Source organism: Amphibalanus amphitrite, unplaced genomic scaffold (assembly GCF_019059575.1).
Source record: "Amphibalanus amphitrite isolate SeventyFive unplaced genomic scaffold, NRLGWU_Aamphi_draft 000854F_arrow, whole genome shotgun sequence".
Taxonomy (NCBI): Eukaryota; Metazoa; Arthropoda; class Thecostraca; order Balanomorpha; family Balanidae; genus Amphibalanus; species Amphibalanus amphitrite.
The window spans coordinates 12,206-155,589 of record NW_024882348.1 but is presented as its reverse complement, the minus strand read 5'-3'; the positions used below and the strand labels follow the sequence as shown (position 1 = coordinate 155,589).

At 51.0% G+C, this 143,384-nt stretch overlaps 4 protein-coding genes across 17 annotated transcripts; 3 read left to right on the top strand and 1 right to left on the bottom strand.

The window, feature by feature from the left end:
• The first annotated feature begins 2,719 nt into the window (after positions 1–2,719).
• On the top strand, positions 2,720–7,360 carry LOC122367162. 5 transcript variants are annotated; one of them, XR_006254011.1, is made up of 3 exons: positions 2,720–2,846; positions 5,031–6,808; positions 7,086–7,360. XR_006254011.1 is itself a non-coding variant. In XM_043340031.1 (3 exons), exons 2-3 carry the CDS (start codon positions 6,608–6,610, stop codon positions 7,257–7,259), a joined length of 375 nt encoding a protein of 124 aa, XP_043195966.1. In that variant the 5' UTR covers positions 2,720–2,931; positions 6,603–6,607; the 3' UTR covers positions 7,260–7,360. The 5 variants fall into 5 exon arrangements, 1 of the variants encoding a protein (XP_043195966.1); XR_006254012.1 differs by having other exon boundaries at positions 2,720–2,867; positions 5,034–6,808; XR_006254010.1 differs by having other exon boundaries at positions 2,720–2,867.
• A 25,562-nt stretch (positions 7,361–32,922) lies between these two features.
• LOC122367167 (nuclear export mediator factor NEMF-like) lies at positions 32,923–48,051 on the top strand. Of its 6 annotated transcripts, none has more exons than XM_043340040.1 (17): positions 32,923–33,090; positions 37,571–37,649; positions 38,099–38,270; positions 38,711–38,913; positions 39,496–39,629; positions 40,083–40,243; positions 40,638–40,886; positions 41,525–41,811; positions 41,996–42,157; positions 42,489–42,685; positions 43,276–43,456; positions 43,843–44,037; positions 44,476–44,829; positions 45,010–45,268; positions 45,495–45,647; positions 46,026–46,144; positions 47,507–48,051. In XM_043340040.1, the coding sequence occupies exons 2-17, from the start codon at positions 37,591–37,593 to the stop codon at positions 47,706–47,708; spliced, it is 3,087 nt and encodes a 1,028-aa protein (XP_043195975.1). In that variant the 5' UTR covers positions 32,923–33,090; positions 37,571–37,590; the 3' UTR covers positions 47,709–48,051. The 6 variants fall into 6 exon arrangements, with proteins under 6 accessions (XP_043195975.1, XP_043195972.1, XP_043195973.1 ...); XM_043340037.1 differs by having other exon boundaries at positions 32,935–33,016; XM_043340038.1 differs by having other exon boundaries at positions 33,006–33,158.
• An 853-nt stretch (positions 48,052–48,904) lies between these two features.
• LOC122367169 (verprolin-like) lies at positions 48,905–53,273 on the top strand. Of its 2 annotated transcripts, none has more exons than XM_043340046.1 (3): positions 48,905–49,288; positions 49,695–49,863; positions 52,566–53,273. In XM_043340046.1, the coding sequence occupies exons 1-3, from the start codon at positions 49,193–49,195 to the stop codon at positions 53,000–53,002; spliced, it is 702 nt and encodes a 233-aa protein (XP_043195981.1). In that variant the 5' UTR covers positions 48,905–49,192; the 3' UTR covers positions 53,003–53,273. The 2 variants fall into 2 exon arrangements, with proteins under 2 accessions (XP_043195981.1, XP_043195982.1); XM_043340047.1 differs by having other exon boundaries at positions 48,924–49,288; positions 49,692–49,863.
• Positions 53,218–123,278, bottom strand: LOC122367168 (POU domain, class 2, transcription factor 3-like). 4 transcript variants are annotated; one of them, XM_043340042.1, is made up of 9 exons: positions 122,984–123,278; positions 78,869–78,925; positions 64,083–64,363; positions 61,181–61,300; positions 60,409–60,546; positions 57,122–57,509; positions 56,593–56,761; positions 56,073–56,276; positions 53,218–55,539 (listed from the first exon to the last, which is right to left on the bottom strand). In XM_043340042.1, the coding sequence occupies exons 1-9, from the start codon at positions 123,102–123,104 to the stop codon at positions 55,338–55,340; spliced, it is 1,680 nt and encodes a 559-aa protein (XP_043195977.1). In that variant the 5' UTR covers positions 123,105–123,278; the 3' UTR covers positions 53,218–55,337. The 4 variants fall into 4 exon arrangements, with proteins under 4 accessions (XP_043195977.1, XP_043195978.1, XP_043195979.1 ...); XM_043340043.1 differs by having other exon boundaries at positions 53,218–55,536; XM_043340044.1 differs by lacking the exon at positions 122,984–123,278 and adding an exon at positions 95,528–95,655.
• Positions 123,279–143,384: the final 20,106 nt, after the last annotated feature.

The window sequence follows — 143,384 nt, the reverse complement described above, 5'->3', positions numbered from 1 at the left end:
TCAACAGGAGAAAACCAGAAAGAACATGGATGCTTGTAGATTGCAGTTGTACACTGCTGTTATCACCTGATGTGCGTGGCTGGCATTGCTCCTGGCAAGAACCACCTGCAAGTGATGAGATGGTGCCTCAGTCGTTGAGTGTGCTGCAGTGTGAGAGGCGCCCTGATCTCTACTTTGTGATGGGTTTCCATTGGAGGTTCAACTGAGAAGTGAGAACTGACTGTGACCATGCTTGAGCATGCCAGTGGAGCTTTACATGCTTAGGGCAGCTTTTGAACAGATGCTGATCATGGCATGTCCCATCCAGTTATCACGTGCACAGAATGGTGGGGGGAGGGCAACTCTGGGCTCTTGAGTCAGCCCTACTGCACAGGGGGTACAGATGGCCGCTTACTTTGGTGTGTCCTGCACTGCATTATCAAGCCCAGTCTGCTGCCACAGGCAATGGGTCGGGCTGCACTATATTAAAGGCAGACTATCTTGCAAAGGAGGCTGGCATCCTCTCCCATAATGACACACCAATTGGCAATCATCGCTGCGATGATCACGAGGGTGTCCGCTTATCTAACATGGTGAGGTGGAGAGCCAGCTCAACCTGGCCTGAGGGATGGTTTTACTTCAGCTGAGGCCCCCTTTCCCCGCCTGCCAGGTCCGGTCAAACGACCGCTTCACAGTGAACGACTTGCAGATGTGGATGCCGTCCCACAGCGCAACGAGCGCGCCGACCAGAGGCGGCGGCCAAGAGGCGGCCGCGCTCTCCCAGTCGACGGTCCCGGTGGACGTCGGCAACGCCCACCGCGCGACCATCAGATCGGCTCGCGACCGCGCCGTCGCCGACTGACCGCATGACTGGTATCTGTTCTTGATGTGGGACCGACTGCCACCGCCGGTCGCGGAAGGGCATCGCTCATCGGCCATCGACGTCCACCAGCTTCGCGTGGGTCACTGTTCGGGCTGCCACCAATATACCGAATCGGATGGAACCCTGTCGGCGAATGCCGGCGGTGCCCCGACATCGACTGCGCGGCGGCCAGTGCATCGCGTGCCGGGAGGAGGCTGGCACCCCCGATCGGTCATTGGTCACAAACCGTGTCCCAGCTCATGACTGCATCCAGCGCAGCTCTGTGAGATGTTCTGCTGCAGTCTGCCGCGTGTGTTGAAAGAAGAATGAACATGAGAAAACCTCAAAACTTTATGCCTATTAGTATTTGACCAGTGTTAGAATAAGTTTGGATTTTGAGAATTTGTGTCCCTGTGCTTGTGCCTGTGTGGAAAGGCATGCTTTACGGTGTACCATCTCAATTTGTGCGGCTGCTGACAGGCCACCTGGGTGCCAACGTATGTGCGAATCCGCGAATACGTTGTATTTCGTCAGTCGGTATCGTTCTGAAAATATTGACTGCAATAGGCTATATAGCGTATGACGGTTCAGCCCAGCAGTAATAACTGACCATTGATTGGGCGAATTTTGTGTGGTGGTTCGCTAATACATAACCTAAAGAGTGTTTTGCCGGAATCGTTTAGTAGCAGAACTGACCGGAATATAAGTAGAATGCAACGGTTTGAATCGTTAATTTGTTGAAACGATTGTTCTCTGAGACCACTGTGTAACTTTTGACCTGAGAATCACCAATTATAACAACGGTGGAAGCAGTAGGCACTGTAGAGTGTAGGCAACACTATATAGTTGGCACACTTACGCAAGCACACGACTTACGCAGTGGACATCTGCGTCATGCATTTTAAGGTTTACTGGGAAGAGTGAGAAATTAGTCAGAATATAACTGACTAAGGAAAATAGGCGATATTTTCAATTGAGCTGGGGCGGAGAGGGGGAGGGGACGTATGGTCAGCTATGCCAATAATTCATTCTCGTTATGCAGCTGTGTAAAAGGGCGTCCGTTTTTTGGGGTGAGACCTTCCCCATTGGCCATTTCCAAGCTAAATCGTGGTGGAGAGTCTGGAGACCTCAGCCTCGGTAGTCGGTACCCTGCGCGCTGCGCCACCTTGCGAAACATAAAGCAGCAGTCCTGACATCTGCAGGCGCTACTTTTCATGAAAACGCGGATGTGTTCGCGCTTATGCGAAGAAAATTCTTCCGAGTATGGTTGATAATGAGATTAATTGTTGTCATTTATTTATCAATTCATTAGCAAAAGTACCCTAATAAATCGGTAAAGTAGCTTAAACTGTATCGTATTTCCTTGGGAAAAAATGACGAACTCATCCTAAGACATCCAGATTATTGGATGCGTTCGTCAGTTGTAAGTAGTTCAAGTTTTTGGAAAAATTTGCTTGTGGAAAATCATAATATTTCAAAGATATGCCTATTTTCGAATGATTTATGCATTTATCTGCATTGAAAACTGATTGTAAAGCAAAAGTGCAAAAGATTATTGTCAATTTATTTTCTCAAATCACGATTTACGAACGCACAAAACTCCAGCTTTTAATTTAGTGCGTGTGCGAATTGCGGTCAAGAAAAAAGAATTTAACTGTCTATATTCCTCTTAAAACAATGAAGGATGAATGAGAAAAACGCTGTTTTGAACAATCGTATATTAATTTTTTCTCAATTAAGCGAAAGTACAAAATTTTCAACTATTATTACATTTGCTCTCACAAAACTCATCACTTTTAAGCATGACGTCATGTCAGCCAAATTTACTAGCGCCATCTCTGGAGAGCATCTTTCGAAACCTCCAGACGATAGAGAGAGCCGGATTTTGCCGCGGCGTAGATTCAGTGATAATTGTGGAAAGTTATTAGTTTCACTGTAAATTGGGTGGGGTTATCGATAAATTTTGATATTGGACCTAGATCTTTACCGTAATTCCTCTTGGTTCGTAAGTATTTGTGGCGGACTGGTAAGTGAGGTGTGCGCACAGTTTGCCTCAGTTTGATTCTCCGGACTCGGCTCAATTTCAAATGATATATTGACTGCCTTTTTTTTTGAATTTCATGCGACATGTCATATAATTCACTTGTTTGCCCTGCTAGACCCACGTGTGAGGCTCGAGTTTGAATTCACTGCACAATATGAATGGGTTCTTGTAGGTACTATCTGTTGGGCAGAATTTAGTTCAGGCCGGATATAATTGCAAACAGTCCAAAAAAAAAAAAATACAAGTTATTCAGCGTATATTACTTGATATAATGAGTGGTTACTTTTGCCATGATCAAATAATTCAACCAATACAGAGATTCCGAAATGCGGGTGAGTTGCTCAGGTCCCTGCAGGGTGGAGGGTGGACCATTCTAAATCAAGAGTAAGTTGGTAGCCTTATTTCTTGGCTGGTATTTTAAAGGAAATTTGGATAAGCCAAATTTTGATGCCTTCCTGATATACCTGCTACAATTTAGTAATAGTCTGCCACCTTCAAATTCCGACTAGGTATTCATCAAAACCAGCAACCACAGTCAATGCAGTGATGACGTTCGGTAATTTGTCATGTTGCTGTCCCTGATGCTAGGTAATGGGGCGTATCACTGGCCAATCTTGTTAACAAGCATGGTTAATTTCGAGTAAGATTAGCCTTATATTGAATGGGATCAAGTCCACAGACTATTCCTTGTACTCAATTTTGTCTGTATGGGGCCAACTATTAGCTACTGATTGGTCAATTTTTGGCAATTGTCTGAATTAGATGGCACAAGGAGCTGTTCCTATTAACCTTTCTGGTCATGATGAGAATTTAACTGTTAAGTTTATTTCTTGGCTGACACTAATGTAAATGGAAGAAAAAAACTGTGACTGAATTTGGGCGTTGTTTGCCTGTTATAACCTAATGCCGGTTTGTAATAGTCGGGCCTCCGTAATTTCCAAATATTCTTCCAAACTATAACCACAGTGGTGATATTCAGTAGTTTTCCATGTTGCACATGAGATCGGGGTGGAGGTTATCTGAGGTTCGGCGCGGCAAGGTCATATGGTTGTTCCTGCTCATCAGTCATCAGCTGGGTTAATAGCAACAGGACGGGTGATCCTTGATGTTTACCAGGCCAGCTATAGGGATTGTTTGTGGCAAAACTAAAAGAAAAGAAATTAACTCACCTTGGTGTACGTTAATTGAGCTATCATGTAATCCTTCTAGTTTACGTATCTGAACGATTTAACAAGTGTTTGTGCAATGGGCATAATTAAAGTACCTTCTATGGAGGTGTTTGTCTCTGGCTGTTAAGTCCTTGATGAGATGTGATGGAGCATGTCTGACTAATCGGGTTTAGGTGCAATGTCAAACACAAACGCAATTGGTTGCCCAGATTTGAGTGGGATCACGCCTACGTCCTGTTCATTGTGTCAAAATTTATCTTTGTGCAGGGATTAACCATTCACATGATTGCCATCAATCAGTGAAAAGATTCAATATCATGAGCTTACATGAAATGATGCTTAGAACATTTCACCTATGGCTATCACCTATGGCAGAGGGCCTCACAACTTTATCTAAATTTTGGTACACAGAAGTTTAACCTATAGCCAATTGAAACCATCAAACACTTAAAAATTCATTCGAACTGGACTGATACAACGAGCAAAGACACCGAAAGTAGACCAGGCGCTGTCCGAACCTCACAGCCGCTTCCCTGGCTCCTAATGTTACTGGAATCTGACAGTCTGCAATTCAGTGAGTATTACAGCTATAGTTCCCTCAATTCTCGTTCATTGAAGATGCAACCTGCTAGTAGACACAATGGGGCATTTCAATTCCTACTTTAGTTAAATTCTGTTTGCCATGTTTGACTGGAGTAACGTGCCCGTTTCATAATTCAGGGTTCTACCTTGAGACACAGTAACCCATCTCTCTCCGATTTTGACCAATACTGTGGATTAGTGTGAGGACCTCTAAGGTAGCTCGCATCGACTGACAAACTATTTACCATGCTAAATGAGTTCACCCCTTCAACGACCAGTGATTTGCCGTTACGTTCACCAATGTTAACATGATTCTTCAGATGGATGGAATCGGACGTTGCTATTTGTTAATTGGTAGATTTTGACCTGACTCGAATTTATCATTTCTTCCCAGTAGGTTGATCAACGGCATGCCGGAATTTGTTCGTGTCGGGGGCACAACTGAGAGCTGTATGAATCGCCGCGCTTCCCCGGTCGGCGGTGGTATCGGCTGCATCCATGGCGTGAGACTCAACGACTTCCTTGATCGGTCTTCTATGGTAACATTAGCACGCTGCCGCATTTACTCACTGATCAATAAGGTATCAATCAGCCCGCCTGGTTATCAGTAACTTGACCGGACTCATGCGTTAAAAAGCTATCAGTTTTTTTTTCAAGGGCTTAATTTAGTGAGATACCGGGATACAACCGAGTTTCGCGTCGATATCATTATGAGAGACTCTGTTATCGTTAGGCGAAGTCAGCACGCATAACGTGTACCACCGCTGCGACCTCTCACGGCAGGCCTGGGAACCAGAGTTTATTCTAACTGACACCAGGCGGCACGCAAGTGCAGTCTGTGTGGCGGCGCTGGCCGGAACGCACAATGCCGACGTTAGAGATGTAGGTGGCGCTGGCAGAGTGTCGTTCTGACCAGGGGTCGCCGCAGGTGGCCGAAAATATGATATCATTCCTTAGTGCTAATGGAGTCCAATCACCCCCTTTTTTTCGTGTTCCCGTTCGATCCCTGGACAATGTGAGGATTAAGGTCTTGGCTGGGCCCGGCCGGGTTCAAACGATATTCCTTACTCATTCACAGTTATACTCCGGCCCTGAAACCTCTTAAACAAAAAAAAAAAAAAAAAAAATCACTTCATTTTTCTAAACAATGGTTCTTAGCTGAATGAGAAACGCCCATAATTTCAGGTCTCCCCCCCCTCTTACCGACCGCGCCATCCATCCCCTTTTCGATATCTTCCCAAATCCACTTGTCCGGCGGACCGCCCCTCTCCCGAATTCCATTAGGATAAAAAGAACCGTTTGATCGATTCAGGTATATTTGACGGCCGAATTCAGTTCCATTGCATTTATTAATAACACACAAGTATATACAACAAAAAAATTAATAGCGTCACCACAATATCAATCGGGGGTTTGTCCTGGGTTTTAGTCTTCGGAATCACTGTCGGCGGTCATTTCTCGGGCGAGCCGGGCTAGACGAGCCGCCGTCCGTGCAGCCTTCCTCCAAGATTTCCGGGCTTCCTTTTCTGCCGCCTCGGCCTCTCGTAGCTGGGCCTCGGCGGCTCGTACTGCGTCGCGGGCCCGCTCCAGATCGCGGCGGGCGAGAATCCGGGCAATCCCGCACTGGCGTGCGGCTCGATGGGCGGCGAGAGCAGCGGCCGCCGCGTGATGAGCTGCCTCACTAGCTTCTAGCCCGGTAAACTCCGGCTCAGCCTGGGCTTCTTCGGGCTGAAATAGCTCGGCTAGGAGCTGGGCTGCCTCGTCGTTCGCCATGCGACTCCTCGCCGCCGAGGTGGATATCGGTGAATGTCACGGCCACGGTCGGTCATGGCCTCCTTCCATTTCCCCCTTCACTCGCACCGAGGTGTTAATGGCTCCCTCGCCCGGGGGCTTGGCATCCCTTTGGGCGGGTCCGAGGGGACTAGGCCCGATAGATCTATTCATTCCGTATCGAGACGTCACTCAGAGAACATGCCGCTAAGGAGCCCGCCCCTCACACCGGCATCCCCGTCGCCGGAGCCGTGGTCGCCGTCGAGCGATATGTCCTCGGCGACAGCGGGGTCGTTACCCCGCTACACGCCAGAGCCGCCACTCCCGGATCCTCGGGACGTGCAGATCGAAGAGTTGCGGCGCCAAATTACCAACTTGGAGACAGCTCTGCAGATCAAGGAGGTGAGGTACTTGGAAATTTGAATAATGTTTTCTTTGTACTCAGTTTCCCGTGTTAGTGCTAAAGATGTGAGGCACTTGGGAGTTTTATTTGGAAAAATGTGTTTTTTTCCATCCCGGGTCCCATTAGTATCCTACGGCCTAAATCGGTTGTTGTTGCTGGTGTTTTTTTTTTTCCAAGTCCCCCCCTTTTTCCCTTTTTGTTCTCTTTCCCGTAATTAATTACCCTTGTCGTTCGTGATTGATACGGTACACTCCTCACCATTTTTCTCTCTTTCAGGAGTCTGCCAAGAAAGAAGTAGCCCGGCTGCGGCTGGACTTGCTGCGGATGCGGCAGATAATGCTTCACGTCGCCGCCGACATCACCAACCCCCGGCCGGGGGTTCGGCCCCTCCTCCGCTGGGCGGTGCTGGGCGGCATCTGCCCGCCCGGGTCGTTGTCGGGGGAGTTTTAGCCCGCCCCGAGCACCGGCCCGGCGGGCGGATTTTTTTTCCGATGGTCTTTTTGCTAAAATTGTCTTCACTGATTGATTCAATAAACACCCACGCGGCCCCCTTGAAAGTGTTTGGCCTGTGCCAAGGATGGGTTAGATCAGAGAGGAGCGACGAGAGCGATGAGAGGCGGAGAGAGCGATAGATGGGAGAGTGTGAGCGAGGGTGGTGGGGACGGAAAAAGGAGGCGGGGGTAACAGATCGGAAGGGCGCGAGGGGGAGACGGGGAGGGGACGGCGAAGACACTGAGATAGGGGTGGCGAGGGGTACGGAGAGAGAGAGAGAGAGAGAGAGAGAGAGAGAGAGCCAGAGACAAAGACTAACAGGAAGAGATAGAGAGGGCGGAGGGGAGCGAGAGACAGACGGAAAGAGAGCGAGGAGCAGAGAGAGGGAGAGAGAGAGAGAGAGAGGGAGAGAGATAGAGACAGGGAGACAGAGAATCGACAACGAGGAATCAACGGCCTGGGGACCCAGATCAATTGCGAGGTTCGCCCATCCCGGCGGCCGTCACAACAGTGTGGAACGTTATCCTTGTCCTTGTTTTAACCGACCTTGGTCCCATGTCCTCTAGTGGTGTACGCACTAGTGATGTCAATTTCAGAAAACATATGTCCAATGTCCGTCCAATGTCCAATACTTACGTCGACTGTCCGTCCAAAAATGTCCAAGCCAGCCATTTGTCCAAAGATGTCCGACATCTACACAATAGTTTACGCTCAACACCGTTAATTAATTTGCTTTTAATGTATCGTTACCAGCTCAAAAGTGGTAATCACATCGAAAGCTGAGCTTTCTAATAGCCAAACAATGTTAAACACGCTTACTTTATAAAAATGTTGAGGTGTATCAAGCGATTGTCCAAAGTTGTCCAAAGTCTGCTGTCATTGTCCAGCCGAATTCCGAATTGGACATTGGACAAAAAAATCGGAATTCCGAAGATTCAAGTTCCGATTGACACCACTAGTACGCACGGGTCACTAGCCATCGGGGGATTGATGCCTAGCCCCGTCCGCGAGAGATACATATGCTGCATTGCCTTAAACCGACCCTTCGTCATCATTAATTAATGAAAAATCTTAAATCGCGTCTCGCACTCAAGGGGTCTGGGAGGGCGATACTTAAACTAGATAAAACAACAAGATTTAGAACACTGATTATTATACGGAGTGGGAAACCCCCCTATCACTTGTCCTGTAACCTTTTCTTGTTAGAGAAATCCTGCTTTAACACGTATTGAACGGTTTGTAATACGTATTGAACGGTTCGTTTGGAACGATTTCAAGAAAAAAAATTCTTACTCAGATTTTGGCTTAAAGTCAATGTGACCATTTTTCGTTTCCCGAAGTAACGTAAGGCGTCTATCATGGGTATGACAAAATGCGTAATAGTAAGTTATGACTGGTTTGGGCACCGATCGCTGAAGATATCCATGCTCAGGGACCAAGCGCTGATTTTTCAGGAATTTACATGATGATAGGGTAACTGTGGGGAAAACGCACCCCTGGGTTAAACGCCTCCCCTAAAAAATCGTATTTCTTATCGACGGATAGGTGTTTTATCCTGTCTTTCAGAACAGTCAGCTGCTTGTTTACGTAGGTCTCTATTTCCGGTTCTGCGTCTTGAGGAGCAGCGTGGGTAGGTGCTGATGTTGGTTTTGGGTGTGGTTTTTGTTGTTTTTACAGAAGATTCCTAATATTTTGATGCCCTCTTTATATCACAAAACTTGCTATTGTGCACATCACTCAAAACTGCGTTTTATTGTCATTCTGTTGAATGTATTATGCTGCGGCGTTAGTGGCGCGTTTTTTGTCAATATTTTGTTGACCGGAAATGGAGTGGATGGGGCAAGACGCCTACTCGATGCATGGGGCAAGACGCCCCCAGTTTTCTGAAAGGGGGGCGTTTTGCACGGTGGTGAGAGTGCAGGGTAGCGCCCTGTAGGTCGGGGCCGAAAAGGCCTCTCCCTGTCCTTTTTTGCTGATATATCCTAAACGACTGCAGATATCGTCACCAAACTTTCAGGACTCCTCCGGGCATCCATTTTACACATTGCAACAAAATTTTATTCCAAAGGCTATGATAGGTTGACCACAAATGACGTCAGAATGACGTCAAGTTCTGCCATGTTTATCATTTTCTGTTGATGGATGGGGTGGGGGCGCTTTGCACATGGGTGTGGGCGTATTACCCAGGGTATGGGGCAAAACGCCCTTTTGTAAGGGTATGCGAAAACCCTTTTGGGGGGTTAAATACCACACGCAGGTGTCTTTTCTTGGTCTCAACGCGTAGTAAAAAGAATGAGCTACATGATGGTGCCCAAAGGTTTAAGTAATCTGTGTTGGGTTGAGTGTCAGAAGGTTTCGCGCTTAAGGGGGGCGTTTTTGACCTATTCACCCTATGCCATGAGCTGCGCCTCTTGTTTCACCTTACTTTAAAGGTTGGTTTTATTGACTCCTTGAGACATTTCATTAATAGACGGCATTATATTAGGCATCAAGTTACTACTGGCGGCGATCTTACGTTAAATTTCAATTCAAGTCTGGGGTGCGTGGGTTCGTTACATCTTTGTGAATGCTGAGGGTAATTAGGCGAAAACAAGGCATGATTGTAGGCTGACGGTTGGGGAGGCGGATATTCACTTACAGAGTTGAGAGAGAAAAAAAAAGGGGAACACTTTTGGAAATTCGGCATAAACATATAACATTGCGTGCAGGTGACTGGAATTAGCACCAAATGACAGTTCATTTCGTGAAAAAATCTGGACGACATTAATCTTATCTGCTTTTGGTATACCCGATGGACCACACAGTGAAGTGTTGCTGACTCAAATCTGGGTTATACGCCAAGCCAGGCGCTGATAGTTCCGTTGTGGTGACAGTTGACCCCCTGGCCCGACCGACCGCTCCGCTGCGTGTAGTGTTCAACCCTGGTCGCTCTGTGCGTGGTGCGCGGCGTCATACTTTTGTAATAACACGAGAGGTGGGTTCCTACCATACTACGTTGTTGCTAAACGAGGCTCGTGTCTAGGACACGCCTGCAACTCTAATAACAGTGTGTGCCGCACCGTCTGCCACCCAGTGCAGTGCACAACAATCGATCGGTTCTGGTTCCAGTGGGATGCTGCGCCTTTTGAACCACGCGGTGGGTCGCGGTCCCATCGGGCTGGTGTCAGTTCTCAGGCTCTTTAACAGCTAATTCCGGTTAAGCCAAATATAAACGGTGAACCGTGCGAGATTTAGCGTCTCCGTCAAATACTTCCATACTCCCGGCTCTCCGTAGTAAAAGATGTACAAGATTTAGAAGACGTTATTATTCAAAACAACATAGGGCCAAAACAACAAACAGACTGCAACGGTTAAAGAATAGACGCGCAACTAAAATTTGGACAAGAATTACCCGATGTGAGGGAATTCAACCCTCAAGCCAAATAACAGGAGCAGTCACCTACCTCGGACGCTGCCAGCCACGGAGCGCCCCGATAGACGGCGAGCGCTACGTTTTAAGCGGTCCGAGGCGAAAGCATGTGACGTGGCCGGCCCGGGGTAGCGGCCGGCCCCGTCCCATGACGGCGGCTGCACCTGAGTCCTACCCAGGCGTCGCTGACATTACATACATACCACCTTCTCCGGGAGGGGGCTTAAATCCCCTTACTCCGGGGGAGGGTGCATGTATGCAATGTTTACAAGAATCATTTTAACGCGAGCGAGATAAAACAGAAGCTGAAACGTTACAAAATCACGCCAAATGAAGACGAATGCGATTCAACATACAAGTGATGTGGCAACAATGTAAGGCACACGTTTAAGACACTTTCATGACTAATGGTTGAATAAGTACATAAACAAACAGAACGCGAACAAACCATATGATAATCATTCAAGCTAACATTTTTTTCTAGTAATTTTTATTTATTTTTCATTTATTTATTTGTTTTACCTAAAAAATTTTTTTTTGACAATCTGTGACTCGATGAGTTGCAGCGACCAGGAACCAGTACCGCAGGGACGATAGGCTGCAATCAGCTTTGGGGCCACATTGGCCGCGACCCATGACTTGGAGCGTTAAGTGCCCCGAGGATCGCCTTTGGCTGGGGGTAGCGGTGGTCGCCACCGGCTTTGCCCCGCTTTCGGCCAGTCTTCGGTAGCGCGGCTTCTCTTGATCCCGCCTTTGTCCTCCTTGTCGCCTTTGTCCTCCTTGTCGCCCTTGTCCTCCTTGCCCGCTGCGCCCAGTGTGGTGGTTACTGGTGGATTGGTGGCGCCCAGGTCGCCGGTTGAAGTTGGTCCGCGCGGGGGCACTGGCAGCGCCGCACACAGTGCGCGACGGCAGCAGCCGCATGAGGCGCTACCGTGCACAGGTCCACGCGGTGGCGTTGGCAGCGCAGCAGGGAGCGCTACGTAGCAGCCGCTTGATGCGCTTGACGGCGCTTTCACGGCGTGGCTCCTCTTGGTGGCGCCCTCGTCGGCCGCACTCTGCGCCGCTTGGCGGTGATATCGGGATCGGCGGCGACTAGCGGAAGCAGCCGCGTTGGTGACGCCCGGTTTCACTGGCCGAGCACAGGTCCGCGTGGGGGCGCTGGCAGTGCCGCAGAGGGCAGCCGCCGCGCTTGGCGTTAGAAGCGCACCGAGCGTCTTTGAGTTCACCCCATTGTAGGTGGCGCTGACGGCACCTTCAGGGACACCCCCTTCTCGCGAGCTGGCAGCACCAACTAGGGTTCATCCGGCACTGCGACGAATTCGAAGGCGCAGTCACGGTGGCGTCCGTAGAGTGGCGCCCCTTTTGGCGCCTTCTTAGCAACCCATCTTCGTCTGAAGCCATCACTCTCTATTAGTTCTTTCTTTCGACGCGGTGAATATGACGGCACGATTATGGGGGCGCCTTCGACGGTGCGACCTCACTCGGTGGCGTCCTCGTCGGCAGCACTTTGCACTGTCGGCACCCAGTTGCGCCGGCCGAGCGGAGGTACGCGCGGGGGCACTGGCAGCGGCTCACAGACTGTGTGGCTGTAGCAGCCGCGTGAGGCGCTAGCAGCGTGTCGCAGCGCCGCAGAGGTCGCGGCGGCAACAGCCGCGAGAGGCGCTGGCAGCTTCGTGTGAGGCGCTAGGAGCGCGCCGAGCGTCAGCGGAGCGGCGCTCGCGTCGGCGACCTCTCCGTCTGGCGGCGCTCGCGTCGACGCCCCCTCGTGGCGGCGCCCTCAGAGTGACGCCCTCTCTCGACGGCACTGGTGGCGGTGTCCTCTGCTGGCGGGACTGGTTGCAGCGCCCTCTGTTGGCGACGCTCGTGGGCACACCTTATCTGGCGGCGCCCACTCTCTTCTCTCGCGGCGGGCGGCGGCACGACGCAGCCGACACGAACGAACGCCGTTCTCTGTCGGCGGCCTCGCGTTGGCGCTCTCTCGTCTAGAGGCGCTCATTTTGGCACCTTCTTGCGGCGGCGCCCTCCGAGCGACTCCCGCTGTCGGCGGGCGACACTTGACGCTCTTAGTGGCGCCCTCATGGCGACACTTCTTTCACTCTGTTCTCTCGCGGCGGGCGGCGGGCGGCGGGCGGCGGACGGCGGACGGCGGCGGCGGCGCGACGGCTTCACTCTCTTTCGGCAGCAGCTGGCCTGCTCGTCAGCCGCCGGCCTGGCAGCCTCGGAGCCGCCCGGCGAGATCCGCGGCTCCCCCCAGAAGCGGCCAGTGCAGCGGAGTCGATCCCATTCAATACGTATCGCTGAAGAGTCATTTTCGACGATCTGCGGACTAGAAATATCTTTCACAATACACCCCTAAATACAGTACATACAAAGCATCCATACAATACACAATACATACACACATCAACATCCCGAACAAAGCTAGTGGTGAATAAAGTGCTTTCGAGTACCTAAGAGAACGCACGGCGGCGAAAATCGCAGTAAAGGGGTGTCTCAAGACACCTGCGAAAGTCATGGAGCTGAAGGCCGAATAGACATTATGACGTTTCAGGAGCAGAATTATCAGGACTGATTACAAATGACAAGACTAATATTTTGCCTGGGAAGCGCCGATGATTACCTGAAAGAGAAATCACTGAAGACCACTTTCCGAACGTAGCGGTATAAGGATCAAACCCCAGGAGAAATTACTGAAGGCCTGAACGGCAGCCGGGAAGGGAATTAATTATTACTTTATGCCGAAAAATAGCGGCGCCAAAACGAATTAAAATCCGCTACGTAGGGCTTGGTCCAGTCAAAACAGTTCATTTACAAGTATCAATTTTGTGACTGACTGCCTTACCGAAACTCGAGGACAATACCTCTTTCAGTTGATTGCACAGGCAGCAGTGAGACCGTGAAGCGGACCGTAGACATACTTACCTGAAATTGTAGGACATTTCTTAGGAGCTTAATTCATTGAATTGACTCGGATTGGCAGAGGATCGCGAAAGGGTTGTGTGAGGATAGGAATAACTTAAGGGGGTGTAATTATTAGAACGAAACAGCCACCATTAGAAAGCAAAGGGCATGTGGCTAATTCCGCGATTGAACGTTCAATTCATTTCAAGGGCAGCAGTGACTGGAGGCCGTGAAGCGGACCGTAGACATACTTACCTGAAATTGTAGGATATTTCTTAGGAACTTTCTTCGTACTTTACTTGGATTGGCTCGGATTGGCTTGGATCGCAAAGGGTTGTGTGAGGAGGGGAATCATTTATAGGGTCACAATTGGAAAGAAGCTGCCACCATTTGAATGCAAAAGGCAGATGGCTAATTCTGCACTTGAAAGGGAGAACAGAAGGCAATTGATAAATGTGAGAGTTGGGAGATTACCCACGAAGAGCTTGATCATGTACTTATGAGATTGTCGCCAGAGATTACATAAGCGAGCACAGCCTACACAAGTACGACCCAAGCTGTGGACCAGACCAAGGTTTCCAGGTCACTCATCCCTGTTGGCCGCAAATTAGTCGAGGTCGGCGAGACCGTTATCATTATCGTTCCGACCGAGTCAGCATATGCGGCGGCAGAGTGGCGCGATCCAGCTCCCAGAACCGCCAACAAACGGCTAGTTTGGGCTTAGGTGGAGAGTGCCAGCCGATACGGTGGGGAGAGTGAGAGGCTATTTAAAATATACAGCGTATTTACGACTGAGAAGAGGTCCAGAGACTGAATGATGCGAGGCCTAAAGTGGCATTCGGTTAATTAATTCAGAGCAAAGGTAAAAATGTGCTGACTCAGTTTGACCGATTATGCGGCCGGTGTTCACATTCTTTAGCCGCACCGGTCGGGACCGGCTAGCGGTCCGCCCGTCCGGTCGGGCTGGGCGCCGTGGGCACTAAGACCGGTTTTTCTGGTTTGTGACCGAGATACGAGCGGTAAAAAGGCAACTCTGGGTCGCGCCGGACCGGGTGAGAGAGGTTGGTGAAACTCGATTCCTCTGAAACCGTCAGTGGAGCGAACGGCGAGGGACCAACCAATCGATTATATTTGATGGCAGATAACGGGGAGAGAAGCGCTAACTCCGGGAGAGAGCCACACGGCAGGATGATTGCTGGCTTGTGGGTCTGACACTTGGAAGATGACAAAGTTCACTGTTCGGAGCTCACTACTTTAATGGCAAGCCTGTAGGGCCGAGGGGATTAAAATTTTACTTTTAAAAGAATTGAAATGCAAGAAGAATTGTTCAGACCAGTGGCCAGCACCCGGCAAGTATGACAATCTTCAGTGATTGGCGCACCCCATGTTTTAGCGATTTTATCAGTATGCACTTGATTTTGCAGTAAGCACGTTTAATGATTTACCGTCAACTTTATCCTTTGCTTTGTCCGAAATATAATTGCCTGAACGGCAACTAGGCAAAGCACACAGTTAACAATATGCTGAGACAATAATCAAAAGTCAAATGGGACGAATATTGAATCATCACTGAAAATTCCTCCTAACGACATCGCAGAGTTGACCTTACATTACGAACAGTTTAAAGCCCACCACAGTCATTGGAAACGATTGATATGTCATAAATTTATGCAAAGCCAAAGTTTAATTTTAAAGGGTTAACCAATCAAGTATAATCCTAAATGGGCGTCTTTATTAAGACGGAAACGTTTCTAATATTTCAAGAGAACCTACTTGATAGGCAAGTGGCACGGGAAAAGGCTCGGTCACAATCTTTTTATTAGACCGTAGTACCTTTTGTGCGCTTCCGTATCATTCGAGAAGCGGAGGGAAGCGAGTCATATAAAACGAAAAACGGTAGCTATTTTAGCAAATGAGCAGCGAAAGGAGACAGACTAATGTTGATCTTTCTTCTGATAATATGTGCAGTAAGTATCGGCGCCAGACCCGCATGAAATCACAGAAAGGGCAAATGGCAATGTTTGAGAGCTAATTATTTCTGGGCGTCATTGTCGTGAGCGAAATTCTTGGCCACTATTCTAATCAATGCAAGCACAGATGGTGTAGACCTGCATTCAGCCGTTGAGTGGTGAATATTAAAAGATGCTTATTGCTTAACCTGGTTGGCAATTGGCATCCGCCAATGACCTGAAGGTGCCAAGGAAACCAACTGACATGTAGATCCGCAAAAACCAGCAAGACTTGATATTAGTAAACAGACACCTTGATGATTTCAGTGGCGGGATTACCAACGAACTGCATATTGGCGGCGAGGCGGTTATTTATAAGAGGCTTGAGATGAACTAAATCATTGATGGAGCAATTTCTCGGCATCGCACAACGGAAGCGCGAGCGCGATTGGCTAATTTTCCTTAGGCTGGCTAATTTGAAATCGGCGAATCATTTAAACTGGCCGTGTGATATTCGTTCATGTTTCAAACGAGCAAAATAATGACGGCTTAGCCGTCACTATCGGGAAGAACATTGCGTGCGACTCGAGCTGAAATGACTGTCGTATCGTTAGTGACATTATCTTGCGGTAGACGCAAGGAAATGACTGAAGTACCGGCTTGACAATTGGGGGACATAAAATTGTTAACGGACTGTGAAGATCTAGAGACAATTTGACAAACGATAAACGACTATACGGCAAGTTTCGTTGAAACCCAAAGTAACTGGCTACTGTGGTTGAGACCCGGAAACATTTCAAATTAAATACATGGGCGTAACTATTTGACATTTACTAGCAAAGCTGCTTAGATTTGGAAACGGTTCAAAATTAGACGGTTACAGACAGCACCTTTTGTTTGAGAAGTTAACCCCTGCAAACCCAAAGTAAGTAGAGACGTATTAAAATGAATAGACAATGAGGAAATCATAGGAGACGACAGACAGGCTAATTTAAACGTCGCACGAGAGCAATTTTCTCCTACTGATATTATCGGTGACCGGTGACCACGGGCTAATCCGTCGGCGAACAATTATAGGCAAGGGACGATTAATAAAATTTAGAAACGTTCAGAGGGTTTTTATGCAATGAATTGACACTAAACCGAAAGAAAGAACTAGCAATGACCGGTCTGCTATCAGACCAGATTAAACCGGTGAACGGAGTCATTTGAATGAGATGTCTGATCAGATGACCGTTTGTTCATCGCGAAAGTCAAAACACAAAACTTAGAAGTCTTCGGCACATGAGAGGGAAAGGTTTTGGCAGAGTTCTCCCACCGAAAATGTAAGGTGGTCTGCGACCAGTCATGAGTGAGCGAGTAACTATTTTTCTTTTCACCACGATGGCAAAGAAACGTTAAATGAAATGTGATCTGATCGAGTTCTGTCCGGCAAAGATGCAGCGCAAACAATCATGACGAGCCAGAAAAGTTATTTTAATTTTGACACAAGTAAACTAGACATGAGTAGTGCTCAGCTTACTTGTTCAAACAGCACATTGAAACAGAGACACGACTGTTTTGACGCAGCGGATTGATGAAGACAAATTTATCGTAAATCGTAAATCCCTGCGGTACTCACTCAGTGTTGGCCTGACATCTGCAATGAATACCCAGGAAGTGACGAAAAACCAACCGCTGAGATGACAGCAGTAACAAGACGGCTCGATGAATTCCTGCAGAAGGACAAAGCATCGGCAGACAAAGTTCTTTTTGCAACGATCATCGTGGTGCAAAGACAGATCAAAAGAATATCAATGATTCATCATAACAGTCGAGAAAGTCAACGATAATTAAAGCGATGAAATGAAATACACATTAATGCATAATACATATACACAGATCGTTACATCTTTACTTACTCACTCGCTCACTCATTCACTCCCAATTTTGCCCAAGCAGTCTCATTGCAAAATTTTCCTAACAATTTGGTCGGCTGGCAGCGCTTTTCCCTCCCTGCCCTGAGGAAGTATGTGCTTTTAACGGAGGTTTAGTGTCCGACTTACTGACGCTCAGGGACGGCTTCTAAGGCTTTGACTTAATGAGAGGGGTCGTTAAGTGCATTCCCGTTATAGTCTAGGACGAGGGATACCTGACCTGACGAGTTTAAACCCTCTCTGCAAAATGTCCATTAGAGCGGACTGACTAAGGGTTTTTCAGTCGAACACATCAATTTTGGCGGTGATCTACTAAGAGAAATGAACGAGGCACCTCAGGCTTAGATTTACACAGAGACATGATCGCTCATAGCCCCTGACACAAGCTGTCCATCATCCAGTGCGACACCTCGAGCACAGGTTCACAAGAAAGGGTGATCGCTCATTGCCTTCCATTGCTAGCTGTGCCGTCATCGAATGCTGACACCTTCGATTTCCCGGCTCGACGCACCATTATGTAATAACACGAAAGGTGGGTTCCTACCATACTACGTTGTTGCTAAACGAGGCTCGTGTCTAGGACACGCCTGCAACTCTAATAACAGTGTGTGCCGCACCGTCTGCCACCCAGTGCAGTGCACAACAATCGATCGGTTCTGGTTCCAGTGGGATGCTGCGCCTTTTGAACCACGCGGTGGGTCGCGGTCCCATCGGGCTGGTGTCAGTTCTCAGGCTCTTTAACAGCTAATTCCGGTTAAGCCAAATATAAACGGTGAACCGTGCGAGATTTAGCGTCTCCGTCAAATACTTCCATACTCCCGGCTCTCCGTAGTAAAAGATGTACAAGATTTAGAAGACGTTATTATTCAAAACAACATAGGGCCAAAACAACAAACAGACTGCAACAGTTAAAGAATAGACGCGCAACTAAAATTTGGACAAGAATTACCCGATGTGAGGGAATTCAACCCTCAAGCCAAATAACAGGAGCAGTCACCTACCTCGGACGCTGCCAGCCACGGAGCGCCCCGATAGACGGCGAGCGCTACGTTTTAAGCGGTCCGAGGCGAAAGCATGTGACGTGGCCGGCCCGGGGTAGCGGCCGGCCCCGTCCCATGACGGCGGCTGCACCTGAGTCCTACCCAGGCGTCGCTGACATTACACTTTGACCATCTGACCACTAATCGTAAGTGGTTGTTTCTGGCGTCAGTGACCTCCTTGATACTCGTCTCGCAACGCAAAATAGCTACCCATTTCCCTTTCCCAGACAGGTTGTTTAATTTTTCACGCTTTATTTTACACTACATGGACATTTAATGACAAAACTAACCAATGTGCAATCGGTAAACCGTACTCAGGGTTGTCAACTTGTCAATCCCGTTATTTACTTAAACCTAAACCTAACAAGCGCGGCCTACCTCATTCTTAATTCTAGACTTGATTAGTGACATCATCGCGACGCATCAGGTGACACAAAGTCAAGGGGTGCGGTCGTTGGCGGCCCGCCGACTCGGCAGACGGGCTGGTGCCGCCCCGCGTTACTTGTGACCCGACTCCCCTCCTACGCCCTGTCCTAATCTCACACCTCACCATCGCGACCGGGTACAAGGGCAAAAATAGCCAGTAAATGGTCCTCGTTCCGATACATATTTGTCACGTGAGCCCTCGCCACTCGCTGGCAGGGCGAGACCCGGATACCGTGAAACCATTACGCTGACCCTCTTCCCTCAGCTGCGCCTAAACTTTCCTACCCTCCCACGATCCTATCCCCGGCCCTGGCGGTCGCATACAAAAGAGCGTAAATGGTTGGCAAATGGTCCCGGCTCCAACACAAAATGTAAATGGACCATTGCCGCACCCGGCAGTGCGGCGCCGTCAAACAATCCCCATCACCCTACCCCCAGCTGTTAAATCTGCTAATGGTGGCAAGGCCTGACCCTACGGGACGGTAGGTCTAGACTGGGGTAGATGCCCGGTAGATATGGGGGGGAGGGGGAGAGAATGCGTGTGTGGTGGGCATGGCTGGAGGGCTGGGAGTGGCAGGCAGCTTTCTGCTGGCGACTCACTTGAATTTTGGCGGCGTCGAAGATTGGTCTTGTTCTTGATGAGTGTTGCACCAGAGAGTCAGAGGAAGAGAGCACTGGTCCAGCCGGCAGAGACTCCCCGGGTGTTCTGTGTCTCTCCTCTTCTGCGGTCCGATTTTATTCCTTTCGTTATCCGGTTCCGGCGGGGGTCGATTTCTGTGACCGGGACAGTTAATCGGTCCTTTCCTGGCATGACCTCCGGCGGAAGCCCTGACCGGGGCTTCGAGAGGAAGCGTGTCCGGCGTGGCCGAAGCTTCGGATTTCTCCCCTCCTCCGCTGTTTCCGCTGGAGTCGGCCCCCGTTGCCGGTGTCGGATGTGACGTTTTCTCACTCGATTTCCGCCGGGTGTCGTTCCTTGGCTGCACCGGACGCGGTGTTTTCGCACTAGCCAGCACCAGGTGTTTCGCCGGATGTCGACTTCCAGCGATGTCGGACGCAGCTGGCCCGGCCCCGGTTTTCCAGAGGATGACGAGGCGCCGGCGTGTCGGCCACTGGCTCGGCGTCGGGTGGAGTTTGTTTGCGCTATCCGTCGGCGAGCGTTTGATCTTGCGGCATTAGCCGGCTCGATGGCGCAGCTGCTCGGTAGGCGTGTGACCCGGTCTCCTCCGTGGCCCGGCGTCCCGGCAGACAGGGTACCATGTGAGGCAGTTTATATGTATGAAAAATGTAGGATTTTGATGAAAAAAAATGTCACAGCATTCAGCTGTTACAGATGTCGGTTTTCTTGGACTAAAAAATGGCATCAAACTGAACTTTGGTCTCCGATTTCTCGCAAACGGGTTCGAATTTCGGAAAACCGACTTCAGTCTGGGACATAGGTGGCTCAGCTCTAGTGAAAACCGTTTTGTGGAAAAAAGGTGGCAGTCTACCTTTAAGAAACCAAGCCGGCATACGGCGTCAGGCCACCGGGCTTCTGAGGTGCACAGCACCAACCCATGAGGTCTTACTTTAGTGTCGTACACTGTAAAAAAAGTTTAGCATTTAGGGTACTAACGGCTGCTATTCGTAGCACCTTTTAGCGTCAAAAGAACCCTACGACGTATTTACAAAGAAGCATGGTGCTAATACTGTGCTAATGATAGCTAACATTCCCATCAAATATTATAAGTTTAGATCACCTATTCTTCTACTGAGCTTAACGTCTACTTCTGCTAGTACCGAGTCCATCAGTGAGTGCTCTTTCAAGCTGGATTTCTAATTAGAACCATTTTAAGTGTTTTAGAAGTTGGTAATGCTGAATATGGTGCTTACGTTAGTATCACAATAGAACCGGACATGCTTACAGAGGAAACAAATTTGAAATTGGCGCCAAAGAAAGTAGCTAAGCCCTTCTTTACAAATCTCTGGGAGTCTTATCACCAGCCCTTTAGCACGTTTTGACGTCGCAGAGCGATATGCGCATGCGCGTGCCAGCTGTTTCCGGCCACGTGTTGCGCCATTTTAGTGGAGTCCGTTGGTCGTGGTGGGAGTGTGTGCACGTGCTCCGGTATATGAAGTGAAATGAAGTGAAGTGAAGTGCTCCGGGCACATGCCACCGAGTGATAGCTCTGGAATGATAGCTTAAATCAGCTATTATCGGTGGAATCCGTCGTTCGTGGCATGGGAGTGCGTGCCCCTGCTCCGGGAGGCAGTGAGGTGGAGGGAAGTGCAGTGCAGCAGTGCAGTGAAGTGAAGTGAAGTGCTCCGGGGCCGGGTGGTACATGAGCATTTGCCACCGACACATGCCACCGACACCGACGTTGATCGACTTTGGTGAGTCTGACACGTTGTATCTTTTGACATTATCTTATATTGTTTGAAGTGCTTCATATTCCGACTTTGGCAAATCGCGCTTCTTGGTCTGAAGGAAAGTTGTGTTGTTTGCGAAAATAGCTCCCAACAGAAAAAAAAAATCTTGGAACTGATCCAATTTTTTTTTTTTTGCTCCAGGCATGGGGCCTGGTCAGTTCTTTCGTCGACTACCACTTACAATGGAGGACAACTACGACAACAACACGGGGTCTCCGGTTCCGTCTATCACTAAACGCCGTCTGGTCGTGGATGAGGTCGAACTTATGGCCATGAACGGAACGTCGGTTCAACGACCCCCCCCCCCCCGCCTCCCCCAGTCGATCTCGCGTTAATTGTCGGTCACTGCGAGTGTGCAGGTATATGAGCGACCTTTCGTTATTTCCCGTGCGTTTGTTTGTGTATATATTTACATTTGTTTTTCATGCAGATGATATGAAGTGTTAATAAATGTTCCATTGTCATTTTTTAATTTTTTAATGTGTTGGATGCTTGAAAGATGCACTTACACGGGAATATTGCAGAATGCAAAACACAATCATTGAGACTTGTAGTTATCACTTATCTAGTTATAACCTTTTTTGCACGTCTTTTCCGCCTTACACAATTTCCTTTTTGGTAATTGATTAGTCCTTTTTGCAGTAACTAGTGAAAGTATGTGCTGCTAAAGAAAGCAGTTTTTGCGAACTTTTCATGCAGCAGCTTTAACTAGTATAGATATTCTACTTTCAGCCCCAATGCTTTCGTTAGCATTATTCTACTTGTCGTGGGGTAACAATAGCGCTAAAACGGTTCATATGTGAGTACGGAAGGTACTAACTGCATGCTATTCTTAGCACCTTTTAAAGTTTAGCACCGCTAGGGTACTGAAAATTGGTCTAGCAGGTGTAGGGTACTACATTTAGTACACGGGTGCTAAACAAATATGGGTACTTATATAAGCACCTTGATACTAAACTAGATCTCAGTTAAGTACGAATAAAATGCTTAGCTTAGCACCGCTAGGGTACTGAAAATTAGTCAATTGAAAAGTACCTCTATGGTGCTAAACTTTTTTTACAGTGTAGAGCCACGCTCATTTGGCAGCCGCCCACCCGCCACTGGGAAGAGGGTCTCATGCCAGCCATTGCTGGGCCTACGAGAGTCTCAAGTAAACCCACGCTGATATTCCATATAAGATCCGGCCATACCTACTCGTGAACCGGTGCCAGCGACGCTGACCGCCAAATTGACAGAATACGAAACTGAGCCCACTCATGAGTGAAATTTACGGTGGTGCAAGAAAGAAAATGAAACATACAAAAAGCTTTTTCTAGGACTTCTGTTCGATCTGAAAGGTGGGGCCAAAAGATAGTATGGCCCCACCTTTCAGCACCAAAGGGGGGGCCATGGCCCCCGTGCCCCCCCCCCCCCTGGGACCGCCTATGGTCGCATGTGTGCGGCGTTTGCCAGCTTCTAATGTGTAGGAGGGGGGTCGGTTGGACCCCCTCCCTTGCCGTTTGGCCCTGATTGAGCTAGAGCTTTGCGAAAAAAAGAGCGTGTTGCCCGTGACGAGAGGAAGCCGATGATACCCAATTTTAAGGTCCTAGGTCATTGGTTGACCTTCCAGGTCAGGTCAATGACCCAAAGTCGGGAAAATCGGGACCTGTTAGAAAGTCGTAAAGTGTGGCTGCTAAGGGTTTTTTTCGGGGTGCTGATCACGAATATCGTGTTAGTTCTGATCACATATGATTTCGTTAAGCGTTTAGACCAGGTCGGGTCAGGTCAGGTCAGGTTAGGTCAGGTCAACCGGTAGGGCTCGTGACGGGTATTCGTAGTACCTGTCATCCGCCTCTGACAGCTTCGTAATATGTTACGAAGGCACCAAAACTACCAGCAATGTTTAACTGATTTTTTATTTTGATCCAGATTCGATGGCTGGCAATCATTTTTTTTTTATTTCGTTAGGCGATTCTGGTAAAGGAAATGACCTAAATTTCTTTTCGCTGACTGCTACCAGATCCCGAAATTTTTGCTGCCAGATTACAAATTATTCTAGCTCAATCATGCGCAGAAAATACATTGACATTTTACTTTCTGTTCTCTTTGCCCTGCTCTTTGGTGCGCAATTTCTGTTCATTTTCTGTTTTCTATAGCAACCCTGTACTTTTTCAGCAAGTTGCTATGCATATCAGGTTGTCATTTGCTGCCTTTCTCTTTCGCAGCTAAGAAAGAATACTATTTCCTATACGCCAGCCATTATAGAGTTCAGTGACGCCAGCTCAGGGGGGTACAGTAGGTCTATTAAAAAAGTCCCCAGCACCAGTGGGCGCTGCCTTCGCTGAGCCGAACCCCCGTCTGCCTGTCCCATATCGCGCCGGGCTCAGGTCAGATAGGGTCAGCGGGGCCGCTCGGTCCGGCCCGCGGGCGGTGGACGGGCGGCCGGTAACGCTTTCCGCCAGCCAGCGTAGAATCCAACAAACGGGACGGCCGCCGCTCAGCGCAGCGAAACCGGTGTTGAAGAATGGCAGTAGCTGTTCATGTCTATATGATGTTCATGGTGTTTTTGTTCATGGCCACAATGATTATGAGAAAGTCATTGTTAGCCCGTGCCCCACAGGAATGCCTATGCACGTCCTGTTGAAGGGAAAATGGGGATTGAGCATCATTCTTATAACTCAGCTTTGGGCATTTAAGTGGCATTCGAAGTAGCGTCAAAAGTAGCAAAAAAAAAAGAAGAAATATACTTCAGCCAATTTTAGATCGGGTCAGAGCCAGAGGTCATGTCACCAGAGGTCATCGGTGGTAAAATTTTGCTTGGACAGGGTGCGTTGCGCGCACCGGTGCATTGGGTTTCCAGTTTCCATGGAAACATCAACAGACTCGGGAGCTCGCAACGCTAGCGTGGAGCCGAATTCATATCAACCGCCGCAACAATGCAGCAGCGCAGCGCAGCGTGCTGCAACGCGGGGCCGTGAAACACCGCCCAGGGCTATCCATGTGTCAGGGCAATCCAACCCACGTGATGGGCTCGGCCCCAGCGGAGCATGAGGTCCAGGACTCCCGCCCAAGCCCCCTGTCTCCCCCTAATTCCTGTCATCCTTCCCACTCTGAAATCGACCGAGCCTAACCTAACACAACAATCAGCTCGTTTACCGCTATGTCTGAATAATATTGTCAGATTTAATAAAGGCGAACGGCTTAGCACGTAAATAACAGCAACTGCCACCATTGGTATTATGAGAAAACCAATTGCTTTTCCACAAACACAAAAGTTTTTAGCTTAAAACTTGCTTGAAATTAACCCTAGAACGCCTAGGGGGGGGGGGGGGGTTGTATCAACCCCCCCCCCCCTGAGGTTTTTTCGAAGTGCACGCTAAACGGCTTGTCGTAGCGGGCTGAAATTTTCAATACCCTCTGGGGCAACCTTTGCGCATCTTTTGCCGAAAAAAAATTGATCGGGTCATGTCAGGTCACGGAGTTATGACGTCATAAGAGGTACAGCCTCCGGCCGACAGTTACCAAACGTGTGCGCCGAATCCCTAGGTTTTCTGCCGGTGATACCCACATTGTTTGATGGATCATGATGAAACTTCCCATGAATGTTGGGGCAAGCATTGACTATCGTGTGGTGCAAGAAAATTGACCGGGTCAGGTCAGGTCACGGAGCTATGACGTCACAAGAGGAACAGCGTCCGGTACTATTTTTGAAAAGCGCCCGAACCACTATTTCGCTAATTCTTGTCACCTCAATGGGAATATGCAGCAATATTAGCTTATATAGGGAGCAAATGGACCTCCCAAATCCAAAAATACAATCAGATTTCAAAAATTTAAATTGTGATTTTTCGAATTTCTGCCGCCGACTGTGACCTTGCCGACTTCCGGCGCTACCAACGCGCCATTTTTAGAGCTAGGGAAACGAAATACATACCAAACGATAGAGAATTGATCAAGGAACACGATAGTGAAGGTTTCAAGTCGATATCTCCCACCGTGTTGCCGCAATCGCCGCGGAAAGTTGAAAAAGTTTGATTTTTTCGGAAAATTTGACCTTTGACCGGTCATAAGTAGGTCAAATGTTGACCTAGGACCAAAAAATATACCACCAATCGCGAGATCTCGTTGAGAGCAATCCGTTGGTTTTTTCCGCTAAGCTCTACGACCTTCCGTTTCGAAACGCCGGGGGGGGGTCGTAACAACCCCCCCCCTGGTCGTTCGTGTTATGAGAAATGGCCTGGTCGTGCGAGGGTTAATCTTACCAGCCTCGTGTTCCTCTTATCAAAAAACGCTTCGAATGAATCAAAAGTTGATCTTTTAAATAAAGGTTATTTGAAAAATTTGGCCTATGTTCAAAGACATGACCTGACCAGAAATGGTAATGATGCATAGCAGGATATTAGATTCGTATCGTGGATCTTTACAAACACTTTAGATGATTTCACAACTTGAGCATGTCTATGTATAGTTACTTTTCGGATTATTCTCTGGGATAATAATATCTAACTCACAAGTCCATATATTTCGGATGATGTTGCTCACCCTTGGTCACTGGACAAAATAAAAACAATTACATATATGAAAAACCACGTGGTTTTTCATATATGTAAAAACAAAAAAAACGTGGTTTTTCATATATGTAAAAACAAAAAAAAAAACGTGGTTTTTCATATATGTAATTGTTTTTATTTTGTCCAGTGACCAAGGGTGAGCAACATCATCCGAAATATATGGACTTGTGAGTTAGATAGGTATTATTATCCCAGAGAATAATCCGAAAAGTAACTATACATAGCTAATTTCCTGGAAAAAAATGACTAAAACAACATATTAAGCATGTCTATCAAAAATAATTATGACATGGCTCATATATAAGCTGGGTGTGTGATCATGCTTACTAGTATGTTTCCCGCAACTGATAATGTTCTGTTGGCCACAATTTCTATATTTAATTTATTCTCCCGGAGTTCATATTTTTATTAATGACACCTTGACGATGTCGAGAAAAAAAAAACGCTTAGGAGATTTAACCCTAGAACGCCTGGGGGGGTTGTATCAACCCCCCCTGAGGTTTTTTCGAAGTGCACGCTAAACGGCTTGTCGTAGCGGGCTGAAATTTTCAATACCCTCTGGGGCAACCTTTGCGCATCTTTTGCCGAAAAAAATTGATCGGGTCATGTCAGGTCACGGAGTTATGACGTCATAAGAGGTACAGCCTCCGGCCGACAGTTACCAAACGTGTGCGCCGAATCCCTAGGTTTTCTGCCGGTGATACCCACATTGTTTGATGGATCATGATGAAACTTCCCATGCATGTTGGGGCAAGCATTGGCTATCGTGTGGTGCAAGAAAATTGACCGGGTCAGGTCAGGTCACGGAGCTATGACGTCACAAGAGGAACAGCGTCCGGTACTATTTTTGAAAAGCGCCCGAACCACTATTTTGCTAATTCTTGTCACCTCAATGGGAATATGCAGCAATATTAGCTTCTATAGGGAGCAAATGGACCTCCCAAATCCAAAAATACAATCAGATTTCAAAAATTTAAATTGTGATTTTTCGAATTTCTGCCGCCGACTGTGACCTTGCCGACTTCCGGCGCTCCCAACGCGTCATTTTTAGAGCTAGGGAAACGAAATACATACAAAACGATAGAGAATTGATCAAGGAACACGATAGTGAAAGTTTCAAATCGATATCTCCCACCGTGTTGCCGCAATCGCCGCGGAAAGTTGAAAAAGTTTGATTTTTTTCGGAAATTTTGACCTTTGACCGGTCATAAGTAGGTCAAATGTTGACCTAGGATCAAAAAATATACCACCAATCGCGAGATCTCGTTGAGAGCAATCCGTTTTTTTTTTCCGCTAAGCTTTACGACCTTCCGTTTCGAAACGCCAGGGGGGGTCGTAACAACCCCCCCCCTGGTCGTTCGTGTTATGAGAAATGGCCTGGTCGTGCGAGGGTTAACAGCCTGAGATACATTCAGTATAAGGAAGGGTGAAGAGTGCTAGATCCCTTCCGTCCTCGCTATCCTCAGGAAAAAACAATCCGTATCGCCCCTAGACTTCATGCTTCCCTCTCTGGACTGGAGGTCACCCCACCAGCCAACCTGTAGTTGATGTCGGATCCATTTAAGGACACATAATCCTGTTCGGGTGACCGTTTGGGAGACGGCTGGACCGTCCTGACAGGGCAATCGTCCCACGGGAACAGTCTCGCTTCCGCAGATCACTGTCGCTGGCTCGCACAGCCCAATTACTACACCAGCATAGTTATGTCATAGCTCTGCAAGGGCCTTTTCAGACTGAAAAAGATGGCTCCCAACAAAACAAACAATTTTCTCATTCAGTATTGTATCCCATCAAGCACCACATGTTTCCGGAGTGTTTATTATGCGTTCCGTCCAAAAAAGCGCAGTTCAATTTTCTCCCATTGACTTGAGCGATCTCAAAATTGACCCGGCCTTTCTGTCAACAATGTCCAACTTGCAAAGTAAACGTTTCAAATACATATAAGTGTTGCCCATTGAAATCGCTGAAAGTTCTAAAGCGATCGGTTAGTCGGCGTATTTAGATATGATGAGCACAGGAACTTTCCTTGAGGTAAGGTTACTTGACGTGACCTGGTGTTATGACCTTGAATTGAAAGACTTGGGCGGGAAAAAAATGGGTTATTTGAAATCTGAAAATGCTAGATTTTAAAGGGACACTCCCACCTTAACATTAGTTTTGAGTTGAGATAGCCAAATTGGTGGCCATGGCCTGCAGATACCGGTTTGGGCACTCACAACATCGAAAAATGCTTTAATTCGAAGATATGGAATTTCAAACTTGCAGTTTTCGGATTCTAAGGGGCTAATGCATTGGAATGCCCCCTTAGAATTTGTGACGTCAGCGGAGATCTAACGATTTTTAAATCTTAGACTAAAACCATCGTTAACACGTGGTGGTATACGCTGCTTTGCGCGCAACGTCTGCCGCACTTTAAGGCTGGCAAATTATTGCTTCCAAATAAAGTCGCTAGTAACAGGGGAGATCCCAAAAAGTAATCAAAAGTAAAAGCCTAATATCTTGAAAACCAGTGAATATTTTTCGGTGAAATTTGGTAGATATTCGTTTTCGCTCTTTCTGAACCAAGGGACATCATTTTCATGCCAATTCATTAACTTTTTTGAAGGTGGGAGGGTCCCTTTAACAACAATTGCAAACACTATCCCGGCCAAATAGTGAGTGAGAAGGGAGCGATCCCCCAACCCCATGTTTGGCTCCTATAATTGAGCTAGCTGCTAGAGCCTCGCGGAAAAAAACGAGCGCTTGCTTCGTTACGTGACGCAGCGACTGGTACCCCTTTTTAAAATATCAGTGACCTCTTAGGGCAGGTCAAGGGCCCCAAGGCAGTCGATCGGTTTTTGGTAATAATTCGCAAAAATGGTCGCATTATCGTCATTTTGATACAATCGTGTTTTCTGTTCTCAGACGAGTCGATGTATATGCTTTTTTGTTTAGGTGAAGCAATTTAGAATGTTTACCTGAGGTCAATGTCATGTTAGGACAACACAGGTCACGAAGCTGTTGAAAGGAGGACATGTTGCATAACATTTGATTCGGCAAGTCTTGCAAAGTCCAAAGATGGCTGTCCCGACTGGCTAGCTCATTTTGATCGGGAGTTATTGACGAAGCACTTCTATCACCCTAGTGACGTCATAAATGACGTCACGCAAGGTGAGCAAAGCAAAAGTGAAGCATTAGACCTTGCCAAGAATGTATGAAGTCACGATTTGAAGTGTTTGAGGTGTAATTTTAGATCATTTCCGACGCCAAATTAACAGTTTCCATATTTCTCCATTATGCTTGACACTAAGTGCATTGCGGATTTGCATCATTTTATAACCGACAACCGTGCAGAGGTTTACTTAACCCTCGCCGGGCCTATTGGTTTTCTACATACGCGCCGACCGAGGGGGGGGGGGGGGGGCGGGTACGAACCCCCCTCGCCGTTTCGCCCCAGGTGGAGCTAGCGCGTCGCGGAAAAAACGAGCGTGTGCGCCGTTACGAGACGCAGAGATTGGTACCCGATTTTAAGGTCCTAGGTCAACCGGTGACCTCTGAGGTCAGGTCAAGTGCCCCAAGGTACGGTTCAGTTTTTGGTGAATAACTTCGCAAAAACGGCCGCAGAGCCGCGATTTTGGCAGCATCGTGTTCGCCTTGCTCAGGCGCGTCGAATGATATACTTTTTGTCCGGGTCAGGTCAAATTGGGGTGTTGACCTCAGGTCAAGGTCAGGTCAGCACCCCCAGGTCACGAAGTTGGTCGAAAGAGGTCATGTTGCATATCATTCGATTCGGCAGGTCTTCCTGAGTCCATTGGTGCCTTTCCCGACTCGCTAGCTTAATTTGTTCAAGAGTTATTGACGAGAAACTAATATGACCTTGATGACGTCATAAATGACGCCACGCAAGGTCAACATTGCAAAAGTGACGCATCTGACCTTGCAAGGAGTGCATCAAATCACGATTCTGTGTGCTTGAGGTAGTTGGAGATCGTTCCCGGCGCCAGAATAGCAGTTTTCATTTTTCCCCCATTGACTTATACCTAATGGTGAGGTCACGAAAATGACCTGACCTCATATGACCTTTAGGAAAAATCCGAGATAAACAAGCTGTGAGACTCATAATGGATACTAGATCCTGCAAGTTTCATTTCCCTGTGACATCTCCTCTGGCAGTGAGGGCGTTGCGAAATTGCGACATCTGAAGACCGTGCAAAGGCTCACTTATGACGCCATAGGTCAGTGACCTGACCTGACCCAAAAATGCGGTTGGTGTCAAAAGATCCGGCTTGAATCAAAGTTCAGGTATGCCATGTTTCAGCTTTCTATCGCCAGCGTGTTCGGAGCTATCGCGAAAAACCCTATTGCCCCCCCCCCCCTCGGCCGGCGAAGGTTAAGACGCCATGGTTAAGTGACCTGACCTGAAAACGTGGTTGATGTCAAATGATCCGGCGTGAATCAAATGCAAGGCATATGAAATGTCAGCCTTCTATCATCAGTGTGCTTTGAGCTACCGCAAAAATAAAAAAAAATACATGGTGGCGGCATTCACCCCTTCTTCTCGGCCGGCGAGGGTTAAACCTCGCTTCGAATTATTGCAGATAATGATGCGACCGAAAACAAAGTACGAATGAAGTGAGGACGCCGTGTGAGGTCATTACGGATTACGGAATGGTCATACGGAATGGTCATTACGGATTATTGAAGGGTTATGATAAAATAGGAATGGGGCGAGGGAGGATATGCACTGCGTCTGCGGGTATGTGATACATATATACCCCTCGATTTGCTCTCGCGCTATGTCTATTTTAATCATTACTGTCGCTTTTTTATCCGAGATGATGTCGCCGCTAAACGGGTTGTTTTGTTTGCTTGCTTGCGTTGAATGGTCATTACGGATTATTGAAGGGTTATGATAAAATAGGAATGGGGCGAGGGAGGATATGCACTGCGTCTGCGGGTGTTTAATTAAGATCACAAAGGCATCATTTCCGGCATAGTGCAGAGTCACTATCTTCTCCCTCCTCAGCACTGCGGCATCTCTGCGCCCCTCACACGGCGTCCTCACTCCACGGCCGGCCGCCGCCAACTGACCCACTCGCCGGGCGCCGCGACCTGACCCGTGTCGCTGCCGCGGCCTGCGCAATAGAGTCGGGGCTGGAATCCGGGGGTTCGGCCGGCCGGCCGCCTCTGGAGCGGGGGACTTTTTTTGTAGACCTACTGTACGCTCCGGCTGTTAAGCATTATGAAAAATGGTGACAGACGTTTGTGGAGGATTGTCGACGAACTCTTGTTCCGTGAGCAGTACTTACACGCTAGCGGAAAATTCACCAATCAGCGCTCGGCGGTACTCGACGCTGATTGGTCCGACGCTCGTGACGAAATTGCGGGGGACCGCAGTTATTCTCTATGGACCCGAATAGGCTTTTGGATTTCGGAGGGGTTTCTTTAAAATTATATGCTGTTTCGAGCTGTTTTCGAGTTGAAATATATTTCTTATGACTGTTACCTATATAATGGCACCATAAAATCATGATTTTGATAAATATTACCGATGAAATATCGGCCGAAAAGACATGCTGTCATGGTACGGACTGCCCTGCGGCTGATGTGGGGTCCCTAATGCCAGCGTATGGTAATAATGGGGTGACGAAGGGTTATTGGAGACTCTTAGAGCCCCATCAGCATTCAGCATAGGGTCATCAGAGGCCGGGAACGTCCATCAGGGGTCTGAGTAGGCCTGTCATAGGGGCATACATGACACATCATGGCCCATGGGTCAATGTAGATCCATGGGGCCGTTGAAGGGCCAGCATTGTTCAGCGTGGGCTCGCAATTACCTCTGATGGGCATATGCCGTGCCCCGATGGACTAACGCTGGCCCCTGATGAACCATCACCAGCCCCTGATAGGTCTACAAAGCCCACTGCTGGGTCTAAATTGCATTCAGCATAGGGTCATCAGAGGCCGGGAACGTCCATCAGGGGTCTGAGTAGGCCTGTCATAGGGGCATACATGACACATCATGGCCCATGGGTCAATGTAGATCCATGGGGCCGTTGAAGGGCCAGCATTGTTCAGCGTGGGCTCGCAATTACCTCTGATGGGCATATGCCGTGCCCCGATGGACTAACGCTGGCCCCTGATGAACCATCACCAGCCCCTGATAGGTCTACAAAGCCCACTGCTGGGTCTAAATTGGTCACTGATATGCCCAAATGGGCCACTGAGAAACCCGTACAACATCCCCTGACTGCACCTGCTGGACCAGTGCCGTCCTCTCATGGGCCCACCACAGCTCTTGAATGACCTTTTCAAGTCCCTTGAAGTGCCTTTATTGGCCTAAATGGCCCCTGATTGGCTTATGTGGTCCCTATTGGTCCTATATGGCCCCCATGAGCCCTCAACGTCCCTAGACGGCCTTACATTATATGTCACTGGGCCCTGTTGGGTCAGCACCGGCCCCTGATAGGCTTGCACTGGACCCACCGGGCCTATACCGACCCATGAAGGGCCTATGTCGAGCCCTCATGGGCCTCCGATGACCACACGCCGGCATGTGTGGCCCCATCAGCAGTGGTCCGTCTATCCCATGTACTTACGGTCTTTTTGGTCGATGTGTGACACCGGTAGTATATAGAAATGTTATGATTAAATGTCGTTATTACACAGTCAAAAGTCACAGAAAGAATATCCAAGCTCAAAAATGGCCTCAAACCCAACAAAAACTGGTACAAATCCCCTTCAAAAGCCGTAAGTCTATTAAACGCCATAGGGGAATAGCTGCAGTCCCCCGCAATTTCGTCACGAGCATCGGGCCAATCAGCGTTGAGTATTGCCGAACGCCGATTGGTCGATTTCCGCTAGCCTGTAAATGCTGCTTGCGGATATAGTTTTGAACAAAAGAGGGTCGCGGCTACTAATTATCGCTTGTCACCACTTTTTCGTCGGGAGCGTTCTACCTGAGGGGTGTTCACGGGCACCGCACACTGCTGCGTGCGCTGTGTGCGGTGCGTCCAGCAGGCGTGGGGGTAGGGGATGGGTAGGCGGTTCTGACGTCACGGCTGCGTGCGGTGGACGGTCCGCTGTGGCCAGTCCCGACCGGCCACAGCGATCGCTGTGTGCGGTGACGGAAGGCTGACGTAGGGACGCAGTGGGCGGAGCTTGGAGGCTGTGTGCGGTCCGACCGCACACAGGGCCCGTGAACAGCCCTCTGGTTTATATAGCCTTGCGCCAGCTCAAGCTATACACACTCCTCTCTCTGCGCGATAATGTGATGTCAATGTGTGTGATTATCTATGCGCTTCTGTGAGCGATTTCTGTAATATTTTCAACTGTAGGTATGCATTGCATTTGCATTATGACATCAATTACCACTCAGTCTTCTCACCTGACCCAAGTCCATTGACCATTGGATATGTTGATTCTCAAATAGGGAAATGTTTGTTTAAAATGTTTGTCCAGAAAATGTTTTTTGACCAGGAATTCTAAACCAGTAATACATCCTTTGGACTGATCAATAAGCAAGTTTTATGGTCAGGTCAAGGGTCAGGCTGCCAGAGGTCATCAAAGGTCAAATTTGCCTATTTCAACACATTTGAAAAACAGGTGCATAACTCGGGAACCAATGGAGCTACAGCGCCACTGAAAAGCGTATTTGGGAGCCCTTTAACGCTCTTTCTGGAGCGTTTCCTCAGATAACAGTTAAGCCTCTAGATGGCAAAAAGTCTAACAAAGCCTTTTTAACAAATTATTTTTTTCTGTAATAATCAGAATGCCCAAGACACCCAAGAGTCATGTTAAAACTATTGCCAGCATTCTGTTCATCTCATCAACTATCAAGACTCATCAAATGAACTGAAATTTGACCTTGAAATGTCATTTTGAAAATTTGATCTCAGGCCAAGGTCATGACCTGACCACAAAAGCTCATGTTGCATATCAGTTAATCCGTATTGTTGAGCTGACCACAGCTGAGGTGTTTTCACCACTCTAGTATGTCCTTATCAAAAGCTGTCATAAAAAAGCAAGCAAACAAACAAACAAAAACTCTGCTTGAATGCATTGTATGTATAGGTAGGCCCGACTGGAAAAAATGCACGCTTTCGTCGAGAACTCGAGCGTAGTTGGGCGTTTGCGCCGAAATTTTTCGGCGTACTTCGGCGTAAATCGACGGCTTGCGCCGAAATTTTCGGCGTACTTCGGCGTAAATCGACGGTTTTCTCTATCCCTCTATCGCAAACGGCTCCGCAGCAGTCGCGAAAAACCCGTCAGGGGGTGGCACCAACCCCCCTCGGCCGGCGAGGGTTAAATGTCTTCGGGAGTTAAACATCTTAAATATCACTTATCTTGTCTCGTGTTCGTCTCAGGGTATTTAACCCTCGCCGGACCTATTGGTTTTCTACATACGCGCCGGCCGAGGGGGGGGGGGGGGCGGGTACGACCCCCCCTCGCCGTTTCGCCCCTGGTGGAGCTAGCGCGTCGCGGAAAAAACGAGCGTGTGCGCCGTTACGAGACGCAGAGATTGGTACCCGATTTTAAGGTCCTAGGTCAACCGGTGACCTCTGAGGTCAGGTCAAGTGCCCCAAGGTACGGTTCAGTTTTTGGTGAATAACTTCGCAAAAAACGGCCGCAGAGCGCCGATTTTGGCAGCATCGTGTTCGTCTCGCGCAGGCGCGTCGAATGATATACTTTTTGTCCGGGTCAGGTCAACTTGGGGTGTTGACCTCAGGTCAAGGTCAGGTCAGCACCCCCTGGTCACGAAGTTGGTCGAAAGGGGTCATGTCGCATATCATTCGATTCGGCAGGTCTTCCTGAGTCCATTGGTGGCTTTCCCGACTCGCTAGCTCAATTTGATCAAGAGTTATTGACGAAAAACTAATATGACCTTGATGACGTCATAAATGACGTCACGCAAGGTCAACATTGCAAAAGTGACGCATCTAACCTTGCAAGGAGTGCATAAAATCACGATTCTGTGTGCTTGAGATAGTTGGAGATCGTTCCCGGCGTCAGAATAGCAGTTTTCATTTTTCCCCATTGACTTATAATGGTGAGGTCACGAAAATGACCTGACCTCATATGACCTTTAGGAAAAATCCGAGATATACAAGTTGTGGGACTCATAATGGATACTAGATCCTGCAAGTTTCATTTCCCTGTGACATCTCCTCTGGCAGTGAGGGCGTTGCGAAGTTGCGACATCTGAAGACCGTGCAGAGGTTCACTTATGACGTCATAGGTCAGTGACCTGACCTGACCCAAAAATGCGGTTGGTGTCAAAAGATGCGGCTTGGATCAAAGGTCAGGTATGCCAAGTTTCAGCTCTCTATCGCCAGCGTGTTCGAAGCTATCGCGAAAAAACCCTATGGGGGGGGGGGCGGCACCCGCCCCCCCCCCCCTCGGCCGGCGAGGGTTAAGTCATGTTCAGTGAACCTGATTGCGACTCTCCCACGGCGGCCCACGGCGGGAACAGTTCACCGATCGAGAGTGAGGTTATGGATTGTCGGATCCCCTAGTTCAGATAACGTATGCTATCGTTTGCGTATTGACCGTTGTGATTCCTGTATTTCCGGCGTGTGGTTTGCGAGCGGACGCTGGCAATCGGTCCCGCGTGGCCTGGTATCTCAATCTGCCCGATCCCATCGGCCGTGCTTGCACCACGCCTGTTGAAGGCCCCGTCAGGCGTCAGTCACCGGCTGGGCACATACTGCTGATCAGAACCGGGCAACAAAATAAAGGTTACGTTATGGAACATGCCAGTGAGTTTGTGAGTCAGGAGATTTTGTGATAGCGAACGCTGGTGCTCGGTCCCGCATGGCCTGCTGATGTCTATTGTCTGCCCGATCCCGTCGACCGTGCCAACAACCGTCTGTAGACAGTAGTCACTGGAAGACAGCCACACACACACGCCAGCCCCCCCCCCCCCCAGTGCGTGGCTACAGCCTGCAGCCATCAGTAAGCCTTGAAAATTTTCGGCGCATGAAGCATGGCTTGGTAAAATAATTTCGGCGCATAAACCCTTGCGCCGAAATTTCGGCGCATCACCTCCGCCGAGAACTTCAGCGTAGTGGAGGCATTTTTTCCAGTCGGGTAGGTAGGTAGTTAAACCTTTGTTCCAGGTTACCAAAAAGGTGGTTACTTGCCTCAGCTGAGATGGATTAAGTTGTAACTTAATATTTTGTTTATCTTGTAGGTAGAAAATTGGAAAACTGAATGCCAAAAACCAGTGAGAAAACTAGATTTGGGCTACCATATGCTGAGCTCTGTTTGCACCCCGTTTATTTATCAGCAGGCTGCGACCATGCTGCTGCTTCTTGGCTCCTCATTGGTCGAATTCAAGTGGTCTATTCGTTAGACCAATGAGAGGCTAAGCCGCGCCAGCAATAACTTCCTTATATGGGGAAAACCGACAGCACGCTGATATAAAAACGGCGAGCGAACAGGGCCCTGGTCTATGTTATGAAACCCTACTGGGGAATATCCGGTGTACACCCCCTCCCCCTCCCCAGTCAGAAAACAGTTCCCGCTTCACTGCTCAAAGGACACTTGTTTGTGTAGGGAAAAACCGGAAAATGTTTGTCCTGGTTTGTCATGATGAATGAGTTGGTTTACAACTGGAAGATAAGGTGGTTTCAATGGGATAGAGATAAATTTTAAAGTAAATTAACCCTTGTCCGTATAGGGAGGGAAGGGGGTCGAACGAACCCCTTCCTCGGTTTTTCGCGAATAACTCGCGTAAAAAGCGGCCGATCGTGACGAAACTTTCACTAGGTACCCTCGAGTTGATCAATTTTACACCTACCCTGAAAATGTCATGATTCTGAGCCCTGACTCAAATGACATTTGACCTGTGATCTACTTTTCGAGACCATGTCTGGCCGGAATCGCGATTCGGCGTATGTCGGGTCGCATTAGCCGCGCGTTTGCAGTCTTTTCGTAGTTTCAGCGCTCAAACATGTGCTATGATGTTGCTCCCATGCATTAGGGTGGGTGTCAAGGTCACCTGAAGGTCAGGTCAGGTCATTGACCTTTGGTGACCTCGGTTCACTTTTTCGAGTTTTACAATTACATGTTTCTAGGCTAGTTTTTTTTAGCTGATTTCGAATTTAGCAACCATTTGAACATTTACGAAGTAGTTTTGGTGCCTTTGTAACATGTCACGAAGCTGTCAGAAGGCGGTTGACACGTATTACGAATAGCCGTCACGTCCCCTAGTCCTACCGGTTGACCTGACCTGACCTGACCCGACCTGGTCTAAATGCTTAAAGACATCAACTCTGATCAAAACTAACATGATATGAGATATCCGTGATCAGCACCCCAAATACCCTATCGCAGCGACACTTTACGACTTTCTTACAGGTCCCGATTTTCCCGACTTGTGGGTCATTAACCTGACCTGGAAGGTCAACCAATGTCCTAGGACCTTAAAATTTGATATTATCGGCTTCCTTTCGTCACGGGCAACACGCTTGTTTTTTCCGCGAAGCTCTAGCTCGATCAGGGGCCAAACGACAAAGGGGGTCCAACGGACCCCTCCCCCTCCTTATATGTTTGCGGCTGGCAAACCGCGGATACGGGCGAGGGTCAAGTTTTATTTTCATACATTAATTTAGATCCTGAACAAATATCTATTTTATATAATCTACAGCATGATACAAAATAACAGCTACCACGTGAATGTCATGTTCCAGAGTGAAGACTCGCCATCACAATGAAGTCCAAGTTCACCACCGTCGATATCATTGCAATGGTAGCCGAGCTGAATGAGCGGTGAGTGTTCGTCATGTCAGGTGCCTTACAGCTATATTTCTTCTGTACGACCCATGACACATTGTTAGTGATTGGTAACAACAAATGTCTAGATTTGACGAGCATGTTTAAATTAGGCATCTAAATTCTCATGATTGAACCTGAAATGGTTGAATAGACAGAGTGAGTTGGGAGTAGGGACCTTTGAAAAAAATTCTATCTAGCCTGAATTCTGGTTCCGTTCATTCAAAACATTCGAACATTTTTTTATTTAGATAGACATATCTTCATTTTGCATTTTTTATTTTCATGAAATTCATGTAATTCATGTAATAATAAACTGTCAACCGTTACGCTTCATTCTTACTTGTACTTGTACTTGTTGGATTAGGGCGCATAGCCTCGTTGGGCTCAAGCGTCCGTAGTTGTTGCCGTCCTTGCGCCACGTCACCCTTCACTCTGCTCTCCAGGCTGGCCGGTATGCGCGTGGTACAGGTGTACGACACCGACCACAAGACGTACCTGTTCAAGCTGCAGCGGCCCGAGCAGAAGGCGGTGCTGCTGCTCGAGTCCGGAGCTCGCATTCACGCCACAGAGTATGAGTGGCCCAAGAACCCGGCGCCGTCCGGATTCTCGATGAAGGTGAAGTATCGTAATGGGTTTGGCGACTGGCGATTGGATCGTAACTGGTTTGGGGATCGGGAACAGGATGTAAGAAGGGTTTTGGAGGGTGTGTTGGTATGCTGTATATTCTGTGGTATGTATGGCAAGGGAATGATGGTATTCTGTGGTACATTCAATAATGTATTTTGGCATATGAGTGGTAGTGTCTAGTGTGTCATCGAAATGTACCCTATGGTAATGTCCTTAAAGGCGACGAATACATATGATAGTTTTTGGCATACATGATGAATGCTGGTATATTTCTTGACCAATGTAATGCCATGCCATGCCATTGGAAGGAAAATTTCGGAAGGAGAGATTCAGCATGACAGTGTTGCAGATATACCTATCTAAAAATGTTACATTCTTTCCTTTTTGCGCCGTCCTCACCTAACCCGCCCCCGTTCTCCGTCACACAGCTGAGGAAGCACATCCGCAACAAGCGACTGGAGTCGATCCGCCAGCTGGGAGTGGACCGGGTGGTGGACCTGCAGTTCGGCTCGGGCGAGGTGGCCCACCACGTCATCCTCGAGCTGTACGACAGGGGCAACCTGGTGCTGACAGACCACCAGTATACGATCCTCAACATCCTGCGGCCGCGCACCGATGCCGAGAGCGTCAGGTGAGAAGTAGGGGAGGAAAATAGTGAAAGAGAAACTGATTTGAGAGTGTTAACCAGGTGTATTTGAGAGTGTGTTGTGCGGTTTCTTTTTGTTATATATTACAAAAGTCCTTTCTGATGTTAAAATGTCATGCTGGCTGAGGGGTGTTCACGGGTACCGCAAACTGCTGAGTGCGGTGTGTGCGGTGTGTGCAGCAGGCATGGGGGTAGGGGATGGGTAGGCGGTTCTGACGTCACAGCTGCGTGCGGTGGACGGTCCCCTGTGGCCGGTCCCGACCGACCACAGCGGTCGCTGTGTGCGGTGACGGAAGGATGACGTAGGGACGCAGTGGGCGGAGCTTTGAGTCTGTGTACGGTCCGACCGCACACAGGGCCCATGAACAGCCCTCTGATTTGTATGTTTCTGCGCTGGTCAAATTTTACGTCACTTGCATTAGAGAGGTTTCCTGCAAGTTTGACACTTATGTCTAACGGGAAACACACGGCCCCTGTCCAGGAAACATTGAATCGTACTTTAGCACAAGCTAACAGCGCTGTTCTGTTCATTTTTACTTAACAATTCTCCCTCCGCTACGGCCCCAGGTTCGCCTCAAAGGAGAACTACCCGCTGGACAAGGCGCGCCTGTACGAGACCCGCTCGGAGCAGCAGCTGCGAGAGGTACTGTCCGCCGCCAAGGAGGGAGATGTGCTCAAGAAGATCATCAACCCTCATCTTGGTAAGGAGGCGACTGCATTCGGGACTGGGTTTATGGTTGAAGGTGTTTGCTACTTGCGGTTTAAAGATAAATTCGATGCTTACGAATTCGATTTGTTTTGATAGTTGGTTTTGATAGTTGGTTTTGTTTCGATTTGATTGTGGTTTTGTTTTGTCAAATTTGAACGCGTTTCGAACGCATTTATGCGTTCGACGTTGTGTTATCTGTTGAAGTGACCACCCTGGCTGAAACGTTTGTTATTTAATCCTCATCGTGTACCCATCCTCACTGTCCTATGTCCCGATTCCAATTTCTCGCCTTTTCACGGTTCCCCATCCTCTTCCATGTAATTCTCCTTTCACTCCTGACAGGTTTCTTTCTCCACACCATTTATTTTTTTCCCACCACTTTCGTATATGGATTGAAATGGAAAAGAGAAGTCTGCCTGAAACTGACACACCATACCGTCGGCAGATTTTGGCGCCGCGCTGATCGAACATCTCCTGCTGGAAGCGGGTTTCCCGGCGCAGGCGCGGCTCGGACACGAGTTTCATATTGAGGAGGACATGCACCGACTGGTGGGAGCCATCCGCGCCGGGGAGGCGGTCCTCCGAAACGAACAGCAAGACTTCAAGGTGGGTGTGCCACTTAGGTAGCAGTAGGGACGGGGTGACGGCGACTGAATGGATTGAATTGTTTTTTGGAGATATTTGTGTTGTGGAACATATAACGAAGTTCATGATAAGTGGCTTTCAATCAGCTGAATTAGCATCGACGAGTTATGCAGCATTGGTAAACTCTTTTGGCTTTATTTGTTTTAGGTGCTTCTTGTGATTCGACTATTTCGCGAATAGCTGATCGATTTGATGTCAACGGAAAATACGGACTATATATAGTCCACACTTTTTGTCGTTTTTATTACTTCTATCGAGCATCACAAGCATTCCGACGTCCCGAAGCTCATAAGCTACGCAGCATACTGGTGCCAGGCTGGGTATCACCGCTAATCATCTCTCTATTCGGGCACAGGGTATCGTCACTTACCGCGTGGAACGGCGCTCGGCGGGTGGTCAGAAGGGCGGTCAGAAGGGCGGTCAGAAGGGCGGCTCCGGCGCCGGCGGTGACGCGGAGATGGTCACCTACCAGGAGTTTCACCCGCTGCTGTACGCGCAGCACGCCGACCAGCCCCACCACACCTTCCTCAGCTTCACAGCTGCCGTCGACGAGTTCTTCAGCAAGCTGGAGAGCCAGAAACTCGACATGAAGGCGGTTCAGCAGGTGAGAGAAATGGCAGAGATGGTGTTGGTAGAGGAGAGAGCTGGCTGGGCCGCGGTGTGGTGTGTGGAAGGAGGGCATTGAATTCTGCTAGCCATAGGCATTTACCGCATTGTGAAATTATCTGATTTGGTTATGGTTTTATAATGCTCTGTCGATTTTAAGGGCTAGATAGGGGTCCTAGTGATGTCAATTAAGGAAAATTGTGATATCGATACCAAACCAAATACCAACAATACCCATTGAAAAATACCAAAACCGAACCTACTTGAGAATCTGAGGGAAATACCAACTTTTTACCAAATTCTCGGCCTCTTTTACATTAGAGAGGATTCATAATACCAACAAAATACCAAATGCATTTGCGAAATATTAAATACCAAGTTGGTATCGGTTTGGTATCGGTATACCAAAAAGTTGGTATCCGATTGACATCCTCCAGATAGGACGTACATATTTCCTGCGCCAGTTTATAATTGTGTCCTTGGGGGCCTGTAGAAGAGTGGAGTACTACGGTCTCCGTAGCTCATTCATGACGTTGTAATCCATATTTAATGGCGTCCCCGAAGGATCTGTGCTTGGACCACTCCTATTTGTTTTTTGGGGTTCGTGACAATTAATCGTATGTGACGCCTTTTCAGGAGCGGGAGGCTCTAAAGAAGCTGGATAACGTGCGGCGCGACCACCAGCGGCGGCTTGAGGCACTCGAGCTTGCACAGCGCGACGACAGATGGCGCGCAGAGCTCATCACCAGCAATGCACAGCTAGTGGATGGCGCGGCACTGGTGGTGCGCTCCGCCCTGGCCAACCAGATTGACTGGCGCGAAATCGGGCGGATCGTACAGGAGGCGCAGAAGCGCGGGGACCCCGTGGCGCGCTCCATCAAGGCCCTGAAGCTGGAGACGAACCACATCACCATGCTGCTGCAGTAAGTGGATGATGTGGACTGGTAGCCCAATTACAGTGACACTTGCTAGCTATATTACCAACCGATTTATGACTGCATTTTGTTACATTTGTCTACTGTGACTTATCTGCTATTATGTGTCATCAAAGTCCTCGTTCAATCCCTGAGGCGCCACCTTACTCCTTCCCCTGCGTACCCTCCGCAGTGACCCGTACCAGGAGGAATCCGACGAGGACGAGGAGGACGGCAGTGAGGACGGCCGGGAGGACGCGGCTCCTCCGGCCGAGAAGGCCGACCAGTCATCCCACATCCGACCGATGCTGGTCGACATAGACCTGGACCTATCGGCGCTGGCCAACGCTACCAGGTCAGGAGGGAAAACGGCGCCAGGGGTCAAGGACGCGTCTCGAGTCAGTGTCCAGTGCCCAAAGACAACTCCGGGGTGGAGCTAGGGACGCGGATTGCGAGGCCGGGTCAAAATTGGCTACGCTGCAGCTGTCAGTTTGAGATTTTGGAGGGTTGGGGAGTGCTAACGTGGATCAAAGTTGTTGGCTGCCGCCATATTTTTGTTGCATCATGTGCCGGCATTCCTGTCATTTTCTACAAAAAAAAGCATCGACTCCGTTTGACGGTACATCTCCGATGTTTATCTCACAGTGTGTCCAACCATACCTCTTGACCCTCCCGGCCTGACGCAGGTACTTTGGCCAGAAGCGGACAGCGGCTAAGAAGCAGCAAAAGACCATCGAGTCTTCGTTCAAGGCCATGAAGTCGGCGGAGCAGAAGACCAAGCAGACCCTGAAGGAGGCTGCCACCATCGCCAGCATCAACAAGGCGCGTCGCGTGCACTGGTTCGAGAGGTTTCTCTGGTTCATATCGTCGGAAAACTACCTTGGTAAGATGTGTAACACAGACAGGGGATGCTATTTTGAGAAATACCGGGGTGGAGGGACGGAACCTAAGGTTTACTGACAGACAGTTATAGGTCGGCACCGATGCCATTTGACATTAACTAGTTATAGCAGATGGGTGTGTTTTTGTGTGTTTTTTTTTTTTTAATCCGTGTGGGAACGTCTTGCCTTTTGTGGATTACGCGGTATTTTTCAGAACGGATGTGCTGTTACTGAGCTGCATGGTTGAATCGTAATGGACACCAACACTGACAAGCGTGCCCTTTCTAATGGATTTTGCCGGCACAGGTGGTTTTTCTTTGGCGATTAAAGATCCAATTGGTTTGATTATAATGTATGTGCTCATATATTGGGGACATCTGCAACTAAGCTTTCGTTTTTTTTTAAACGTTAGCCTAACGTCTACATTGTTTTGACACTTGGTTTCCACGCACCTATATGTAGCTACAATACATGTTGCCATGCACATATGTAATTGTAGATATTTTCCGCTGCCCATCAATCTTGCTTTCCAACGTCATTTGCCCATCATTTGCTTTCCAACGAGTCACCGCTCATGTTTTGTGCCGGTCAGTGCTGGGAGGACGTGACCAGCAACAGAACGAGATACTGGTACGACGCTACCTGAAGCCGGGTGACATTTACGTACACGGTGACCTGCACGGTGCAGCCTCGCTGGTGGTGAAAAACCCCACCGGAGCAGAGGTACCGCCGAAAACACTGAACGAGGCCGGATCGTTCGCCGTCTGTAACAGGTGAGTGGAAGAGAGAAGGTAGTCTGGTAGTCATGCGGGTTGGGAGTGCAAAAGCAAGCAATTTTTGTTTATGACGAACTAACGGAAGACCAGCAGACTGTGGCGGAATGAAATGTGAATGTGTTGGGCACTGGGATAGTGTTTCATGCAAAGGTCGAAGAATGATAGATAAGCATTACTCCTACATGATAATACATGCAGCATGCTTTAAACTAATTTAGTGCATGTGGTAGTTTTGCCGAACGACTAATTAAATATCCAGCAATCTGCTATAATTGCGGCTGCCTTCAACCAACACTCTTGTCAATCATCCATGTTATTATGACTATGTCGATTCCACAGCTGTCTCTCACCCAGTCCCCGCCACCCCTCCTCGTCTGTTCCAGCTCGGCCTGGGACGCTAAGATCGTCACCTCCGCCTGGTGGGTGCACGCCCACCAGGTGTCCAAGACGGCGCCTACCGGCGAGTACTTAACCACCGGTAGCTTCATGGTGCGCGGCAAGAAGAACTACCTGCCGCCCTGTCAGCTGACCCTCGGATTTGCAGTGCTGTTCAAACTGGAGGAGAGCTCGATAGAGAGGTAGGTGGGACGGGGAGAGCGAGGATGAGGAAATGCATTCCAAGCTCAGGGGGCGTTAAATGGGTGCTTGGAAAAGAGTGTGTGTGCGTGGGGGGGGGGGGGTACTGAAGTCTGTCTGGTCAAGGGTGTTACGGCAATATTGGCTGTGGCGGATGGGTCGCTTGCTGATTTTGATTTAGTTATACGTTTTGTTTCTGAGGTGGTTTGAATCTCTTTGGATTGATATTGGTAAACACTAAACACCAGTGCAGATGATTAGCTGCGCATTCAGTTGCTTACTTCTGTTCCCGCATTAGATAATTCAACTTTTGATTTCACCGCTTCAAGAGGCATGTCAAAGCGTATTCTATCCTCAATTATTCTCTAGTGTGGCTATAATCACATCAGACAATATACATCAGTCACTTCGTCTGACGTTCCTTGTCTCTCCGCCTCCAGGCACCGCGGAGAGCGGCGGGTGAGGACGGTAGAGTCGGAGGACGGTCCCCGACCGGTGCCAGCCGCGGAGGAGCTGTCCTCTGCAGCCGGGGACGAGGACGGAGTGCGGGAGGACGGAGTGGCGTCCTCCCAGAACGGAGAGGATGAAAAGGAGGACTCTGGGGAGAAGGATTCTGAGGATGAAAAGGCAGAGAAGAAGGACGATTCAGAAGAGGAGGAAAAAGAGGAGAAGACGGGCTCAAAGGAGGAAGAAGAGAAGAAGGATTCGGAGGAGGAAGATGACAAGGGAGAGAGTGAGGAAGAAAACGAGTTCCCGGACACGAACGTGGAAGTGAAGCATCTCAAAGGCAGCAAGTAAGTTATAAACAATGCTGAATAGCATACACATGGTCTGATGAATTATCTAGTTTCACATATGCAAATTTTGGGCATATTTTCGCATGACATGATTGGTAACATTTTGCGGGCTTACAACGGTTGCGCCCGGACTTTTTGTCTCCACTGGGCCGCATTGACAATGCTTTCCCTCGGCAGATTCACGGTAGAGGTAACCTCCCCCACCGACTCCCGCCCTGCCGACAACCCGTTCCCGAAACTCCCCGGGCCCAAACCGGCCGCCGCACGGCGCGGCGGCAAGAAGCCGACCGGCCCGCCACCTGCCGGCAAAGACAAGAAGCAGAACTGCGCGCCGCCGCCGCAGCCGCGCGGCAAACGCTCCAAGATGAAGCGCGCCAAGGAGAAGTACAAGGACCAGGATGACGAGGAAAGGGAGGCTCGAATGGCGATCCTCCAGGTAAGCAAATAGCTCAAATCGCCCTTCTCTTACTTTCATTATGATAGACATACTCGATGCGCACTCTAGGTGGAATTTGTTGGTGTTTCTGAACATGATTCTGCATTTTGCAGACTTAGTTATGAATGCATTTATGGATTCAACAGCTCCATGCTTTGTACTGCTCCGTGACTCTGAACTCTGCAGTGTATTAGTGCGCTGACCTGTGCTCCCCCTCCCCGGTCAGTCGGCCGGCCGTTCCCAGGCGGCAGTGGCCGAGGAGAAGCGTCAGCAGGAACAGCAGGAGCGTCAGCAGCGCCAGCAGGAACAGCAGGAGCGGCGCCGGCAGCAGCAGAAGGCGCGACAGGAGGCCGCCGATGACGAGGGTGATGACGACGAGGTGAGGGGTTTTCATCGTAATATTCAATATTCATCACACTTTTTTGAGCTCCAGTTGAAGCCAAACAACAAAGCAGAGGCGAGATTCTCATGGGTCACGGTGAATAGTGTGGTCATATAGGTACCGACGCCGAGACAGAGACTAAGTTTTCAAGTGGTCGTTATTTATGACTGATAAAGTGAATATTTTGTTTTGTCTGCCACTGTGTCTTAGTCGAATGCATGAACTGTGTATTGGTGCTTATATGCGTAGTAAACTGTAATCGACGAGAAAATCCCGCACCTGTAAATTTTTCGGTAGAATTCTGCGACGCCGTTGTCTCTGCTGCGGACTGCCAGACCCTGTACACTACTCTGACCGATTGCTGTCTGTACACAGGTGACCGTGCCACAAGACTGCCAGATTCTGGAGGAGCTGACCGGCCTTCCTGTGGAAGAGGACGAACTCCTGTACGCCGTGCCAGTCTGTGCGCCGTGGTCCACCGTTCTTGGATACAAGTAAGTTGGGTAATCGGTTATCCCCCTCCAGAATGGCTTTTACAGCGGGGAAATCAACCTGCGGAGGGTATTCCACTCTGAGCGCCTCACAGAGTGCCCTGCCGCCACCCCAGCCAACTCCGCCCTGTCCTACCCTAGCCATCCCGCTCTCTTACCCCCTCCCCAGCCGATGGCAACGAGTCGATGTTGAGTCTGAGCGGGTGCTAGTTGGAAATATGTGTGGCGGTTGCGGTGAAAAAGCCTCGACTGAGGTACGGCGACTGAACATTGATTGAAGTGGTATGTCGAGTACCTACCCGATTCTGACTAAATGCTACTGTATCCAGGGAGAGTAAACCTGCTTCATCTGTTTGAGTACATATATACTCTGCTGGTTTAAATTGAACCTTCAAGGTATCATAAAATTATCCATTATGTAATGTAATGAACTAATTGAAAACTTCTTTCCTTTGATATTTGACAAGCTGAACATTAAAGGGCTTCCGTGATGTTTTTTTTTTAATGAATGCACTTTACCGGGTTCAATCGCAGTCGTATTACCCGATCCCATCCAAATTGGCTGTTAGTAGCCTGTTCTGTCTCTCACTGCTAACTGATAAGCGCTCTCGGATGGGTGACGTTTCCGCGTTATGCCCTCTGCCCGTCACACCCCTCGCGCCGACTGGGAAATGACCGGGTCACCCATCCATTAGACGGGTTCGGACCGTGCACCTGTCTTCCCGGGCCGGAACTGGCCAGGTGAACCTAACAACCATCCTCGGCCTCTGCGTTTTTTACCGCTCGGCCATCTGTGTCAGAACTGCTCGGCTGTGCTCAGCGTCTGTCACAATTACCGCGCACCTCTTTCAGCCGTCGTACGGCTCACAGACCTCGCTACATAGTGATGGTGCAGACATAAATCGCTAAAGGATTTAACGCATCCCCTGACAGTGCGGGATGATGACCTGTGTGCCTTTGAAGCTGGTGTGTTATGGATAAAAAGTCTGAAGGTGACTCCGATTCCAGCTATGTGGATCGCTGTTGTCAAGGTAGCGCCTCTGAACCGAGCGAGTTTTAGAGCGGGTTCAAGGCCCCGACATAAAAGGGTGATATTTATTTGTGGTGCTTTTGCATCGTATTGTCACAAGGCACTCAGTAGCAGGCTATTCGTTAGTTTTGATGTTTAGTTACCGTTTTGTGTTATTTTATTTTCTCAAAGCTCATTCATTTGATCTTTGTAGTGTTTTTGTTTACATCTGTCCCATCTTACCCGTCCCAGTGTGTGTTTGTCCACGCCCTTGAGGACCTCAAACCCTTAACTTCACGACTGCCACATAACGTAGAAACCCTAGCCTTCTAATTAACCTCATCATCCGCCGGCAGGTTCAAAGTCAAGCTGACTCCCAGCGCAGGGAAGAAGGGTAAGGCGGCCAAGACGGCCGTCCAGTCGTTCCTCACGGACAAAGCCGCCACGCCGCGCGAGCGGGACCTGATCAAATCGGTGCGACCGGAAGATGTCACCCGTAACTTCCCCGGCCGGGTCAAGGTTGTCTTGCCGCAGGCGGCAAGGGCCAAGAAGAAGTAGACGCCGCGCTCCAACAGGAGCACGTGAAGGTGTTATCTTGTCGCCTATTGGCTGTCGTGATGCGCCGGTCGTTCTGACTGGGTCAATGGGCGGCCACTTGTTGAGGCTTTCCGGAAATGTGATGATGGACGTTTGTTATAGCTTATGCGGGGACTGCTGGGGTGGTTGTGAGGGTGGTATTTAGGCCCGATACCGGTCGGGCTGGTCCTATGTCACGGCGCATCAATCAGTGTGGGTACTGGCCTTTGGGTACAACGTGTCCTGTTTACCATAGTGATTTACCGCTATTTTCAATGTGACGAGACATAGTCGGTGCTCACTGGCAAATACAACAATTTTGATATCCATTTCTTTTCTTATTACTGCCACACGGTCTCTTTAGAACGCTCGCTCCGCTCGCTCCAATAAACTCATAGTCTGAGAAACACAAAACAGGAGCAACCCCGTGGCTCCGCACGCACGTATACAGAGGCTACGTATAACTTCGCCGCTAGGTGTCACTAGTGTACACCGCCTGAAGGTAGGCTGTGCCGCAGCGCACAAGCTCCGTGCGGGTGCTACTTATAACTTTGCCGCTAGGTGTCACTGGTGTACCCCGCCTGAAGGTAGGCTGTGCCGCAGCGCACTAGCTTCACTGCCGAGTCCCGCGCAGTAGGTATGGTATTCGGGATGGAGCCGCACAACTGATCGCCGTGCAACTCCCTGCAAGAAATACCCTGATCTATCTCAACTTTATTTGGGTGAGAAAAATGTCGAAATTTTTGCATTGATTGAAGGCCTACATATCGAGCGTTTAGTGTTGGGAATTTGAACAGCTGTCATCTAGGCCTCGGAACTCAACTCAAAAGAGTGAGGACGTAGGCCACCCATCTCTTAGATTTGGATTATTTAAATATTATAATGTTGCTGATACAATTTTGAAGCGTTTATATCAGTAAACTAAATTATATTTGTAGGATTCAAGCTACAGCGTTTTTGTTCGTTTTTTTTTTTCGTTTCGGAGCCATCTTGTTATATGCAACGCTATTATTTTTATGACAACGTCGACTTTTCAAACTGCCTTAGGCATAAGCTACAACATTAGACACAGCATTCAACTTTCAAGTAGCGTAAACGCAAATTTAGAAGCCAGTAAAATCTCCCGATGAAGCAGCTCTTTCATCAGAAAAGCTCCTGATAAAATGGTTGAGTTTCTATTTTGCAATTAAAAGTATTGATAATAAAACAAGACAGGATCCATTCAGATCCATTTATCAGAAACACACAAGATAGCTGTAACTCAAAAATTAGATTTGGGTTGATGAAATCATCCAGTGTTTCGCTTATTCACACGGTACATCTGGCAACTGACAGCGTGACCTAAGATGCGGGATATTCAATTCAACTTTTCTGTGACGTTCTACTTGACACGTTGTCCTTCACTGCGATCCCTTGATTAATTTCGTCGTTATTTTGGTGTGCTGTGATAACATTTAGATGGGAAAATGGGTGACAGTAATTGGCTGTCAGATTTCGACGATGATTTGGTCAACTATCGAAGCTTGTTCACAACATACCAGCCTGAGTTCTCTGAATTGGAGGTAAGACGACCGTTTTATTCACTGAACCCCTAGGCTCGCAACAACCATAGCAGTAAACGTTACAATGGAACAGCCTGTCTCATGCTATAGGTATGCGATCACCGGCTTAGCGTGAGCAGCTATTTTTCTGATACCTGCTTGATCAACTGATCAGTGGTGACGATCAGTACCTGCAGGTACTCATTACAGTAATTCTGCTTAGGGTGACCATGACCTCGCTAAACCTAAGCGTCTGTGCCATCCCCGTATCCCCAAAATTGGTGCGTAACCGAATTAGTGGCGTGCTTTTCATGAATGGATATTGTCTATTGTGTTGTCTTACATCCCTTCTCCATGCTCAAAAGCAATGTCACGTGCTCATCCAAACAAACTTCCTCCGAGCTCCCCTTCTCCCTCCCTCCAGCAGCTCTCTCCCCAGCGGCGGCGTGACCTCCGGCAGCGCGTTTTCTTCTTTTGCGCGGTCACCTCAATGGTCCTGCTGCTCCCGTCTGCCATCGTTATCCTAGCCGTGCGTCTGCGCTCCCGGACCGACTCAGCCCTAGCGCTCGTGGCCTACGCGGCGTTTGCCCTCTCAGGTCAGTGAATGCAGGGAGCTCCTCTCGTGACTTTGTGAGGTCTCGCTATTTTGTTATGGTTTGAAAACGTTCAAAAATTGGGTTGATATTTGTTTCCTAGCTGATGAACGTACCAATACTCCAATCCTGATGTGATTACGGAGCGAGCGAAGCGAGCGTAGTCTTTCCTTAGATTAACGGAAATTTCTGAGTATGAGCGGCCGCGGCCGGCCGGCCGTGGTCACGCTTTTGCGAGGCTTATATCTCAGCAACCACTTGACCGATTTACATGCGGTAATTTTTGTAGGGTAGCTTCATTCCTTCTACCAAGTATTGGACTATTCCCGATGCATGTGGGTGACCCCTTATGCACGTGCCACGTGCAAAACGAAGAGGTGTCACTTTTGTAATTGTTGCAATATCTCGGTAACTACTGGGCCGATTGCGCTGAGAGTTGGCATGAAGGTAGGCACCCACTAGGCAATGCATATCCATGTGCCAGAATTGGGGTGCTGCTGCACGTGCGCACGTGCAGGGGTCGATTCCAGATCCCGAGAACGGCTGGACCGATGGCGCTCAAATTTGGTACATGGTTAGGGACCGGTTAGTAGGGTGCCGTGCAAAACTCAGTTGGGACCCATTTTGCACGTGCGCACGTGCAGGGTGCCGCTTCCAGATCTCGAGAACGGCTGGGCCGATTGTGCTCAAATTTGGCACATCGCTAGAGACCGGTTAGTAGGGTGCCGTGCACAAGTCAGTCGGAGGTACCCCCTCGCAATTTCGCACGTGCAAGGCCCACCCTTTCGCTCGCTCCGTTAGTCGCCCCAAAAGGCGTTATACTGGTTACGGAGCGAGCGAAGCGAGCGTAGTCTTTCCTTAGATTAACGGAAATTTCTGAGTATGAGCGGCCGGCCGGCCGGCCGGCCGGCCGGCCGTGGTCACGCTTTTGCGAGGCTTATATCTCAGCAACCACTTGACCGATTTACATGCGGTAATTTTTATAGGGTAGCTTCATTCCTTCTACCAAGTATTGCACTATTCCCGATGCATGTGGGTGACCCCTTATGCACGTGCCACGTGCAAAACCAAGAGGTGTCACTTTTGTAATTGTTGCAATATCTCGGTAACTACTGGACCGATTGCGCTGAGAGTTGGCATGTAGGTAGGCACCCACTAGGCAATGCATATCCATGTGCCAGAGTTGGGGTGCTGCTGCACGTGCGCACGTGCAGGGGTCGTTTCCAGATCTCGAGAACGGCTGGACCGATTGCGCTCAAATTTGGTACACGGTTACGGAGCAGTTAGTAGGGTGCCGTGCACAAGTCAGTTGGGACCCATTTTGCACGTGCGCACGTCCAGGGTGCCGCTTCCAGATCTCGAGAACGGCTGGGCCGATTGTGCTCAAATTTGGCACATCGCTAGAGACCGGTTAGTAAGGTGCCGTGCACAAGTCAGTTGGAGGTACCCCCTCGCAATTTCGCACGTGCAAGGCCCACCCTCTCGCTCGCTCCGTTAGTCGCCACAAAAGGCGTTATACTGGTTTTATTTTAGTTAGGACATGGGCTCATATTATGTCTTTCCATCGGTGTTTTGTTATAAGGGTACAGGTCCGGCGAGAAAATGAAAACGTGTCCTTTCCTTTGCCTGCTGAGGAAACATACTGACTTCTTTTTCATAAGCGAAACGGAAGCTTGCTGAGCTAATTGTTCTGAGCTTTTAACTTGGTCTCATCATTCTTGGCTATTTATCTTAACCCTCGCATGTGTGCAGCGTTTGCCAGCTTCTAATGTGTAGGGGGGGGGGGTCGGTTGGACCCCCCCTTGCCGTTTGGCCCCTGATCGAGCTAGAGCTTCGCGGAAAAACGAGCGTGTTGCCCGTGACGAGAGGAATCCGATGATACCTAATTTTAAGGTCCTAGGTCATTGGTTGACCTTCCAGGTCAGGTCAATGACCCAAAGTCGGGAAAATTGGGACCTATTAGAAAGTCGTAAAGTGTGGCTGCTAAGGGGTTTTTCGGGGTGCTGATCACGAATATCGTGTTAGTTTTGATCACAGATGATGTCTTGAAGCATTTAGACCAGGTCGGGTCAGGTCAGGTCAGGTCAACCGGTAGGGGTTGTGACGGGTATTCGTAGTACGTGTCAACCGCCTCTGACAGCTTCGTAACATGTTACGAAGGCACCAAAACTGCTTCGTAAATCTTCAAATGGTTGCTAAATTCGAATTCAGCTCCAAAAACTAGCCTAGAAACATGTAAAACTCGAAAAAGTGAACCGAGGTCACCCGAGGTCACCAAAGGTCAATGACCTGACCTGACCTTCAGGTGACCTTGACACCCACCCTAATGCATGGGAGTAACATCAAATCACATGTTTGAACGTTTGAAACCACGAAAAGCTTGCAAACGCGCGGCTAATGCGTGCCGACATACGCGGAGTCGCGATTCCGGCCAAACATGGTCTCGGAAAAGAGGTCACAGGTCAAAGGTCATTAGGGTCAGGGTCATGAAATTTTAAGGGTCGGTGTAAAATTGATCAATGCGAGGGTACTGAAAGTTTCGTTGCGATCGGCCGCTTTTTACGCGAGTTATTCGCGAAAAACCATGGGGGGTCCATCCGACCCCCCCTACACATGCGAGGGTTAAGTTACATTTCTTTAGGACCCATTACGAGTTAGAACTATTGTTTTGGCCGAGCATGACCCGTCTGTGTCCTCCGTTTCAGTGACCGGCGTGGGTTTCGTGTTCTGGCGCGGTCTGGCTCTCTGTCGGGCTATCCGGCGGTCAGTGCGTGTCCACGTGCCCGGTCAGCCGGACCCAGAAGCAGTGGACGAGGAGTCGGCGCTGCTGGGCCCGTCGACTCTCATCTGCACCTACCCTCCGATACCCCCGCCGCCTCCGCCGCTGCCGTCACAGCCCCTGCTGGCGCTGCCGCCCCCGCCGCTGCCGCCGCCGCCGCCCCCTCCGTCCGGGTCACTCGTCAGCCGCCCACCGGCCGTCAAACTGCCGGCCCCGGTCTCCACCACGGCTCGACCAATCCTGGCCGAGCCCCGCTGCCAGGCCCCGCCCACTGCAGTGGCCTTGACCTCGGGCAGACGGTCACCGGTAGGTGGCGATACTGAAAATCCACTGAACGATGATGACAAGCCGTTACTGGAGTAGTGGCGTGGGTGTAAAGAAGTAATTGTGAAACATGACGTTTGTGTCGCTTCATTTTATATTGTTTCAAGTCAATTTAGCGTGATTATTTGCAATGCTTTTGGATCTTATGCATACAATTGTTAAAAAAGGTTTTTAGGATTTATCTTTAGCACGTCGCAGTGCCTAAACCGTCACTATTTTTAGGCTCCCGTTTACCGCACCATGTGAAACACCTCTGACAGTACAGTTTTGTATTTCGTGTGTCTACAAAATAATTAACAAAGCAGCACAATGACGATGTTTGCGTACACGATAATTAACGCCGCCATTAGGTACAACAGTCTTCTAGCGAAATATAGTTAATTTTAGAATTAACACGGTGTCCACACCGCTCAAACACTGGATCACTGAGTGATCGCCGAAGAAAATAACTAAACACCCTGTAAATACACCAACGGCGCGGCTACCGAACACTTTACAAAAATATCCACATGTATTTACACGGACATGCACCCACGCAGAACCATTCACACATTCGGTCGTGGAGGGGGTCGACTCTGTGGGATTCTACCGCTCTCTACCGCATTCTACCGACAGTGAGACAAACCTAGCCGCCGATCGCCACCCCCCAGCATGGAACTGATCTGAGATACAGGTACAACGTAACCCTAGAGGACCCGTGGAACAAAACGAAACACTCGGGGCGCGCTCGCGTGTGTGTGTATGTGTGTCGGGTCTCGCCTCCCCCGCGGCCGCTGCGGGCCGGGCCATGCTTGTTACCTGAGGAAGCGACTAGTGGGGAGACACGATCAGTTGCCACTCCCCGGCTACTCGGCGACGGTCGCGCGCGCACGAGCGCCTCACGCACGCGACAGAACACGGCTTGTACCTTCGCGCAACTGCGCCCGTCGGTGGCGCACACTCATGCAAGCAGGCGGGAACAACACACAGAACGGAGTTACACACGCACACACGCGTGGCGAGGCCTCGCCGAAATATGACCGACTCGGACATCCAACGATCTCGATCCCAACCAGGAACAGTGCTCCCTATAAGCCGGGCTTTGCGCGCACATTCACGGAATATATCGTATTACTATCTACAGGGCGCACTGCGTAATCAATCTATATGTGGTGCTCCTGTGAGCGCGCTTCGCGTTGAGCCCATTCGCCCACGTTGGACCTCGCGTGATAAGTTAATACCAAATAGGAACTGGTGTGCCCTTTGTAGGTATGCATGTATCTATATTCACCATCAAATGTGAGTGTTTGTGTGCTCATTTTGTGTGTTAGAGTGGCTAATGTACGACCAATTGTGTCCTTGTGTATGATATGCGTACATTTTATGCTTTGTTTGTGTGTGGGAGTGTACCCTGTCTGTCAGTCAGTGGCGTGACTGCCGGCCGCACCCGGCTCGGGCCGGGGGTCTGGAAGACAGGCGGCAGCCCCTCCCTCCGTGTCCCTTTATAGACCACGCTCAAAGCGTTACGTCTCTGTGTCTATCACTCGCACTGGTCAGTGGGCGGCGGCCGAGGCGCCCCCCGTCACTGCTCGGCAGAATCTGATGGAAAACGGCGTCTACACCCGGCTCCGCGCGCCAGCAGGGCTGGTCGTGCCGGACTGGGTCGGTGTGTCCCGGGGCCGGCTCACGCGGGCCAGCGACCCGGAGGCGTGGTCAGTCGCTCGGGGGACGGGGCGCCGCTGAAGTCGTACACGGCTCCGCCCGACGGCTGCTCGTGGTTCGGTGGCTCCAGTCGGGCGCGACGGTAGCCGTGCGCCAGCAGACCGCGCTCCGGCGGAGCCCCGTACGGCCCGTCGTAATCGCGGCCCGGCTCCGGTCGAGAGCGCAGCAGCCCCGTGCTGAAGTTGGCCAGGTTGAGACCGCCCCCGCTGTTGCCTCGAGGATCAGAGCGGTACTCGCCCGAGAGCAGGGCTCGGATGTGACCCAGTTGTCCCGGTGGGCCATACGCGCCGGGGCTGGGCGACTGCGTGCCTGGGCAGCAGAGAGACGGGTCGTACCCCGCCCTCGGAGAGTCCATTCGCAGGTCGGCCGCCTCTGTCGGCTCGTAGCCGTGCTCAGAGCTTCTCTGCGGTGAATTCATGTTAAAGCCGATGTGTGGAGGTGCGTCCGTACCGCGGTTTGGTGGCGGAGAGCGTTTGGTAGCCGGTGCGGCGGAGGTGAGGTTGTAGTCCGATGGCGGCGCCTCGAAGTCCCTCTCTGCGGCCGGTGCTGGCGGCGGATCCATGTTAGACCGTGTCGGCGCCGCCGAGCCAGGCTGAGCCGGCGGCGGCGGCGCGTCGTGGAGCGGTCTGGGCGGCGTGCGGCTGGGTCCCGGCTCGGCCCAGCCCAGTGAGGGTCAGTCCTTGTACGGATTTCCCGGCGAACTGGCAGCGGTGTACTGCGGCAGCGGCGACGACATCGGCGGCGAGATGGGCGACGGCAACGAGTGCGGCGACGGCACTGAGCCGCCCGAGTTGGCTGACGAGTAGGTCGGGAACGACGGCTGCGGCGAGCCCATCGACGCCGTCGGCGTACTGATCCGCTTCTGCTTCTGTCTACTGTAACAAAGGCGGCGTTACTCGTAAACGGCACGAACCTCGTGGCTAGCAGCATGACCTAAGGCGATCTGGGGAAGATTATGCCGACAGTCTGCATGTCATTAGGAAATGATTCTATTGTTCGTATTCCAAGGATTATTTTGCTAAGTGTATCACTTTGGTGGCATGGAACATGTGCTATTAATTATGCATAAAATGCATACTTAAGTAGCGCTCATTAATGGTCACGCGATGACAACAATCAACTATGAGCCAAAATAAGAGCAACAATGCATTCGAATGTATCCATGGCTACTTTTCCATGACTTTAAATACACAATGGTTGACGTTTACAAGGCAACACTAACGAACAATAAAAACACATTTCCCGTAAGATAATAGCTTTCCTTATGGCACCCACCAGAGACCAGACTTTCTTCTAACAAATTCATTACCTTTAATTTTCGATAAATCCCAACATAACCACCGAGCTATATCCCTCAGCGCCCTCCGTATCCCGGCAGTGCTGTGCCAAGGTCCCGCGGTGTGCTTACCGGTTACAGAACCACACTCGGACCACCTCCTTCTCCATGAGCAGGTGGCGGCCCAGGATGGAGATCTCCTCTGAGGTGGGTTTGGGGTTCTGGTTGAAGGCCTGCTCCAGCGCCACGCGCACGCCCGTCTCGATGGATGTACGCTTCTTGCGCCGGCGGCCCATAGAATCGGCCGTGCTGTGGGGCGGCGTGACGTGCGACGGACTGCGGGCGAGATGGCAGGGGGAGGGTTATAACTTGATTAATGAGAGAGCTGGCTGGGACTGACGAATAATTAGTCGGCCAGACAGAACTAGTGCATGAGATAAAACTAGTGAAAGACGTGGTTGAAGCGATGTGGTTGGCAGCAGCATTTAGCGTCAAGACACCCAGCAACTACCGAGAATTAGGTATAATGAATAAATAACACGCCTCGGAACATTGACCATTGGAACTGAACATTGATAACAAGAGACATTGGTAGCTATCTGAGCGTATTGATGGTTTCGCTTTTACCTATACATAGTTCGTTTTAGCTTACCTGGACATAGTGCTATCGGCATCTGCCAGCCACTTCTGAAGCAGCGGCTTTAGCTTGCACATGTTCTTGAAGCTTAGGTTGAGTGCCTCGAACCGGGAGATGGTCGTTTGGGAGAAATCGTTGCCGTACATTTTGCCCATCGCCAGGCCGACGTCGCCCTGAGTGAATCCTGGAACAGATACAATAACATAAGGTCAATGTGCAATCCGCTTACGGCTATAGCACAGCGATGCTAATTGCACAGTAGAATTCCCACATTACTTTTAACTAATGCCAAAAGCATGCCAATGTGCCTCAACTAATTTGGTTACGTTCATATTTAACCTGATCGGTCCGATAGGAGTTTAGTGGTCCGTAATAATATGACATGTTATTTCTGACAGGCTATGCCCGAGCTGCTTTGGTTGTCTTGCTGGCTTCCTTTCTGGCTCGTTCTTACACCCAGTCCAGTCCCCAACCAATCCCATAGAAGGCAGCATCACGCACCCTTCCCCACCTCTCCCGTCCTCTGATCGTTCGCGCCACTCACCGAGCTTGATGCGACGCTGTTTGAACGTTTTGGCGAACTGCTCCAGCTCCTCCAGGTCAGTGGTCTCGTCAGGCGGCGGTTCTGTGTAGCGGATGGGCGCGGCCGGTGGCGGCGGGGGTGGTCCGTGCTGGCCCGCGACGCTGGCCGGCGGCTGAGGCCCGAACCGAGCGCCGCACGAGACGGGTGGTGGCGGTGGCGGTGGGTGGCGCGCCAGAAGACCGCTCGGCGGCGGGCTGGGAGACGGTGGCCCGGCCAGCTGCCGCTGCTTCTGCAGCTGCTGCAGCTGCTGAGCTGCCTGCGCCAGCTGCTGCACCTGCGCCACCTGGGCGTGGCTGACGGTCGGAGAGCTCTGCAGACCGGCTGGTAGGAGCCCGGATTGCAACAGACCCTGCGGCGCAAAGAAACGGGAGGTGATCACGGAGGGCAGGTCACAGGCACGAAGCACAGATCACAGAAACGGGTCACAACATAGCGCCATGCCGCACATCACAGAGAAGGATCACAGGTCACGGATACGGTGCACATATCACAGGTAGCGGGAGATCTAGGAGGTCATAAAAGAGCTGGAAGCAGGTCAAGCGCTGAGTCTGATGACAGAGGAGAGGTCGATCACCTTCAGGACAGTGTAGTGGCTGGTAACCGGCCGCTTTATTTCTGCCAAACCAGAGTCGACCTCCAGTTATGGCAGTACGTCGACCTGCTAATGCAGTAGCCGTGGTGAAAATAGCGCGGCGCTGCGCGGTGGTTGGGATAATCCGGCGATTCAGGACGCTGCAAGAATTGGCTGATGGTTTGAGACAGACGAGAAAATCAGCGAACGGCTGAACAAACAGGCCAGACATTTACAGAGACGCCGGTAATGGACCGCCGAGGCCACCTCCCGACTGGGAAACGGGCCGCTGAAATTTCAGGCCATGTCCAAAAGCAGCATGCCTGATGATGGGATTATCCTGATGCACCGTTCAATACTGCTGATGGGTGTAATTTTGAACCACAATGGCCATTTCTATTGTCTACGTGGCGGTAGGTACCATTTTATCGGTTAAATTTTATATTTTGTAATTTATTTTCAGTTTTATCTAGTAATCCTAATAGTTCACTAGCATCGTTTTTCAGCTATATGCAGTTTGTGCTCTTTTCGGCCTTCCCATCGCTGCCGACAGCAGTACACAGCTCCACGCATTTTGGGGTGAAAAGTCCCTTCATCCCATTTGCCGGCCGCCATCCCCCGAGGCCATTGTCCGCACGATGTAATCTTTTGATAGCCCCAGATAAGCTTAGCAATTTGCATGAACATAAATCCTGATGGCACGGGCGCGAGGGCTCCTTGTCGCTCCGTCCATCCCTCGGCAGACTGGTCACCATTGTTGCTCGTCGCAACGGCGCGGCGAAAACACGAATTTTATCCAGCCCGAGGCAAACTAAGTTTGTTTTTTACGCGACCGAAATGCAAACTGCTGATTTGATGCGCTGGCCGCCTCCCCCCAGTGCATTATGTGTTCGTCCACTCGTTTTATTATGGCCCTCTGAATAGCGCCGAATGAGGGCGTCCTTTATGGGCCTGGGTTGGCCTTTGTCGCCCTGCCGGCCGGCCGCCGGCTGAATACATCGCGGCCAGAGGCATCTCCCCAAAGGTCAATATTTCAAGACGGCCCGCCGAATTAGCATGCGTTTCGGCGGCGCCGGCGGCCGTAACTTATTGAGTCTGGCGCCCCCACGCTCAGGCTCATTATCCCCCGGGGAGAGGCCGGCCGGACCGACTGGGGGATGAGGCGGGGGTGGACACGAGCGGAGACCAGCGGCGGCCACCGTCCCCGGCTGTATTCAAACAGAGCCGCGCGCCGCCGCGCCGAAATCGCTGGACGCTGTCCATTTGAATTTATCGCCGCGGAGGCCATTTTGGCCTGCAACTGTCTTCAATATGGGAGTATTGATGTGGCGACCGGCGGCGCGACCGGTCCGCCGGGGGTGGGGTGAGCGGGAGGGGAGGGGGCGTGCGCGTCCTCTGTTTGCTGGAGACGCCGCCTCCGCCGGATGAATTGGTGACCGCCTACGCTGAAAGGCGGCGTCGCCGGCCGAATTTACGCCGCCTTAAATTTCGTTAGGCTGTCGCGCTCGGGAGTGTACCGGCAGGGAGGCTGCGACAGGTAGACGCGGTCCGATGGGCTACCGGTGGCCGCCGCTGGCTGGAGGGGGAGGACTGAGAGGGTGAGATGGGTCACTCAGGTCAGGTCACATGTAGACTGTAAGGGATGAGGCTACTTAGTGTCAAAGATAATACAGTAAAATGGAAAGTAAATCAGGTATTCCAACTTTAAAGCTAGCTCATACTCGAAGTTCTTGCAGTCTTCTAAATATACTCTTTGATAGACTTCACTTGCTTAGATTCACTGGGCGATCTTCCATCAATTTGTAAGCACGGTGGTAATGTCATCTTAGAGGACATTTCATCATCTGTTCTTCTACTACCTATACCAAACAAGATTTTGATGATATGACCTGTCGTCAATATGGTTTGACACACGAGGCATGCCTTTTATTGAAAGGCATATAGGGACCTTTGCACGCGCAGAGGCATATACTTATTGGTATGTATCGTAACGGAACTAACTTCTCGGAAATCACGGAACTAATCAAGGCTTTCAATGCATAATACCTGACTAGTCACATAGAAACGTCTGGGCCGTGAATCAATGCACAAAAAAGGCTGGTCAGTGGTCAAATAATCAACGATCCGTATCGCATCGAGCCTTCTCAACTCAGTAGAGAAAAGATCAGAAAAGTACAATCGACATGCCACCTTCATTCACTCGGCCGAATAACAACCGATTCTCGACATCCAGCTGACGTGTCACTCAACTTCTAATAACTTCATGTGAAAAGCTGAATCCATAGAGGAGTTGCCAGTTAATGTGCACTCAACTGCAAACGCTTGGCAACGCACCAATGGAATAAAAGCAGGTTGCATAATATAAAGGTGCCATGACAGCCGTGATATTAAATAGTTTTGTTTGCTGTCATTGCCTCCTTGTAAGATGTTTTGCAATGTACGTAGGTTCGAAGGTCCGCTAAAAGACCTCGTTCAATAAAAACTCATTTGAAGAATCCGGAAACCTGATATTCAAGCCATACCTACCATTCAAGGCATTAATTTCATTGAACAAAACGGAACAATTTACTAAAAAGAATAAAGAATACATGTACATATGTGTCACGTCACACATTTCTACAAAACTGTATTTGTGTCACATCAACACACGATATGCCTGGGAAGGACTTCCGCTCACCTGGTTCTGCAGAAACAGCTGCTGCGCCGAGAGGTGGCCGTGACCTCCAGCAGGACTCATCATCATGAACTGCTGCAGCTGCTGCTGGAGCGTCTGCTGCTGGTGCTGCAGCTGCTGCTTCAGCGCCGCCAGCAGAGCCTGACAACGGCGGTGACGTCATCACCGTGATCGCTGAGTGCGGTGTCTAATTGCATACATTATTTTACGTCAGCTTCTGAAGGGCTGAATGCTGATCGCTACGCATACAATCAATGTCACTTTGTCATACGAGTCATACGAGTCCCTGAGTACCTTTGCTATATCCATTATCCACCTGTCTGATCAATGAGAAGTAGTACTTTCACATCATCAGCGTTCGGACCGCAAGAGCCTCTTTGGACTGTGTGACGGCTGAGATGGTGACAGCGAGCAGTTGTCGCATCGCGTTACTCAATGGTTTAATGATTTTGCTCGAATCTAACTGCAATGAATATTACAAAGTTATGGTAGGTATAGTTAGTTGTTTGTCTCCAACCCACCCCTAGGGCTTGACAGTCACGGTATCTCAGTGATGCTGAAGCAAGGAAGTGAGCTTTATACGAGAGATGACCGATGAGAAACTAACCGGCTCTTATGAGAAAGTATATTTATTTATTCTTCTAAGAGTTAATTTTGCCTCTAACAAATATCTCCAACATTATCTCTACCGCTCGAAAAACGGCTGCGTTTTATCTATGTAATGTATAATCACCGCGGGCCAACTAATCTCGATTTTCGATGCGCATGGACTCACCTGTATGGACTCGCTGTTTCCTCCGAAGCCGCTCATCGTGCCGCCGTACGCCGCGGACATCGCCGGCACCTGATTGGCTGCCGCTGCCGCCGCCGCCAGCTGATTGTGCAACATGATTTGCTGCCGGGGCGACACAACACGGGTCAAGGTCAGCCACGAGCGCACCAGCGCCATCTGCGTACAGCGATGAGAGACTATGGGATGGAGTTTTTATTAGGTAAAGTGGACATGAGACAAGAGTACGTCCTGGAAAACCAACAACAGTGGTAACGTTTTATCAAACTCTTCTTGTTGGGGTCGCATATCAAATATTAGGTATAGTTACATTTCGTATAGAAGACAAGCCGTCGTTTATTTCAATGAAACGTTTAGGACGACTTTTATTTCAAACTTTGTCGTAAGTCCTTTTAAGGCTATCCAATTAATTTGCGCCACTTTGTATCCGTATTCATCATCCAGATTTCCTAGGCCAAAACATCCTGCAGCCTTTTCCAGACCTGTGTTTGCCTTCGTTACCGGTAACGGTACAGCTCTGTGCTGAATGCGGGCGCCATAGGATGCTCCACTAGTGCCAATTTCTCGCCAGACCAGAACCGGGACGAGAACGAGGTCACTTTTTGTTAGCGGCTGCCCGCGACTGAGCGACATTTACCGAGTCTCCGACAGAGCCGTCATCGAACGCATCCCGCAAGATGCGCGATAAAGATTACCTCTCTTTTTCGTTTGGTGAATATTGAAGCAATTACTAAAAATAAATTCAGCAAGACATTTGACACTAATGGACAAAAACTGTTCGTGTCATTCTTCGTAGCTGTAACCAGGGCTGCGGAGTCGATGGATTTTCGGCGACTCCGACTCCGACTCCGGGCAGAATTGTCGACTCCGACCGACTCCAACTCCCGACTCCGACTCCGCAGACCTAGCAGGGCTGCGGAGTCGACAGATTTTCGGTGACTCCGACTCCGACTCCGGCTCGGGTTTCTAAAATCGACTCCGACTCCGACTCCGACTCCGGTCACAACTGTCGACTCCGACCGACTCCGACTCCGACTCCGACTCCGACTCCGCAGCCCTGGCTGTAACTAATCTTTATGATAAAATGGAACTATAATGAAAAAATAGCTCACCGTTCACGAATGGTCACTATGCATTTTACGATTCTCCTATTGTTTTGCGCAAGTATCTTCTCCTCCGACGTATTTGGTCGTACCTAAACATCTGGCCTTCCCGCTTTTCATCGTAGAACTAGACATCTTATAGTCGTACGGCGAGCGTCTCCCCTCTCCAGCGCCCCTCTCCCTTCCTAGTCTGAACATCCGCACCCCTCTGTTTTCAGGCGAACACAGCGAACCTGGTGGTCATCTAACAACGGCCGAGTGTGTGTCTGCCTGCATGTCTGCCTGTCTGCCCGTATGCCTGTCTGACTGTCTGTCTTCGTGTATGCATGACACTGTCCACTATGCGACATGTGACTGTATGTGCTTGAGTGGTAAGAGTAGAAGTAAGGAAACAACAAAACCAGACAAACGCATTTCATTGATTTGCCTACTCACTCACCATAAACTTTAAAAATGCATAACCAGAGCTATGCTTTAGATACAAATATGATAAAGATAAATGACGACAGGCCTTTCCTATGGACATGGAGGTTAAATTTCAGAGTATGGCGTACATCACCTCTCCTATTACCGCAACTGAGCCGAAAGCAATTCCGCCGAAAAATGAAAACGTATTGCTTACGGTGACCTTAGCTCAGGTTACCGCTTTTTGGATGACATGATGATATATTTTGGTTAAAGGGACCCTCCCACCTTCAAAAAAGTTTATGAATTGGCATGAAAGTGATGTCGCTCGGTTCAGAAAGAGCAAAAACAAATATCTACCAAATTTCATCGAAAAATATTCACCGGTTTTCAAGATATTAGACTTTTACTTTTGTTTACTTTTTGGGATCTCCGCTGTTCCTCTAGCCACTTTATTTGAAAGTGCGGCATTTGTTGCGCGCAAAGCAGCATATACCACCGCGTGCTACAAAACGTTTTAGTCAAACATTTAAAAATCGTTAGATATCTGCGCTGACGTCACACATTCAGAGGGGTATTCCTATGCATTAGCCCCTCTGAATCAAAATGCTGCAATTTTGAAATTCAATATTTCCGATTTAAGGCATTTCTCGATGTTGTGAGTGCCGAAACCGGTAATTGTGAGCCAGGGACCCCATTTTGGCTATCTCAACTCAAATCTAATGTTAAGGTGGGAGGGTCCCTTTAAGTTTGGGACGGACAGCAAAATACCAGTAACACCGAGAACAGCTGCTCTTTTTGGAGTCTGTCGCACGATACGGTTATCTGCTTCCTTTTCGTTGGTTGGTTGTCGCACTAGTTCAGCACACAACCCATTTCAACCAACTCTTTACTGTCTTCGTTACCCAATCTAACCATGTTTGTTTGATACATATACAATCTGTTGCCCGTTTCCTGCTGTCGCCTGCTGTCCGGGCGTTCAGGGTCAGAGCGGGGTCATCGGAGCAGCCCACGGGCACGCACGGCACAGGGTCGATATGCCGACTAATCAGCCCTGGGCGGCATCCCTAATCAAAGGGTAGCCGGCATTACAAATCAATAGTAATGTTTCAACGATGAGTTCATTACGGACCGGACCGGCCACCAGATGAATGCGTGTGATCGGTCGGGCTCAGCGACCTCGGCCGACCTCTGGTGACCTTGGTCTGGGAATACCACGGTTTGGTAGCTAACCACGCGTTAGCGGCACCCGTGCGTAACGCAGGCCCATAATCGGTCTGTTTGGTGACCTGCAAAACAAATATCCCCCTCTCCAGGGTGACAAAAGAGGGTGGAAGGCGAGACCAGAAAGGAAAATCTCTCTTTGCTCCATGACCTACCTGTGTCAGCGTCATGTGACCAGCCTGGATGGCGGCCAGAGCGGCCTGCACGCCGGCCGCTGAGGGCGGGGGCGGCGGCGGGGGCGGCGGCGCCAGGCGCGCGGCCGGTGGTGAGCCAGAGTCGCGCTGCGGTGCCAGGTTCAGCACCCCGTCCCTCTCCGAGTCCAGCGAGTCCTCTCTGGAGAGGTCGCCGGCCGGGTCGGCGCCGCCGCCGCCGCCACCCACCGCGCCCTCCGAGGAGTCGCTCCGTCCGTCGTCCAGGTCACCGTTGATCCCGGAGTCTGCCGATAGAGGGGAGGGAGTCAGTTAGGGGTCACAGGGTCGGGCACAGGACAGGTTGCAGGGTTGGTCATAACTGGCTAGTGGCTGGTCACATGGTTAGTCACTCGGTCGGTCTCAGGGCTGGTCAGAGTGCGATAAGGTTTTAATGCCGTGGAAGAGCGATTCATAAATACGGGAAATAATGTCCGTATGAGTGGTGATATGCTTGCACATGTATCAGCTAGTAAGGGCAATACCCTTGTATATAAGCATCATTATCGACAGAGGAATTTCCACGAAACTTTTCGAGAAGGGTAACACTTGAGCGACCCTAAACTGGTGCACTAAAGACTCAGTCAAGCTCAAAGTAACAACGCCAAACTTTAATCTAACTATCGCTGATGCTTTCAAGAAATTTAAAAGGAACATCGCACCTAGTTTCCACAAGTCACCCAATACTTGGATGGTATTAGCTGAATATATCCGTAGCTGGCTTCCGTCCCAGAAAATCTCTGTTGTAATAACGGAGTGGTGCATAAAAAGATACAAGCCAGATGATGCAGAGAGGATGAACTAACATTGATTCAGGGGCTGTTCACTGTTCAGGAAATGTATAGAAACGCTCAGAGAGGGTCCAGGAAATACCCCGGGCCTGTCCCAGGAAGAGTCCAGGGAGTGTCCACGGAGTATCCAGCTGGATGACTGCGGGGATGGCCGAGCAGACGTCCGACGTCTCCCGCTCCCCACCCTCTCCCCAGCCGTCACAGCGCCGGCCCGGCCGCACTCAATTTGCCGCCGTAATTGAATCTTTGACTGTGGACATTTTATCTGCCGGCCAGGCCCAAGTTTATTCAACAATCTCTGCGTCTGCTCGCATGGCTGGCTCTGTTGTGCCGCTCAATATATGCATAAACTGGCGGCGGGGACCGGACAGGGGCCGGCGGCGGTGGCGGAGGCGATGTCTGAGGGGCAGTCGGCACCCTCGTCTGCGGGACGCTCTAACGACCCTGTCCAGACAGACGCGGCGGCGCGGGTGTCGGAATCGACGCGCCACGCCGCAGCATTTGACTGACGACGAGACAGCGCTGTCTGGCCGTCGGACGACGTTGTTAATACAGTGACTTCGCTATGTACTTTGCCTAGAATAGAGCACAATGTCAAATATTCAAGCGTTTGAAGCTGCTTGTCATTAAGCACTTGTAGTAATTGTCGCGTGGATCGCTTGACTATATAACATGTTAGTAACGATTTCACATAGCATGAGAGGGCTGTAGTTGTGTGGAAAAGGTTTTATTTCTGAAGTACTGTTTATACGGATGACCGACACGCATGTAGATGGCCAAACGCAGGACGCCGTCTATGAATCGACTCGTTTGCGGTCTAGTGCCCCTCCCAGTGAACTCAAATATACAAGCAGATCACCACAAAAAAATATCACGCATTCGTTCTGGTCGGATCAGACGGCACTCGTCACCGCATCAGTGACGACAGTGACATCACAAGACGGTTTTGCAGCGACGGTTTCCCCGTATCCTCGCCGTTCGGTGTTCTACCACAGCGACGGCGAGGACGGGGACGGCGGCGGGGCATTTACATTGATTCCGTATTCAGCATATGAATCGTGCGGGCTGATAGAGTCAACAGGGCGCAATCAGAGGCCAGATTGTTACCGGCGGCGATATGTAAACGGCGACCACGCGTGGACAGGGCCGGCCGCGCGTGCAGCGTCGGCACCGGACGGAATTTCAGATGGGCGGCCGGGGAGCGCCGTCGCCGTCGCCGCCGCGGTGGTGGCTGGAGGCGATCGAGCTGCGCTCGGCCGGCGGACAGAGGGCGGACAGGGAGGCCGCTGACGGATTGAGCGCGAGATGAGACGCAGCCGCGAACCCATCGGCCGGCCATTGTCCATCCGACTTTGATTTTACTCAATCAACAGCCATCTGCAATCTAATTTACCTGTCCATTCAATTTCACACCGAGTCAAAGTGCTCCCTCATTTAGCGCTGATGGAAGCCGTAATGAAATCTCCAGAGTGGCGGCGTCTGAGACAAAAAGATGCGACCGCCCGAGCGCGTCCAAGCCAGCGCGGCCATCGACGCGGCGACCCAAATGCAGCAGTCGCCGCCGCACGAATATACAAAGAGCCCAGCGGCGGCAGCACGCAAACAAAGAGCTTGCAAGCTCCCGCCGCTGCAAAAACGCCATTGATCGTCAGCCTATTGAGGGCGGCGTCCGGCGGCGTATCTGGCAGCGTCGACCGCCATGCTTTACATTTCAAATTATTTTCCGCGGCGCGCACGGACGGCGGTCAGTTGATAGTGGCCGACAGCAGCGAAATAGCCACGGCTGAGGCTAACAGATAAGCCGGCGCCGGCCATGCCTCATACGACCGACACTTTTATGGTTATCCAATGAGCCAATGCGGTGCGCCTGCGGCTATTTGATTGAAAAATGATTGAGATTGAAACAACATGGATGGCCGCCGCGGCCGCACGGATGGGATGAGCTTACGTTGATGATGTGACCCATCATGAAAGTATAATCTGAGCTGAGCGGCGGCAGCCGGCGGCGGCGACGACCGTCGGTCAGTGGCGCCGAGCCAGTTCACGCCTGGCCAGGCAGCGCTGGGCTCGCAGTTTATGGCCGCCCAGCTTGCCGACTCGATCCGGCAGAAAATCCGCACAAAATTACGGCCGCGCTCTGACTGATTTCGTGATAATGGAGATGTAGTTATTCTTGATCGCCCAAAGCAGATTAATCGGAGACGAAGGCGCTGTGGCTCGAGACGCACTGTCACAGTGGAGATCCCCCACACCTCTTACCAACACGCCAGCATAATTTAGCTGCCGCGCTCCCCGCTCATCGTGGCGTATCCGGTCGTTTTGCTATTTCACTAACCCAATCTGAACGGCTGACAACCCCTTCCGCAACGGATAAATCTCGGCAATTTTAGAGCTAATCTAATCGCTGAAAAATTCAAATTCTTGACAAAACACCCTTGTCCGCGCTGTATTCGGCCTGACGCCAGAGTGTTTTCTTTTGATCGAGTGGCGATTTGAGATGCGCGTGGCGCCCTTTCGACGGGGGAGCGCCGGACTGAAAAGGCCGGCCACGAGCCGTCAAAGGGGAGAAGCGGTGGCGTGTGTGCGCAGTCAAATCGGCACTGGCGCCGCGCCTCCGATCATCAGGTGGACAGATAGGGATGGAGATGTGATTGAAACCGTCCGAGGATGAAAACAGATAAACCGCAACAAGCCACCGCCGCGATTGATGGACAGGGGAGAGGAGCGGCCGGAGGGGAGGCCCAAAAGGCAGCTGGAGGGTGGCTGACGGGACTCGCGTCTCACGCCGCTCTGCGCTGAGGTATAGGATGAGATATAGATAACCGACAGCGAAGAAAACAAAACAGCCTGACGTGGCTTGATCCTGTGTAAAATCGTGTCGATAGGAAATGGGATTAGCTGCCATCGAGCGAGCTCCAGTTGCCGTTAACTAGGACTGCGTGTAGAATATTTGGTTCGTGCTAGAGAAGAGACTATCTCTTACAAAAATATGAACGGATCATATTGGTGTTGCCACATTTTGTGTATACCAAAATAGGGTAACAGGCTTAATATGACCCAGATGGGTTGATATCGCTAATGCATTTATATTTCCAAAGATGGGCATCGGTGCTTGACCCGGTCACTCCCATGGAAGAGATTCCGTTCCCTTTATGCAGTGTGTTGCAGTCTCCCGCAGCGCTGGTGCTCGGCGGCACAGCATACCAGTACAGGTGCGTGACGTCAGAGGCTCGAACTGCCCGGCCGGAGAGACAGGCGGAGGGAGACGGATGGCAATTGCTTAAACTATTGAATATCTTATATCAGCATCTACTGTTCTTTATTTCAATCTTATCACCCTGGACTGCAGTCAACATAGGCTGCAATATCTACATCTTACTAATACAGCGGTCTTCAGCAAGGGTTTGTGAGGCTTGAACATGCCATGACTTAGGTAACTATAAATACCCATGGAATGTGGCCCTTGCAGTATTTATTGACTTGATTCACCACGTATGTACAGCAACATGCCGGAATGACATGAATTTCCCTTCAGTAATTCATGAATGACTTCAACCTAGCGCGCCTATCTCTAGAGAATATGCGAAAACTGGACCATTAATTTTCGTGCCGCAACAGGCTAACGTGAAACATCTAATCATGCTCTTATATTATTTAGATGGGCCATTAGCCACTCTTCATTCCAGCCAAGCAAAGGCAAGGTATTTCCTGATTTTCAGTGGTGCGCCATAACGACATTTCTCGCTGATTGCTCGGGCACAAAATTACATTTTAGCCAGAAAATGGTAGCAGATTGGATATTAACCATTTGTTTGCGATTTCCCGTAAACTTCTCGCATACCAGAATTACTGCACTCACACACTGGCGTTGCCATTCGTAGGAGCCAAGAGTAAATGGAATGACAACTAACGAGCGCGACTCTATCCGCCGGCGCAGAGGGTCTTTGATTAGGGGCCGGCCGCCGCCGACTCGTCCCAGCGTCCCAGCACGGCGACGCCGGACGGTCTCCTCCGCAGACCGGTGATAATTGACCGGCGGCCCGTGATGTATGTACGCTCCGGCACCTCGGCTGGCCGGATCGCCACGGAGCCGGTCTCGGCACACTCCGTCCGCCGCCCCTCCTCGTCCGCTAATTTTTCACCGCTCCCCGCGCGGGCTGCTCCCCTCAATTTATTTCCTTTTTTCTGAGCGGACAATGAGCAGTTACTTCGTCTCCGGAGGGCCGTTTTTCGATGTATGCTTTGACGCATCCCCGATACTGTGCTGTAACCAAATGGGACATGCTGATGGGGATTTTGCATGGGTTCCGACACCGCGGTAGAACGCACTTGCCGGACGCTTCAGGACGTCTAATGGCTTCACCTGTCTGTTAGTGAGGACACTTGGGGACAGGGACACTCGGAAGCCAACGTTGTCGGAAGACGACATTAGCAACGCACACAATTTGACTATCTATTTTGCCTTGAAACTATGCCGTGAGGCGTATGTAGGAGGATTGACAAGGCAGCCGTTGATTGACGAATTCACTTATATAAAAATCAAAACGTCCGTATGTATGTATGTATGTATGTATGTATGTGACGCGTCAGTCACGCTTGGCGGGCTATTGCTGTGGATTGTGGAACTGTGCGGGCTACGGGAGTGGAATTTTGGGCGCAAGTCAGACGCGTGCATCTGTTTGTCGTATTAAATTTTGGTGGGGGTGCGCTCGCCGGTTTGCACGTGGCGGGCGCATCTTTGCGGAATTTTGGCCGCGGCCGGCGCCGATCAGACGGATTAGGCTCAGTTTCTTCGCTTGCAAAACTGGGTGAAATCAGAGCCGGAAGGTCACTGACCTTTGGCAATGAATACCGGAACAGAGCACCGCCGGCCAGGAGGAGACGCGAAATTTATTCTGGCCATAACTCGGCCGCTACTACTGTTAACGCCAGACCCCTTGAGACCCTAATTTTTCGCGATTACTTTTAAATGCGTGAAGGAATTTCAACCAAGCTCAGGATATGGCCGTTTCAAGACAGGCCGAAACTTTTACAATTTAGATATTTTATCGCCATTTCAATATTTCAGGCACTTGTCATTGACTCGTAATGTTAAATTTCGAGCAAGATTTTCATCCGGTGTGTAGAGGCTATCACCAGTCAGTCTGTGATACGTTATGACGTCACAGCTAAGCCCCGCCTCTGTGGTCTTGGCCTGCGGCGGTTTCGGGCCGGCGCGCGGTCACTCTCGCTGTGGCGGGGAGCGGGGACGGGCGACGGTCGAGCGGTGCCGAAAGCCGGCGGAGTTGTGCGTAGCGTCTTGGCTGACAGTGCCCAGAGAGTGACATGATGACTAAGGAGTCATAAATGCTGAATGCGCATTGCTTCTACAATGCTGATATGTTCGCTGATATATTTTTTTATAAGCTGCAAATGACGGGCAGATGGCATATAACTGACATAAGGTTAGGAAATATTCACCTGTATTTAAAGCCTATGGCGTTGCAAATAATGCGATAATGGGATGTCGGATGTCACCAAGTAGCTGCCGATTTGTACATCGCTATGCAACCATCGAACAACGCAATAATAAGTTAATTGCCTGAGCTTCACATCATACGGCTCGCTCGTATTTCAAACAGATACCCTACATCGAAAATCGTATTTGTTATCTCATCTCATCTCATCTCATACTGTATTAAGGACATCCGCAATATACTTGCGGCTATTACTGCCTTTCGTCACGTGATAAAACAAATGGACGTCAATCGGCAATGGGAGAGTAGGCACAAAATGACAACGATCAAACATACAACTGTCACACGCACGCACACACATACACACAAAAACTCAGTCGCGTCTTAAATCGGTTCCAACTCTGAGGTGCCGCCTGAGGCGGCAGCCAAACAGGTGCGGAGGTAGCCGCGGCAGGTCGGGCGGCAGCGCGTTATAAGCGGCCGGCCCGCGGCACTGAAACCGCCTCCTCCCCATCTCGGTGCGGCACCGCGGCACGTGGAGCAGGTGGTCCTGTCGCGTGACCACGTCCCGGTCGCGGCCGCGGGCCTCGGCCACAGTGGCGAGACCGGCTGCCAGCTCCTCGGGTTCCCCGCTGCGGCGTACCTTGTGCAGCAGGCTGAGAGTGTGGTACGACACTAGCTGATCTGCGCTGAGCCACTCCAGCCGCCGCAGCAGGTCAGATGCGTGGTCATACTTCCTGCGACCGAATACAACCTTGGCAGCATAGTTCAGCACCTTTTGAACACGACATAAGTTCTCCTTACTAGTGCCGCCGTACACCGATAAACAGTATCTGACCTGTGATATGACCAGGGCGTTCACAAGCGTCAGGATAACGGTGGGTGGTAGATGTCCTCTCAGATGCGACAGACCACTCAAGACTCCAAAGCAGCGTCTAGTGACGGCGGAAATGTGTGCTGTCCAGTTGAGCGAACGATCAAATACCAGGCCGAGATTTTTTGCTTCTGGTACGGGGAGTAAAGGATGATCGCGAAATACTACTTTAATGTCAGGCAAAGATCGCAAATTTTGGGGGCTGCCCAACAACATCAGCTGTGTTTTAGTGGCGTTAACTTTGAGCCCGTTCGAGCGGAACCAGATGTCGAGTGAGCTAAGAACGTTTTCCATACGGGCGACGACTGTGTAAAGTTGAGATTTTTTACCATTGACTAAAATTTGAGTGTCGTCCGCATACTGAACTACAAATGCGTCCTGTGCAAATTGAGGTAGATCGTTGGCAAACACGCAGTATAAAAGAGGCCCTAAGGCCGAACCTTGAAACACGCCGATGTTGTTGGGCAGCGGACGGGATGTTTTAACCTCCCCCCGTGCGCCAGTGAAGCTGACGCTTTGAGTATGACCTCTAAGGTAGGCTGAAAACCAGGACGTATGAATGCCGTGAGCCTGTAATTTTGAAAGGAGTCTTGAGTGGTCTATCACATCAAAGCACTTGGTCAAGTCCAGCAGGCAGAGAAGGGACACTTCTCCATGGTCGAACGAGGAGAGGATATGGTCAGATACGGATGTTAGCGCGGTTTCGGTGGAGTGACGGGGACGGAAACCATGCTGGTTTGGGGAAAGGAGGTGGTTTTCGGATAGATACGCATAGAGCTGCTGGTGGACGGCTCTTTCGAGGATTTTAGAAATGACTGGGACAATTGAGATGGGACGGAAGTTGGACGGATCGGATGGATCACCGGATTTGAGGATTGGGTGTACTAGTGAGTGTTTCCAGGATGCAGGAACGTCGGATTGGGTGATGCTGGAGTTGACCAAGTGCAAAATCACCTCACCAATAGAGTCGAAGGACATGCGAAACATGTGGATGCTGATCCCATCATCTCCACAGGCCGACGAGCTGCTGAGGCCAAAAACGATGGCTCGCAGTTCGCTTAGTGAGAGCGGGGACAGCTGGAGCGCGCAGGCTCCGACGCGCGGCAGGCGGCAGGCTACTTCCGGCACGTCACCGAGCCCGGCAGTTAGGAATCGTTAACGTTTGTTCGAAGCACGACTGAGTAGTAGGTTGAGGAGTGATGGTCCTCTTGGTCCTATATACAAGAGTCAACAAGAGCCTTACATTTACTTGACCGTCTGCTGCAATTGACTCATAGCACGTGAAGCGTCAGCGAAATTCATAGTCCTTCACAGATGGCAGGGGTGTCGTTTGTACAGAGGTCGCTGATGGGCACGGGTCAATGCCGCAGTCGTGGGCGGAGCCTAATGTCATATGACGTAGAAAGCCTCTATCCAGGATGGAAAAACAGTTAACATTACGAGTCAATGACAAGTGCCTGAAATATTGAAATGGCGATAAAATATCTAAATTGTAAAAGTTTCGGCCTGTCTTGAAACGGCCATGTCCTGAGCTTGGTTGAAATTCCTTCACGCATTTAAAAGTAATCGCGAAAAATTAGGGTCTCAAGGGGTCTGGCGTTAACAGTAGGCCGATTTTATTGAAAATTGACTTATTACGCTGCGCGTAATGCTGGACACCTAGTTATATTTAAAAAGCAGCACCTATCTACCAGATATACATCATAACTATTCCGTCAAAGAAGTTGACAAATTTTCAGTTCTTAGGTGCTAAATAATATCATTTTTTATATTGACATGGCTCCTAAATTTTAAGATTTGGCACGTCAAGTGAGTTTAGCTACTTTTTCAGATCACCCTTCTATCTCAGTGTGGACCAGCGTTGGCCCGGTCCCAGCCTGCCAATGGCCGGCGCGAATTCGGCACTATTGACTGCGACTGAAGCGCGCAGTCGGCCGTCCGCGGCCGCTCGGACGGCCCCTGTTGACTGAGGCACCCGGCGGCTGCAGCGGCGCCCGTCGGCTGCTCGACGGACGGACGGTGTCCACCGGCGATCGATCCGGCCGTCAGCTGCACGCTCCGGCTCGCCTCGCCTCGACGGCTGCTGATTTGACTACATACCGGCAGCGGCGCGGCGCGACGCCCTGCCGACGGCGCCTCGGCAGCGCGCTCGGGGTAGCACCGGCCGCCCGGTCGGCCCCGTCGGTCCGTCGGTCGGTTGATCGGACGCGCGGCAGGTCACCGAGCAGCGGTCGCCCCGGTGACACGGTGAGTGTTCTCGGCGAGAGAGACCACCTGGTAACGGCATCGCTGCCGGCCGCGTCCGGCTTGGCAACACTGCGAATGACGCAGGTAGCGGTACCGAGAATATGACAGCGACTAGTTGCGACGACTGACCGCCGACATTGGCTGGAAGCGGCGCTCTAATGCGTGCGACGCAAGACGTGATGAACGGAGCCGGGTAACGAGGGGTTATCGAGTACGGTGACACATGTCAAAATGAAACCTAGTATAATTGTGTTCCTTTATCTCCGCGCTATTACCAGCACGTAGTTCAGGATCAGCGCAAGAAAAGTCGATTATACCGCTTGTTGAGCGTCGAAGGCGGCAATCACGCAAATCGCGTATGATCGCAGCGAATATCTGGCCTCTTCAGATAGCAATATATGCACGGCGCTGCCGCTCCGTTGGCATTTCGCAGCGGCAGATGATGTCCAGGAGCAGCGCATTGCGCCGTGATAGGAACAGTCCGCCCACTCCGCTCGCCTCGCACGAGGCTCGGACAGTGGCCTCATCCCAATCCCAGACACGGCGCGCCCGGCCGACGGCCGACGTTCGCAGCAAATTCAAATCTAGTCATCTGGGAAATTTGTAGCCGCCGCCATGATAGCCTGACGATGCTCAAAATATTCCGCCGGCTCGCGGCCCGACCGAATCCAGCATACTCAGCACACCGTACGGCTGAGAATCGCGTGCCGGCCGGCCGGGCGGTGGCCCTTATCGCCCTTTGCATAGATGAATCTTGGCTAGAATTATGGCCGTAGTTTGCCGGTCAGAAATGGCCCCCGCGCCGACCGAGTAAGGCGACGAATTCGACGCACGGCCGACGAAAGACGTTGGCGCCGGCGGACTCGGGGTGAACGGCAGGGCGTTCTCAGCGATGGTGCTTCCGGCGCTGCAGCATATGTCAATGGCGCTGTAGAATTAAACTAGCTGTATAGTTTATTTTATTATTTAATTTTGTGCCATCTAATTTATTGCTGTAACCTAGGTAAGCGCAATGAACAATATTTCTATTACCTATGTGAAAAGGCTGCCTACCTATTGAAAATATAAACAATTTAAACTCCATAAAAATATATAACGTTGCTTCTTTGTCAGCTCTGTTCGAAAACCTGAAGGAAGACTTCAAAATAAATCACTTTCTTATTCAAGCACTAATCATAACACTGATAATACAGTCGTCCCCGGTTACCACTGTTCTCCCGTTCAAGCGCCAGGCGTAGGTACTCAAACTAATAGTTCATCGCTCTGCCGCCAGGTGCGCACCACAACCTGCAAACCTCGACCGAGTCGCTGGCGCTGCTCAGCTCGACAAAGAGACAAGAAACCCGCCTCTTTTTACCGCCCAGGTGCTCACATGTCATTCCTGGTTGCTTAATAAAACATCAAATGTAATGAACTGTAATCATGCATGTCCCCGGTGTTCGCCATCAAAGCCCACAAAAATGATCTGCAAACTTTGACAGGCGAGCATTTTGCAAGCCGAGAGGGCGAACCGCCGATCCCGAAACCGCCGCACAAGTACAGCAGTCTTAGCAGCAGTCTGCAGTCGTAAACTTGACAGCTAGCTAGCCCATCACACTGTCCGACCAGCCAGCAAAAACCACAACCTGAAAATGTGACACGGCAGTTTGTCACCGTACCGTAATCCGCCGGTCGTCTGGCCGCGCGGTGAAACTCGTCCGGTTCGGCCCTGGCGCTCTCTGACATGGCCACATCCGTGCGACGGGCACTCACTGTACCCGTGCTGCGGTTACTGCGGCAGCAATGGAGACAAAGTCCGTGCCTGACCGCTACTGAGACTCTGGTGCCCTGCTGGGGAATGTTAGACCCCGCCTGATCTCCCCTGAGACGCCGGAAAACAGGGTGCCGAGAGACACCAAAAAGCGCAACTCGAGGTCGTTCACAGGCGTTATAATGATCCAGGGTGGTCTGTTATATAATAGAGTTTCACCTGTTTCAATGTTCACAGAAGTGTCAAAAGAGGCAGCTTATGCAAACGCACCGGCGGATTTAATTAGGTAAGTCCGAAATAATACAGTAGTTTGCATACCTGCTTGAGCAGTATATCCACGCCAAGTATACTTGGCGTATTCTTTTAAGAACAGTGCTGGCCTCAAGTGCATTTTGTTCCAAAATACAGACGACATGGAGTTAAATAAGACAACAATTTCTTTTAATGAGTACTTATATGCTAGAGCTTAAATATTGGAGCGCAACTTTGCCGATTATATACATTCGTTTTTTTTTCGCTCTCTCTTTTGTTTAGTTTGTCGCAATAATCGTTCAGTGACTGGTCAGATTTCTGAAAGCATTAAGCAAATGGTTGGTCTTCATATGGGTAGAATCGCTTCACCAGGCTAACGGCACATACCTGACACATTGCACTCCAGAAATGGAGCACAAAGTAGCGCGCAAGTCAATCATCTTTGTCTGCACGCTACTCAGTTACAAGGACATCCCGGTATGCCTGGATCCACGTATCTGCTCTCGGTAACACCGTAAATCCTTCGGAGCTGCTCACGTTTTTAGCTAATAGCTAGGATACCACCGGATCCGTATGTAGCAGTGGAACCAGCCAGAACCAGCGGAGCCAGCCACCTTGCAGTGTGCGAGTATGGCTCCTGCCCGCTGGTGTTATATCGATATCACTATAGGTGATTTGTTATTTCATTATTGTGCGCCGCCGCAGACGGACCAAACAGCGGGTCTGTGGTGTTGGAGTTTCAACCGGTGCCTGCCCGTGACGGTGGCGCTCTGCCTGGATTGTGTGGCAAAACCGGCCATTAGCTTCACGGGAGCACTCCATTATCGTATTCCGGACCGGCCGTCCGACTGCTGACTGCCGTGGCTCGCCGACGGGTTAATGGCTTCAACTGGAGCCTCCCCGGCCGCAGAGCCAACTCCGCTCCGCGGCCCCGGGTGGCCGCCAACTTGAGTCGTCTTGCACACTCTCCCATGCAGAAATCTTTTCGAATCTTTTGCGGCTCGTCGTCCGCCGGGACGCCGCCGCCGTGGGCTGGGTTTTATTCGGGCGGCATTTTCAGCCACCGCTGTCCGGCGCTGGTGGCAGAATAAAGCCTTCGTTTGTGGCTGGATAAATAAAATCAAACAAACAAGGATAGAAACGCGACGGAAAAAGTTTCAGCATCTGCGTCCCAGACAAAGGGGCTATTCAATTTGGCAACGACAATGGCCGTCCACCGACGGGCTGGCCGCGCCGGAATTAGAATGATATGTGGCTGCGCAGTCCTGTCTTCTCCCCAATGCAGCGCCATCCGGGAGACTGATCAGGGTTTGGATGAGGGAGAAGGGTGCCGGCGGTATACCACAGCAGGCTGGGTGGCCTGATTCAGCTGGAAGTCGCGCACTAGGTACGATTTATGCGCAGGACGTTCGTCGGTACCGTCGGCGACACATTACTTTAACAGACGTCAGGTCCTGCCGGAAACTGGGCAGCCTTTTTACCGGCCGAGGCGCGCCGCTAAAAACACCTCAATTTTCGTGATGCGAGACAGCTAAAGCGGAGTCATAAAACTTCGTCGAGCAAATCGCGCCTGACACGGTTGGCGTCGAGACTGTTGGCCTGCCTCCGTTGCCCGGTCTGACTGCAGCTGAGGGCTGCTGGTGAGTGGGCGCTGTTCTGAAATGGCCGCTGTGGCCGGCTGATCAGTCGACAGACCTCTGGACGCAAGGCGAGTCTCTACGGCCGCCGTCCCGCCGTTGTGGCATTACAGCTAGTCTCTGCTCAACTCTCCATCACTTCCCGTAACACCGCCGCCGCCGCCGCCATCGCCGCCGCCGCCGCCGTGCGCGCCGCCGGTCCCGGCAGGTGAAATTTAGAGTTACTATAAAAGATGGAAGAACCTCCGTATGCCGGGCACATAAAGGACTATTAACGACTCATAAATCGTTTACCTATGTCCCGGTTAAACAATTCTCCGTTTTCGAAGAGTGTGGAATGGTGCCGATGGCCTGGGGCGCGGCACTAAGGGTTTCCTGTGAGTCGAGTTTGACGAGGGGAAGGGGTGACGACTGTCGACTAGTTGAGGGTACACACCAGCGGTTTTGGGGAGGGAGCGTTTTTGTCCCCGCGCACAATGGGGGACCGTCATCGCGTGGACAGCTCCCGTCACGGAGACATCAGAGTGACACGTTATTACACAACATGGCGGACAGCGCACCACCGAGACAGGACAGAGCTAGTCAGCCGTGCTAAATGCGTTAGGCAGTCATGCTAACGCGCTAGTAAGAAGCCTGGCCCATGGACTTTTTATTTTTTATGCGCCTGCTTTATGATCCATGGTCAACACAACATAAAATGGCGTTCCACGGAGCTCAGGCGTTCTATGGTACGTTCTTCCACACCGTGGCAAGTGGGCAAGTAGGACGCCTTTAGCGATGTTAAATAGCAAGCATGTCTTAGAATAGAGTTATTCCTTTTCAAGGATAAAGCGCATAACCGTGGCAGTTGTAACCGGTGATGAGGCGCCCCGTCACGAACCGACTCACGCCCATCAGTCAGTGACCGTGACCACTGACCAGTGACCACTTACCACTGACCAGTGACCAGTGACCAATAACCAGTGACTCGTCCGTGGCTGTGACCTGTCACTACAGCTGGGCTGTGAGGTGGCCAGCTAACATACCCGGTGGCTCGGCGCACGGCGCGTGTCTGGAGACATCAGGTAGCTGCACAAAAACCTACCGGTGATGCTCGGCTCGCAACAAAAACAGCGCCACATGGACTGGTAATGGAGTACAAAGAATCCAGTCCATAACTAGCCGGCTAGAAAAACGCCGCTACAACGCGCCCCGGTGCTGTTTAAACAAGGCGGAGGTGTAAGCATGACACAAACAGTAGCGCCATAATTGAATCATATCAAAGTAAACAAAACGGTCCGCTGTAACTTCAAAAATATATTGTCATATGTTTTACTAAATGAAATTTAAAAATGCATTCGTTTCAGCCTCTAATATCCGATAAAACTGTTTGTTTTTACATTTTCAGAAACAATGTTCGATAAAAAACTCGTTCAGTCAAGCCGCCGCGCTCCCCTAAAAAGTCAACAGTGGATTTGCGAGCCACGGGCGTATGTTTTCCCTCGCGGCTCAGACCTGTCGACACACTCTTAGGCGCGGTCGGCGCGATGTTATGGGCGTCATCTCCATTTTTCTCCCCTCTGTGGACGGTGTCCGGCTCCCCGGTGAGGGCCGCTCGAGCCCCAGTGAACCCTTCCGACGGCCGTTATCGCACGGCACAACGCCGGGGCCGGTCGGCCGGCCACCCCGGCTGGCATTGAGTAGTGGCCGGGCCCTTGGACAGCCCGCTGGTCACCCCAGTGGGCACTGCATGCAGTGAACACTGACCTTTCATGTTGACTGGTGAGGAGGGCAGCTCCCTTTCCATCTTTTGTAGGTGATCGCCTGGAACGGAAATAGAGCGCCAGTTAGAGGGGTATTCATATTGGGACTAATCGCTCCTGATTAGGATGATTGAGCAAGTACTGAGACTAGTTACTCACAACATACACTGCGCTTATGAAGATAATTTGATCTCTTGAGTAACTTTACGCCTTATGCATAAAAGTTCTATTTCTCAACAAATTTTTGTTTAACGTCATACTCGTTTCTTTTTAACAAGCTACCCTTCTTAATCTCCATCTGCATCTACCGGCATCCGTTCCCATACTTCCTCCGCCATCCAGCGTGTCTGTGCTCCTTGTCCTCTCCAGCCGCTCCTCTGCCCGTCGACAGGCAGAGGAGAGCGGTGCCGGTGGCTGCTGCGGGCCGGTGAGGACCCCTCCGGGCCCCCTCCATCGCCCGTGCACGGCGCAAGTCGGCGCGTCCGGCGGCGCCCGGGGAGTCGTCTAGTCGACGCCGCGCGCGCCCCAGAGGAGGCCCGGCGCCACCGTTTACTCCGCGCCGCGCATATTCCAGCGCGGCGCCGGCGCCGACCGCCACCAAAACGGCCGTCGCCTGCCTAATGCATGGAGATTTCATTTATGGCCGATTGGGACCAGCCAGATTGTGGCGTTAGTATGCGGCGCGTCGGCGGCGACGGCGGCGCGTCGGCGGCGACGGCGGCGCGTCGGCGTCGACGGCCGTCCTCCCGCCGCCGACGCCGCCCGATTAAACTTGCAGTCGGGAATGAATATTCGCGCGCCGGCCGTGCCGGCGGCGGGCGCGGGCGGCCGGGACGCGATCTACGACTCCCCGAGAAGAGATTAGATGGTGGGCAGAGTGGCGCGCTGCGGCGAGGTGCGGCGCAGCTGCCGCTGGTGCGCCACGATCGTCACCCGACGGCATATTCAGGCGCGCCGCGCCGATCGTAAAGACAGGCCGTATAGTTTTGAAACATATGGGGCTTGCCGCCCGCCGCCAACCGAAAGCGTATTAGCAAATTGAACGCTGGTGGCAATGGCCAGAAACTCGTCCGGCTGCTGGCAGAGCGTGGGAGCAGAGGGAGAGCGCGGAGGAGGGGTGATGGAATTGATCTTTACCCGCACCTGGGCGCGAGAGAGATGAACTTATCAGAATGTCTTTCTCTCCGCACAGGCTGAACAGATATGATGTTAATGATACAAATTCATGCAAATTAACTCAATATGATCGAGGCATTAGGAATATGATCCCCTTCGTCATCATTGCCATCAAGCAAATGAGTCATAAACGAAGCAAAATCTGACAGTCTTTATGCAGATTCCTTGAAACTTGGTCTCACCAGAGAAAAAGTGAGCGAGCCTTTAGCCGACAGGTATCGATTTCATTCCCATTTGATTTGTACTGAGAAGATGGGCCTTTTTTGCGCGTTTCGTTCATGGAAGACGATAAAAACCATGCAGAGTTCTGCAAAGAAGTTATCCAGATGAAGAGACACTCCTCGGCCCCTATATACCACGATAGGGCAACGCATCTACACAACCACATCCGCACAAGCAGCCGCACCTACCAGAAATGTCACATCATTAGCCCTCCAAGCGCTTGAGAAGGTGCCCTGGCACACACGGAGCTTCAGACGCGTCACTTCTGACCGACTCTCCGAACGGAGCCCACTCAACCCTCTAACCATGGCACTGCCCTACAGAACCCTTCCCTTGCCACTGCCCATGCCACTGCAACTGGCTATGTCACTGACTACCGGTAGAAATTAACCGAGTCATGGGGTGACTCACATGCCGACTGCGGTGGACTGAGCATTCCCGTCGGCCAGCCGACTCCGCGGGAGGTTGGGGGGTGTGATCGACCCACCTCCCCGTGCCCAAACCGAGTTACCGTGCACCCAGGCCCGTCCCTGACCTTCACTCATGGCCACTACACCTAGGAATGATCCATGATCGAAGTCGTGAAAGAAATGTGATACGAGATCTCGGACAGCAGTCATCGGGTTGCATATTCCGATTCCTACCCCGACTCTGACTGTCGCCAAACTCCATCTCTAACTTCAAGTTCTGCTCCCACTTTGCCTCTAGCTTACACCACATCCAGTTGTTTCATCAACAAGCCCACGGTCGTCGAACTCCAGTCCGCGGCGCAGCAACCTCATTAGATGCCGTCCAGGGCTTTCCATCCGGATAGCAACTGTCGCGGCACGCGGTGCGGTGAGGTCCCTTCCTCTCACGCGTCAGGTCAGCCCTCTGGAGATCACTGGGAACGCGATGCACTGACAACTCGCTGTATTTAGTCGGGAGTGTTGGCTCTTTCGTACTCTTCTTGGCGCTTATCTAACTGCAGATTGGTGATACCGATCAAAATTATTTCGAGCCGAACGACGATCAGAAAATGCATCTAGCCGGGATTACCTGTCCCGACGAAGAGAAATAGCTAACCAGTCTGTTGGTACCGATCAGGAACTGTTTCTAACCGGAGACTGCCGGTAGCGATCAGAAGCATCAAGATCTCTCTGCCCACCGCAACCGGTCCCAGCTCACCCTTCAGCCGCGGCCGGGGCATTCCGTTAGCAGCGCGCACCCAATTGCCGGTTTTTGTGCGGCGCGCGCGCTCGCTCGCCGCTGCCACCGTCATTGACACGCGCCGGCCGATTGGTAGCCCGCCAGTCGGACATATTGATTTTGTATGCCCGCATTGGACACCGCCGGCCGGCTGCCTGCATAATTCAAATTTAGCCAGTTTTCAGCCGGCCTAATGTGCCTCCCCACTGTGAAAATGTCGCTGGATCGAGGCTGGAAACGGGGCACCATTAGCGCGCCGGCAAGGAGAAATGAGCGCCGCTTACAAACGCGGCGCATGTGAGTGCGGCCGATACTCAAAGGTGACAGAACGCACGGCGGGAGGTGGGTTCTGACTAATCACTGGCTGGTACAGTGGCGCAGCACCAGACGATCCGTATAGAGTGGCGCACCGATCGGTGACTTCGAATTCATAGGTGGGCGAGACAGGTAATAAGCGAAGGGAGGGACCTGGTGTGCGGCTTGTCCAAGAGCAAACAAAACAGTCCACAGTCCACCTAACGCGCCGCGATGGAAGGAACGAACAGCAACTTTGTCAGCCGTGGAATAGGCTGTGATGTCCACCAAGACCCTCCAAAGGGGATCACTTGAAATCACTCTGGAAAGCAATCCCTCACTAGGAAGGAAAGTGATTATTCATCAGGCGTTGGAATAACAGGGTAATTACACCTGTTCTACGTTGTGTTCGATTTGTTGGACTAGTTGTTAGTGACTTAGTCAGTCGTTTACCATGTTTATATGATCAGCGAAACTTCCGATTAGAACAGGTAGAGATGGTGGACAATATTAAACGGAATACTATTTGACTGTGGTTAAATGTTCAAGGGAGTAGACGTGCGCCTTAGTACAAAAGTTAGACGTATTACAAAGCTGTCAATAAGATGCAAACATTATTAGCTCATTTATATCAGTGTTTTTTTTTTGTCACTGTCAATGAAACAGATAGTGAGTTGTGAGATCCGTTGGACATCGCTAATTGATTTGGACTCGTCTTTATCAACTTTCTTTAATTAATACCTTTTTTGTAACGCATTTTGTGCATTGCATGCATACAGTATTTTATGCATTTTACAGCAGTGCCCCTAACTCCAGATCAACACCATGATTGTTTATATGCGCCTGCCAAAGTCAGCTACAAAAAACAGTGATTGAGGGCACAAGGATCTTCATCAGATAAAACAGCTTTTTTGTCAAAGGCTTGCATTAGGCAATTGGCATTAGGCTATCGGCATGCCTAACAATTATTTTGAAAATTACATCCTGAACATCCTGGTTCATATCACATCACTTGGATGAGGAAAAACGAGCATTCGCATCCTTTCAATCAAATACATCGTGTGGGTATTGAGGCATCACGGATTTACTGACAAACAAGCCGAATTGAAAAGTGATGCCCCCGGAGGTGAATCAAATTAAAATGATTATTTCACTTTTGCAAACAATGCCGAACAAGAACATGCCAAAGCCCCGTCAATGTATCTACCGACGGAAGAAACAATATTGTGCATTTCTTATCAGTTCAAGAAAACTACCGCCGGCAGGGGTGCGGTGGGGAAGAGAGGGGAGGGGAGGGGTGCGATCGGCGCCTGCCGCTGCCACTGCCGTGACCTCAGTGCGTGTCCTTTGGGCGTGCTCGAACCGGGTCGCCGGCCAGCCAAACAAAAACGCCATATAGAAAATTGGCATATGTAGGACCGGAGACGGCGACAAAAACGCCGAGCCTATGATCGTCGTTATCGACGAGGCCGGTCCGGCACGCCGTCGGCAGCGACACGCCAGTCGGCCGCAAAAACAGCGCGCGTTCATTTGATTTTTGACTGCGCCGGCGACGGAATCAAATTGATTATTGATTCGTCGCATTATTGATGGCCGAACGGGTGGCGGCGCGACCCGCCGCTGTCGCCACAAACGGGGGCGGGGCCGCACCGCCGCCGCCGCCCGGCATCCGAGCTGCCGTGACTTACCCTTCCCCTCCCCCTCCCCATCCTGCACACGTTGCACGTAGCGTCCCCTCGCGGCGCGCTGCGGCCGCCCGACCGCCGCCGCCTCGCCCCTCCCGCCGCGCCGAGACCCCGCCCCCAGCCGCCCAGCGACCATTTGCATAGCCGGCCCGCTTCGATTTGCATGCCTCAAGTTAACCCTTTCAACTTTAAAGCGGCGACGCCCCGCCTCCTAGTGACGTCATTCGACCGAGCCCCGAGGCGGCCAATGGGCGGTCGACAGCGCGTGCACGCAAAAACGCATGGGAACCGGCGGGGTGTCGACAGCGCGGCGAGCCGGCTGCGCCGGCGGCCAAGGCGGAGCAGGCTGGCTGCTTCAGTTTGAATAACTCTCCGTATGGAAATCAATACGCTGGGTGAGGCGGCGCCGGTGGCGACGGCGGCGGTCGCCGCGGCAGAGTGGTGTCGGCGGACAAATGGGCGCTGAGGCGAGGTATTTTGGACTTCGCTGTTGCCTGGGGAATGCATAATGCAGTGTGCAAGATATAGATGAATAATTATTTCAGTTTACAATTATAATTTGTGTATCGCGAAAGGGCAGAGTCAAAGACGAATGATCAAAAGAAGAACAGGTAACAAAGAGAAGATATAATAGCATTGTATGCGATAACTCGAAAATAAGACATTGTAACTGATAGAAGCACGATAATAACCATTAAAATGCAATATTTGCGAGGTGAAACAATCGCCAGTTCAATCACAAAGTGACAAATGCTGGACACATCAGTCCTTGACGAAAATGACAGCTTCAGAATGACAGAAACTATCATTCATTTTAATCGTTTCTGCATTTCTTCTGTCGGCGACCATCATCACTTTCGAGCGGGTAACTCAACAAACACTTGGCTGGTAGCCTCCTAGCGTCTACGGAACTAAAGCGGCCACAAAGACAGCCTTTCCAAAACTGCCTGCAGCTCTGCCAGCCCACAACAATGACAGGACCACCGGCCTCAGAGAGAAGCTGGCAGCGGTGGCGGCGGCGGCGGTGGAGGCGGCGGTGACGCTCGCTCCCCACTCCCCAGTGTGACAGCGTTTGTTCCCAGGCCGCCGGCATCCCACTCTCCCTGCGTCATTATTGATTAATGATAATAAGTCGGAAGCGCGATAATTGCGAATTTGACTGGCGGCGGTGGCCGCGGGCGGCGGCAGCAGCGGCGCCGAGACAGAGGCGGCGCGGTGGAGACGACAAAGTGGCGCAGCTGGTGGCCGGTACACTCTGTGACGCTGCCCGTGACGCGTCACGCCGGGTCACGCCGGGTCAGACGGCGGGCGATGAAAAGTCACGGCAGGGCACATGGTGGAGCGCTACCGGGGCAGGTCAAAACCCAGTCATCCTACGTCACATACCCTGACTTAAAGATAACTAACATAAGGATAGCACACAGGTCTTGTAATGCATCAAAACGACAAATAAGCTGCATCGGACCGAATCGTATACCCCGGTTATAATGAATAAAGAACAGATTCTTTCTACCCCATCTGCTAGCATTTCACCAAAAGAAGAACAGTTCTTGCACATAAAACAACTTATGCAAATGCATCCCTATGCAACATTGCTAAATCCCACCCATGTCAGTTGCATTGTTGAGCGCACACCCCAGCTGTCTCTCGGCAAGCCGTCTCACTCTGCGGCTGGCCTGCGCCGGCTATCGGGGCTCAGATCTCGCCACCAATTAGCGTTCTGCTAATTGCGCTGCGTGGCGTGGTCGGTGGCCGTTTCATTTTCACCTCATTGCCACCTGACAGCACGTGCCACACACCTGGCTTCTGGGCGAGTAGCGGTGACCATTGTTGGGATGCAAGTTGCGTGCGTGGGATGCTCGCTCCGCAAATGATGTACTCGTCGACAATGGAGCAAGTGAGTGGCTGCTGCATGCAGGCAGTCTGATGGTGGGAAATTACCGGACAAAGTCAAACAGTCCGTGAAAATACGACAAAGTGAATGACTAGTGCGTGGTGTAATTACATTCCCTGAAAGAGGTCAGCTTCGGTTTGTGAAGTAGATTGCTCTATTTATGCTAGTGAACAGAGGCCACTAGGTTAGGCAGTTCGTTATCGCAGGTAACGGTATTGCAGAGTCTAATCGACTCTAAACAGAATGGACATGTTTAAACAGCTGTCCACGGGGCAGCACGCATTTCATTACGACTAACATCTTGCAGGAGTGTTTACAGCAAGTCGTCTAATGTGTCTGGACGTCACGAAACCAATACAACACTGCCAATAACCGATGGAAATGGTATGGTACCCGAAATCTGTGAATCATGAATAGTTACCGCTAACTGCCACTCTGTTTTCCACAAAAGTTGATCAACATTGATGAGGAAGCTTGTGGTAATGTCCCATTGACTACACAGACAATGTAGCAGGCTCCAGTGCAATATTCTCCCCCAATATAGTTGTCATTCCACGTGCCTTCGGCGCAGCCCATTTCACATTGACCGAGTACGTTTACCCATATCCGTCAGGTTCTTCACATTCCGACAACGGAGCCCAAACGGCACCAGCTCATTGCACACGTGGTAATTAGAGCCGACATGACGAATGAGCCAGGTTTCCCCTTCCGGTGGTTAGGCTGCTCAGTGCTCACTGACTGTTAGCAGGTAAATACTTTGGAACACAGTGACAAATGGTAAATAGCTGGAGCGGCGCTCGGCCGGGTGCGCTCTGGAAAGTACCCGAGCAAGCACAACCGGGTATGCATCATTTCAAACATTTCCCGACCCGGACAGTTCTGGGAGCTGGAAATGCACGACTTCCGCCCCACGGCCGTAACAATGCAGCAGAAACTGAGCCATCCTAATCGTGACAGATAGTGGACTAAAGCTCTGAGGAATGCAAAGACGATTCAAAACAACCATATATTTCCTCGAGCCGAATCGTGAATCTTATCAGATATCGAATCAAGCCACGGATACGTTCCCCCGCAGTGGCGGCTCGGTTCAGTTGCACCCATCATTCATTCTGGGCTGCGCCATATGATTGACGCAGCCCCATACTTTCCCGAGGCTACCTATAGGGCTCGTTTTAACCGTGGCGCGTGCCCTGAGGCACCTCCCCTGCGCTGCTCACAGGCCTCTCCCCCACGCGCGCGCGTTGTGCCTGCTCCCGCTGGCCGCTTAACCCTTTCGACTGACAGATTATCGAGGGGAAATCGAGCAGCTAAGTTAGACATAAAGGCCCACGTGGCCCCGATGAGAGATGAATTTGAAGGGTGCCGCCGGCGCCGGCTTTCATACGGGCAAAATGGATGTTAAAACATACTGCGGCCGGCACCGGCTGTCGCCGTGCCGCGGGGAGGGACGAGCCCCGCCCGGGAACAAATGACAGTAACTGACTTCTAGTGTAAAAATGACGGAGGAGAGGAGGGGGTGGCATGTCTATTTAGAGTCGGGTGGTGACTCTGGAAGTAAAACGGCTATCCACGTGTTTCAGCTCCTAGGTTGTTACGTTGATTATGAACATGTATTGTTTGTCAAGATTTATGAGCAATGAGCATTCACTGAAAATGACGTTAATTTCAAGCACGTAGGAAAACGTCACCAGAATCTAAGTGCATATTTCGCTGTAGGCAGCACAAAGACAAGGAAATTGGGCGGAATGCAAATCCAGCCGAGGTAAAAATGAGTCGTATCTTCTGCAGAATCTGGTGATTTGTCCGCGTTCCGGACCCCGCGACAGCTGCTCCAGGTGTAACCGACAACGGCTTTGGGCTAATTCCTGTCATACACCACAGGAGGGGACACAGGGTTGTCTTTACAGCAAGAACAACTGGAAAGAAATATGATGTTCAACTGTTGTTACGTGAAGAGTTATGTTCTGCAATGTTGTTATTTCTATGGAAGTGGACAGAGTGTTAAGCGCTATATAAGATTAATTGCCATGCCATATGTCAAAACAAAAACAATTTCTGCTCTTCTGCGTGTACTTTTGGTAGCGAAGCTGACGCTGGTTGCCGAGGAAACCGGGTCTTGTCAACAATGGCCGATATCAATATATTTTATTTCGAATCCATATATTTTTCTCATCGCTTTAATCTCTTATCATCCAAATGTGGGACGTTAAAAGCCCAGTTTTTCTTCACCTTCTCGCCCGATGGAGGCTGACAGCGGTTCGAGCTCTGCAGTTCGCAGCTGGGCCGACTCCGAGCCCCCGTCCGGATACAGGCGCGACAGTACAGCCGGCAATCTAGATAAGAGGCCGACCGCCTCCCCTCCCGCCTCTCCATCCATGCAAACCTCAGCCGGGAGCTCAAACGTGCGGCACCGTATTCTGCCGCCGGGGCGGGTCGGCGACAGCGGTCCTATAGGCGGCGCTCTGCTCTGACCCTGGCTGCCGTCTCACCGCGCCGTCGGGAGCGGCGCACCGTTCAGGTGCCGGCGGAAATATGATCGCGCGCTAAAAGGTTCGCACAAATTACAATCGCAGTCGACCGGCGCTGCGCTGCGAACGAGCGACGCTTCGTGGAAGGTGCTCTTCATTGCCGCAGTATAACCGAGTCGCCAGCATCCGAACGCCAAAGTTGGATGAAGTCGGCGAGTTTCGGGAATCTGAATCAGGCACGCCCGATCGTAGTCACGGCTAATCGAACACTGTGTTTGCATCAGGTCAAAGGGAAGGACCGGTCACCTGATTGACCTTGCAAAGGCGGATGTGTGGAAATTAGTCAATTTTGGGCAAAAATGCATATTACGGTTGCTAGATTAGCGGCACAACCAATGAGGGCGATGAGGCACTGGATTTACCTGTTTTGAGAGAAAGGGACGTCCAAGTTCAACTTCGACAAATATTAACTTTTATGAGGTGGAATATTGGTTGAACTTCCTAAGCTGAATATAAATTTGGCATCAGAAAATGCATTTCTAAATTATAAGCGTTAGATTTGAAAACCAATAATGACTTCTTCGCGGAAATTAAACAACTTTTGTCCTTTTATAGTAGCCAAAAGATAGTCCATTGTTCACATCGGTCTTTGTCGAATGCCCGCCTATCTCACACTGATGCGTTTTTGCTGAGCTTCACAAAATCAAATGAACGGTAATCGACTTCAAATGCCGATTTCAGAAAACAGGAAACCTTTGAAAATCCTACAGTGGATGACCGTTGGGACAACGGCCAGAGATCACAGAGATAAGATACCAAACAAACATTGTGCCATGTTCAGTGGTATCATATAATCATCAAATGTTGTGTTTTGGTGACATAGGGTGGCACATTTCCTGGAACTCCAGGCTATCGACCACAATGCCATGGATCCATATGGTGTTATTATAGCGCTGCTTTGCATGCCAGCGGCGACAAGTGTAACGTTATATAGGTCCTGTGCTTATAGAATATGCACGAGCCCTTATGGTAGGTACCACGCAACATGTCACTCGACATTTCATGGCAGGAACGCAAGGTAGGGTGAATCACGACACAAAAGACATGCTGTAGTGATCAGACCAGCTACGGCAAGGAAGCTCGGTAGGTATCAGCCATGAATGACGTAATAATATACAATAACGTAAACCCAGACAAAGTAATATGATGTAATGATGCATTAGGTATATGTGGGATACTAATATTGCACAAAGATACAAAGCCGCTAAAAGTACTAATAAGTGCAAGAATATCAGCAAGAGTCAATGTGAACTAATTTTGTAGCTTCATCTCATAATTGCTCAGCTTATGTGCTTCACATTATCTACCCTGTATAAAATGTCGCAATTTTCTATGTACCTACGGTTGCTTGTGGCTACCGTTCCTTCTTTCGGAATAAATGAATGTGCAGCGAGTTAACCCGATATTCCGGTAGCGCATTTGCTCTCAGGCCGCGTCAGCCTCATACCTACCACGGTTCACCGAAGGCCATAACGGAGTTCACCTCAAAATAGCAACCGACAGAACATGCTAAATAGAGGTATGGGTGAGCTCGTGTGAGGTCGCCAGCCTCACCGGGCGACAGTAATCCCCATAAAAAGTCTCAGATTGTTGCTAAGTACAGCCCAGCTCGGCCGGCGGTAAGGTAAAACTCAGGCTGATCAGACACCGCGTGGTAGTCGGCAACAGTGTCACCGCCACCACCAGACGTCATCAGCCGTCATCAACGTCATCACCGTCATCAGCATTAGTAGATATGGTGCAGAGTCACTCTATCTGCTGCGTTATGTAGCACATTCACATGCTTAGTGCAAATGATCGCGTGCCGGTGTGTGTATGTCGGAGCTTGACCATTTAAAGTACCACGCACTAACAATGATCGCATTGGCTCTGTAAGTCGTGCCAAGCATCTCAGACTTCTGTTGCTACCCCTACCCCTCGTCCCACCCCCGGACCGGTAGTCGTCATCAGATCATCACCAAACGTCGCGCAGCCCGCACGACAAAGGCCCAGGCGGTGTCGAACGCACGTTTTTGCCATTGTTTTTTCACGCGCCACCCGTTAGCGCGGTGGCGATCTGCTTTTTGCGGTCGGTTTTTGCTCGCCTAAACACAAAGAGATCGAGAGCGAACCAAGCGGCGCAATAGGCGGAATATGCAGCCTGCACTGGCGTTCAATGAGACCTCAGAGCTGCGGGCTGCTGGTCGCGAGACTAATTGAATAAATCAGGGCGGCCCTGATGCGACGTGACACCACCACCGCCGCCATGACAGTCAGCAGAGCGGAGCAAACACTCCACAGGCCGAAACAACCTGTGACGTCACGACTCAACATATGACGTCAGGCGAGACGACGGATTAGTTCAAATTTTGTCCATTTTCTCAGCGAGGTCTAAGCGCGTTAGATTACATAAGAAAGGAGTTTAAGTCTTAATCTTTGCGATGGACCTGACAGGATCGGGCACAAATCTGAAAAAATGCGGGTTTTTGTGTCGCAGGAATCGCTCCCGGTCAGCATGCTGAGATTTTCCTTCCAAATTGCGCCTTAGGCTTTTTTATAATGAAGTGTTAGGCTTGTCCAACCAGAATAACACATTACTCTCTCAATACTCAGTCATTATAATACAGTTTGGTTGAAAACCAGCACAAATATAAATTTAAAACGCAGCTCCACGATAACTTTGGCCCTACAAGTATAATGTCTCGCCTGCAACAATTCGTGCATGTTTGTCAAATTTATTCTCCAGCTTCTGTGCATTAACATTAAGTTTTCGTGGACGCAGCGGCGACTTCAATAGACATGCACGCAATGATATCGGATAATCCAATGATGCTTTTTGCCGGGGTGAAGAGCATGTTGTCCTGATAAATCTGTTCATTCTCATAAGTCCATTCAGCTTCGAAAGAACATGCATTCATGAACAAGTCATGCTTACGTCATACTGCTACTGTTCCTAAAATACATTACTGATCCTATCTGTCCTGTTCATTGAATTCCCTTGATGTTATAATAAATGCTTTAGCTCTTTGTTGTTGAAAAACAATACTATGAATGCTATTTTGCCAATATCACCCTCTCAAATGTAAGCAAGCCCTTGCATTAACGCATTGCATATCTTCTATGACAACATCCCAGTGCTTCACCCATCCTCCAAACCTAGAAAATGCCATAAAAAGGACACAACTGCAGGATTGCACTGTTGACAGGAGTCACCAGCCGGACGGGAGAGCTGCTGGACTCAAGAGGCCTATCCATGCAGAATGTGGCCAGACTAGGTCCGGTTGCATGACAAAAAACACCTCATATAAATCCACCGAGCAGTCGTTTTCCGTGAGCAGCAGGTATAATCTGATCGAATTCCTGATTTCTGACAGTGCGCCACATTATGGGAGACTACGTGAGAGAGGCATAACCTGCAACTCTGGCCAGTGATGTAATGGAGGCGGCTCTGTGGACAGTCATGGTCGGAATGCGAATAACGATGGTGATTCCTTCCGTTTTTGGCATTGGGCGCCTTCCGGTCAACACGAGAAGAGCGGATTGCGGTCTGCTCAGGACACTGAGGGTGAGAAGCGCGGACGGACCCCCGTCCGACCACTCCTACAGGGTGTCCCAGAATTACCCGGACATTTATTTTCTGGCTAAAAGTACGATTGCGCTCGATTCTAATGATATACAAGCATCATACTTTTATAAGATATCCCTTAGCTATCGAGCTTGGGGACTGTGTGCTTTTGGTGACCGGTAACGACTCGAGTCATGTATTATCCAGAGTCAAGTAAGAGTAGTCCTTTTCCGTTTTCAGCTTAAGCCACTTATAGGCAACCATGGTGAATCAACTCCCGTTGTAAACTTTGTAAACGGACTTTCGGCATGGTTTTTGCTGGAGAGCTTCAGCAGCTCATCTGCAGGCAGTTAGGATTGAGCGAAGCGCAATTATATCAGCTAACGAAGCCACAGAGAGCAAGAGATAAACCTGATTGACAAGCTTGGGCTCGGCCAAAAAGGGCCATGCACCAGTTGTCAAACGGGTGGTTGCTTGTCATGGACAACAGACGTCACTGATCTAGCTAAAAACTAGCTAAACGATAGATCAGGATTATCTAAAGAACATCAGTCTACTTTCCACCACAATCTTCGCAAAATTTTGGAATTTGGGGTCCCTCGCCTGAAAAATATGCGAGAACTACGGGAAAAGCAGCGAAAATCACTACAATTCATCCCAATAATATAACATATACAACAAAAATTATATTGAAGCACACTTTGTGGTCTAACGAAGGTATTCTGTCATTTGAACCGCCCGAAAAAGGCGTGTGTGAACGTCAGATGGCTACAACGCCCCAACAGCAGAGACGGCCAGGCACCCGTCGAAAATCAAATTGTGAGACATTCTGAGCCACCGTGCACTCATTCGGCTTGATATGATGGCCCAACGACAGCCGTTAGCACAGGGTACTACTGCGGTAATATTCTACCAGTACAAAAACTGGATGTCGTGAACCAAATGACCATGAACGGGTTTGTTTTGGAAACTAAATCTGTTGGAAGCCAAAGGTCCCGCCATGTTCAGACATGGAGCTTCTCCACTTCAGATGTAAAAAACGCGGCAAAAGTGGTTTAGGCAGCAATTTTTGTTTTGGGGGATAATGCCTTATGACCTGGGAACACTTTGATGTTAAGTTTATCTTATATGATCGAATTATCCTCCGGCAACAGGTCAAAGAAAACAGGCCTTCACCCAGTTTCGGAAGAGCCGTAAAACAACTGAGACCAGCAATCGCTGACATTTTCAATCATTGTCGGCTGATCTTGTAACAAGCGTATCTATTGCATGTGCTATTTCACAGCCACCCTAGTTGACTATATAGGACGATAAAAAGAAAAAAGCGCAATCATGTTTGCCTTATTTTATACGCTAATTAGCAATGTCCGGGTAATTCTGGGACACCCTGTAGTCTGTCGGCTGGGCGCGGACGGTGGTGGTGAGTCACCAGTACCCAGTTTATGGTGACAGACCGAGCGGGGCGCGCGGACGGACCCACACGCGGTGTGGATCGGCGAGTGAACGGTAAGCTCCCAGTCAGCACCCGCGACCGTTATACAGGACCCGCCTCAGGGAGCTCGTGGCGGTGGCGTCACATAGGAATGCAAATATAAACTAATACCTCTTGAAAATGTCATGATGACAGGCATTCCTTCCACGAGCCACCGGATATTCATAAATTGCATTTCACAGAACTGCGATATGCCAGCTGTCATAAGATATGGAAAATAACGGCTACATAAGAATGAAATAAAATGAGTCCCTTCATAATTATTGCACAGAATCTAGATAAATTCCGAGGAAACACTAATTTAATTTTGCAAATACCAGCCCAAATTCAGGTAATTACCGGTCCCAGCCACATTATATAGTTAATGTTCTATCCCGGGCATAGTGACCTGATCTTGGAGCTCCAAGCGAGTCTCACGACATACCTATATGGACTTGCCACCTAGTGGCGCCTTGCCACCGGGAAATGGACCAGTTGTCAACATTCGCCCTTCGAAATGTATGCCGTGGGTGAGCAACAAACGGACCAAGGCAACGTTGTCGGCCACTCAGAGGCAGCACCCGGAAACTTTTCTGGTGTCTTCAGTCTTCACTAGTGGAGTCACCAGAGCCAAATATTAGACGGTTTTAGCGGTAAGATGCTAGCCACACGCGCACAGAATTCAAGGACTTCTACGTTCACGAGTGCATGGTCCGGGTAATCGTGCGACTGTGGAAAATGCGGATGGTAGAGAGCAGGTTAGAGTGATAAAAGTTACATCTGATTACCAAATGAACCATAAGCACAGGTCCCAGGTCCTGCCAAACTTATTTGCACTTGTTTGAAGAACTGAAGTCAGTCTAGCTACGATATTCGCCGCTGCGTTAGGCGGAGTGACCACCCGGTCTTTCGGCAGCGCGAGGTTTCCTGTTGGTCTCCGAGGGGCCCATTTGTACCCGCGGCACGCAGAAGACTCCGGAATATACAAGCAGCTCAGACGTCGGACGTCCAAACGGAGAAGACTGGGAAAACGGAATGGTATGCCACAGGAGACGGACCCGACACTTTCAGTAAAACAAATGACTATGAGAGAACGGGAGACTTTAACAAAAGTCGACAAGGACGAATAGAAATTATCAGGTACGAAATTGAGAACACTCAAGTAACCTAGCCAAAATACAACTGCCATAAAAAGTAACAAAGTACTAACAATAAAACTACTTGGCCCACCATTCGGTTGGCATCCCTTCCCCATTTTGGACATCCCTTCCCCATACCGGGAAAGCCGGCCCCGACATCATGTTCCTCCCGTGACGCCCCGACCCTGACACGTTCCCAGCAGCGTGGTGTGAGCCTCACGGCCCGCTTGCTCTCCGTCACGGCACCGGAGGCCTGTCAGCGGGTCCTCAGCGGCCGACCCGACACCGCCCCAGCCGCCAGGGGTGATGGCTCACCTCCCATCTCCCTGCCCGGCCCACCGCCGTTAGCGCAGAAAGCCCGAGCTGGGTTGAATCTCACAAAACACTAGGCAACAAGAGAGATATTGCTGATATGGATGGAAATATCACGTGCCGGATGTGGGTATTTCTGGTAAAGTCAGCGACCAATATGAGGGTCACAAGTTGGCAATCATATCAGCTGGAGAGCTTTCCGGTAAATTAGGCTGGTAACCGAATTTGTATGGGAAAAACGTGCATCATAAAACAATGCATCATTATCTAAATGTTTGCGGGGAGTAGACAATATTCCAGAAATAAAGTTATTGAGCGAGGTAATGAATATTACAAGTCTAATCTCCATTTCCAACCCAAAATATAACAACATAATTTAATTTGTTGCCAGGACCACCAGAGCTGAAATTATGTATCTCTAGTCAGCCTCGCTAAATGTTCTCTTTTTGACGTCATCTGTTGTCCATCCCCACTGCCATATCCGTGCATGCATGCATGCATGCACACCCCGTTTTACTCTGTCCCCTCTGACGTCATCTGAGTCCCCAGTCACGTGTCAGTCGGCCCCGCTCAGATCAGATCGCTGCCGAACACACCTGGACCGGCTACCGCGAATGGCAGTCCGTCAGAGCGTGGAGCGGCGGCGGCGCCGTCTACGGTTCGCCGACAACATATGGTTATAATTATCACCTGCATTACCGAGCACGCAATCTGCCGCACCGTTTACTGTGCTCACAATGACCCGCATTTAGCGACGGCGCGGCGCGCTCGGCGCGGGCGGTGCGGCGCGGTGCGGCGCCTACAGAGGGTAGTGGTGAGAGTGACGGTAAGAGCCGATCGTCGAGCGGTCGACAGTGGACAGCTCGGCCGGGTGATAACGGGTGAAGGGTGCCCGCCGGCACGTCCGGTAGAGCCGACACTGGAGGAGATCGACAGCCCAGCGACACACAGAGGAAGGGGAGACACAACAGAGCACGTGCCGCGGTGAATACAGGGCGCACGGACACACACGCGAGCGACGCGGTGACGACGGATGGATTGAAACCGGGGAAACGGATGTAACGATGAGAGAAGGTTTAAAGATCAGCATTTGAAGAGAGCATCTACCAACTCGAGTCATCACTCGATTGCTCTGAAGAGAGCGAAAGAAAGAGGCAGGCAGGCGGGCGGGGTGGGCCGGGGCGGGCGGCAGTGAGCGCCGTGACCATACCTGCAGCGGTGGCGGCCGGGCCGTACGCCGGGAGCAGCATGCCACGCGCGCCGTGGGCCGTGGGCCGTGGCCGGGAGTGGCTGCCGTGCTCGCCGCCGGTCAGTCGGTGGTCGAGTCACCGGCCCGGCCGGCGGTCAGTCTCTCCGGCCGGCGGCGCGGCGCCGCTTCGACCAGTGCCCGCCCTCCGGCGCGCGCCGCCGAACCGAGCCGCCGAGCCGCCGAGCCGCTCAAATCGCGCCTATTCAAAGCGGCGCGGCGGCGACAGGCTGCGGCGCGGCGGGTGGCGAGCAGTGGCGCTGCGGCGCTGCACCGACTTGGACGGAGCCGCAGAATAATGTCGGGTCGCACCAAACCTACACGGTGGGCGCCGCTCACTAATTGCACGCACCGACTGGACCCAGCGATGCTGCCAGGGGGCCAGGAAAGCTGCCTCCCCAAACCGCCCCCAAACTGCCCTCAAACCGCCCCCACCTCAGCGGTGGCGGCGGCGGGCAGACAAAGGGTAACGATACTGACACACGTCAGGCGAGAGGCCGGCACCGGTCAGTCAGGTGGCGGTTGGGCAGCTGGACCGAGCCGCCAACGGAAGTGGGGACCCGGTGCCCCTTTCCTCGCCGACGGAGAGCAGGGTGGTCGAGGGCGTTAGGGGGGAAAGGGGAGGGGTTCGGCCACAGGCAGGGGTCAAAGGAGTCGGCCAAGAGTGGGAACTCTGAGGAAGAGGCGACACCTACCGAGGGGTACAAAAAAAGAAGTTTGCTTCGCCAGAAACGCATGCGAAATTTCACAACGTTGGTGGTCTATGGCCGCGTTCTTCCACGGGTTTAGTAGTTGACAACGTAAGCTTCATTTGGTCCAGTCAAAGTCAGTCCCAGGCATAAGCTTTCACAATCCTCGACAAGGAGAACCTAAGGGCATTTGTCACAGAAAGCGTATGATCCTGAGACGGATACAGCCGGAGAACCATTACTCTGTACTCATCTGGATGCTTGACCGGATCTGGATGCCGCATTGGTGCTCGTATTAACGCGAAGAGATGTAGTGAGACATAATAAATATAGCATGGTAACTGCAGAGATATTTTGCATAAAAAGGGTGCCTTGAGTAGTTGCTGTTCAATACGTACTAGGCAGTTACATGTAGGGGAAAATATCGTAAGGATACTAATACTTGAGTTGCCAAGCTCATATTTACTTAAGACTGGCTAAAGCGATAAATATAATTGCAGAACTAGTGTAATGTGAGCCTGTGCCTACCAACAGTTCCGCGTGTTCTGCCCAACACGGACCGAAGGAACAGACCTTCTCTTCTCTGACGTCATCACTAATGACCAATCACTCAGCGCAGCCTGATGCCGTGCCTAATTATGTGCATCGGTGATTGTTTTCTGCAAATGCGGCTGCAGTACATGTTCGACGGCGTGGTGTGTCCAGTCGTCGCGCCCCTTACATATTCATCATTCGCCGAATGTCATGTCACCCGGATTCGGAAGACAGAAAAAAATGATCGCCGTCGCTGGCCGCTGCTTTAACGGGTAATCGTATGCAAATGCATGCCCCACGGATGAACAATTCCAGTTTTCATGCCGTTTTGTGCAGCTTAGACTTGTCTGGCATTGCAAGCTACAAGGCTCGCCTGTAGTCTGCAAGTTATTTTTATTAGCGTATGCAAAGAATCACGCGGCAAGAGATATTTCATTGTTTTCCGCGCCATAACAAGAGGCCGTTCTTAGGACTGCAAAACGTGTTCTGATGCTGAATGATAAGTGACTGTCGAGGCTGTAAATTAAATTCAGTGGTCTGGCCCGCTTGGGGTCTCGTCAACTTGCATGCGCAATGCGCTTACTTGACTTTCAATGAATCCCGTACGGAATATTTGCATTATGAGTTTCATAATGCGCGTACTTATATGGCATTCTGGCATGTACGCGAAACTCCCCGTTCCAGCAACTATGTGTTCATGTAATGAGTTTCCGCAAAAAGTGTGTTATTGTTACGACGATCGCTGTTTCTCAGAGTGCCCCAGGTGGACGCTTGTAGTGCGACATTGTATTGCAGTTCACTGCGCGGCACATCACTGCCTCTTACGGCTATCCTTCATTGTCTTACACAGTCGGCCGCGGTTGTGCGGTATCGAGCCTCACAGCCGTGTATGTTTACTTGTCCGAGATGGCTTCCCTCGCGACCAGACCAGTGCGAAACGGAACCACAGAGCAGGCAGCCCGGGCCGGGAGCCGCGGAGCGTCGGGCCGGCCGCCTCCGCTGAACTAATGTCGCTGTCTGGGGTCAGATTTACGATGTGCAGAGAATCACTACCGCGGCGCCGGGCCGACCCGGCCGCTCGCCGCCCCACAGCATCATACCCGGGCCCGTCTTCATCCGACTAACGCGCCGAAATTAATTCCGCCGCGTTAGAGGCACCGCATTACAAATGGTCTCCATACATTCTTATTCCGTGGCCATATACAAGAGCTTTTAGCAAAATTCTCACACCGCGCCCGAATGGGTGCAATTTCTCACCGCGAAGTTTAATCCTACCCAGGAAAGATTCCTCCCATTACTTAGCTACGACACTCAGTTTGAATGCGACGCGTCCGAGGAATCCGAAACAGATAGGATTCGGGAGATGGCCTACATCGTAGATTGCACTATCGAAATCGCGTGGACGAATGAACGGGCTGAAATGGTGTGCTCGGGTGCGCAAAAGAGAGAGATGAACTACTACGGATGCGGATTCCGTATTTGTCATGTAATTTCCGGTTCGTTATTCGAACAGGCATTGAACAATGATCAAATAGGGCAAGTTTAGGATAAAGTTACATTCTACATTGAACTTTGTGCCCATATGCAATATGTGCATTCTCCGAGGTAACAGCTGTCAATTCCTTCCAGCTCCAAAAATAGACAGATTTGATCTAAGTCAAATATAAAGATGAAATATTGTTATGAACGTAACCATTTAAAATGAAATTGGCGCATATCAGAATGTAGGACAGAAGACACGCCGTCACACCATCATCAGTGTTTCCACTAAATAGTTTTGCTAGCCCTGCTCACTATTCTTTGAGCAGATCTCTTCTCTTCTCTCCAGGCGGTTTTACTTAGCAAATCAATAATTAGGCTCAGTCTGGCTACTCCCAGATAAGGTTTTTCTCTGAGCTCCTCTATTTATTCTTTCCCTCTGAGATGCTCTCCTTGAAAGTCGGAGGGCTCCCTCTGAAATAAAGCCAACTTCAGACCAGTGTGAAACCGGAATGGCCAAGGAAAAACCTAATTGAGATTGCAGTCCGAGAGATAGATTAATGGGAAAACTTTGTATTAATCCAGGATAAATCAAAATAACGCGGGAAACCACGCCGCAGATTCAATTTGGCAAGATTTATTTGGCGCAACTGCATTTTTGGAGAATTTATAGCACATACTGAGTGTCTGAAGAGTTTGGCCATCTTGTCTGGCGATGCCACGATGTGGACTAATTATTTTCTCGGCCACCCGACCAACCATGAATAGCTGCCACAAGTGGACTTCTTTCGAACGGGGAGCGTTTCACACAGCCCGCCAGAAGGGCATGTGAAAGTAGTTATCTACCGTCATTAATTTTATGTTCACGTGAGCTAATTACATCATCGACATTCAAAAGACACAAATTATTCGCCCATTGTTCGCGGTGCGAACATCCGCCTCCGTTTGACGGCTGTGGGGGCGGAGCAAAAACGGTTCGCCTTCCGTCACCTCTCTCTCTCTCTCTCTCTCTCTCTCTCTCTCTCTCTCTCTCTCTCTCTCTCTCTCTCTCTCTCTCTCTCTCTCTCTCTCTCTCTCTCTCTCTCTCTCTCTCTCTCTCTCTCACTCTCTCTCTCTCTCTCTCTCTCTCTCCCCCTCTCTCCCCCTCTCTCTCTCTCTCTCTCTCTCTCTCTCTCTCTCTCTCTCTCTCTCTCTCTCTCTCTCCGGGTGTGTCCCAGCTCTGAGCCGCTAACACCAGGTCAGACAGCTTCTGTGTCGGATGGTGCTCTGTCAGGGACCGCGCCCAGATACCGACCGCCCGGCCCGCCTCTGGTCCGTTAAACACACCTTCGACCGAGCCGTCATCTTAAAATCACACCACAGCAAAAAAACGCGCATGGAAGCCAATGAGATATCATATTTTCACTCAATCCCGCCTCTTTTTAACCCCTTCCTCATTGAGATAATAGCGGTAAAAACCAGCGGCGGGAGCCGGGGAACAAAAACTGAGGCTGGCGGGCCAGTGTGTTTTGGGCCGGATCACACCGGCCCGGTCGGTCGGTTCGGAAGCGTTTGGAGCAGGCGGCGGTGACGTCAGCGGGCCGCAGCCGGCCACCGCCGGCGCCGGCAATGATTGAGCAAAAAACCAACACCTGGCCCCGCGTCACGGGCCTAAAGAAGTTTTTGCCGGTTCAGCTGTTTGTTTCTGAGCGGGGTGCGCGCGCTGCCGAAGGGAGGGGGCCGCTGGGGCTGCGGCCGGACCCCCGGGGCCCAGCGGGGGTCGAGAGGCCGCACACGCGCCGCGTGGCACCGCCGCCAGCCGCGCGCCACCGAAAGGATTACATGGACTTTGGGCCGATACCGCCACTTGATGATGGCAAGGGTGCTTCACTAATATCGCTTTGATTGGCACTAAAAGAAGCCCTCGGTAGCCAAAGAGATAACTGTAGCCGGGCTTTATTGAGCGGCGAAAGGGGGCACCCCTTCCAGTGGGGCCATGTTGAACAAGAGTCTGCAATTATTGCCAGCCGAGCAGTCCCACAGAGCGGCGCGCGGCGCGACGCGTGCTGGCGCCCCGCTCCGCCGGCGGCACAGCCATCCAAATCTAATCATGATGATTGTGAAAGGGGTCGACCGATTTAAAATGGCTGCAGCCGCCAATGAAATCGTCCCGATCTACATGTGGGGCGGCAGGCACCATTAACCAGCAGCTGAGCGCTTTCAATGGATGGAAATTAGCCGGCGCCCGTTCGTTGCGACTCGACCGGTGGCGGCTGCCGCGCGCGCGGCGCCGCCGCTGCCTATGTAAAAATGCTAAGGATATCGGCCAATAAAAAAGCCGGCCTAGTCACCTGAATGCCGGCGCACCAGAAGGGTTGGCCTGTGAAAGGACCTTTGTTTGATCTGAATATGGCAGCCGGCGTAGCGCGTGGATTCGTCATTGAAGGAGGCGCCAGCTGAAAGGGTGGAGCGCGCGCGGTCGTATATATAAAAACGGCTGATTATGCGCGCCGTGACGGCTCGTGCATGGCAGCCGGCCGGTCGCATGTCCGCTGTCCTCGGGATCGAGGGGGGGGGGGAGGGAGGAGAATATGGCGACGGCACACCTTCCCACCGGACGGGAATTCAAATCGACCCACCGGCCGACGCCGGCTGGCGGCCTCATTTCCATCAGGAGCGACGAGCGGCTGGGCGAAAGGGTTGAAGTCGCGTCGCCATTGGAGCAGAGGCTTCAGCATCGCCCCGCCTGCGGCGCCGGCCCATGCAAATCGTGGGATGATTTGAATGCAAAATGGAGCCGCGCCACACGGCAGCCGCGGCGGAGGAGAGGAATCCATTTTGTTGCAGCCGGACGGGGTCTGAATCAATGCAGCCGGCTCGGGTGAGATACGTGGGCCGTTCGCCGTATTGAGCGCGATACGCAGAATGGACCGCGCCAGGTCGGCTGCGGCTGCGGCGGAAGTGGACGCCTTCGACGGCCGCCAGCCGGCGACAAAGATGAGGAGCCGCTGCAATATCAGATACTGTCTGCCGGCATTGAGGCATATCGCCGACAGAATCGCTCAGCGCCGGCTTCAAAGGCGTGCGCCGATACGCCTCCGCCTCCGCGCCGGTGGCGACGGGAGCCGACAGCTGGAGCACCGTGAAATCCCATTTCGCTCTCGCAGCATGGCATGGTGGCGCGACAGTGCGCCGGGTGGGGCGGCCGCTGCATGGTGGGTCCATTACAGGCCGGCCGGCCGCCGCCGACCGGTCCGCAAACGACGGTATTTCACAGCTGTGATTTCATAGCACAGTTGTGAGTTTACGAGAAAATTCCAATGTCTGTCTAAGGCGTCTTTTGTGACATGGATGAATAAGCTGTGAATCATTTAGCCTGTGCACTTCGAGCAGTTTGCTTATTCCGCTCATGCTCGGCGGTACAGTCTACTTTTAGGCGCACACTACTAGTGACATCTAGCGCTAAAAAGAACAACATAGAGAGCACGCTTGGTGCCTCAATCTTCTCAACAGAACGCTGATCAGCTGATGGATGTAAAGTTCATGCATTCGTCTTTTCCTGCTATTACAAAGTGGCATTAGGTAATGGGTATCGACTATCGATGCACATACACCTACATTTTCCGTTGCATATTTGCGCAATGGATATTTAACTCGAAAAGGTACACAGCCGTTAGCTGCACCTAGATTATCTCCACAATCACATGCCATAAGAACTTCGTGCACACAACTGTTCAAAACATGCAAATGAGCATAGAGGTTCCTAAACACCCATGAAGTGCACACTGTACAATCATGAAGTGCGTGCACAAATACCAACCGATTGCACAATCGGGGTGCAGGCCGTTGGGCCTCCCAACTCACCCAAAAGGCTCAGAACTGATGGCGTGAGGAGCACCTCGTTTCATAATTAGCATGAATACGTGAAAGCCGACTCATGCTGGTGGCCCGATTATGGACTTATCACAAACAGACGTCACTCCTTAGCGGAATCACGAAACCGGCTGCCTCACAACCGGCCGTATGCACCTAACTAACTAGCCACCCCCATTTGCAGGCCGATGCAAATTCCCGAGTGACTCATGCTGCGCTGTCGCAATGAATAAGCCAGCGACGTCGATGTCAGGCCACCGGCGGTGACGTGTTGTCCTGCCGTTCATGCAGAACGGGTACTCTGAGTCGGTTTTTAGGCTGTGTCGCGACTGCGAGGTATTGTCACCACGCTGTGCAGTGCAGCCAGCGTGGGTCGAATGCACACGGCGAGTGGCGCTCTCGTCAGTCTAATGGGCTGCCGCTACTGAATGCCGGGCATTGGTGCCTGCTGCACTCGTGTGTCTGACACGGGACAAGAAACCGACCGGCATGGCACAAAAAGTGAGGGAAAATGATGGCTGATCAGCACCAAACAGCACACAAACAGCATTCAAACAGAGGCTGAACAGCATCTAAACAGCACCCAGACGAACTACAAACAATGACTATCCAATTTAAAAACATCGTCATACCTACAGCAAACCAATACCAGACAAATATGTACTACCCAAACGGCATGCAAACATCGTCAAACATACTACAAACAATATTTCCACGTCCCACAAACTCCAACCAAACAACGTCAAACAGCAGTGAGCCCCTCCCAATGTCCCCTTCTTGCCCCCTCTGTTCCCCCAGTTATCGCGCAAACGTACCGCCGACCAGGAAACAATGAACCGCCCAGATCTCCGTCCGAGGGCGAATTAACCCCTCTCACCCCTTTACGAGCAAAAAACAGCCGACCCCCGCCATCGGCCATTTTTCACCCATTGCGCCAATTGCGCCTCATTCAAATGTGGCGCTGCGCCGCCGCTCGCGGCGCGTATTAGCATCCTCGTCGGTGGCGCAGCTACTGCCGCCGCCACCGCCTTTGTCACTCGGACGTAATCACCGCCTCTGACGTCACCGGGCAGGGTGTGACGTCATCTGGACCGGCCGCGCCGAGCGACAGCGCTCGCAACAAGTCGCTCGCCCCGCGGCCGGACGGCAAATATTGTCAAGGGGTTAACGGGATGCAAATCCTGGGGGAGACGCTGGGATTTATAGGGAAGGGGGAAAGCGGGCTAAAATATGGGCGCCGGGCAGAGGTGAAGTGCTTTAGCGCGCGCTGCTCGCCGCCGGCGGCACTACCGGTGTCGAGGGGCGCGACACGACCAACAAGGACCTCGGCGGGGTCCCCGGGGACAAGAAGGGGTGACTGAGGCAGCTGCCTGCGACGGGAAAACGACGAGGGAGGTATGGCACGGATATGGACGGTACGGAACGGTACGATTTGGAGCAGTAGAGAACGGTACGGCACGTTAACGGCATGTCACGGCAAGAAATGTGAACGATAGCCGACAGCAATGGTGGGTGTAAAGGACTAGCAATCACCCATCAACCACGGTAAGCCCGCTACGTCACCGATACCTAACAACTACCCAGTAAGGTAACCAGTAACATAACACCGTGGGATGTCGTGTTATCTTACTGACGTCACTGGAGCTTAGACCGTACCAGCCGCCCGGTATAATGCCACCACCAGTGGTGTGGTCAGTGCTGGGCGGTCCTATGACGTCACGAAGAGCTCAGCTGACTGCCCGGGTGGCTGAGTTCGTGAGCGACACCTCAGCTGCCCCTGGCCACCGCCGAGCTGGGTCCGCCACAGATCGGAATAATCTCCGGGTATGACATCAGCACCGGAATGTCATCACACGGATAGTCTCAGAGTTACCGGCGAGAGAGGCTGAGTTTGAGCCGAGTTTGAGCTGAGTTTGAGCTGAGTTTGGGCCGAGACTGAGCCACCCGAGGCACACCTGATGGTGTCGTGCCGCTGGCTGAAGTAGTTAGAGACGAGCTGAGGTGAAGGTCCCACAGAGCAGTTCCTGTGCGGATAATTAAATATTGACAAAAGCTTAACTAACAAGGGTATGCCATTTGTTCGTTGAATCGATTCAACCGTTTATCAATGCGAGCAAATATCCACTTACGATAGTCTTCCTGAGCGGGTTTCGGCAAGGCAGCTGATTAGACGGCATTCAGTCGTCTGTCATCTGGCCATCCGATGAGCGTGGCATTATCGGTACGCGGTCTTATCACTCGGTCAGTGGTCATTCGGCGCGTGACCCGTGACCGATCAATGACCGGGCGACGTCCGAGCGGTCTGGGGGGAGGGGGAGGAGGGGGTCCTCTGAGAGAGCGCCCGTTCAGCGCCGTAGCGCCGCCCCCGTCGAATTGAATCCCAGTGAATACTTCATCAAACGGCGTGGAGGCTAGCTCGGATGGGCTCCGGTGCCTGCAGACATTCGTGGCGCGCAATACCAGCGGCCGGTAAAATATTTGCCGATCGCTGATGAACCGGCCGGCCGGTCATTCGCCATTCAATTACGGACGGCCCGTTTGATTGTTGATTTTGATGAAAGGCGGACGGCAACGAGATACGCTCGGCCCAGTTGGTTCGATGGCCATCGCCTGGCCGGGGGCGACCGGCTGCTCCGGCCGACCGGGCACGATCAGACGGCAGTCTGTCCACTGTCCAGTGAGACACCGCAGGCCACTCGTGGTTCAGTAGTGCCTTATTTCTGTCTTTTTCAGTCCACCTAGAACCACATAGGTCCACAGTGGTCCACATCGGTCCACATCAGTCCACCTTTGTCCGGCGACAGCCCATCTCAATCCACAGTCCACCCGGGGTGGATCAGCGTTGCCGGAGCGGCGCCCAACCGATCTATAAAATAAAGATATTCGGCGTGCTCCCTACTCCGGTGATGTGGCCAGGGGAGAACCGTCCGACTTCAGGAGGGGACTATCCCGACGCATTGATCACGTCCGCACCCAACTCGCCGCCGCTGCGTCTGAATCGCCACAGTCGCGGCGGCGCGTCGTTTCCGCCGTCGGGACGGTCGCCGCGGGCGGCGCGCGACCATGGTAATAAGAGGCGACAACATTTGGTGCTGACGGATCAGTAATGAATGTGCTGTTTTATGAATATGGTGGCAGCCGGACGGCGCCAGAGCCGCTAGAGAGGGTGAGGGCGCCCGTCGTTATTGCTTCGAAAAGGAGCGATTTGTTTTGCGTGTCGCGCGGCAGCATGTTAGATGAAGTAGGCTTTGGAAACGAAAAGGCCTTACATGCCGGATGTTGAAACTACATAGGCATACGACTGCCAAAGAAAAGCACTACCACGAGATGAAGCTAGAAAAAAAAAACTTTTTATATTTCTAAAATTTCGAATAATTATGATTTAATTATGAAGTGCCCGAAAATAATGCAAAACTCCAATACTATTCATTATCAGAGAATACAACACTCGTATCTCGCTTTCCTTACCCTTCCCAAATGACTCCACCTTACCCCAGCGCACGCCGGCCGGCCGGGCGGTCGGGTGAGCCAGCGGGACCCTGGGCGCATGCCTACCGTCTCTTACCGCGTGTTTGCCGCAAATTAGGCACGCTTCTGTTCGCCACTCTGCCCAATATTCAGCACAAAGTACTAGGCCAGTCGAGGCAAGTGCTCGCGTCCCGCGCCCCCGTCTGGGAACATTACCATACAACGGCGCATTTTTTGCTAATTTGCTGCCCTGGCATTAGAACACATGGTTATTCAATAAGAGTCAAGTGCATAATTGTGGGCGGCTGGTGATTCGCCAGGCGGCAGATCGTGTCTGGTGGGTAGTAACGCCTGTTGGTGGGCACGGGCTGACAGCCAGAGGTGAGGGAAGGCACGCGCCCGGTGGGTCGGGGTGCCGCCGGGAATTTATGAGCAAACAGTGCTACGGCGACGGTGTCACCATCAACATGAGATGACATGGTGCCATCAGTGTCTGCACGATTGGCGATGTGCATTGAAAGGATGGGACTACGAATTTCCGAGGCTGGCGCCTGGATCGAAGACGGCTAAATGAAGTCTTTGAGCGCCTTCTCGCATAAAAGGATGCCCAGCAACTTCCACAGAAGTAGCGCATTTATATCGGTGATCATAATATTTCCAGATGGTGTAAATGAGTCATGTAAAAATACCCGCAGTACCAGTCACACTGTGAGTAGCATCAGCACCATCAGCAGCGTGAGTGGTGCCCAGCGCACCGTGAACAGACCCTGCGGCGGCCGACTGGAACTGTCGAACGCCGCTGGCCGCGCGGGGCCGGCGGCCAGCCGCTATTCACGGATATTAGTTCGAAGTTGGCTCTGTCACTAGCAGCGGAAGGTGGGGATTTATAGTTAAATGTAATAGCGCATGGCTGAAATATTGCGGCCTGAACAAACGCATTAGTTATGTGCAGGGAATATGGAACAATTACGGTGTCTTCGAGCGCCTGTGCGCCGGAAACGGTGAAATGACTGCGAGGCGATTGATGATTTTGTCCGTTCAGCCGCCGCCGCCGCCGCCGTTTCGAGTGCCGCTAATGTCCATGGGCGTCAGCCAGAACCGGGACTAACCGGGAACGACACCCCACACCGCTCACTGGATGGGCCTCGCTGGTATTTACGGGGTGAAATACCGTGCAGAAGAGAGTAACGAACGCCGCCACACATTGACGGCACGGTGATGAGGAAACTAGAAACCGGTGCAGAGCTGCAAGGTGGGAGTTTATCGTCCAACGCGAGCGCTTAGATATATTCATTCTGAACATCAAATTTAAGCTGTGCATTCTAAGAAGCCGTGAGAATCTTAATCTTGGCGGCACATTGATTTATTTCGCCGCATACATATGCACCGCAGAGCAGTGAATCAATCGCGCCCATCGCACGGTTATTAGTGTCAGCAGCTGTCGCCGGACCAGCGTCAGCGCCGGCAGAACAATGGTGCATAAACACGGGGGTTAGTCGGCGCCCGACGGGCCGACGGCCGGCCCCGGCGCACAGCTGGGCGGCTGCGACCCTCGGCAGTCGGCAGGGCCGTGCAAGGGTGACCAAATAGCCGCCCGCTACACCGCCCGCTACTGCCCACCGCAGCAGGCAGCAGCTACATCATTCAGTCTGTCACCCCTCCGCGGTGGTGACAGACAATGACAGGTGACAGTGGAACGACATCCGCCCCCCGCACCCACCCCCACCACGTAACCGCCGGTGACTACCCCTCCCTGCACGCTGGTTATTTCAGTGCTGCGCAGGGATGTACGACCGTAATTACACTACATCGTATGCACAAAACATCACTGAGTGATAACAAGAACGGTAATCCGAGCATACACTTCACGTGCAGCGCTAAGCCCCAATCATTTTCCCTCTGTTATACGGTTGTTTGGGCTCCCGCATCCCCCGGGTAGTCGGAGAATCTGTGTTGGCATTCATTAGTCATGTCCCAACACCAATCATTTGCATACCTCACGCGAGGTGTCTCGCCCAGGAGCTTCTGGGGCGTCGGTATTTTATTGACCTATTGCCGCTCGCGCGTCGGCTATGAATATTCAGCCTCTGGGTGCCCGCTTGCGGACAGCAGCGGGCTGGGAGCACCTGTTTATTCATTTAGGCGCCATAATAGACTGAATAATTGCCGAGGTGCTCGTAGCGGCTCTGGACGTGCCTCGGGGCGGCACGCGCGAGAGAGAGGCACATCGGCTGTGTGAGATGAACTGACGGGAGATAGGCAGGGAGACAGACGGACAGAAGTCAGTCAATCAGTCAGTCAGCCAGTCAGTCAGTCAGTCAGTCAGTCAGTCAGTCAGTCAGTCAGTGAGTCATGCAATCATACCTGCAGACACTAGACAGACAGACACACATACAGACAGACAGACAGACAGACAGACAGACAGACAGACAGATAGTCTGACGTTCGGCGGGGAGCAACAGGCCCACCGCCGCCCTCGATGGCCCGTCGGCGACCGCATCGGATCCGTTTAACCCCATCGTCGGGTCGGCGTCCGGCTGTGATTCGTCATCGTCGCGCGCGACGGGCGACGGGCGCGCGGCGCGGCTCGCTCGGGCCGAGGCCGATTCGCCGTGCCCGTTAGCCCATCTGATCCGATCAATTACCAGGCGGCATCGGAGCGGCCGACTCTCGGGATGGGACAGCGAAGGGGCAGCGAGGGGCAGCCGTCGCCGCCGCCGCCGCCGCGCCCCGCCGTCCGCGCGCGGCGCTCCCCGTCGAGGCCGACGATCCCCCGCCGGTGTCGACGCGGCACCGACTGACCGTCGGCCGGCCGAGTGGTTCGCAGTCTGACCGCCAGGGCGGCGGCGGCGCGTCAATAACCAGTTGCCATGGTTACCGCACATATCATTCTTCGGATGCAAATTCGGGCCGTGTGCTGTGAAGCGGACGCGTCCGGAATGAAATGCAGTGGCGGCGTCGGCGGCGGCGCGCGCCGCGAGTCAATACGCGCCGGCCAATGATATTCAAGAATTGAAATCGGCCTGGGCGGAGACGGCGCAGCGCACAGAAAGGGTGGCCGCTGACCGGTGCCGTCTTCCAGCCGCTGAATCCGACGAGTCGACTCAACGGGGCGGACCTCGCCGACCGACAGCGCCGCCAAATAGAATAAAATTTCCATCAACGATAATTTAAATTTCGCCCGTCGGCGGACGACGGCGCGGCAAAAAGGCTGGACATCGGGTATTGATTTTTGGTCTTCGTTGGCCGCCGGCGGAATTCGGGCGTATTTGGAATTGAGATGAAAGGTTGCGGTGTGGTGCGGCTGAGATGACGGCTGGCCGACGTGCGTCCGGCGGCCGGCAGAGGAGCCACAACAACGGAGATGAATGCGAGGCTGAATTTGACGGCCGGCTGAGATGCTGGGGGCGACCGGCGACTCAGGGGAGGGGCAGTCTGGAGGGGAGGGGGGACATTAGAAGGTCCGGCGCAGACCGGGCAGAATGACGAACGGAAACGAAGGCAGGGGAGCCGTCTGTAGCCAGACAACTCCAGTCAGAAAACGGAGAAACGAGGGTTCCGGGGCGGAGGGCTGGCTAAAATCAAACTGGCAATATCACTTTCATAATGGGATACCGCGGTGGATACGAATGAATTATGACTACATATGCAGTCGCGGTGAATAACTACATACCTACAACCCTTTAACTAAATTCGAAATCAGTTATGCCTACACCATTGGTAAAAGTCCAGCTAAGAGTAAAAAAAAAAATGAACGTACTTAAAGGTTCACCACCAACTAACCGATATTGACAAACTGAGTGAAATATACGTCACAAAAATTACTTTTAACTTTTAAATTGAGCTAGGGAATTACACGACCCTACTTCAATAGATATTTATTAAAAGTTAAATGCAAAGCAGGCAGCAAGGCCTTCTTGATCAACAATGGCTAGCCAAGTCCTGCAGGATACCACTACATTAGTATTTTCGTATGGCCATGTGAAAGTATAAATGACCATGGACACATATCTCGGTTGGTTAATGCAGCATATTAGCATACACGTTTTCCACATTGTAATGCCGGAGCGCAGAGTGCATGGTATGTAAGCCCATCCGATTATGCAGAACACATCTTCGTCTGGGCGCAGACATAACAAGCTGAGACTCCGGTTACCCTAAGTCGAAGCCACTTTCTCGCTTTTCGAGGAACCAGGGAATACTCGGCCAAGATTTGCCGCTCCCAGCTGGAGCATACATGCTCAAAATAAAGACGGCGCACCGCCTAATTTCGTCTCAGACACAGCAGTTCAATAAGTCATCTATAACCACTTGGTGCAGTGTCTCCAGCCAAAATGCCACAAATGCCGATAAAAGTGGCATGACACCTCTGGTTCATCCGACACTCACCAGCAAATTTCCATCTCGGCGTGGACCGCTAAAAACAGACCTACAAGCTCTCTAGTCTCTACTCGCCTCACAATTTACTTCAAAGTTGTACATTCGGCTGCTACACGTACGATCAGAGAAAAGCGGCTTACTGAGACGCCTCAGAGTCCGGCGACACCCACCAGCAGCGCACTGGCCACTCGTGGACGAGCCTCACTCATCGATCCTCTTTGTCTCTCACCGAGACGCCTCCAAATCACGGACGGCTCCTTTTTGCCGCGTCTTATTCTAATCTCGGGCCCCGAGCCGTCGCTTTTAGAGTGGCGCGCCATTTCGAATCATTTTGGCGGGAAATGACGTCCCGGGGCTTAGAATTTATCCCGTTGTTATCATTTCGCCGGCGGGGCTTTCACAGCTTTGGATCTGGCCAGGCGCGCACATTTCGGACGTCCACTTCGGTTCGACCTAATCCATGCGAAACCCATAGGAAATAACAAATGGTAAAAGGATTTCTGTTGGAATAATCCGGGAAAAGTCCGATGCAGCGCACGGGTCGAAATTAGAAGAATTCTTCGGCCTCAACGGGAAAACGTTTGTTGCAATCTAGGAGCGAGGCGATGGAGATTTAACCGGCCGCAGATCCGCGAGGGAAAAATTAGAAAAGAAATGGGTCCAGTGTGAAATCCGGGGAAATAAATTGAGTTGTAAGCTGAACGGACAGTCCAATAAAAATACCAATATCTTAGAATAAACAATCGTCCTCTAGATTTGATAGTACGCCGCGAACAAGAGGGACGATTTCGGACTCGCTTGGGTCCGATATTGATAAGAGTTAATGGTCACTCGATTGGAATGGCCCACATGAAAGTCTAAGACGCCTTCCTTTTCAATAAGCTCGGCCGGCAATGGTCTAACGTATCTCAGCATTACAATGGACATGTACCAAAAATGCTCATGGCCTCATGGTGCCACGACCCTATAAATTGTCAATGTTCGCCATAGCAGAAGTGGGATTTGATCAGCCTTGTAAATTGCACAAGATTGAATTTCAGGATGCTAGTACCTATATGACGTGCGATGATGCTCATTTAATTTTGTAACCATATATTTGATTAAAAGATCGGTTATGATCTGTTATCCCTCGCCGGCCGAGGGGGGGGGGCGGGTGCCGCCCCCCCCCCCATAGGGTTTTTTCGCGATAGCTCCTAACACGCTGGCGATAGCGAGCTGAAACTTGGCATACCTGACCTATGATTCAAGCCGGATCTTTTGACACCAACCGCATTTTTGGGTCAGGTCAGGTCACTGACCTATGACGTCATAAGTGAACCTCTGCACGGTCTTCAAATGTCGCAACTTCGCAACGCCCTCACTGCCAGAGGAGATGTCACAGGGAAATGAAACTTGCAGGATCTAGTATCCATTATGAGTCTAACAACTTGTATATCTCGGATTTTTCCTAAAGGTCATATGAGGTCAGGTCATTTTTGTGACCTCACCATTATAAGTCAATGGGGAAAAATTCAAACTGCTATTCTGGCGCCGGGAACGATCTCCAACTATCTCAAGCACACAGAATCGTGATTTGATGCACTCCTTGCAAGGTTAGATGCGTCACTTTTGCAATGTTGACCTTGCGTGACGTCATTTATGACGTCATCAAGGTCATATTAGTTTTTCGTCAATAACTCTTGATCAAATTGAGCTAGCGAGTCGAGAAAGCCACCAATGGACTCAGGAAGACCTGCCGAATCGAATGATATGCGACATGACCTCTTTCGGCCAACTTCGTGACCTGGGGGTGCTGACCTGACCTTGACCTGAGGTCAACACCCCAAGTTGACCTGACCCGGACAAAAAGTATATCATTCGACGCGCCTGAGCGAGGCAAACACGATGCTGCCAAAATCGGCGCTCTGCGGCCGTTTTTTGCGAAGTTATTCACCAAAAACTGAACCGTACCTTGGGGCACTTGACCTGACCTCAGAGGTCACCGGTTGACCTAGGACCTTAAAATCGGATACCAATCTCTGCGTCTCGTAACGGCGCACACGCTCGTTTTTTCCGCGACGCGCTAGCTCCACCAGGGGCGAAACGGCGAGGGGGGGGGATCGTACCCGCCCCCCCCCCCTCGGCCGGCGCGTATGTAGAAAACCAATAGGTCCGGCGAGGGTTATAAAGCTGGGGAAATACAACAAACAATAATGAGAGATAATATTTATCATATATGTTATACTGCCGTAACGGTAATAAGGAAATAAAAACATAAAGCTTAAAAAGTTACTTTCCGAGTTTATCACTAGGGCATTATCATTAGGGCACATGGGTGTAGAACACGTTATCTATACCAGAGAACTGAAATAAACCGGAAAAAGCCACAGTCCCGCCCACACGCCAGGACCACATTGAGTCCACCATTAACCGGCCCCGCAGTATTGGACTGAACTGACTGGGGCATTTAACGATGTCGTTCCAATGTAGCCCTCTAGCTGAGTCGCACAACATTGCTCTGCCATTAGAGTGCGGCAGGGTGGGGTGCAGCTGGGGGAAGGGGAGAGGCACAGCCGCACAGGGGCGGGGGGAGGGTGTGATGCACCCCGCCCACACGCCTCCTCATTCCCAGTAGCATTCACACTGAAGTGGAGGGGCTATGCAAACAAGGAAAGGGAAGACGGGTAGCAGAAGGGAAGCGAGCCGAGTTGTAGTGCCGATATCCTAAAGGAAAAAGGGAACATTATCGGACCGGCGCCGATGATAGCTACAAACGACGCCAAGATAACGGCAGACGAAGAATGCGCCTCTGACAGCGAGGGCTCGGTTTCATATACGAAGAAGCTGTTACTGCATGCTCTGACGAGAGCCAATGGTTCATGTTGAGCACGTGTGTGCCGACCACCCGGGTGTGGGCGACACCGGTACGTCATCATCTCTCCGATACCCGCGGCTCGCAGCAGGTATAGCGCAGATAAGGCTCCCGGAGACGCAGTAACGTGTCGGAGTTCAGCGAACAAACACGATCATGAGAGCGGCCGCGATACTCACCCACCGGTAATGGTTTTGCAACATTCCATTTCGTCATTGATGAATCGGTGAGTGGTGCTCAGAATGTGGATCACGTTTGCACAGAATATTGCTGAATATTTACAATGCGGCCACGATAAGCAGATGGGCCAGTAATGGTGAGCCCGGAGATTTGAATGACGCGAAATTCCCACTCCCTCTCCCACAGCTTCGAGAACAGCCACGCCGATAAGATAACGCTTGTTAGCATTGTGTGATAGGGCACTACGTCAGAGCTGTATTCATCGTTTCTACAAAGGTGTGGCTCGTTCATGCAATTCATAATGAAACAGCTCTGCGCCAATAATCAATGCATCTGGAAATAAGGCGAGGGCATCTCTAACCGTGTTACACAAGCTTCAATCGAGAAATCACATAAAACAAGAAAGGTGTCATTATTTCAGTTTTGTAATTTCAAAACGAGCACGTTGCCAAAATACCAAGGAAAATTCAACCAGACAATTCCACTTTCTGTCCATCCTTCCATTTCCATATACGAAATTCGACCCGGCCCACCCAGTCCTGTCCTCCATTTCCATCCCCCCCCCCACTCCTCTCCGGAGTACAATTCTGTGCCGGCGCTCCAGCTCGTGCGCGCCACCCTTCCGCGCGCGTCGAGTTCGTGCCGGCCGCGCGGTCAAAGAAACCCTTTCCCGCGCCATTCACAAGGAGCGCGCGGCCGGCGCACGAGCGCACGTGGCGGTGGCGCGCCCGAAGCGCGCCACGGAGACGAGGCCTCCCACCCGGGGCGAGACTGTGCCCTGTTCGAACTGGGGCGAGTTCATGGCGGTTTGATGGGCGCAGCAGCTGTGTCGGTATCTGGGCCATCTCTGATACACAGAGGATGCGGAATGTTCATCCGGATACAAAAAAAAATATTAGATAAAGACATCAAATTGTTTTCGTATGAGGAGAATGTTGTATTTATCTCGGCACTGTCTTCATTTTGCCAGCGTATCATTTGTTGAACTATAATTCAAATATTGCTCAAACTATGTATATTGAAATGTAAACAACTAACTCGAAAATGAATAATCATAGAAAGAAACACTTTCCAGTTTTATATATTGTTTTTAATCGTTTGGATGGTTGGCATGAGTGAAGACATTATAGTCAAAATTGATGTGAAAATGATCAATAACATGCCAAAAATTGTATTGGTTCTTTAGTTTACCAAAGAGAAACAAAAGAGACAAGCTTTCGACAACACTGTCATCATCAGGTCTGAGTTTTTGAAATTCCTTTACACACTTCACAACATACAAAAACATATTCGCACGCTACAATGATGGAAAACATTCCTCCGTTTGTATATGTAGGTAGATGTCGAGATCCAGATCACAAAATGCTATTTCAATATGCTTACGTCACATGTCACAAGTTCTACAGACATGTGACGTAAGCATATTGAAATAGCATTTTGTGATCTGGATCTCGACATCTACCTACAGGCCTCTTGCACCAAAATACCTAGCTAGGTAGAATCGGCAAAATACCTACCTAGTAAAACTACCTACGGCGGTAACTTCTCTTGCACCATCCTACCAACCTACCTAGGTAAATTTGACAGCTCGCGTTTTTAGGATTTGTTTTGATTGGCTGTTTGGCGACGAATTATTTGTGGGCGCAAACAAATAGTAACTAAAGAAAACAATTAAATGGGTATTGTTTTTATTAATATACATTTTGGTATTATGAAATCATTTTTCATTTACGTAAATGCCGATAGAAGTTATTTTGATATTAAATTACTTGAACAAATAAGCTTCGTTTCCATGGCAACGAGTGAGTCTTCAACCTGGCTGTTCTGCTACGGAGGTTTATCGCCTTGGTACGGAGAAGCACCTCTGTGAACCCGTGGAGCATTTGGTCAATTATATTATTATTCACTCATAAAACATTGATTTATCATTGGCTAAACATTTTGTAATGCCTAATTTACATAAAAGTACCCAGGGATTATCATGCATTGTGCTTATTGTTACTAATTGAATCATTTTACCTAAGGTTTTGCTAGTTATTTTGGAAGCCCGCGTTTACCGTCAAACCATCAAAAATTCCTCCGCGAGTACTTCTTTCCGGCTTTCGGTGCAAGAGGAAAACAGCCGAGGCCTCTTGCACCAAAATACCTAGCTAGGTAGAATCGGCAAAATACCTACCAAGTAAAACTACCTACGGCGGTACCTTCTCTTGCACCATCCTACCTACCTATCTAGGTAAATTTGACAGCTCGCGTTTTTAGGATTTGTTTTGATTGGCTGTTTGGCGACGAATTATTTGTGGGCGCAAACAAATAGTAACTAAAGAAAACAATTAAATGGATATTGTTTTTACTGATATACATTTTGATATTATGAAATCATTTTTCATTTACGTAAATACCGATAGAAGTTATTTTGATATTAAATTACTGGAACAAATAAGCTTCGTTTCCATGGCAACGAGTGAGTCTTCAACCTGGCTGTTCTGCTACGGAGGTTAATCGCTTTGGTACGGAGAAGCACCTCTGTGAACCCATGGAGCATTTGGTCAATTATTTTATTATTCACTCATAAAACATTGCTTTATCATTGTCTAAACATTTTGTAATGCCTAGTTTACATAAAAGTACCCGTGGATTATCATGTATTGTGCCTATTGTTACTAACTGAATCATTTTACCTAAGCTTTTGCTAGTTATTTTGGAAACCCGCGTTTACCGTCAAACCGTCAAAAATTCCTCCGCGAGTACTTCTTTCCGGCTTTCGGTGCAAGAGGAAAACAGCCGGTCGGGCTTTAACAATTGGTAAGTTCTTATGCCGCTCGGTAGAATTTCTAGGTAAATTTTCACGGTAGCGTTTTTTGGTAGGTAGTTTGGTGCAAGAGAATCTAGGTATAATCTGAATTTACCTAGGTAGGTAGTTTGGTGCAAGAGGCCTCAGGTCGGACTTTAACAATTGGTAAGTTCTTATGCCGCTCGGTAGAATTTCTAGGTAAATTTTCACGGTAGCGTTTTTTGGTAGGTAGTTTGGTGCAAGAGAATCTAGGTAAAATCTGAATTTACCTAGATAGGTAGTTTGGTGCAAGAGGCCTCGATGACAGTGTTGTCGAAAGCTTGTCTCTTTTGTTTCTCTTTGGTAAACTAAAGAACCAATACAATTTTTGGCATGTTATTGATCATTTTCACATCAATTTATATATTGTGTATCATACCTGTTTCTCTGCACAAATCTCAAGACCCGATGAAGAGAATCTCCCACCCACATCTTCCAGTTTCATTTGGAATTAATGCGCTGGGCGTCCCCGTGGATTACGTCTGGCCAGCTCAGTTAAACAGGTAATAAGCCATTCCACAAAGTTGGTCCAAGTCGCGCTTTTTCGGTCCCTGGGCGGCTGAGTGATACAGTCTCGGGGCGAGGGGTGCCGTAGGCCAAATATGATGCCGGATCCCCAGACGTTGCCTATGTGAAACCGCGAGGAGACGAACGTTCCTCGGGCGCAAGCCTAAAGGTTTAGACCCCCGTCGGTCGGAGTTTGCGAAACTCCTAGATCGGAGATCGCCATGCAGTTAATAACATCCCGCTGGGGTATCGGCGCTGGGGTACCTCCCGCCGCCGCCGCCCCCGCCCACCGCTGACGTCTTGATATCAGCGTGATGAGCCCGGCTCGGCGTGTCGGCTGACTTGTCGGCAAACACCGCGATTCAAACACTGAATATTTAAAGCGGCATGCGCGCCGCGTGCCACAAGCGCCATCGAGCCGCCGCCACCGATTCATCAGACAAGTTCGCATTCATGTTTCCCTAATTTGGATCGCTCCCATTGGAATGCGAGAAAAGATCATTACATGCGAGATGTTGTATAATACGTGTCCGGCTCCCTATTGCTTTGATATCAGACACGGGGCTCATAATCGATTCATATATGCGGATAAAACAAATAAATTCTAATCACGGGGGGAGACCAAATTGGATTTCTGATTAACATTTTAAATATGTTGGGCGCGCGTGCTGCTGCGCGGGGGCTGCGCGGGCTGCCGACTGTGCGCCACTCCTCCAGCACAAACTGGTGAAACTGAGCACTCTGCGCCACCGACTGTGTGCCGCAGGGCTGTCAGACCAGCCCACAGCTCAGTTCAACAGGGGCTGGTCAGCCCCGGCGCATCGCGACTCCGACTGCCAGTGGCAGACTCGGTCAGTCACGACTCGGTCCATCCGATGAGCGGTACTATGAACCAGAGCGGCCATTTTTAAACAGAGCACCACCTGCGCTCGTGCTGCGCCAATTAAGCCGCGACGGCGACAGCGACGGCGCTGCATGGTGACAAACGGTGCCGCGGTCGGCGCGTCCGGCTCCTAGGCGGAAGGCGTCTGCGGACGAATTATTTTTTCCTCAACAAATTGTGCGCGTTTACGCATGGGCGCCTTCACCCAGTATGAAAGGTAGGAATATAAAAACTAGTGAAATACGAAATAACGGATGACTTTGATAAACAAAACATAGGCAATATTCAATTCACAAAACAGAGTCAGAGAGGAAGCCTGAAAGGGTAGCTGAAGGCAGGGCTTATCAGCCCAGCATCCGGTGTGAATAAGCATGACGCAATGGCAATATGTGATTATTCTTCCCGAAATCGTATGACTTGACATGCAGATAAATGAATAGTGTTGATTTCACTGAAAGGAAAGCAGTATGTAGTTCTACGAACTGACATAAAAAGGTGTCTACTGCCCTAAATCACATCAGAGCAGTGTGCCTGCTGGCTGCTGGATTGTTCTGCAGTAGAGATATGTCGGTGGATACATCAGTAGAGGCAAGCAGGATCCTAAACTATCTACTTTGACCTCCACAGTCCACACAATAAAATAATACTATCCACAGCCTGGCATATGGTAGCAGACATTACCGATAGCCTTTATTGGTGATCCAGCATGCAGGGAGCGCTAAGCTATTCGATTGGGTCACACCATCAGGACAGTCTGGTTTAGGCCATACGATCACTATCTGTCCGGTCCCCAGCGCTCTGTGCGTGATGTTAGATCACGGAAACACCATGTGTGAGCGTTTTTTAGTCGCCGCCTGTCATTGCAATGTAGGTATAGTTATAATGTATTGCAATGATTCAATGCATTAAATCATGTCGCTATACACATTAAAACATCGGGAGAAAGCTAACAAATACTCTTTCACAGTCTTGTGCAATGCAAAACTAGTTTTCCTGTGTAGGAAAAAGTATTGATCTGGGAACAAGCAGCTGCTGTCACACTCTGCAAGTGTCATACATAACCAGACTTCACTAAATATCGACGGCGAACTGGCGGCTCTGCGGCAAAACTTCCTCCTAGATAGATAGGAGAACTTCGCTGATAGTGCGATGAATAGAAACAAAGTTTGGAACACTCATCACAGTCTGTCATGTTTCGCAGAGAACGTTCAAATAATAGAGCGACGTTGTTTGCATGGACGAACGCGCTGGAAAATCTCCCAAGCATTACTGTGGCAACGTTTTGAGGTCAATTTCACCCTTGCTGAATCGTAAATTGAACAAGCCCTGGTATAAATTATAAATATTCATTTTAATTTGTTTTTACCATTATCGAACTGCTTGTTATAGGCATGTTATGTGTTGGCTTAACCGATAGCCGCATATCACAAATTCAGCATTTGTTTGTTAATGTTTCTTGAAATTTTCAGAATAAAGCAGGATAATCCAATGAGCCGAAAACCAAGCGAGAACGAAGTGCATTGATGTACACTTGTATTTTTTATCAGATGGTCTAAAAATCACCTTTTCAAAATCCAAAATATTTCACGTGCCTAAAATATTCTCCATAAAGTTTACGAAACGGTCTTATGATTGAAAACCAGTCATATTGTTATTCTAAGCGGCTGTAAACAAGAATACCAAACAATTGAGCACCTGGTGAAATGCTATTCTTTTCTTTCTACAAAGGGTCGCTGTCTTTACCTGGCAGTAGATTACTACACAACATCAAAGTGTGTTTCATGAGGCCGAAAGGAAAACATCAGCCGACACGGGGCGACATGCAGTGTGGAATGCCACTCGGCTATGGCCATTGACAGCCACGACTGTGTGCATACCCGTTTTCCTTCAATCTGCTCCAGTGCCCTGAAAACGAGCCAGGGATTTTCCTGCGCTGTTTGTTCCAAACGGCACCCAGTGCAGAAAACTGCGTCAAACAACATGCCAAATGCAAAATTGTGAAAAGGACTGCGTCAACTTTCCCCGTTTCTCTTGTCACTCGGTGCGTTTGGTGCAGGAGCGACTCGCAGCGGCGTCAGGCCAGACGCGTTTTCTCTCTCGTCTCGCACGTGCGGCATATGGCGGCCAGATCACGATATACACTCTCCGATCACGAATATTCGGCAAGCTCGTGAGCAACAGCTAGATCTGGATCGCATGTCCGGTTCTGTTTGCCGTGTACTGCGCCAGCGTCACTGCCTCAAACGGCATCTTTGGACACAATCTACCGCAGTTGCAGCGAAATAATGCAACACGATCGCCCGATTGTTTTTTGGCGATGCATCTCTAATTAAGCCATCCGGCAGCGGCGGCGACGGCTCGTCAGTGTGAGAATATCCGCCTCCTGACGAGGCGCATGGGGTCCGGCTTTGGGGCCGACATCGAGGCGTCGCCACCGTTCGGGCCAGGGGTCCGTGCATGACATTGAGCACTTAAAAAGTCACGCCACCGGCCGAGATTTATTGCATCAGCCTTGAGGCGGACGTTTTCCATTGAGCTCTCAGCGTCTCCATAGCTCATGATAGCCAGTCTGAGAGCTCAAACATGACCAATGGCGCAGCCAGGCGCCATATTCGCCAGCGCATCAGACAGCCGCACCGCGAGGGCAGAATCGGCGACCAAGTGCTATCAAACATGTGCCATTGCAGACAAGCTAGCACCTATACAAGAATAGTAATAATAATATTTTATAACTTAATTTTTATGGTTTGTATACGCTTAGCAAATTATCAGCTACCAATAGGTTGTTGGGAAACTTTAGGATTATCCTAGAGTTTTCAAGTGTTACTCGAATAATGGGTATGACACTTTCCGGGTACAAGTTTTCGATGCCTAGCATACCTATTGCATAATCAAAATTGCGGTCACCAACCACTTGGAATGTTTGTTGCAATATACTGATCATCAACAAACAAGGGAAAACGCAAACGTATCAAAATAGACCGTGCAACTTACACATCCCAATTTGTTTTGAAAATTATCTAACAAATGTTTATGGTTGCATAATTCCGTGGACTCCCTAGTAGTGATCTGACGCAGCATGTCAGAGAAAATATAAATAGCACGAGTTGAAAAAGCACATGTCTGAATCATAGCATGCTTTGCTGAAGAAAGCCATTGCCATTTCTTTTAAAACTTCGTTAATCTATGTTGCTGTTTTTTTAGTCTGAGGCATCCCTATCTTAACTGGCCAACTGTTAGTCCAACAAACAGACCTAGCACAATAAACGTACCTACTGACACCACAACTATATGTAGTCGACACGTTTGGACAATGCGGAAGAAAGAACATATAAAAACCTGCATGCACAGAAAACTGAAGCGGCGCGGGGGGCGCGACGGCCGCACGCCGGTGGTCTGATCTGATGGGCCGGCTAGGAGTGCTACTCCTGTGCTCTGTACAGCACAGAACACACAGTCGTATCACACACCCGTCGTCCTGTGCGGTCGCCCTGCAGTGGGCGCGGAGCCGAGCCACCAGATCGTGTCTCCGATACGTGCCGAAAGCCCGGCACCCGGCGCCGAGACAAAGACCTCCGCTGCAGAACAGACCGCAGAAATACGCCGGCCGGCCGCGGCCGGCCCGTTCGTGGAAGTCGTTAATGACATTCACTTCGTGCATGTTTTTGGGTCATGCAGTGGAAAAATCGGCCGGCGACGGAAAAGTCGCCAGATCGCGTCGTTTATTATGAGGTGTGTCGCGCTGCGGAGAGCTGTTGTTTCCCCGGACATTGCGATGAAATAACGCCTTGCAGAGCAGTGATGCAGGCCGGTTCGCAGAAGCTCGCTCAGAGGAGCGTCGGGAGGGACTCTCACGACAATCGCTATCAACTCCTTGTCTTATCGGACATACGACAATAGACGGCTCTGAGAATTAAGCCAGGATCTGAATACGGGATGATAGTCTCAGATGAGGCCCTTATCGTGCCGTTTCAAATGTAATGTGCGTGCCCGAGCCACACAAAATCGTGCTGCAGGACGACCAAAGTCCAAGGCAGAATTGCTGTTGTAACTGCCACGTGCAACGTAACTATCACATCTAAAAGACGCACAACTGCCTCAGCTGCTACATCTGCTGCAGCTGTCAAAACTGCCACGCCTGACAGAACTATGACAGTTGCTACAATCGCTGCCACTGTCAAAACTGCTACTTCTGCCAAACTGTTCCAACTATTGCACCATCACGAATACCATCCCCACTTCAACTAGCACTTGTTACATCTGCCTCAATCGTCACAACTGCCATCTCGCTTCAACTGTCACTTTTGTCACCTATATTACAATCATCATAACTGCCTCCTCTCTGCAACTGTCACCACTAATGCCACTGTCACCAGCGTCTCTTAGCGTCATCAGGCAGTGCTCACAAACAGCACTCACCACAAACTCACACCCAGCCTGCAGTTAGAAGTGAGCGCGCATTGTGTTCGAGCGACACAATGAAGAAACTGTGGCGCAACAAAACTAACAGTCCGGGCAACATACGCCTCTGGATTGTATAACACCCTGTCACCTGGTGACTACGCCCACTGAATACCTTTCGAGTTGCTGACTTCTAAGCCACGCTAAGCAGTTGAACCCCAGTGCGTCGAACTTACTAGTTGCAGTGCGCAATATCTATAAAGCTATGGTGCGCAGTGACTGAGACATCCCATAACGTGTGTTGGAAGGGCCTTACTATCATTGTGATGCATAATTTGTCGAAAGCGTAGCTTACATTTTTTGATTTAGTATCATAGCTAAGCGCCATATCGACCGAAGGGGGACGGGCGCAGATATGGCACTCAGAGCAGGTATTGGTATACGGGGGACCAGTTCCGGATAGCTAGATTACAGTGACCATACCGGGACCTGCTTAATCTGCCAGAGCAGAGAGAGCAGGACAGCTCTCTGCCGTAAATTATGTGCGCTCCACCCCCCCGTTCAAATCCCGCCGACATCTGTGCTGAGTGAATGGGACAGAGTGGGATGGGACGGGAGAGATGGGACATAGAGGGATGGGACGGGAGGGAACGGCAAGGATTGAAGGAAGTCCACAGTGACGGGTGGGATAGAAGTAGCAATGAGCTACGCGAGAAAGATGAGATACTCGTAAGGGGCTGTCGTTTGACGGACAAGATCCAGTCGCATGCATACATAGCCACGGAAATCTGAGGCGTTGCCGATCAACTTTTACTTCGACTACCTGATTCTACAGTCTACACCTACCGCCTATCGGACATGACTACCGAGACTCCCGGCCAAACCCCACTTCCTGATGGCACAGATCATGTCAGCACGATGCTACTGGTGTCACCTGTCGCTCACACGACACCCGGGCGAGCGCCACCGACGCGCCGCCAGCGACGGGTCGGCAAACACGGAGGGGCCGTCGCCACTGCCGACGGAGGGCACGGGCGAGCGACGAGGCGACTCAGGCAGGTGTCGCCCGGGTACAGACACTGGCGCATGATGGAGGGGACGTAATGGGAAGTTCGATCGAAGTGAGGTGCTGCCTGGAGACCGTCATGAGAGGGGTGCTTTGATGTAATACGGCGAAATGCAGCTGGGTCGAATTTGGGAGCGTGTCTTGCCGAGTGTGTAGAAGTGCATCCAAGAAAGGCGATGTACCGGTTTGGGTAATGAACTGACCGGTTCTCACGATGGGTCATCTGGCATTTCTAGCACATCATCATCTCTGGCATCACTCTGAAGGGCGACATCAGCCCACCGGGCGCGCCCGACTCACCTAGCGGCACGCCGGCCGGCGGGTGCTGAGCGGCAAACATCGCCGCGCCTGCTTCCAGAGTCTCTGCGAACCTTTCCACCTTCTTCATCGGCTGGTCAGCGCCTGTGCCGCACAACACCATCACACTGCGCGCATGCGCCACCGGTGCACGTGCGGGACTGCGCGCGGCGCGGCCGGTCTGCGGCTGTGCGCTGGGGGCCGGCCGCCGTCGAAGCGCCGCCCCCTGCCGGTCAGCCAGCGGCCGCGCTACACCCTTGCCCGCTCGACGAGCGGCGCTCGCCGGCCCGCCCTGTGCCGCGGTGGCTGGGCTGTCTCCCCGCCGCCGGCCGGGCAGATGGCGCTGCTAGCGGGCAGGTAAATAAACCGCCGATTGCGTAACTGATAAGGGGACGTTTAGCACGCCGGGGGGCTGGCCAGGTGGGGATGAGGGCAGGGCCCAGGGGGTGAGGGGGGAGTGAGAAGGGTGACCTCGGAGGGGGAGGTGGTAACTAGGTCCAGGGGTACCGCCGACAGGCTCCCACCTCGGATCATGACTTCGGTTTTCAGATGGTCATGAGCAACGAGCAATGAGCATCCAAACCAACCACTCTTTTTATTTTTCCACGAGACCTTTCTCACATCTTCAGCAGTTGCATATGCATTTTACCCAGACATCAATGAATAATAATTGGTGAATAAAAATGAAAGAGTGCCTGGTGAATAGGGAAATTCATGGCTGCAGATGCTCGTCATTTTTTATCATTCCAAACTGCAAGCTTTCAATAGTACATGGCGTCATTTAAGGCTAATCAATACACTATTTTGCCATAATTAGGCATACACCCAACAACCACCCTACCCACTTATATATTTCTGAAATAATTAAGACAAATGAAAGTGAAGCCATCCGGAGGCCTGTCACGATGTTAATTATCAGTTGAATTTATGTTTTTCTTTTTTATTTTATTCATCCATTTTTCACGCATGTCTTCCCACGCCTCATTGCTAAAAGGGTGAAATGAATGACAACCGTCAACCCATATTCTCTCAGTAAGTCTATGGTTTCCATTGTTTCATCATTTATAATAAAAGTTTTGCCGACTGTCTAAAAATTTGCATTTCTTACCTTTCATTGATCTGAGCGACTCAAAATAACACATTGTGAAATATCTCATTTTTATTTCAGAACAGTTTTGTCCTGCTTCTCTCAAGGTTGAAAAGCTCGTGCTAATGGCATAACACCTGATGCACAGGAAGACATTACCACGCATCATAGCAGACGTTTTTGCCCGAAACTGATTAGCTACTGGGCAGTTCAGTGGACCCCTTATAAAATGGAGTTTACCGGGGCCGAGCCCGGCTATCGGGACGCCTCATCAGCTCATGTCCCAGGCCTCTCGGCGAGCCAACGTGGCGCGCCGGTCAACCCGGGCCTGTAACACTAAACCGTCCCTTCCGGAGTGGCAGGGTCAGAGCTCTCTCTCCCTTCGCCGGTCTCTCTCTCTCAGGGTCACTCGGGCGGCCGCCCTCCGGTGGCCCTCCCTCCCCTCCCTCCTCTCCCCCCCCAGCCCGCCCGGCCGTGACGGGGATAGGGTTGATGGAGGGGGGGGGGGCACGCGCCGACCGCCGCCACCGGCACCCAACAAAGCGCTCACGAGCGGCAGCTAATTCACAACCTGTGAATCGACAGCGCGGCGCACGTCGACGCCAATTCAGGCACGGGCTCGGCCGCCCTCGTCGATAAAAACTGCGTCCGCCGGCGCGGCCGCCAGTCCCACCCCTTCTAAAAAACGCCACTCTCATTTTATTGGCGCACATTCAAATGAAGGGTGGCGGCGCAGCCAATGGCGTGTTGCAGCGCTGCCGAGATGCATATTTGATGGCGGCGCCGCGGCGACTGGCAGGAGAGGGTTGGAGCTCTCTCGAGCCGCCGGCTACAACATGGAGGCGATTGAAGAGCAGCGGGCGAGCGACGGGAGAGGGCGAGAGGCCGCTCAGCTGACTGAGGGAAATGGAGGGCAGCGGATGACGGATAACGGCATCAAAAGGTCAGAAAGGATCACCTGAAGTGTGTCACCTCGGATAAACTCAAATCAAAACTATTCTACTTAGTCAAGCCGAGTCAATCGAAACTTGAACATCGTCTAATTGACTTAGTCGCGGAGTCCCAACTAGAAGTGACCCGTCTGACTAAGTGAGCTTGCTTTTGACTCAAAGTGAGTTGAACCTCGGCTCAGGCCTCAGGTGACTCAATCTCAGAATTCAGACTCTTTATTGACTCCATCTCTGACTCGGCTCGGCCACGTCGAGCCGGGAGCAGCTCGGCGGCCCGTCCGGTCCAACAAGGACGCTGGCGAGCGCAAAAACCGGGCGTCGATAGTGATCTATTTATCCAACAGCGGCCGGCGACGTGGCTGCCAATGAATATTGATCTGTTTTGAATGCACTGGGCTATCAGAGGTGCCGGGCGCGCTGTTGAAAACCTGTCACCAGCCACCCGGACTAGCAGATCTGGCTGCAGAAGCGAGTGCTCAGACTGGCCTCGCCTTGGGGATGGGAGAACTGTGGGGAGGGGTGGAGAAGAGTGGGAGAGGGGTAGAAATGGTGCTGGGGCGTGGTGCTGTGCGACTACATAATGATGGGCTTAATTAGCCGGGCAAGCGCGCACCTGAAAGAAAAGGGTGATGGGTTTAGACTCAAACATGAGTTACAAAAGTTAGACAGGCTGACATAGATGGGTTGCTGCAAAGTGCATATTGCACAATGCACAATCACATCCTTTTTATATTTTTGTTCTATGTCAATGACGCAATGACAATTCCAGTTGAATTGACAGTTCCACATTTGAGATCATAGACCATAAGCAATGGAAGCAAACTTCATAACATGCACACGTAAATAATGTGTGCATTGTTTACTTCAATTCATAATCCAGCCAAAGTGCTATCGGTCTGATTCGTTCGACACGGACACGACACCACATTTCAGCCGCCTTGGTCCTTTTCCTGACTCCTCCGTCTTACCCAATCCACTCAGCTGACCACCCATCCCACCCTCTCCCCTGCGCCCCTCCTCTCTCCACTCGCCTCCTTTCAGCGTCGCCCTCCTCCCCTGCAGTCTGCCCAGTGTCCTCCCGGTGAACCCGTCGCTCCCAGATGGCCGGCCAGGGTCGCCGCCGCCGTCTCGGCCGACTCCTAATGTATTCACAGAGACGCGCCGACGGTAATCTGGCCCCGTTCGCGCGCTATTCCAGAATCTCGGCCCGTCTGGCCGCCGGCCGTGGTGGACACCTTTCTTGGCCGTTCGCGCCGCCCTTTGACGACACCGTGATTTATTTCTGAGACGCTCCGCGCCGCGCCGGTTCCTTCGCCGACGTTTTTCTCCGGCTGACCTTCCACTAATCTATTCACAGGTCCTCAACCGGGGATATGCAAATGGAGCCTTTCAGACGTAGGCGGCTACGGTAAAAGGTAAAATATTTATAATGTCGGGCATGAAAGGGCGAGCGGCCTTTCTATGCGAGAGGAGGACCCTGTTTTAGTATGCAGATTTGGTCAGGTGCAGCGGGTCTTGTGATGCAAATTTTTCCCCACATGCAGAAAATTCCCGGTTGGCGGAGTTCCACGGGAGTAGTGGGGCGAGGCGCGTCACCCTCCGTAAAACACTCGGCCCGCCGAAAACCGGGAGGCGCGGGAAAACGGCGACAATGGCGGCAAAAAATCGCCACCCAGCGCAAGGTGGAGAGGCTGTTGATAAAAATTCCGGAATGCCAAGGTGCGAACCCGGTGCGTTTCCCCGGGTCGCGCTAAAAAGCTCCGTTCTATGGCAACTGAGGGTGTCGTGTGAACCGTCCGCTATTGAGACCACTGCGCGTCTGATAAAAACGTTCCATAATGCATCCCGCGGTGAAAAAAGCGTCTCCGTGGGAACCTCTCGCATATTCAGCGGTGCGCTGTTTTGGGGGAAGCGGTGTCGATGCGGCCGTGCTCGAGCGTTGCCCCGGAGCGGCCTGTCCAGATTGTTTTACGTCGGCCCGTCCGGGAGCGACAGAGGGCACCCGGGCCGGCCCCTTTGTCCCAGCTGGACCCACCGCCCGGCCGTGGTTTCCTATTTTCTGGTTGATTATCCACGAGCTGAACCCTTCCCAGGCGGCGGAGCGATCTGCGCCACATAATTTCATACCTGTTCGATCTCTTTCGACCGACTGGTGGTTTGAAAAGGTAACATTATAACTCTTCCGCGCGCGCGCGCGCGCTGGCCGGCCGGTCGCGCCGGGCCCGCTCGGCGCGGCCACCGGCCGACGAGGGCCGACATTCCTGCCTAATTCGACGCTCAGCATCCCGTTCGACCCCGTCCGCCGCCGAAATAAATAAGGCCCGTAAAAAACGGTCGGCCTTCAGGCCAACCCGCAGCAGCGGCGAATTTCAGATAAATAAAATAATGCCTACACCTTTGGACGAGCGGAGGCGCGAGGCGACTCGGGACGGCCGGCCGCGTTCTGAAGATGAGCGAGTGGAGCTGCTCTTTCCTTCGGCAGGGGAGGAGAGAGGACAGTCTCTGGCGGGAGAGAGGCGCGGAGACGGGACCTTCACAGTGCGATGGCGGACGGTGGGCCGACGTCCAACGGGACACCGCCCGTGGGCCACGGGACACTGCCCGAGCCGCAGACGGCGAACGGGGCCGACCGAGACGACCACTGCCGCCTAGACGCCGGCTAAAGGTGTATCCATCCCGTATTCAAACGCTCGTCGCCGCCGAAGACTACGGGTTAAAATATAACAGCTCTGGAGATATCTCCCGGTTGACCGTTAATTAGGGAGAAAAGGCATCGCCGAATAATAAAACGACCCAGCATCCGAATGTCGAAACCCAATTTAAATTCAGGAAAGAGGTAGCGGTGGAGGTAGCCGATACTATCAGCCTGTAAAATGGAAGGGACGCTTAGGCTCAAATATGTAGCCCGAATAAATTACCCGGTTCATTTTCTCATGCCTAAAATGCGACCGACAGGCTGGCGGAATACGGTATCAACCCAGTCGGAGACGGTCGCATTGTCTCATGTCCCGCCCTTTGAATGTCAAACTCCTGATGACCCTTCTTGAATCACGGGGTCGAATTTCGAGGTCTTTCCTATTCGTAGATGCTCGCCTGACCTAAACCACGGTGGTCCGCACTTCCCGCCGACAAATCCCATCATTACAGGTGATTTTCTATCGACGCAGACACGCAAGGCAAACCTCCAGTTCGCCGCCCAACTACTGTTTTACTCAAATTAGCAATCCATTCGAGCCCACACGTTAACTTTAAATGAGCCCGAACTGGATTGGAACGGATTCGAAACCAGTGCGATAAGCCCACGCGCCACGACTGTATGTCATTACCCGTCCACTAATTTGTGTGCTTCTAACAGGCAACAGCTCTTTTTTTGCTGCAGCACAGATAACTGGAAAGGAGAACGACCAATCTGATAGTCAGAGTCGATGTTGGATCGAGCGAGTTGTCTGGCTGAGTGGTACTGAAGGGCACTGACGGGGACACTGCAGGCAGGATCCAACTGCTCTGAATACGATCAGACAGCCCGGTGACAGGACGGCTCGCCAGGACCTGGCCCGTCGCGTTGGACGGAACGGGGTCAGAAGGGATCGCACAAGGGTGAATGCTAGGTGCTCTCTGAATAGCACTGAAGGGAAACGAGCACATGGTGTAAATAAACGCTCTTTAGGGAAGGTGAGTGGATTATGTACTATATTCAAAAAGACTGAAGGTGAAAACAAGCACAAAAGTAATACATAAACTATTCACACAAATCCCAAACCCACCTTTCTTTGTCCACAGCAGCACCTTCCAAACAATACCGATGGCCAAAGGACAATCTGCGAGCGTGACTACTTCGAGGTCGGAAGGACGTGACTCGATCCTTCCTGGAGCGGGGCATAGCCTCGGGGCAGAACCAGAAGACGCGTTCACCAGGCGTCGTACCCCATTGTCCCTGGCACCGGCCCAAATGTGCGATTGTTCACTTACGGGCCCATAAACTAGACCATTGAGTGGCCCACATTACCATCCAACTGGGCTGGCCCCGGTGACACGGTTCCAAAGAGAATGGGAAATGAGATCGGTCGAGGCGTCCAGATGAAGTTCGGAGGCAGTTAAAGGTGACGTTAACGGGGTGCGACAAAAACTGACCGAGACATTTTGGTTAGCTCTTTTGTTGGTCACCTACTGTTTTGCCAGCAACCTTTTGTTTAATTACATGATAGGTGCGAGTATAAACGTGCAATTAAGTATGTGTCTTTACATATAATGCTGCATTATGAATATTGCCAGGTATTTAAAAAAGAAAAGCTAATACATGTATTACCTTCATTTTAATCACTCAACAAAAAAAGTGTCGAACAGAAAGATCTTCTGGCCCGAAACTAAAAAAGGCAAAAAATCAGTGGTACTAAATTACATTCAGCCCGCGACTCGCTTCTTCAAGCGAAAAGCCAGCTCTCGAAACCACAATCGTGCATGGACGTACCTGAACTCTGTGGGTCAAAACCCACCATCATATATCGCTGTCTAACCATAACTTCTCATATTCTATATTTTTTAGCCACTGAAACATTGGACAGTGCGCTTGATCGTATCAAGTCAGTTAGTTTCGTCTCATCGACAAAAAGCCGGTCATACGCTGGCCAAACCTGACAGCTGTCAGTTGCTACAGCAGGAGCATGTGAAAGCATGAGCTGTGGTCTGCTAAAGCGCCGCCTGTCATCTCTGGTCACCATGGCGCCGCGCCTTAACCCTCGCCGGCCGAGGGGGGGGCGGGTGCCGCCCCCCCCCCATAGGGTTTTTTCGCGATAGCTCCGAACACGCTGGCGATAGAGAGCTGAAACTTGGCATACCTGACCTATGATCCAAGCCCGATCTTTTGACACCAACCGCATTTTTGGGTCAGGTCAGGTCACTGACCTATGACGTCATAAGTGAACCTCTGCACGGTCTTCAGATGTCGCAACTTCGCAACGCCCTCACTGCCAGAGGAGATGTCACAGGGAAATGAAACTTGCAGGATCTAGTATCCATTATGAGTCCCACAACTTGTATATCTCGGATTTTTCCTAAAGGTCATATGAGGTCAGGTCATTTTCGTGACCTCACCATTATAAGTCAATGGAGAAAAATGAAAACTGCTATTCTGGCGCCGGGAACGATCTCTAACTATCTCAAGCACACAGAATCGTGATTTGGTGCACTCCTTGCAAGGTTAGATGCGTCACTTTTGCAATGTTGACCTTGCGTGACGTCATTTATGACGTCATCAAGGTCATATTAGTTTTTCGTCAATAACTCTTGATCAAATTGAGCTAGCGAGTCGGGAAAGCCACCAATGGACTCAGGAAGGCCTGCCGAATCGAATGATATGCGACATGACCTCTTTCGACCAACTTCGTGACCTGGGGGTGCTGACCTGACCTTGACCTGAGGTCAACACCCCAAGTTGACCTGACCCGGACAAAAAGTATATCATTCGACGCGCCTGAGCGAGGCGAACACGGTGCTGCCAAAATCAGCGTTCTGCGGCCGTTTTTTGCGAAGTTATTCACCAAAAACTGAACCGTACCTTGGGGCACTTGACCTGACCTCAGAGGTCACCGGTTGACCTAGGACCTTAAAATCGGGTACCAATCTCTGCGTCTCGTAACGGCGCACACGCTCGTTTTTTCCGCGACGCGCTAGCTCCACCAGGGGCGAAACGGCGAGGGGGGGGGTCGTACCCGCCCCCCCCCCCCTCGGCCGGCGCGTATGTAGAAAACCAATAGGTCCGGCGAGGGTTAAATGGAACACTCTTCTGCGCATGCGTCCTAACAGATGCGACCAAGTCAACCATCAACTCGCATTGAGGTCGTTGCCTCCGAACGTGCTTACGCAGCATCACAGCAGCATCATTATCTCCAGATTGTATAGGAAAAATACATTAATTTCCAAATATCAGAAATCCCCATTCAGCGCCGGGTGGCGATGATTCTGGAAATTAACTATTCAGTGGTCTAAAACCCTGAACTAATGACGCACGCAGAAGAAAGAGCCTATCAAAGCGTCGCACTAATTCCTAACATCCGTATGCTAAAATCACCGTCGCGACTGCCATGACTTTGAGAAGCGTTGCGGTGAACGACTTATAATGGCTGTTTTGATTTATCCTTCTACGCTCGAGCAAAACATATTTGCTATTAATTGCCCGACTGGTGGTAACAAAGGCAGACGGAGAGACTGGGTGCTGGCGACAGCGTCGCTGAAGCGGAGGATGTCGTCTTCGGCGGCGCGAGACGACGCAATTAATTTCGGCTGGCGACTTTCCCGTCGTCGATTTTTCGTCGGCATGCAGTGATAACCAAGGATAACAAGTGCGATATTTTATGTAATGAATCATAGCCGGCCCGTCGGACAAATCGAAGGCGGCGTCGACATCCGTCTTCATCGCGGTCTCGGTCGGAGCGCCACGCCGCCATTGGACCAGCAGAGTTTCACGCTGGAACAACGCGAATCGCACCAGATCGACGGGAACAATTTCCATTTCCGGCTGCGCGCGGCTGTGCGCGGCGCGCCGCTGCGCCGGCTATTGTCTCGGTACGCCGCGTCCTCTTGTTTTCCAACAATGCCGGGCGAAAAAAACAGGTGTTAAACAAATTATTTCGCAGTCATTAATCATGGGCGGAGTGCGGCGGGTGAGAGCCTTTGACTGCGCCGCCGCTGCCTCCGCCGCCGCCGGGCCCTGGGCCGGTCCCGGCGGCTGCATATTCAAAACAGGACGGCGGGGAGCGGCGGCCCGGACTCGCTAGTAACCCGCCGCGCTCCAAATTGAACCAAATCCGCCGGTAATTGGCGGTCGGCGCGGCCGGCCGCGGTCAAGACGGGTAATTCGCCGCTAATGCCGGTACGCCACAGCGCCGATTACAATAAAAAACGTGTAATCTGAATACTGGCGCGGCTGAATATAGAAAGGGTGCACCGGACTGGGCGGCGCAAATTGTTGGTTTAGCTGTCTGTGTCGGAGAGGTCCGTCATAGAGAGGCGGCCGATGACATGGATTTTCGCGTCGGACGCGGCCGCCGGGGACTGCGGCGGTGCGGCCACCCGGCCCCAGGGCTGCCCCGGCGGCCCACCGACAAAACAAAGGGGCCGACCGTGAGCGCGTGGTGACAGCCAGGTAAAGATGACCATGAATGACTGACATAGGTGGATATGCAAAACAAACGGCGTAAGGTTTAGAAATTACGAGACAGATAAGGCATACAAATCCTTACAATATCCTAAACCCTAATAATCGCGGAGCAATGGCAGAAGTTAGTCGAAAGTGCCAGAGTCAGCGCCCATGTTTGGATGTGGTATACGTTCAAGATGGTTTTATGAAGGCTCTATGGAAATCACAGTTTCTCAAAAATCTTACATGATATAAGTGCGCGCACGCTTTTGTGTAAGTCATATTTCATCCCATGCACCTACAGCATATGAACAAAAAATGCCAACTGGCAGCTATAGAACGGAACGCGGTAAAAACCTTGAGCAGAAGCGGGGAACCGCCCTTCCTCGAGCTCTCTTTACAATATCTTAGTTACTTAGAGACAAGACACCTGTATTATTTCTGGAACATGCAATGTTCATATATGCATGCCTTTTAGCATCACTCGACCTGAAAATCATTGTGCATCCTAGCAACATTGATTTGGGTCAGAGACATTACTATCAGAACAGTGAGCTCAGCTGTCATTCAACTTGCAGAGATGAACTGGTTCACAGCAAAAGAAGCGTCGCCGAAAGAGTTCGCGGCCAGTGCTCGATGCCTGTTTTTTACATTTTGTGCTTTTACTTGTAATTCTTAAAGTATTTTTACCAGATTATGTCGCATCGGTCGCAAAGGGTTAGGATGTACTTACGTCTTGCAACGCGATGCTATTTATTTCGTACAATCCATTCCGTGTATAGTGTCGTATGCGAATCAAATTAATGTCTTCTCGCTATTGTTTTTTCGTGCTATGTAGCATACGCTGCAGATACATTTGCTTCTCTTATGAAGAATGTATCAAATAATCAACTGTCATTACGGAGCGAGCGAAGCGAGCGTAGTCTTTCCTTAGATTAACGGAAATTTCTGAGTATGAGCGGCCGGCCGGCCGGCCGTGGTCACGCTTTTGCGAGGCTTATATCTCAGCAACCACTTGACCGATTTACATGCGGTAATTTTTGTAGGGTAGCTCCATTCCTTCTACCAAGTATTGCACTATTCCCGATGCATGTGGGTGACCCCTTATGCACGTGCCACGTGCAAAACGAAGAGGTGTCACTTTTGTAATTGTTGCAATATCTCGGTAACTACTGGGCCGATTGCGCTGAGAGTTGGCATGTAGGTAGGCACCCACTAGGCAATGCATATCCATGTGCCAGAGTTGGGGTGCTGCTGCACGTGCGCACGTGCAGGGGTCGTTTCCAGATCTCGAGAACGGCTGGACCGAATGCGCTCAAATTTGGTACACGGTTACGGAGCAGTTAGTAGGGTGCCGTGCACAAGTCAGTTGGGACCCATTTTGCACGTGCACACGTGCAGGGTGCCGCTTCCAGATCTCGAGAACGGCTGGGCCGATTGTGCTCAAATTTGGCACATCGCTAGAGACCGGTTAGTAAGGTGCCGTGCACAAGTCAGTTGGAGGTACCCCCTCGCAATTTCGCACGTGCAAGGCCCACCCTCTCGCTCGCTCCGTTAGTCGCCACAAAAGGCGTTATACTGGTATTATTCCTGAAACAAACGATCTTTCTTAACCACTACTTATGATTTTATATGATTACCGACATTATAGTCAGTGACATACGCATTTAGCACGTTTTCTATCCATTATTTAATTCAGTAAAATTGCAATGCGTTATGTATGTACTTTTGGAAAACAGGCCGAAAGGTAGACAACACCAGAATAACAGAGAAATGTTGCAGTGTCTTGTCGTAAGAACCACCAAAGATCCATAAAGGGCAAAGATCCAAGGACAAGTCACGCCAAAAAAAGGCATAACCCTGCATTTTTTCATATGATAAATGCTTTGTAAGTTCCCGAACTTCTATCGCTTTCATGTGTTGCATGCATACTGCATATTGAAATGCAATTAACAACTTATACATGCATACATCCATGTGTGTCTGATTAAATGCTGTAATAAGAACAAGGAACGGTTCATCCCGTCAACGAGTTATTAACCCGCGCACCGACGGGGGGGGGGGCGGATATCCGCCCCCCCTGAGGTTTTTCGCGGATAGCGGGAAAACCGCGGCGCGTAGCGCCGCGAAATTTGGTATGACTATTCTCTCATCAATTTTACACATGGTGTGCAAGTTTGAATCTCCTAACTTTCAAGGTCAGGTCACCAGATCACTTTGAATGACCCAACCTCAAGTCACTTTTTTGCAACTTTGTCACCGTGCCAGAGCTACAGTAGATGTCGGAGGCCTTTGAAAGTCGCAGGATGTTATTAGGTCATTAGTAGCTACAATTTGTATATCTCGGAATTTTGATGTCGGTGACCTAAGGTCAGGTCAATTTCGCGACCTCCCCATTATAAGTCAATGGGGGAAAAATCAACTCCCTGTTTTTACCACTAAAACGGGTCGGAATGGCCCCATATACCATACATGACTTCACATACGATCAACCTTCACTACCTTGAGGTCTGTTTTGCTGTTGGGCAGCTGTAAGGTCATGTGACGTCATCAAAGGTCACCAAAGGTTTTTTGCCAATAACTCCTTACAGGAACAAGATACAGCCGCGCGGATGGTCCAGGGACCGCGGATTCAAATTTTCGTAGGGTGTGCAAGATGTGGCGATTGGGCCCCCCACCCATGTCGGGGCCCCTTCCAAAAAGCCAACGCCTTGACTGCTCTGGTAGGTTTCTAAGGGTCACCGTATCGATTTGGGTCCTCTTGCATCGATTTGGGTCCGAGCTAGTGAGGGTCATCAGAAGCTTCCTTCTTTAGTCCTGCGACTTTAGAGGGTGGTGTGAGATCCTAAAAAAAGTGAGGGCACTCAGAGGCTTGCATAGGGCTCTTCCTCAAAGGTCAGCCTTGGCCGAATGGCGTTCCTCAAACTGGTGTAGGGCGCTGATATTATTGTGTGGGGCTCTCGAGTATTGGCATGGGGACCTCAACTATCAGCTCGGGGCCCTCAGAAGCCGGCAAGGGCTCCGCTGCGGCATGCATGAGCCATCCGATCTCAGAGGCCGATGTGAGATCCTAAATAGGAGCTGAGTGCACTTAAAAACCTGCGTAGGGCCCTCAGAGATCAGCTTTGACCAGACAGCGTTCGTGGACGCCCTTAGAAACTGACGTAGGGGCCGCCTCAGTCGGTCGGCCCTCTCACATCAGCCTGGGGATCTCAGGAATCGGCCTGGGGCCCTCGAGAGCCGGTTAGGGCCCTCGGAAAGTGGCATGGTACCCTGAGATAGCTGTATGGGCCCTCGGGTAACGGCTTGGGGCCATCGAGCATCGGCCTGAGGCCCCCGGGCATTGGCCAAAGGCACTTGGATATCGGTCTGGGGCCCCTCAAGAGCCGGTGAGGGCCTTCAGAAACTGGGGTGGGGCCCTGAGATAACTGTATGGGCTTTCAGGTACCGATGCGGGGGCCCTCAGGCATCGGCCCCAAGAGGAGGTTAAGGGGGGGGGGCAGGGGGCAGGGCTCTCAAGAGCCGGTTAGGGCCCTCAGAAACTGGCGTGGATCCCTGAGCTAGCCGTGTAGGTACTCAGATACTGCCTGGGGCCTCGAGACATGGACTTGGGGCCCTCGGGCATCGACCTGGGCCCTCAAGAGCCGGTGGGAGCGCTCAAAAATATTGTGGGCCCTGAGATAGCCTCTGAGATAGCACTGGTACCTGTTTAGGCCTTCAGGCACCGGTACGGGGCCATCAGGCTCGGGCTGGGGCCCTCGAGCGTCGGCTTGGGACACTCAAGCGCCAGTGAGGGCCCTCAGCACCCCGCATGGGCCCCCACAACGAATTGTGGGTGTGCAAAAATAAGTGTTTGCACACCCTCGGGATTTTCTGGGTGTGCAATTGCACACCCTGCCCCCCGGAATCCGCGGTCCCTGGGATGGTCTCATTGTGTTCAGCTCGTCAAGACGCATCGAATGATATACATGATGACCTCGAGGTCACGTGACCTGAGGTCAACCTTTGACCTTGACCTTTCGAGGTCAACATATATATCATTCGATGCGGATTGACGAGAGGATCACGATGATGCCCTTAGTTTGTTCCTATCTTGACTACGTCGAACGTTATTCGAGAAAAACCCTCTCCATATCTAGCGCCGCCATTTTGACTTTTTCGACCCCTGTGACGTCATCTTTGACCTGACCTGAAAATGACCTTTGTAAAAATTGTAGACCTTGTCCGTGCGTATCCGATGCCGTTTACCGCTTGTCGCTATCTTGCTTCGTTCTCGAGATCTCAGGGGGGGGCGGTCATCCGCCCCCCCCCCCCCGTCGGTACTAAGTTGGCGCAGACCCCCGTCGGTGCGCGGGTTAAGTCAACTGTATGTATGAATTGCATGTCACATGTAATGCAGAAAGACAGTACCTACCTTGTTTCAACAGCATACAAAGAGAACATCCATTTTCTTTTCTGTGTCCGGCCATTTTAATCGTATCCGCTGCATAATTCAGGCGTCCCCGCGTACCTGTAGCCACCGCTCCGGCTGTCCCGTTTCAATCGCCTTGATTTTTCATGTTAACCATGTTCGATTGCCGATAGTCGTGCCGCCTGGACTTGTAGGCGGCCAGCATGACGCGGCCAGCAAAAAACACCCCTGTTCGGCGGACACGTTTTGGTCGGCTGCACCGAAACTCGTCGCACCTAATCCGCGACGCTGCCGACATGAACCGGTGATCAGTCGTGCCGGCCGGCGCCCCCCCCCCCCCGCAGAGCCCCCTCCCCCCGCGAAGCGCCCCTCCGGCCGCCTCCCACGCCCCGCTCCCCTCCCTCCGCCCCGCCGGCGATGTCATTTGTCGTGGCCGGACGAGCCGAGCGCGTGACCCGACACCATGAATCCTGTGCCAGTTGGTCATACCTTCCTGTGTCACCATAATATGCATGCTATTAGCAGGCGTTAGCCTCCATAAAACTTTTTAGGGGTAATCTATGACGCTGGGGAACGGAGTCGGCTCCTATTAATGATGTCGTTAGGATTCGAAATAATTTGTGTGTGGACGGGTGGCGGTGCCGGGGGCCATCTTTGACCGCCACCCCGGCGGCCGGTGTGGAGACCGTCACCAGTAGGGCACGTTTTTTCGTCACCGCGCGGGAAAGGGTTGACATGGCTTCTGGGGGCGGGGTGGCGGGCGGACCGGCGGGGCAGAGGGGTGTCCTCCGCTTCTCGGTACGCCTGATTAGACCCTGATTAAATGATGATGATAAGGGCGAAGATTGTGATCGGAGGCGGGGCGGGACAGCGCCGGGAGACCGGAGGTGAGAAAGGTGGGCCCGCTCCCGTGCGGCTGGCCCAGGCGCCGACCCCGCCGATTAAAAACGGAGCTGATTGCCTCTTTCATCTGCCGCATTGCTGATATTGAGATTGTATCTAGTTTGGCTGCTGAAAACGCCACAGAGTCGGAGGACCATAAGAGAAGAGAGTAAAAAAGTAAGTCCCCTACTCGATATTGAATTAGATATACCCGCCACGCCTTGCTGACCTTGCTGAATCAAGAATACAATGGTAACCTATGCAGTATGCACTATGCATGGCATGTTGACGTCGGCAGAACGGGCTACCAATCCCTAAAAACGCAGTTTTTCTTGTACAATCACCTCATAGGAAATACATGACACGAAATATCGAGGCAGTTGCATGACATGCTGATAGGCCACTTCTGGGAAACTAGCCTACGAATGCAAATCAACTGCAGTGAGTGCTTGTTAGGCGCTGCCCACACTTATCCTTTCATGTCGTACTGAATTGAAGAAACACGTGCCTCGCGGACGGCCTTCTACAGACAAGCAGTGCACCTGGACACTAGGGACCTTCGCTCCCTCTCCCCCCCCCACGCCCCCTCCTCCCCCCCCCCCACACACCTTGCCCACTGTAATTACTGGAGCCGCAAACTCGAGTAATGACGCATGCGGGGCGGGTACGCTCGCTGGGTGCTCGCAGCGGGCGGGACGCGGTCTCCTTGCGAAGATCGACCCGCCGCCTGGCGCTACTGGCTCACCTGTGCTCCCCGTGAGGCCATCCGGGGGTAAATTATAGTCGGAGATCGACTGCTGGCTGACCAGTGTTTGCTCCAGAGTGGGCGCCAGCTGCCCCACTATGAGGTATCAAAATAGTGTGTCCCTGAATCGCCATATGCTAGGATACTCTTCTATGTATGCGGGCCTGCCATTGCAATCCAACAGCCGATATCATGTAACATTTACGGGCGCTCTCGGAGGATGTAGGGGGGGGGGGCAGGGGTCACTTCTTTTTAGCACCCGATATTTAATATCAGGAATATGTCACGGAAAGACATGGACACTGGATCGTCGGCTGTTTTCCTTCACAACAGGCGACATGGAATATAATCATATCGTTCAATAACCGATCTACGGATCTCTGTTACAGAATACCAATGGCTCTAAGTTATGTGATTCCCAATAAGCCCGCAGTAAATAACATTATATAAGACTGTAATGTGCTACACACAGAAAAATATTAACACCGTTAGCGGTGTAATTGCACAGTACATATCTGAGCACTTGAGGAAAGTTAATTTAGTCCCTTCCCCGCTTAAATTACTCGCGCTTCCAAATGAACACCAGGAAGAAGGTAATAGAACACTGTTAGGAGGGTTGGGTGTTTTGCTACATGTAGTAAAACACCCAACCCTCCTAACAGTGTTCTATTGCCTTCTTCCTGGTGTTCATTTAGAAGCGCGAGTAATTTAAGCGGGGAAGGGACTAAATTAACTTTCCTCAAGTGCTCAGATATGTACTGTGCAATTACACCGCTAACGGTGTCAATATTTTTCTGTGTGTACTCTGGCCCAGTTATAAGGTATTTGTACGATCTCGATAGGAAAACAATCTCGCTTTGACTGAGCACACTTGGTACGCAGGCAATATAATATATGCCTTCCCGGACAGTCAAAGCTCGCATCTCATGGCCCTTTGCACGCATTCACTCTGGCCGATAGGATATGATCGACTAGTTAGGTATGCCGTATGAAGATAACCAGTATAACGCCTTATGGGGCGACTAACGGAGCGAGCGAGAGGGTGGGCCTTGCACGTGCGAAATTTCGAGGGGGTACCTCCAACTGACTTGTGCACGGCACCCTACTAACCGGTCTCTAGCGATGTGCCAAATTTGAGCACAATCGACCCAGCCGTTCTCGAGATCTGGAAGCGGCACCCTGCACGTGCGCACGTGCAAAATGGGTCCCAACTGACTTGTGCACGGCACCCTACTAACTGGTCCCTAACCGTGTACCAAATTTGAGCGCCATCGATCCAGCCGTTCTCGAGATCTGGAAACGACCCCTGCACGTGCGCACGTGCAGCAGCACCCCAACTCTGGCACATGGATATGCAGTGCCTAGTGGGTGCCTACCTACATGCCAACTTTCAGCATAATCGGCCAAGTAGGTACCGAGCTATTGCAACAATTACAAAACTGACACCTCTTCGTTTTGCACGTGGCACGTGCATAAGGGGTCACCCACATGCATCGGGAATAGTCCAATACTTGGTAGAAGGAATGAAGCTACCCTACAAAAATTACCGCATGTAAATCGGTCAAGTGGTTGCTGAGATATAAGCCTCGCAAAAGCGTCCGCACGGCCGGCCGGTCGGCCGGCCGCTCATACTCAGAAATTTCCGTTAATCTAAGGAAAGACTACGCTCGCTTCGCTCGCTCCGTAACCAGTATAACGCCTTTTGGGGCGATTAACGGAGCGAGCGAGAGGGTGGGCCTTGCACGTGCGAAATTGCGAGGGGGTACCTCCAACTGACTTGTGCACGGCACCCTACTAACCGGTCTCTAGCGATGTGCCAAATTTGGGCACAATCGGCCCAGCCGTTCTCGAGATCTGGAAGCGGCACCCTGCACGTGCGCACGTGCAAAATGGGTCCCAACTAACCTGTGCACGGCACCCTACTAACCGGTCCCTAGCTGTGTACCAAATTTGAGCGCAATCGGTCGAGCCGTTCTCGAGATCTGGAAACGACCCCTGCACGTGCGCACGTGCAGCAGCACCCCAACTCTGGCACATGGATATGCAGTGCCTAGTGGGTGCCTACCTACATGCCAACTTTCAGCGCAATCGGCCAAGTAGTTACCGAGATATTGCAACAATTACAAAACTGACACCTCTTCGTTTTTGCACGTGGCACGTGCATAAGGGGTCACCCACATGCATCGGGAATAGTCCAATACTTGGTAGAAGGAATGAAGCTACCCTACAAAATTTACCGCATGTAAATCGGTCAAGTGGTTGCTGAGATATATGCCTCGCAAAAGCGTCCGCACGGCCGGCCGGCCGCTCATACTCAGAAATTTCCGTTAATCTAAGGAAAGACTACGCTCGCTTCGCTCGCTCCGTAATCAATTGCTCAAGTAAAAAAGGTGATTGACACGATCGAATGAGTTCGGGCAGACGATCCACTTATTCTAACCAAGTGATTTCAAGTAAAGGGCGCTGATACAAACTGCAGAGGTCCAAATAACGAAGGCAGACAACCAAGCATGCGGTAATGACAAGACGTTTCGAGCCCCAACAGCCACTTGGTCTCTGTGTTTATTCCCCGCCCGTCACATCAGGTCGCCTTTTCTGATGGAATTAGTCCGTGGCTGGTGACATCAGAAGCACGGTTTTCGACAGTGCTTGAACATCAGTAACAATATCACTAGAGCAGCAACGGCATCGTTGACGAAGCAGCATGGCGGTCTTCAAAGCAGTGGAAGCCAAAAACATTACCACTGCATTGAGCAGCTTGAGCAGCTAGCAAAGTATCAGTGAAAGAGGCAGCGTCCCAAGCAGCGGTAGCAAGAACAGCTCCAGAAACAGCAACAGCCGTCGCAGCATCAGTAGCAACTAGCAGTAGCAGTATAGCAACATCAATTTCTTCATCAGCAGCAGCAGCAGCGAAACAGCAAAACAGCAAGAGCAGCAGTAGCACCACCACCGCTAGCAGCAGTGCCAACAGCACCAGTATACCGGCAGCAGCAACACCAGTAATAGCGGTAGCAGCGGTAGCACATCAGTGTCAGAAACGGATCTGTAACCGCCACGCCAGTGATGGAGCATGGGGGCAGCCGCGGAGGACAGACCGTCAGACGCTGGGGAGGACGAACGACCAAGAGCGCCGCGGCTGGAGAGGGCCGACAGCCAGGAGCGGCGGCCGCAGAGGGCCGACAGCCAGGGGCGTGCCGAGCACCGATCGCATTCAGTTGCCGTGATTCGGCAACATTCCGGCTCCGTTGAGAGGGACGGCGGCGTCCGCGGAGACGGCGGCGCCGTGCTCAATTAGTGACGGACGGAACGAGGCGGCACCGCGCGCTGTTGTGGCTGACGGCTGGTGGTCGGCAGCGCGGCGACGGACGGGAGCTGGGCCGAGGTACTGAATGGGGCCCGCACACTGGGACTCCCGGGCCGGGGAGTGCGTTCGGTGGAGGCTGGGACACTCAGGCTGACACACAGGCAACACGGGAAGAAAGCTTGAGGAGGTCTGAACACAGGACGATGCTGTGAAATTGTAGAGGTTTTATGAAATGAAATAGACACTCATGACACTCTGCCCAAACAACCTTTTGAAACAGCCTGTTGTAATAATCAATAAGCGGAGAATATCCAGTCGACCTATTTCCTCAGCTACTACCCCGTCCGCTCACCCGTCCTCTGAGCCCGGAGCCGGCGCTCTCGGCTCGCTGCTGCCCCACGGCCGCCTCCTCACATTCCTATGCTAATTGTGGCCGCCACCAGCGCGGCGGTGGCCGGCGGTCAGTTCGGACCAGTTTTTACCCTGTTCCAGAGAGGAACGGGTCCACAGTATCGGCGGCTCGCGACATGACATCATCAGTCATACGCGACAGCCGGTCAGCCGACAGCCAGGAGGCCAACACCTGGGGACCGGTGGCCAGCGAGAGCCAACAGACGTTGCGCCGGTGCTGAACAACAGTACAAGTGAATAATTACGGATAAAATATTGACATTCAACGCAACAAAACGTGCGTATGGATATATAACATATCCTTCTATCATTTCAGACAATTTACAGATCCGAGCGTTGCAATTTATTCCAGAAGGCGCCTTGCGCAGTGTGCACTTCAAGTTCATCCAGTGTCAAACGGAGTTGAGAACCAAGCAACACAACAACGAGCTGCTATCAGTGTCAATCATCAACTCAAATACCCCATATATGTATCTGCGCCTTCTGTTTTTTTCCTTCTCCACACCGTAGTTTAGCGCGTAAGCCCAGCTCCACCTGGGCAGTGCAATCACGGTGGTTTACCTTTCAGCAGAGGCGAGCCTCTGTTTCCGCACGGCGTTTTTGTGCCAGTTTTTGTTGCCGGTCGGAGCTTTGTGCGTCACCGGCCCGCGAGTTGGGGTGTGACTGGGTGACTGGTGTGATACTATGGGGTGATTGAAAATTAGTGGGGCTGGGTTATGTTGTTTGCACTGTGTTTCATATATTGAATGATGGAAAATGGAAACGTATGCAATAAAAGCCACTATATTATAGGCTAGTAGACCAGGGACCGTATTCACGTCGATCATTTTCGTAAGAATTTTCTTACGGATGACCTATTTCTTATGCCTTTTTTAATCACATGAGCTCCGTCGATAAAAACGTAAGAAATGTCGACGTGAATACCAAATAATACTTACGAAAGAAAATCGGCTTACGAAGTCGACGTGAATACGGCCCCATGGTCCATCAATCAACCATCGTGGCAATCAGTGAGTATGCAGGTCTGTCGGTCTGTCGGTCTGTCGGTCTGTCGGCCTGTCCGTCTGCCTGTCTGTCCGTCTGTCGGTCTGTCGGTCTGTCCGTCTGTCGGTCTGTCGGTCTGTCCGTCTGCCTGTCCGTTAGTCTAGAGGGAAGCTCAGTGCCTCTCCCATGTCCTCCACTGGGCCCTCCTCTGACCCTCACACGTTCTGCATGGAGCCGACTCTTGGCGTCGTCGGCCCGAATCCCGCCCCGTTTACGACCCCCACACTCAGACCAGAAACGAGTTTTCGGCACCAATTCGGTCGGCAGGATTTTTTATCAGGTTGTCGACTAACTCCAAGGTCAAAAGGGCAAAAAATGCGCGGTCTAACAACAGAAATTCAAATAGGACGATAAATCCACCTGAAAGGATGAGATAGGGGTTCGATTAGGGTACATTAACCGGTCGCATATATGCATTAGGCAATCTATCCGGTC

Coding starts and splice junctions, on each gene's coding strand:
- LOC122367162 (XM_043340031.1), top strand. CDS start 6,608: ATGCCGCTAAGGAGCCCGCCCCTCACACCGGCATCCCCGTCGCCGGAG. Junction 6,809..7,085: donor CAGCTCTGCAGATCAAGGAG/GTGAGGTACTTG, acceptor TCTCTCTTTCAG/GAGTCTGCCAAGAAAGAAGT.
- LOC122367167 (XM_043340040.1), top strand. CDS start 37,591: ATGAAGTCCAAGTTCACCACCGTCGATATCATTGCAATGGTAGCCGAG. Junction 37,650..38,098: donor GTAGCCGAGCTGAATGAGCG/GTGAGTGTTCGT, acceptor TCTGCTCTCCAG/GCTGGCCGGTATGCGCGTGG. Junction 46,145..47,506: donor TCCACCGTTCTTGGATACAA/GTAAGTTGGGTA, acceptor ATCCGCCGGCAG/GTTCAAAGTCAAGCTGACTC.
- LOC122367169 (XM_043340047.1), top strand. CDS start 49,193: ATGGGTGACAGTAATTGGCTGTCAGATTTCGACGATGATTTGGTCAAC. Junction 49,289..49,691: donor CTGAGTTCTCTGAATTGGAG/GTAAGACGACCG, acceptor CCCTCCCTCCAG/CAGCTCTCTCCCCAGCGGCG. Junction 49,864..52,565: donor CGCGGCGTTTGCCCTCTCAG/GTCAGTGAATGC, acceptor CCTCCGTTTCAG/TGACCGGCGTGGGTTTCGTG.
- LOC122367168 (XM_043340042.1), bottom strand. CDS start 123,104: ATGGTGTTGTGCGGCACAGGCGCTGACCAGCCGATGAAGAAGGTGGAA. Junction 61,301..64,082: donor GTCACATGACGCTGACACAG/GTAGGTCATGGA, acceptor TCGCCCCGGCAG/CAAATCATGTTGCACAATCA. Junction 56,277..56,592: donor GCCGATAGCACTATGTCCAG/GTAAGCTAAAAC, acceptor TCTCGCCCGCAG/TCCGTCGCACGTCACGCCGC.